Below are 121,896 nucleotides of genomic sequence, written 5' to 3'. Positions count from 1 at the left end.
GATAATTTTGAACTTAATGAAGCAATATAAGCAAGTGGGGGCAGAAAGGGCTGGGCACAGGAGGGGAGATTAGGCAATGGTCCCTGGGGTAGGGCCTGCCCTCCCCCAGGGTCCCACCCTCACCCCAACACCCAGCCTCCTCCCCAGCACCCTACCTTTCTCTTTTTCCAGTCCACTTCCTCTTGCTCTGGCTCCTCCCATTTAATTGCTAAATTGCTTTGGTTTCTCTTTCTCCCTGAAGTCCTCCCAGGGTGCAGAGGACTTCCTGGCTGGAGTGAGAGCAGCTGTAGTCACGGACGTGGCAGAAGGATGGCTTTCAGCGGTGCCCAGCCTCCTTACCTGAGCCCGGTGAGTCCCAGGCTGCGGGCATGGGCGGTGCAGGCAGGCCTGGCAGCCACAGCCGGGGCAGGGGGAGGCAGCTCTGAATCTCCAAGAAAACAGCTCCTGGGGGGCAGGAGGTGGCAGCCCAAAGCGAAGCCAAGAAGGATGGAAACACCAGACGGGGCCATCCTGATGCAAATTCTGTTCCTGCCAGTGTGACCAGGGCCTCTCAGGGTTTGCGGGGGATGGCAAAGTGTCACGATGTGTGCCTTTGTTTGGTACAAGCTCCCTCAGCTCTGTCTCGGTGCCTGGCCTGGTACTGGGGGGGGGAAGGCAGGTAGGAGGGATAACCAGGAGGGGGACAGGTTTGCACACAGGGCGGCTGTGGACAGTGTCAACCTCACAGAGTCATTAGAGCACTTCCTTTGGAGATGGCCTCCCTGGGTTCAAGTCCTGGTTTGGCCGTTGAGTAGCTGGATGACCTCAGGCAAGTTACTTTGACCTCTCTGTGCCTCAGTTTCTGTCTCTGTAGGATGGGGGTAACGCCCCTCTCCCAGGGCTGGGGAAAGGACTTGGCGAGGTAGCATATCTCATCTCATGTGCTTGCGCAGAGCCTGGCAGCCTGTAGATGCTTGTGTTTAGAATTAACAGGAGTCTGGGGGCAGGACGGGTGCTTCTGGGGAGGAGTCTGTGCCCTGAGGGGTGAGTGAGCGGTTTAACAAGGCAAGGCGGGTCAAGGGTGTGTGCAGAGGGGGCCTCTTGGGGCTGAGGAGTGGGACAGCCCTTGCAGGGTGGGGTGCAAAAGGCCATGCGTTCAGAGACCCTGTCTGCAAGGGGTCTTGTTTGAACCCGGTGAGGCTTATTATTCCCATGTCATACGCGGAGAAACTGAGGCTCAGAGAGGTTGAGGCCTCTTGCCAAACGCTCCTAGATAGGAAGGGGCAGAGAAGGAATGTGCTTTGATTTCACCCCAGAAGAGAGGGATTTATCCTTGGGATGAGGAATACTGGGGGAAAGCAGGAGAGCGGCAGCCCCAGGCCCAGGAGCCTCTGAGGTCACTGTGTCTGGCCTTGGCCGGAACAGTCGTCCGAGCCCTTCCTGGGCCTGTCGCTGGCGGGGGTGGGGGTGGGGAGAGGGGTGTGGACTGGCAGCAGCAGGGGACACGGGGCTGGGGAGGCCACCAGGGCTTCACGTTCAAGGCCGTGTCAGCAGAGACTATGGCTTGGTGCGTTCCCTTCCCGCAGTCACTGGTCCGCCTCAGCTCACCTGCGAAGACTCCTGTGGGACCTGAATGAGGGTGGCAGGTTGGGAGACCCTGGGAGGGCCCCATGGGATCCAGGGAGGCCAGGGCTGGTGTGTGGGACAAGGGCTCAGGGCCAGAATGCACCCTGGGTGGCTCCCACCTCGGGTTCCTGTCAGACCAGGATTCCCGAAGCTCTTTTCAGGTGCTGACATTTTATTATTCTGGTGACCAGCTTTTGCTTTCAAATCCTTGGACTCATACACCAGTGTTTTGTTTTGTTTTGTTTTCAAACCAGAAGGAAATGCCTCCTATGGGCAACAAAAAATTAAAACAGGCCCTTGGGGTCAGTTTAAGAGAGAGATCAACGCAGCCCCTGCTGGATCATGGGCTCCCTGGGTGGGACTGGGGGGCCAGCTGACATCTAGCGGTCAGAGTCAAGGTTCTTCCAAAACGCAGATTTGTGTGGGAAGGTCCCAGCTGGTCATTCTGCTGGGAAGGCACAGGAGGGCCTGCCTTAGGACACAGCTCCTGCTTCCTTGCGCGGTGGGGCGTCCCTCCTCTACCTGCCAGGGTAGGGCTCGCTGGGGAGTTGGGAACATGGCTGTCCTTGTCATTGTGAATGGCAGCGTGTGTGGTTGTTAAAAGCATGGGCTCTGGGTTCAAGTTCCAGCTCTTTCTCTGATAGCTGTGTGACCTTGGGCAAGCTACAGAAAATTTCTGGGCCTCAGTTTCCTCCACTGTAAAAGTGGTACTGATCACGTCCACGGTTGTGGGGATAAATGAGATAACACAGCGCATGGATGGCTGGTCGCCAGAAGGGCCTCAGGGCCTCTGGGGCAGGAGGACCCTTTGGCTTTCAGCCCCTGGGGGGCGAGCAGCCAGCCGCCAGGCTGAGCTCGCTCTGCTCACTGCAGACACTGGGTCTCCAGAGCCGGCCGCCCTCCCGCTGGCCCGTAGGACCCCCCCTGCTCTCTGGACTTCTCGAGGGGAGGAGAAAGTCCCCAACCTCTGGGCATGTCCAGGAGCAGAGTGTGGGTTGTGTTCCGACAGAGGGTTTAAGTCATTCATCCGGATGCAAACAGCGGCCATTGTCAAGGCCAGGCAGGAGCCAGGGGCGTTCCACATGGCTTCTCAGCTAATCCTCTGACAAGCACTGCCAGGAGGGGCTGGGGTCCCACCGCCCCACAGAGAGGTGGCCCAGCGTCTGAGCCGCTGCCGTGGGGAGCTGGGAGGCGAGTGCAGGCCTGGGGGGCCATAGGTCCATCCTCCTGCACCACCCAGGGTGAAAGCAGGTCCTGCTGTTCCCTGCCAAGATCCTTCACTGAGTCTCAAATTCCACAAGAAAAAACATGGGGCTTAAAGCAACACCAATTTATTATTTTACCCTTCTGGAAGTCAGAAGTCTAAAATCAAAGTGTCACAGGGCTGTTTCCTTTGGGAGGCTTTAGGGAAGAATCTCCTTCCTTGCCTTTTCCAGTGTCTAGAGGCCACCTGCATGCCTTGGCTTGTGGCTCCGTCCCCATCTGCAAAGCCGGCAGCCTCTTGCTTCTGCTGTCACATCTCCTAATTCTGCCCCTGCTGCTCCTGCCTCCCTCTCAGGGGCCCTGCTAATTACATGATCCACTAGCATAATTCATGGTAATTTTCCCATCTCAAGATCCCTAATCACACCTACAGAGCCCCTTTTACCAGGCAAGGTAACTAATGCACAGGGTCTGGGAATTAGGATGTACACATCTTCGGCCATCATTCTTCAACCTACCTCATCCTCCCTGGAGTCAGCCAGTGTTATCATTTTCTTAAAAATGCTTCAGATGTATTTTAACCATAAACAACTCCACAGGAAAAAAAATCTAGCTGTCTGTCTTCTCTTTAAAAATTGGTAGCTCTGCCAACACTGTTGGTCAGAGTGATGTGGACACTGCCCTTTGGATGAGAACAGTGATTCCAGTTTGCCGTAGTCTGTACCACTCCCTATTGCTCCTTCTCACTCGGCTCACTCATGAGCACCACCTCCCTGGCTCCTGTAGGCATTTCATTTTTATGGGGAATTGACTTAAAGGAGTCGTTAGTAAAGAGATGAACAATTGGAAAAATGTGCAAATCAGCTAGGAGATTGAACTGTGACTTAATGCAGGTGGTAGAACTTCATTCAACAAAAGGCACTTTGGAGGTATTGCTTGAAAGTTGGGAGGAAACAGATTTGAGAATTTTGCTCAGAGACACCAAGGGGTGATGGAGGAGGCACCTACTATGTGCCAGGCTCTTCCACAGACTTTTTCTCACAAAAGCATCAATCTTACGTAACAGGGATTTGTTACAAATCAGGAAACTGAGGCAGATAAAGATTAAATAAACTGCCCAAGGAAATGAGCAGCAGAGCTGGGATTCAAACCTGGAGGAAGCCTGAATCTAAAACAGATGCACGCCCCAGCGCAGTCCACTGCTCCTTTGAGGAGGCCCCGGGCACAGAATTTGATTTAGCAGTTGCCCATGGGACCTACGTCGAGTGGGGCTACCACACTAGGGGCTGGGGAGCTGCTGAGGGCCTGGGGGGTGAGGAATGGGGAGCCCAGGAGCAGGAGGCGAGGAGGAGGCTGTCGCAGGGCTGCAGACGGCACCCAGGACGAGGCGCGACCGGGGGTGGCTGGGAGGGCCAAGGCTGTGCCGCCATTTTCCCTTGTGGGAGGGACGCCTCTTCCTGGGCCCGCCCACGTGAGCGGGTTCACCCTCCAGAAAGGTCTGCGGGCCCCTTTGATCCCTTGGGGCTCTTGGGTCCAGTTCTGGGGCCATTGCTGGGAGCTTGCCCAGGGGTCCTTCCCACGTCAGGGCCGCGTACACGCTGCCTGCCCTGCCTAGGAGGCTTCTCTCAGAACCGCAGAGAGGCCAGCTACCAGCCACCACCCATCAGAGCCCAGGGCCCCTTATCATCATCACAGGACGTGTGTGTAGCTCCGATAGCATCTGCCTCCTACGCAACCATCCCTGAGGCTAAGGGCCATCGGTCTGGCTCACAGCCAGCCGCACCCGGTCCCGTCCCAGCGCAGGGCCCTGCCACGAGCCAGTGCTAAAGGAGGACAACTAGAAGGAGGCGGGCAGTCAGACTGACGGACAGGTCTCCACCCTCTTCCTGCAGATCGTCCCCTTCTCAGGGCCAATCCAAGGGGGTCTTCAGGACGGACTGCGGATCATCGTCAAAGGCACTGTTATGTACTCCGCTGGGACCAGGTAACCTGTGTTTCTGTCCCATCTGTCCCTTGGCAAACCGCCGTGCTGTCAGCTCGGGTACTGCCAACTGCGCCCATGCAGCATCCGTGGCCAGCTTGGGGGAGGCAGGTGGGTAGGGTCCCCGCCAACCCCCCGGGCACCATTCCATGGGCTCAGCACATCCAGGAGCACCACGGCAGGGACCCCAGGGCTAACGGCAGGGGGGAGACCTGCCCAGAGGTACATGCTGGTGTCAGAGCTGAACTTTGCACACTATGACCCAGAGTTGCGAGCACATGACTTCCTCTTTTCCCCATAACTGCTCTCCTCCACACTGGGGCCCGCATTCTGCTGATGTGTAAATATTTAAAGTTGCCATCGGACGTAATTCGGTCTCTTTTGGTCTCGCCGTTTGTTTTTGAGAAAATACTGAGTGTTAAAAATATAACTGCCTCTTCAAAATACAAATCCTCATCTGCCCTGTTTCCCAGCCCCCTCCGCCTTCTCCCAAGGAGAGCTTTCACATCCTCTCACAGCCAGAGGTGCCGGGAGGCCTCAGGCAGGCCTGAGGGCTGACCTTGGCTGAGCGACGCCCCCCTCCTGGGTGGCCTGGAGGCGTGGCTTCCTCCCACTTTGGTTGGGGCTGCCCGCTGAAGCCCACGTGCCCACGAAAGCCCCTCAGAAGCCTCCACCCCAGGTGACTTCCTCCCCAGCGGCTCTCTCATGCCTTCATCCGGGATATGGACCCCTCTGGAGCTCCAGCCCCAGCCCTAGCTCAGCTCAGCCGGATCCTAGGCGCCTTCCTGAGCGGTGGCCGCTCCACCCTGCCCTGCCAGGGCCACGCTGACCACGGAAAGGAGGTGCAGGGGCCGCTAAGCCCTCCCGCCCCCCTGCAGGCTGCATACCCCAAGGGGGTGGGGAAATCCGTGACCTCCTCTCTGAGCTGCTCTCTTTCTCCTTCCCTCTGCTCGCCTCTCCTTTCGGCACCAGGACTTTCTACTCCCTTCTTGTCTAAGAGAAACGGTCCGTCCCTCATGGCCCCCCTCACGTGGGACCTGTTGCTCTCTCTCTTCCCTGGGGCAGGACCTTTCGAAGAATACAGTAATGAAACTAGACGACTGCGGTGGGAAATAGGCAGGCAGAGATATTTCAAAACCAGGAGTCTCCATTTTAAGAGGCACGTGGTCTTGGATTTTGTGGTTCCGGTGGCACTTGGAGCCCCCTGGCCTTTTAGTATTTCCAGAGGGAGGGTCTGGCTGGGCTCTGGGCTGGGGGTTCGCACAGGACCTGGCCTTGAGGATGGCATCAGCGTTCTGCCACCTAAAATGGCCCGAAACTGCCCACTTCCCCTGAGAAATCCTGTGGGTTAACAGAGTCCTCGCCGAGGGTGCGCCCAGGGCGCGGGGCAGCGCTAGCCCGACGGAGGCCCTCCCTCCGCGAAGCACTGGGCCTGGGCGGGAGACCAGGGCGACCCCGACGAAGCGGGTGCAAGTCACACCGGTGCCGAGGCGGCGCGGGCTGGGCCAGACAGCTGCAGAGGGCCGGACTCGGCCCTGGGTTTCGGACGTGGCGGGGATGTTTGGGAAAAGGCAGAGCAAACATTCACTGAGCCCCTGCCGGGAGCCAGGCCTCTTGGAGGGTTCTTCTAATTCCTCACCTCGGAGCCTCAGGAGGTGTGGGGAGCCAACATCTCCTGTGCTGGGAGCCTCCCAAACCTCCTCATGTCATCGCCCCCCTCTCCTGGGTGCCCTAACTGGAGGGCGGTGGGGTCCAGTGGCCACCCCAAAGACCGACAGGGCCGCGCAGGGCTCTCAGGGCCGCCTGGCTTCGAAGCAACACTTCCTGAAGTCGCACCATCACCCGCTGGGGAACAGACGCCGGTAACACCCGTGTCCCTGCCCAGAGAGCTCATGTTGATTCCACGCCTCGCTTTTCAGATGGTAGCTCTAAGTGAATTCCCACCTATTTCACACGTTCTTTCATTCTGTTTTTTGCACAAATTTTAGGCTGGTTTAATGACTTTCAAATTTTTCATTAGTTTCCAAGACCTATGCTTCTTGTTGCTTTGTAAATGCTTCTTTTTACCCATTTTCGACTTAATTTTGGAAAATGCTGTAGAGACGAGATACAATAATTGCATAAAAACACACCGGGCCTTAGTTGAACGTAAGAAGTTCCCAAATGTGAGCGCGGCATCATGTCCAGGATGTCCGGGTCATTTCGTTGGCAATAAACCATCCTACAGAAGAGCACTCGTTTTCCTTCGTTCTAGGTTTAATGTGAACTTTCAGACCGGCTTCCATGAAAATGACATTGCCTTCCACTTCAACCCGCGATTTGAGGAGGGCGGGTATGTGGTCTGCAACACGAAGCAGGGAGGACACTGGGGGTCTGAGGAGAGGAAGAAGGAAATGCCCTTCCAGATGGGGAAGCCCTTTGAGCTCTGCTTCCTGGTGCAGAGCTCAGATTTCAAGGTGAGCGGACACCCCCACCCCCTCCCCCAAAACCACAAGCTCCCGGCCCTCCCGCCCCGTCAGGCTTGGCAAAGGGCCTTTAAATGAATGCATTAATTGAAGCAGGCCGTCGCTACACCACTATACCAGTAACATGCCCCTTACGTGTCGTCGTAAGGGCATTACCCAGGGCTGCGCAGGCTCCTTCCACACCTTCACCTGCAGCCATGGGCACACCTGTGGCTGCTTTTACTCATAAAATGAGGACTGGATAAGCTATCCTGTTGTTTGGGGGGCTTGTATGTCTACTTAAAGTCCAAGTTAATTCCATTCTTCCACTACAGACCCTCTTTGTCCCAGGTCCCTCATAACATCTATTTTTCTACAATGTGGTGCCAGCCTTTATCCAGATTCTATTCACTGCTGAGTTTTATAAGTCACTACAAATTGCTTTTGCAAGGAGAGTGGGATCTCGGGGCTTGGGGAGGAGGTGGGGTGTGCTCGTCTGGGTGACCTTGTGACGGTTACCTCTCCCCTGTCCCCACACAACCTTCCTACTGGCGATGCGTGTTTACAGCATACCCTTAGCGTGTGACCGTTAGGGAGACACACTTACTGCAATAAACATGCTCCCGTAAGAAACAAGTCAGAGCCGAGTGGAGATTGGGTTTGGACGCCCTTTGCCTGTTCCTGACCACCTGACCTGTGGGGATGGATGCGAAGGCCAGACACAGGTCCTCATTTCCAGAAGCAGGGATTCAGGGGGGCACAGGAGCAGCCTGGCCTGGGGTTCTGCTCCTGGAATGCGTGCTCCTTTGGCAGGTGATGGTGAATGGGAGCTTCTTTGTGCAGTACTCGCACCGCGTGCCCTTCCATCGCGCAGACACCATTTCCGTCGCCGGCGCCGTGCAGCTGTTCTGCATCAACTTCCAGGTCAGACCGTCCACCTGGCACCTCTCCCAGGAGCCGGGGTGCAGTCTAGCTGTGCCCAGGCCATGGGGGTGGCCCTGAAGCTACCAGCCAATCTTCCACCCAGATGGATTTGGGGACACGCCTCCAGCCCCTGCACCCTGGTGTCTGCCCCCCATCTGCTGCGTTACTGTGACCCCCTTCTTGTGTCGCCATCTCTGCCTCGGTCTTCCACTCCTCTCTGTCGCTTCCTATCGCGCCCTGGTTAGGAGGCGGTATGATTCCAGAAAGAGCCCAGGCTTGGGCATCTCACTGAATCCAGCTCAGATTCCCAGCTCTGCCACCCTCATGGGTGGTGGCATCTCAGCTGAGTGCCTCCACCTCTCCCAGCCTCAGCGCCTGCTCTGTAGAATGAGAGTAACCACTGGCTTCGGCGAGAGCCTCTAAAAGCTCAGGAGATACCACACGAGACTCTGGATTTCTGGCCTTTTGTGAAAAACGGAAGAGCAGGGTATGATGGGCCTGGATGGGAGCTGCTGCTGCCACCCGAGTGTGGCCCCGAGATGAGGCCCAGGCCCCTGGCGGGCACTCTCTTCACTCGTCCCGCAGCCTCCTTCCCCCGCAGGGTCTGTCCTCTCTCTCCTGTGGGGGTGGCCGAGAGAGAGGAGAGCAGGCGAGGGACAGACAGATGGAGAGACGGAGAAGGAGGGACAGAGATGAGGGGAATGGAGGGATAAGGAGAGAGGAGAGGGAGGGAGGTGGGGGGGAGGCAGAGAGCCCCAGCCAGGAGGTAGAGAGGAGGCCCCGGCTCCGTGGAGGGACCCCCCCCACCCCCGGCTTTCTCTGGCCCCGCCACTCCCTTTCCACCGCCTTGGCTCCATTAACGCTTGTCTTCACCCCCTAACAGAACAGCCACGAGACCCCTGCCCAGCCTGCCTTCTTCCTGCTGCAGTCCTCCCATCCCGCCCATTTCCCACACAAGCGCGGGGGGCGCAAACAGAAAGTGAGTGCAGCACGGAGGCCCTGGGAGGCTGAGCAGGTAGCAGGCCCCGAGGGAGGCCGGCCCACCAGCAGCCCAGCCCAGCCGACAGGCCCCACCCTGCGCACCCCGGGGTGCCCTGCCTGCGTCCTCCAGGTGCCCAGAGCCCCAGACCTCCTTGACCCCGCCCTCTTCCTCCTCAGTATCCCACCCATGCACCGGCTCTCCCTCGCTGAAGCCACTGCCTTGGGCCACCGTGATCCCTGCCACGCAGCCACAGTCCAGTCCCCACGCCCCCCACGCTCACCCACTGCCTCAGTGACCTTCCTCTAAGCAAACTGACCACACAGCCCACCTGCATGAACAGCAGGGCTCCCCAGATTCCCAGCTGGACCTACGGAATCCAGCGAGCCTTGCCCCATGACGCTTACCGCCCTCCAAGAGGCACCCGGGGCCACCGCACTTTTGCGCACGCTGTCACTGCCAAAGACACCCTTTGCCTGCCTCAGCACCCAGCACACTCCTAATTGCCCTGTAGTGCTCTGCTTAAATGTCACTCCTGCGGGGAGATTTCCCCTCCCGGGAGATTGCTGGATGCCCCCTCCATGTCTCCATGGATTTTGTTACGTCTGTGCCCTGCCAGTCACCTCGTTGCCTCGTAGCTGTGTTTGCGTGTCTGTCCCTGTCCCCGACCCCCACCTTTCCCCTTGAGAGCCTTGCACAGTGCCTGGTGTGCAGCAGGGACAATGCACGACTGTGGACTGGGGTTCACACAGGCAGGGCGGGTCTGCAGGTTGGGGGTCCGGGGGGCAGGCTGCTCTCCCCACCCAGCCTTCCTGGCCCCCTCATGGCACAGGTGAGGCCCCTGCCTCCTGCCACGCTGACTTCGGGACCAGCCAGCTCCGTGGTTCCTTTGTGCATAGCCCAACTCTGGCCCCAGCCTGGCGAGGATACAGGGAGGGGTGGGTTCAAGCAGACAGAGCTGGGTACCGTTTGGGGTTTTGCTGCTTGGTGACAAGCTCACATGGGTGAGCTTGGGCAAGGTGCTTAACCTTTCTGAGCCTGGCTGCCTCACCAGCAAAACAGGAGCCATGATGCATCCCTCACTGCACAGAACTGGAGCCCAGAGTTTGGCACGCAGGAGGCTCCAGGGAAAGCCAGGGTCCGTCTTCTGTGTGTGGGGTGGCAAGCGAGGTCATGGCTTTGCCTCAAGAGCAAATGGAGCCAACGGGGGCTGTATCAGACCCACCTTCCTCTCTCTGGGGAGCCAATGGGAATATTCTCCCTCCTCCCTTCCCCACCTGGGTTCATAGCCATAGGTTTCCTGGGTTGGCAGGTGAGGATGTGGGAGCCACAGGCTCAGGAAGGTTTGCAGAGGAGCAGCAGGAGGCAGGCACTGGTCCAGGAGACATCTCACTCTCGAGTTCTACCATCGTCTCTCACCCTCATGGCGCCAACCATGACCACCATTTTGATTTTCTCATCCCTTTCAGCCTCCAGGCAGGTGGCCTGCCAACTCGGCCCCCGTCGTAAGTCTCTTGCTTTTCCTTTGGATCCTTTCATTTTTCCTGTGGGTTAATATGGAGAGGAAGGGGCATCCAAGGCCAGATCCCTTGGCCATCTGCCTGGTTTGGGGGTAGGGGTGGAGGGGAAGGAGTGGGAGATGAGGGGGAGTGGGAGATGGGTGTTTGCTGGCCTTGATGAATTGGGAAACCACCTGAATTGCCACTTGTTTGCTCAAGCCCCTGCCTTTCTGTGGGCAGCCACAGAAGACCCAGGCCCCAAGTTCATATACTTCTTCCTGCAAAGTGTAGTTACACTGACAGAAATTTCCCTGAGAACAAAGATGGTCCAGAGGCTGCGATGAAGCCGTTTCTTTTTCAGTGCCCTAATCTTGTGTCCTTACTCCATCCCTTAAGAGAAGGAACACTTCCACCTGCACATTTGGGGGTCCGGTGGGAGTGCTGGGTTGGTAACCCTCAAGTTAACTCAGAGGACATGCTGAGAGGCGCCCTCTGGTGGCAGCGGGCGGTCTCCATGCTGGCGAGCACTGGTTGAGACCTGGTTTCTTTCTTCCAGGTTCAAAATTTCATCCACACAGTGCAATGCACCCCTGGACAGATGTTCCCCGTAAGTCTGAAAATCATGCTCCACTCTCAGCCCCACAGTTTCCCCTTCCACCAACGACTGAATCCTCTCGAGTCGGGAAGAAAGAAAGGAAGACGGGAACACTTGGGAGTTGGGCCCCCTGCTCGGGAGATACGGGGCCAAAACTCGTTGGGAGAGCAAAGATTCTAGCTTAGGCTGGATTTGGCCAGCGGTCAAAGGAGCAGGTTCCCAGAGACCAGTAGGTTACCAAGGGGATTGCAGTGGCCCCACTCCTGGGCCCTTGGCCCTGCAACTAAGCACTGGCCCCCGGGATGTCACTTACTGCTAACGACAAGCGTGAGTTCCCGTCCTCCTCCTGCCTGGGCAAACCGGGTGGGAGGCCGGGCGCCCACAGGCCGCCTGTGCAGCGGTTGAAGGCCGGGGGCCGTGGGGGGTCCAGGAACAGAGCAGGAAGCTCTACAAAGGCCGACAGGAGAAAGAAGGCGAACGGAATGGGAGAACGCAAGGATCGAGGCTTCCTGGCCTCAGCCGCACACCGGAGCGTCCCCTTTAGAATGTGGGGGCCGGTGTGTGTGCTCTCACACTGAATTTCCTGGTCTCTTTCCAACAGAATCCCGCAATCCCGCCTATGGTGTACCCCAGCCTGTCCTACGTGAGTACTTTCCCAGAGCAGGACGGAGGTTCTGTTTGCATTGGGCAGGTGGGAAGTACAGGGTAGCTTGGGGCGATCTTATGCAAAATTTAAAAGCAGTCCTTTAGTAAGCTGAAAGTCTTAAAATATATCCACATGAATGAGAAGACTGTTGAATGGTGCTTTCCACTCTAAGATCATCCCTTCGTCGTGATCAAATAATACGGCCTTTCCTTTTCAGTCCAAGCGTCCTTTTGGTCTGGCCAAAGTCCTTTTTGGGACTATCTGAGCACACTAATTGGAGGGATGCTGGGAAGTTTGCCTTTGGCAATTCCTAAACCAAGTAAAGATACGATGGGGAGCTTTCTCTGAGGTATTTTACTCACTGCTCGGCTGCCAGTCCAAACTCACGGCCATCTGTACGAAAGCCCCTCCTGCAGCACCAGCTGCGCTGCCTGCCGTCGCCCCCCTGACCCTCTCCTCCCACAGCCGGTGCCTTTCTCCACTGCCATCGTGGGGGGGCTGTACCCGTCCAGGACCCTCATCGTGTCGGGCTCCGTCCTGCCCGGTGCACGCAGGTAAGCAGGGGCACCCAGCCTCGCAGGGAGGCGCGAGACCCCCAAGGTCAATCTGGCCATTCCCCTGGCTCCGGACGGCCTGGGGAGCAAGGGGAGGGCGAAGGAGGTCGATGCGAGCCGCCCTCCCCCAGGTTCCACATCAACCTGCGCTCCGGGAAGGACATCGCCTTCCACCTGAACCCCCGTTTTGATGAGAACGCCGTGGTCCGCAACACCCAGATCAACGGCTCTTGGGGGCCCGAGGAGCGCAGCCTGCCCCGGCCAGTGCCCTTCACCCGGGGCCAGGCCTTCTCGGTAAGGTGCCGCAGCAGGAGCTCAGGGGCTGGGCTGTGCGAAGGGAATGGGGGCTGATGCCTCCGGGGTGGGGGCTGGGCCTGGAGAAAGAGAGAATGTTCAGTCAGTTACACGAATGATTAATTATTACTGTCCCACATGAGGCAGGTGTTGGTACCACTTTTTACAGATGAGGAAACAAACCCATGGGCACAGCTTAGTCGCCTGAGGTCACAGCTAGTAAGTGCCAAAACAAACTGAAGAACGGGCTGTCATTCATTTACTCAACCCCTCATTCTTTCATTCATCCACTCATCCACCCATTCGCTCATTCATTTATCAACTATTTTACTGGGCCCCACTCTGGGCAGGAAGTACTGCAGATCCTGGGCATATGGCTACGACGCAGACTGAGAGCCCGCGCCCACGGCGTTTACAATTTAGGTGGAGGAGGAAGGAAACTAAGGCATGAACAAGGAAATGGCAGGTGCCAGGTGCTATGCCGAAAGCAAAACAGAACCAGGGGACACTGTGAGTCTGGGGCAGTGGCCAAGCTCGAGGAGGAGGCCACTGATCCACTGAGACCTGAGGGACAGAAGAAGTGGGACCGGCCGGGGCATGAGGGGAAAGCGTTTGCACCCAGGAAGCAGCCCGTGCAAAGCGGAGGGGTGCGGGCGCGTGAGGCCAGGGCTGCGGGGAGACGGCGCGGCGCGGGTGGTGTGCTAGGCCCCGCGCCGGAGGCCCCGCGCACACGGAGAAGCCCTTCTGAGACCGGACTACACGCTCAGACAAGTCAAGGCCTGCGCCCCAAGGCATTAGACTCTGCCACAGGCTGGAAAATGCGTGCAGTCCGGCCTGGAGGGCCACGGCAAGGAGTTTGGATTTTAATGGGGTGGAACGCCACGGGGGGGAGCAGCACACTCCAATTTATAGTTAGCTGTGGGACCCTGGGCAAGTGGCTTAACTGCTCTTTGCCTCAGTTTCCTCATCTGCAAAATGAGACTAATAACACTTGTCTCACAGAGTTGTCAGAATTAAATGAGATAGTATCTGTAGCATGCTTAGGGCACCCCGTGGGTGATATTAATGTTGGCTCTTGCGAGGGGGATGACGACGGGTTTGCCCCACCTTGCTGAGAACGTATCGTGTCAGGAGGCGGCCGCAGAGCCGGGGTGCGCGGCATCCCGCGTGCTAGGTACTGGGGTTACAGGCAGGGCTCCTGCCCCAGGGCTCCGGGTCTCCTTGGGAAGAGAGGAAGCTCCAAGTACTACTCAGAGTGGTGACGGGGAGGGGAGCAGGGCTCCACCAGTGGGGGTGAGGCGGCAGGGCAGGCTGCTGGAGGGGTTTCAGCTAGAAGTGCGGGTGCGGAGGGAAGGGCATGGCGAGCTGAGGGAGCAGCGGACGCGGAAGGGCACGTGGCATGTTACTGAAGAGCAAATCTTTAGGGTGGCTAGAGGGCAGGGCTGGGCCTTAATGAACGCTGAGGAAGCAGGGAGCGGGGGAGACCCCAGCCTGCTTTTAGGGTGAGGGCACAGCCGGGACTTCCCGTGTAGTCACACGGCCGGGCCTCTGCCAGGTGTGGATGATGTGCGAAAGCCACTGCCTCAAGGTGGCCGTGGACGGGCGGCACCTGTTTGAATACAACCACCGCCTGAAGAACCTGCAGGCCATCACCAGCCTGGAAGTGGAAGGTGACGTCCAGCTGACCCACGTGCAGGCCTAGGCCGGACCCCCAGGGCTGGGCGTGCTGCCGTCTGGACATGCTCATCACTCCTCCCCGGTGCCCCCTGCCCAGCCCCAGCCCTTCCCAGCCTGCCTGGCCTGGCCCTGCTTCTAGCTGCAGCCAGCCTGGAGGGCACAAGGCGGCTGGCGGGGCTGCCTTCCTCAGCCGGGACAGCCCCCGGGGCCCCAGCTGCCCAAATGCGCCATCCCAGGAGAGGCTGGGGGTGGGGGGCTCTGGGCGGCCCCATGCTCAGTGCCCTCGGCAGAGAGGAGGGTCCCGAGCCTTCTCAGGCTCCCAGCCCAGGCCTGCACTTCACCCTTCTCTCAACCACCTTCCAGTCCCCGAGCCACCAGCTGTCCACTCCAGGTGGGAGGTGGGGCCCTGGGCCCATCTTTCTCCAACCTGCACCCTTACTCCCTCCCTCTGCACCAGTGCTCTCCCCACCACCCCCCGGGACGGCTACCCTGACAACATCCTCCCGGCCTCCATGCAGCTGCCCTGAACTGTCTCAGTGGGGCCTGTCCCCTTCCCAGTGTCCTTGACGCAAAGAAATAAAAATGCCTGCCAGAGCACATGCTTGGCATTATTGGGACTTATTAAATGCGTTTGGAGACATCTTGGAGTCTCTAGAATCAGGAAGGCCCTGCCCAAGGCGGTGGGAGGAGGGAGTACCGGAGCACTTTGGGCAGGTGGGGTGCTGACACCCACGTCTGCTCCTAGTGGGTCCCTCACACAGCCACCAAGCAGTCTCGGAGAGAAAACAGGTCAGGCTCAGGCCTCTTGGGCAGGAGTCTCTGGCACAGGAAGCCTGCTCCTACGGGGAAGCCCGGGAGCCAGCTCCATGGCACTGAGACGGGCGAAGGCCGAAGGGCTGGGCGGAATGAGGGTCAGAGGCGGGGCCGGGGAGCTGGATGGATGCCAGCGCCTGCTCATCAGAGCCCTGCGTCCACGCGGGAGGAGGCGGGGTGGGGTCGGCGAAGCAGGCTGGGGGAAGAGGCCTGGTCGTGAGGGGCTGCAGCGTTTCTCCCTGGCTTTAGGATAGGGGTGTGTGCATGGAGAGTGGCTCAGGGTGTCAGGTCCTGGCAGCCACTGAGCTGTACAAGGGATCCCGGCTCTATCCGCATGATGCCAACACACCCTGCAACTCCTTCAAGAGTCCAGGCCCTCGAGGACCCAGAGTGGAGCGTGGAGACTGGTCCTCAGAGCAGCGGCACTGGAATCACCTGGAGCTTGCTAGAAATGCAGTCTCAGGCTGACCCCAGACCTGCTGAATCAGTCTGCACTTGAACAAGATCTCCAGTGATTCGGAGGCACATTGTTTGAGAAGGTCTGGTTTGGGGGAGCGGATTCTTGACCACGGTGCCACGATGCATTGCTGCCATTCGGGCCACAGAGCTGCTCTGGGACCCAGAGCATTCAGGGGTGGCCTGCCCCTGCTCCCCCACCCCTGTCCAGTTGAGTAGCTGCTGCCAGAAGTGGGAGGAAGAAGAGGGGAGGAGGTGGGACTTGGGCGAGTGAGCCAATGATGCAGAGCTGAGCGGAAGCTGGGAACTCCTCCAGCCTCTGCTGGACCCCCCACGTGGCCCCCGGCCAGGTGCCTTCCTTGGTTCTGACTAGGAGAAGGAAGAGCGGCTCCATCCTGCAAGAAGCCTCCTCTGGCCAGCTCCGAAACCAGAAAGGGGCTGGGTTTCCACACCGTCTCGTGGGTGTGAAAGAGGGAGCCCTGCCCTTCACCGCTGAGCCCTTGGCATGCAGACACACCTCGCCGCTCACCTGCCTTGCCCAGGTGCCAAATCTCGATTGGCCAAACTGTGACAATAAAGGTGGCCCCAAAGCAAAGGGCCGTGACTTTCCGGGCTGTGGTCAAGGCCTTCCCTAAAGAGCTGACGGCCCATGCAGACTCCTGCCCCCCTGTAGGACTCAGGGAGCCTGTGTGCGCCCCTCACAGCCACCACGGGTTTCCAGATGTCCACGAAACTCCGTGTGTTCCCTCCACATCTGGCGGCCATTTCAAAAGAGCAGCCACGGTCTGGCAGGGATGTCCCTTCGTGGGGGTTCTTTGTCCAGGCACCCACCAGACCCTCCCCTCACTCTATAACTAGTGCCGCTTTCTCTACAAAACACCAACACACACACGTACAGTGACACACGCGTACAGTGTGGTTAAAATAAAATATATTCCATATAAATATCTTTACCAATGAATCATACAGGGAAGGCCCAGGTGGCCGCTGGGAACAGGCTGGGGTATTTTTTAAATACAGAAGCATAAATAACTGTACACACGGTGGCTAGATAGAACGGGCTTGACAGCGCCTCCTGGTGGTCACTCGAAGTGGTGCACCAGAAGGCGCCATCTCTCACCCACTTTCCAGGCTTAGTGTTGTCAATTCAGTTTCCAGGGCCTACGGAGGCCTCAACTTTCCATTATCCAGAGATTGGTGGGCTTGAGAGAGAGAGGAGTCCCACTCAGTTGGAGCTGCTCAGCTCAGGCTGCTACTTGACAGCAGCTCAAGTAAAGAGTTCGGGAGGAAAGGAAGAGGGGGAGATGAGTTGTGAGGCTAGGAGATCCCACTTTCTCTATCTCCCCAGGCCCTGTGAGCTCAGATAATCAAGAGCTGGCGCCATCGCTAAATTCCACGCCGGTGGCTTTAACTCCTCCTGTGGGCCAGCAGAGCTCTGGGATCGCCGTGCTGCCCTGCCGCTCCATCCTTTCTCACCTCGTAGGGAAACACAGCACCAAAGATATCTTCGTGATAGCGCTTCTGGCTCTTGAAGGGAAAACAGAGACGGCTGCGTCAGCTCTACTAGCCCAGCATCAGGCCCAGGCTGGAGCGAGCCCCAGGGTTTGTCCCAGCTTCCCTGTCACACCGTGAGCCCTCTGCCCTCTCGTGTGCCAAGCTTACTTTATGTTTGAATCTGGTCTACTCTAGTGTGACCATCAAAACATCTCCCCCAGCTTTTCCACGGCACTGCTAGCACCCACCCCACAAGGTGCTACAGTAAATGAGAGCTAAGAGCAAATCAGTTTGGGAAATGCCGTGTACTTTCCCCTAGTCTTGAAGTGTGCATATGAAAGGCACATTAGCATACTAAAGACTCTGGGAAGTCTTATGGTACAGAAACATGTTCACCTTTGTTTAACTGAGCACATCCCAAGCGTATTTGATCTTGGAATCATCTTTTTGTTTGTTTTAAAGGAGGTACCAGGGATTGAACCCATGACCTCAGGCATGGGAAGCAGGTGCTCAACCACTGAGCTACATCAGCTCCCCAATGAGAGTTGGTCTTTCTGTTTGTCTTGTTTTTAGGAGGTACCAGGGATCAAACCTGGGATCTCATACAGGGGAAGCAGGCACTCAACCACTTGAACTACACCTACTCCCTCTTGGAAACTTTTTGATGCTAAATATCTATCAAACCACTGAACACATTTTGGGAAATGCTAACAATCCCTTGCTGTTCTTCAAATATGCCAGACTAACTCCACCTCAGGGCCTTTGTACCTGCTGTTCCCTCCAGAACAGTCTGGAATTCTGTCTCTTTCAATATCCTCTCCTTCTTCAGGTCTTTTCTCAAATGTTATCTCCTCAGCACACCTTCCCTCACCATCCTATATAAATTACACCCCACAACTAACTCACCCTCCTCCACTTGCCTGCTTAATTTTCCTCCAAAGCCCTGCACATTTTACTTGCTTTGCTTTTGTCAGCATACTAGGATCTTAGGGGGAAATTCCACTTTTGGGGGGGAATTTTTGCCTGTTTTGTTTACTACTCTATTTCTAGTGCATACTATAGGTGCTCAATAAACATAAGTTGAAGGAATGCATGTGGCTTAGGGAGAGAAGAAGAGACGAACACAGGCTTTGGAACCAGAGATAGGCAGGTCAAACTCTCGCACTCAGGACCGTGAGGCCCCTCCGAGCTCCTGTAAAGTCCTCTGAGGGACTGAATGAAATGCCACATGCAAATCCTTGGCAAGCGCCTGGCCCAGTGTAAGCCTTTGATAAACATCCCTGCTCCTACCATCATTAAAATGTGATTCCTATCAGTGCAAATCCATAGTGAGAAACCAGAACTCAGGTTGCCAGGGACCAGGCAGGGAGGAGGATACGGGGAGTCAGTGCTTCATGGGCACATGATTTCAGTTCGGGGTGATGGAAAAGTTTTGGCCACGGATGGTGGCAATGGACGCACAACACTGCGAATGTAACCAGCACACCCCTGAATGATATATTTGAGTGTGGTTAAAAGGGGGGCATTTTAGGTTTTATATATATATATCACTAGGATAGGAAATTTTTAAAAGCACAAGACTGTACAACACAAACCATGAATGCTAATGTAAACTCTGGACTATAGTTAGTACAATCATAATAAATTCTTTCATCATATGTAACAAAGGTACCACACGAATGCGAAGTGTGAATAATAGGGAACACCGTGAGTGTGATGAGGGTATACAGAAACTCTCTATCTTCAGCATGATTTTTCTGTAAACCTACAGCTTCTCTCATTAAAAAAAAAAAAGTCTAAAAAAATGTGCTTCCTTCCATCACACCACAGGGTGCGGGTGGGAGGAGGGTGAGCAGATGCCCTCCTGGGAGCAAGGGTCACAGGGGAGGGTCTTGAGGCGGCTTCCCCGCCCCAGGGCCCACAGCCCTGCCTCCGGGGCGGCCTTGGCTTCAGTCTTGGGGAGAGGCCAGGGGATTCTGCTCCTGTGCCACCACCAGGGAGATGGAAGGCGTTCAACTAACTCCTCAAGCTAGTGGGCAACAGCCCGGGAGGCACCCTCAGGACTTGCACCAGCCCACCCAGCTCTGCACCTCAGCCGCGTCTAGGAGTGCTCTGGGCTCCAGGGCTGTTCCGGCTCTAGCCACCCACCCCGGCCCTCGCCCTCGGCCCGCACCTCCAGCTCGTGCGCCAGCTGCCGTACCTTGAGCTGGAAGAAAAAGTCCTCCACCTGCTCCTCGCTCAGGCTCAGCCTGGCAGCCACCAGCTGCTTCAGGGCGTGGGCCACGTCCCGGGCCATGCGCACGTCCCCACAGACGTAGAGGTGCCCCTGCTCCTCGTGGAGCACCCGCAGCACCTCCCCGGCCAGCTGCCGCCCCAGCAGGTCTTGAACGTAGACCTGAAACCAGAGAGGACAGGTCCAGCGTCCTGCTGCGGGGTGCAGGGAAGGGGCGGGGGGACGTGATGGGCTGCAGGCCGGGCCCCCTCCCATCCAGGACCTCGCAAGGATACCAGGCTCAGGACGAGGAGGTGCCCTGACACCTCCCAGCCTGCACCCAGCCGGGGGGCTGGGTAGAGAAATGAACATCAGACACTGCCCTGTTCTCAAGGAGCGCCCAGATTTCCTCTGAATTCCTCATGCTTCAAAGGGGTCTCACAAAAGCCAGTTCCCCGCCCAGGTGTGAGGCCCGCCCGCCTGCACCCCAGAGAAGGGAGCTTCTCCGTGGGGGTGGAGCCGAGACTCTCCCGACTCCCCAGGCTCACGGGGCAAAGTGCCCACAGGGCAGCAGGGCCCACCTGCGGGCCCTGGTGCGGGCAGTGCTGGACCCCCAGCCTTGCTGCAACCGAGCTTAAAACTGGCTGAACCCCTGTCCCCGGGGTGGCAGGGGACCTGGGCCTACAACTGGGGATTAACTGCTGGTGACCACGAGGAAGTCCCAGACCTCTCTGGGCCTGTCCCTTCTCCCGGAAGTGTGGAGTAACAATCTTCCCATATCACCCTGGTGTTGGCATAATTACCCCCGTGGAGAGCTGAGGCGAGACGGCTCTGAGATGAGCCGGAGCACAAATTGTACAGCTGCCCTGTTTACCTTGGGCTGGCCAGGCAGGCGGGAATAAGCCGTGTGCACCCCGTGCAGCACCCCCTTCCGGGCCATCTCCAACATCTCCTCCCGGTAGAGGTGGTCCTCATCTGGGCGGCGGCACCCGAACACCAGGGTCATGCGGCCCCTGGGGAGCCCTGCGGGACCCAGTAGGCTGCGGTTACCATCGTGGCCACCAGGGGGCGGCCACAGAGCCCGGCCCGACCAGCCCGGCCCATTCTCATTTCATCCCGTTACCCTAGGCGGTAGGGTCTCGGACCACCCTCACTTACAATGAGGAAACTGAGGCCCGGAGCATTCAGCTCACTCGTCCACCATCACAGAACAAAGTGGCAGAGCTGGGATTCCAGCCCAGGGCTCCAGAGTCCAAAAGCAGGGACTTCAGGAGAAGGAACCCTGTCCCCAGCATGGGAGAAAGATGCAGGCAGAATGCTAATCCCGCCTGGGGCTGAGGCTACCGTGGAGAGGGGCCAGGAATGGTTTGTGGGCTGGCGGCACAGCTGACCCTCGGCTCTGGTCCTAGACGAGGCAGGCGCTGGCCACCTTGTGCCCCCTCCCCACCCTGGAGTGCCCAGAGCCGTACCTCGGCGCTCGGCGTCATGGAGCCGCTGCCGCCAGAAACTGCGGAAGGGGGCGATGCCCGTGCCAGGTCCGACGAGGAGGCAAGGATGGGAGGGGTCCTCGGGCAGCTGGAAGCCGCTGGCACTGAGGGGGGTGGACAGACAGGCACCAGTTCACAGACATCCTGGGCTGGGAGCAGGTGTGTGCTTTGTGGGGAGGGGGGGCTGGTGAGGACAATGAGCTCAAATTTGAGTCCCGAAGGTCTGCAGGCTGCTTCACTTCCCTGTCTGGGCACACCATTGCCTCCACCCTGGGCCCTTCAGAAAAAGGGTGGGTGCCACCCACCCAGCTGCCACTGCTACTCTACTAGAGACTCAGCCACCCCCCACAGCCAGGGGACAGAATGGCACACAGCCAGGGAGGCACCCGCACCCTATGTCCCTCCCTTGCACACCAAAATGCTCAGGGGCAGGTGGTCCCACAGGGGACAGAGTGGAGGCGGCACTCACCTTCGCACAAAGCAGGGCACAGGGTCTCGGGGCTTCAGGCCGCTAAGCCAGGTGCTGCAGACGCCGTGGTGCAGGGGACCCTGGCCGTCTGCAAGGACAGGCACAGACCTGACCAACTCCGCTCCCCACCGCCCGGCCCCGACTCTACCAGCCGCTGCCCCACACCGACACGCCGCCTCCACCTGCCCGCTCCAGCGTGCGGAGGCCTTCGGGGGACACTGCCTCCTTTTGGCTCTGAGACCCAGCCTCTAGGCACCCAGAGCTGGTAAAAGCTGAAAGGGATTTAGAAAGGGTCTCAGCAAAACTGGTTTTTGCCGATGCAGAAGCCGAGTCTCGAGGAGGGAGGTGGCTTGTACAGGACCACCCCAGTCATGGCAGAGTCGGGTTGACAGCCCAGGTTTCCCAACTCATCCTCCGAGCTCCTTCCACAAGAGTTTCTCCAGGGTCCCTCCCTGTCCACAGCTCAGTTCTGCTGAAAGCAGCGTGAAGTGACCCCTCAGGGATGGCCCATCACTGCCGCTGAGTGTCCTCACCTGTGCAGCCCTTGCTAGTAAGAGCCCTGGGTAAGGGACGATGGACCGTCTCCTGACAGCCCAGTCTGCTCGATACCTCACTTCCTCCCGCAGTGGCCCCCGCTGGGCTTGTGGAAACTCCAGCTTCCTCTCGGTTCCATTCCCTTCCAATGGCCCGGCCTTTTAAAGGAGACTTCTAACCAACCTGAGAAGACCCTCTATTTTCCTCTGGATTGAATTTTGCTCTCACAGAGTACACCTCCCTCTCTCTTGGTCTGAGGACTAAGACTTGGCCTGGGTAGAATTCTCCAACCATGCAAATAAAGAGCCTGCGCCCAGTTTCTCCAAGCTGTGTGATTATGCTCTCCAGAGTAGAAAAGGCTTCTACAGCTCCCCACCTTTGCCAACCCAGGCAATGTTCAGTTATGGTGAGTGTGGCAGGGGCACAGCTCATCCACTGGAGAAGCCAAAGGCAAGATTTGGGCTTCTCAGTCCCACTTCTCATTACCTGCCCTCATGGCACCCTGAGCTTTCCTTCTTAGCACCTACATAAAGATAACCTAATTATTTCCATGAGTATCTACTCATTGCCTCCTCTAGATTGGAAGCTCTATGAGGGCAGGGGCTACGCTTGCTGCATTTCCACACCCACCACAGTGCCAAACACAGAGTAGTGTGAAATAAATCATCACTGAAGGAATGGGTGAATCAATAAACCATCAGTGCAGCGTCACCCCCATATCCCCATGTTCAAGCTGAACTATTAGGAAGACTTAGAATCATTGGGTTCCCATTAAGAATTGGGTGCTTTCCACATGTGATCTTGTTAAATTCAACCAATGGCAGCAGGACAGTAGAACAGAAGAGGGTGGTTAGGAGCCTGTACTCAGGAGTGTGTGAACCTCAGCTCTCTACTTCCTTCCACTCTGACTTTGGACAAGTGGCTTAACCTCTCTGTGCCTCAGCTTCCTCGTTTGTAAAACATACTTAGTACCATCTTACAGGGTTGCCGGTAATACACCTGTGCAGGTGTTAGCTCAGTGCCTGGTTCACCTCATCTGTCCTCCACACCACCTATTCTTATGAACGACTCTGGGAGGTGGGTGTTACCACCCCTGTTTTTACTGATGAGGAGACCAAAGTTCAGAGATGTTCGAGAGCTGCCCAATAAGTAGCAGAATCGTGGGTCAAACCCAGGTTCAACCACTCGAAAGCCTCTGCCCGGCGCTCACCTCGGGTGCGGTACGTGAGCACGGCCACGGTGAGGTGGACTTCCGCGGGAGTGTGGTCCGGGGAGGAGCTGATGGAGTAGTATCGGGGCTTCAGGATGGGGAGCTGGGAGAGCAGGAAGCCAGCGGGTACCCTCAGGGACGGGAACTCCTCCAGCACCTCCAGGAACGTCGGGCTGTTGGTGAACTTCCACTTGTTGTACTCTGAGGGCTGAAGGCCAAGGGCAGTGTGAGGGACTCGGGGTGCCTGCCCCAGTGGAGGAGGAGGCTGCCACCACCCAGGATCCCTTTGCTAACTCCTTCCCCCAATCACAAGCAGGGCGCTGTGCGGGGCGCTGTCCAGGGTGCTGAGCTGCTGAGTGGAGAGCACAGACCTCCTGTCCTCAAGGAGCCCAGCCCAGGGAGGAGCATTTATCCAACTTGTGGGCTTCGAATTTTAGTGGTAGTAACTAGTGGGTGGGGGTCAAGTTTCTAGTGTAATCTAATTTGGGACAGGACTTTGGCATCACACAGACATGGGCTCCAGTCTCACCTCGATGCCCTTATTAGCTGTGGAATCTTGTCGCAATTCCTTAGCCTTTGTGAAATAAGGATAGCACCGCCTACCTCAGCAGTGAGGGCTGAGAGGGGGATTGTCTCATGAATTAAATGAGAAAATGTGTGCCAATTTAGTCCAGTGCAGCCACGGAATAACAGCAGCAGGGGTTGTTGGAATCAAGGTCATTAGTGGCAATGATGATAATAATGATTGTCCAGAGCCTTTTGCAAAGACTTGGGCCGAGAAAGTTGTAAACATGAGAGTTAACACATTTTATCATTGTTTGTTAAGTAAACCACCCATCTGTCACTAGATCCATTTATCAATTCACCCATAGCATCCATCATTCAACATTTCCTATGTTCCAGGCCTGTTACAGGTATTGGGAATATAAAGAAAGACAAGATCGGAGGCTCTCCTTTTCCAACTAGTTTCTGAGGAAGTGCACTGTGGTTGTATCCTTCAGACACTCAGAAAAATTCAGTTCATGCAGTACAACTGGCTGCGAGCTGGGATGGGAGATGGGGCCTGACGTCCCACCAGCCTGTGATGAGTCTGGCTTTGGGGATCAGGGGCTGAGGCTCCTGGGCGGTTGAAGACCAGCTCTGGGATGTGGCCCCCCAGGAGCCTGCCCCTTCCCCACCCTCCAGCCCCAAGCTTCACCTGGCACAGGGCCTCCAGCCTCTTTCTCTCGGCCTCCTCTGTGGCCAGCGGGGCCAGCCTTCGGAGCAGGAGCTGGGTTGGTGGGGTTGTGACGTCCAGGAAGTAGGTGAGGGCCTGGCTGAGTGAGCAGGGGGGCAGCCTCTTGTCTCTGACCCAGTATTTGCCTGAACAGGGAAAGAAGGAGTCAGAATGGGAGAGAAAGGCCCCATTTGGACTTCTCAGAGGGTGACAAGGCCTTTGGGGCCAGACACTCTCCACCTCCCAGCTGTAGAGAAGGTGCTGAGGCTCTGGCTCCAGGAACAGAGGAAGGCAGGAGGAGGATGGTGTCAGAGGGAGGGTGTCAGGAAAGCTGGCCAACTTCCCGCAGTGGGCACCCAAGTTGACAGGACCCTGATGAACTAAACATGGTCCGGGGCCCATCCTTCTCTGGCCCGGACCTGATCTTTAGCAACAGGTGAAATGGACTCATGGTGACTGAACCCACAAAAGGCTGACGTAAGCCCCAGGGGCCAGCTGTTCATCTAGAAGAAAGCCATGACAACAGGCTAGTGTCATAAGAACATTCCCTGCCTTGTCCCCTGCTTCAGGCTTCCTTACGTTCTCCTGGACAGTGCAGGAAACTGCCAGACTCAGTTTCTCTGCCCCCCACTTTCCTCTGTGAGCCATCCTCTTTAGGGTGGTACACTCTTAGGAGGTGTCATCATCACTGAGGAACCTAAGACCAGGACGCTGTTCCAACAGCTGGGAGGCCCATGGGGTGCTGGATTCATCAGTTCACCTCCCATCCCCACGGGGACTGGCAGCCTGGCCTCTGCACAGGACGCAGGCATGCGGGAACCTCTCTAGAAAAACGTAGCTTCTCCTCGGTGGGGACGGCCAGCAGCTTACCATACTCTCTCCTGGTCACCCATGGCCTGCCCCTGCCCATTGCCCAGGGAAGGTGGGGATAAGTGGGCACCTTGGTGGGGAAGCAGAATGAAATGAGAATGCCATAAAGACTTATTGGGTCCAAGGAGATTCTCGGGATTCACTAAACCCCTTCTTTGGCCTTCTGGACAAATTTACATTAGACCATGGGAAACTGATATTCCTCTGTTCCTGCACTTATTTGGTGCCAGGAATTATGGTGAAGGTTACACGTGTATCAGACCATTTGCTTTTCCTAACAACCCTACAAGGAAGGCTTTATTTTCTCTGTTTTACAGGCAAAGAAACTGAAGCTTAGGGAGGTTAAGTCAAATGGTCAAGGCCACATAGCTCGTAAGTGATGCATCAGCTGGGCCACCTCCAAAGTTCACCATTTAGCACTGCTTCCCACTTCTCTGTTACACCACCAAGCAAGCTGCGTGCATGGCTACTGTGAGGCCTGAAGTGAGAAGGCATTTAACGTGCTGGAGTACAGGAGCCACCCCACGAGCGCTGGTTGCTAGCACCCTCCTCCCCATCACCATCGTGCTCTGCCTCCTGTTCTGTGGTGATCTCCCTGAGGGCAGACACTGAGCCTCATTCATTTGCTAGCCCAAGCCTTGTCTGGTACATGGATGTGACCAGTTAAAATTTTGATTGAAAAACTAAATAAACCTGTCAATCTACAAAGAAGTGGCCAAGTGAGTGGAAGGAACAGGCTGGGGACTATTTGCCGGGCTGCTTCGGTGCAGGCTTCTGGTGGCCCATGCCACGCAGCAGGAAGAGCAGGGCCAGCTCTCTGCAGCACAGCACAGCCTACCCTCTCAGCAAGGGCGGGTGGGGGGGTGGAGGCTGGGCCGCCTCGCGGGAAGCTCCCAGGGGACGGCTCACCGTTCTCGCTGAGGGTCTCCAGGTGCACCGTTTGGGAGGGTGCAGGGCTGTCCACCGCTCGCTCCAAGATGCCTTGAACCAGGGCCGGCCGGTTGGCTGGGAAGACGCCGAGGTGCTCTCCCGGCAGGTAGTTCAGGCTGCCCTCGGAGGAGAGTTCCACCAGGAGGGTGCTGCGGCTGGGAGGGCAAAAGAAGCCTCTGGTCACGCTGCCAGCACTTCCTCTCTAGCTCCCTGGTGGGGGGCCAGTTTCCCCAGGAAATGTGCCTCCTTTAATTTTTCCATGAGTCTGGGTTATCCCTGGCCTGGCTCGGGACTGGGCATCCCCTGAGGCTGGGGTGCTCGAGAGGGGTGCAGGGCCGATAGGAGCCATGGCTGCCCCGTCAGGGAGAAGGGCGGGCTGCACATGCCCCCGGGCAGCCCTCCCCAGTCCCTACGGGTGGACCTGCCCAAGAAAAAGACCCAATTCAGAGAAAGGGGGGCACGGCAGAAACCGTTCCTGGTCCCCAGCACAAACACTGTTCTTATTGGACTGCTAACCAGTCTTCCTGGTGAACGGGGGAGAAAGACACAGATAAACAAAACCCATAGGGCGTCCACGGCACTCGCTCACCCTGATGGCCACGTTTCCTTCCCTGTCAAAACGTTCAATGGAAGTTCTTGAGGGAGCCAAACAGTTTTTCTCTTGCCCTCCCCTTGCAGTGGAGGATTCAACAAAGGAGAGGAAGTGAAGCAGCTGGGAAACTGGCCTGTGGCTCAGTGGTACTGGCAAGCCACAGAGGTTCCCAGTCAAGCTTGTACGTGACTATGTCTCTGCTAAAGCTGCAGGCACTCCACTCCCTTCAAAGACCTACATGCTCTGCTCTTTCATTCATTAAAATAAAACTTACAGACGATCCCGGGAAGCCCTGCACTTGACCCCTACCTGGAGTTTGGACTCTGTAGGTTCTGCTGGGATTTGAGCCTCACGGTGACCACGTTCTTGGCGTGCATGCTGCCGAGGGCTGCGGAGAGAGAGAGACGGGGAATGGCAAGGCAGCTCCTCGGTGTGGGGGGGAGAGCCTCTGCCTGGCGGAGTCAGTTACATCGGCATGCCAGCCTTGGGGTGCCCCGCTGCGACGGCTGCTGGAGTTTCCTTTCCTTTCCTTTTCCCAGCATGTTTCTGAATCACAAATAAAGAGCCTTGGTCTGACAAAGGATGGTTGTGCTGCTCCTAGGTGTTGGGAAATGTGACCTAAATGCCCAAATATGGGGATTCCCAGGACCTCGCCAGGTTGGGATCCACAGGAGGGCATGGTGGAAACAGGGGTCACCCTCACATGCTGAGCACACGATGCAGGGACTCAAATGCCCGGGGACAAGGAGAGGGGGCACACAGGGCCCAGGGCCCATGGGGGCAGTCGTGGGTCCACAGACTGGGCCCCGGAATTGCCTCTGTGAAAACTTCTTTGCAGCACTCGGTACTTTGGAGCTGGGAGACGGGGACACATCCCAGCTTGGTCACACTCCAGCTGTGTCACCATGGGCCCGTGCTTCACCTCCCGAGCACCGCTTGCCCACCTGTGCTGTCCTCACGAGATGAGTGTGAGGCCTCCCTCGGGGCATGTGGGCAAAGAGCCCAGCACAGGGGATGACACACAGCAGGCCCTCCAGCAGCACCTCCACCTGACAGCCTCCCCCAGATGAAGTGAGTCTTGCACCCCAAGGAGCTCTCAGAAGCAGCACCAGGTGGCCCCGGGGCCAGCTGCCTCTGCTTGGAGGGTCCCGCTGGTCTCCCTGACCACGGGCTCAGTGCTCAGAGACCCCAGCCCAGGTAGGAAGGGCAAACAGCACCGTGAGTGCAGAGAAGCAGGTACCTTTGTTGAGGTCCCAGGGCTGGGCGTCGTCCACCAGCCTGCAGTGGCACGGGTCCCAGGTCACGTTGCAGGTGTATAGCTTGGGGACTTGGATACGGTCTTTGCCTCGGACTGCAAACGTCTCACAGGCCACCTGGAAGAGGACCGGGCAGGCCCGGGGAACGGTCATCATCACTGTGGCGCTGTGGGGGCCTCCTCTTCCCACGGGGGCTATGCGCACAGAGGTGGTGCTCTTCTGGGGGTGCGGCGCTTTGGCCCACCCCCGGGACCACAGCTTTAGGACGAGAGGAGGGCCCGCCACTCGGACGCCCAGTCCAGGTGTCCTGGGCACGAAGGCGCCCCAGCATTCCCACCGGCACCGCAGCAGCCCCGGGGCGAACTGACCTTGAAGGTTTGCACGGCCCAGCTGCGGAAGGCCTCCTCCTGCCCGCTGAGCTCGTCGCCCTCCCCTGTTGGGACGAGCTGGGAGGCCCCCAGGTGGGAGAGCTTCTGGTCCATGTCGTGAGCGAAGGCGCAGAACTGAGGGTACATGCTGGAGCCCAGGCCAAACACGGCGTACCTGCCCCAGAAAGACAGACATGGAAACCGGATGCGGCAGGCCCTGCAAGCAGCCCCCGCACCCGGCCTGCCGCGCACGCCCTCAGGTGCGCGGCCCCGTGGGGTCCCCCCGGCTCGCCCCCTCACACCAGCTCCCGTGGTCAGCCTGGCGCACAGCCAGCGGACCTGTCAGAGGGACTGGGCTCCCGTGGCTTACCCTTTAACGCTGAGAACAAACCTCAACCCAGAGTCCCTCTATGCCTGGCCGTCTCAGAGAAGACCCCCTGAACCCCAACCCCAGCCCCACCACCAGGCCCCCGCGGCGCAGGGCTCGGGGAGGAGGAGCGGGGAAAGGCCTCACCTGAACTTGTTGGTGAGCTCTTTCAGCGTGAAAAGGGATTTCTTCAGTTTCTAGAAAGGGAAGCACAGAGTCCCAGGCCAAGGTTAATAAACGCTTTTCCTCTTCTTCTGGTGGCCTGCCGTGCCACTGGCTGTGACTGGCAGGGCGTGGTCGAGGCCCACCGGCGGACACTGGCGTAGGCATGGGACCACCTGGCCAGGCCTCGGGGACAAGGTCACCCCAGCTGACCCGTGGGGGGTCCAGGACAGCCCAGCCCTTCCAGCAGGGCGTGCCCAGGGGTCTCCTAACCAGGGCTGAGCCTCTCTTCTTTAGAGCCTGGTAAGGCAGACAGCGGGCCCCATATCCTCTAAGGAACCCTGATGTTCCAGGAACTGAAGATAATTTTAGTTATATGTGGTCCAGTAGAAAACACATCAAATGTGGAGATGCTGTAATTTAAAAAAATTATTCCCATTTCAACCATCTTTTCATCCTTCTGAGCACTAGGGAGAAAGTCTCAGACGGTGCCAAGAGAGCCGTCACACCTCTCAGATACTTGCTATTACTCTTTCTAAAAAGCCAAGATAAGGGGGAGAGGTGGGGTATAAGGGAATCCCCTATATTTTCAATGTAATGTTTATATAATCTAAAGCTTCTTTAAAAATAAAGAAAAAAAAAGATAGCACCATTTTCTCCCCATTTCCATGGTGGTTTAAGCTAGGTATCTGCCTCCAAATTTTAACTATCAACCTGTCATGGATATATGAGAAGTTTTATTATTCGTCAGGATAGAGGCAATTAGCAAACACAAAGGCTACCCAATTACCAGGTAAATTTAAGATGAACTACGTGACAAATGGTCGGTCAAGTACGCTTGCTTGAGGACTAGTTTATCTAGAGAATATGTATATATTGGGTTGTGTCCATTTGGAAATTTTAAAAAGGGTAAGATTTTCTTGTTCCTTTGCAATCTCTTTAGTGGCTTGCCTGGGATGGATCACATTCTGGTTCAATGCTTATTCAATAATAAAATTGTGTTTCTTAACTCTTCAAAGAAAAAGAAAGGCAATGCTATAAAGTAGGCCTTTGTTAGGCAACAGTGTCCAGCTAAAACCAAAGACCATTTTTTGTTTTCTTTGAATTTATATTTTAGCTTTCCATTTTTGAGAGGGATATAAAGTTTTCTTTAAACATGCATTTTAAAGTAAAATAATGATAGGTTAAGTCACAGAAAATGTATTAAATACATAATAGCAAAGATTATGGCACACATGTACGGCAATAACGATGAAAGAGGCAGGCAAATGGCCATTGGGGCAAGCTGAGCCGTCTAAGCCCTCGCTGCCTGGACGTGCTCTTCTCTGCACTGCACCCCTCAGCAACTGTCCTTGGTCCTCACAGGCCCTGCCACCCCCTGGCCCTCGGGGCCTTGGGCCACCCACCTGTCCATTGCCGGGGGAGTCCCCGTTCCCAAACGTGCTTGTCACCACCAGCAGCAGCCGCTCCTCCTCCAGGCTGCACAGCCTGTACTCATCCATGCAGAGGACCTGCGGGGACAGTGCCCTCAGCCTCCAGGCTGGGGACTCCACACCCTCCCAGAGCCCTCCCTACCGGCAGGGAACCCCGTGGTCATCTCTGTATCCCCCGGGGCCCGACACAGGCTGGCACGGAGGAGGTGGGTGCTTGACACGTCTCCGTCAGACGAACGGATCTGAACAAGTCCTCCCGGGTTCCCCTTCTCCCTGCAGCCCCATGGCCAAGTCCCTAACTCCCAGGGCAAATCAAAACACCTCTCCACTGCGGCGTTACATTCTCACATAGTCTCAACAAAAACGGGATGCGCAGGTAACAAAAGCCATGACTCCTTTGGTGCCTCTGGAAGCCATCTCAGGTGAGGAGGGTGGTTGTCTCCCCAGGCCCACCCAGCGGGAGACGTGTGACTCGCCTGGCAGTCCCCTGGCAGCTGGGGACCTGGGAGTCATCAGGTAAGACTTGGCACCACGAGGCCATTTCGGCGACCTGGCTACGTGGACGTCAGTCCTTCCTAACCCTTCCTCCTTGGCCTACACCTCCATCTAGCACACAAGCCATCCCATCAGGGCATCTTGCTGGCCTGTGCCAGTCCCCAAGTTCCCAAGGTCTGTCTCCCAAAAGCTGTGTGACCTTGGAAAAACCACCTAACCTCTCTGGCCCTCAGGTTCTTCATCTGTAAGGCAGCCGCTAGTTTAACTAACAGCTGCTTTGCAGGGTTGGTGGGAGGACGGAGGGAAGAGCATGCTGAAGAACTCCGATTGCTGCCTCTTTCTGAGGGCAAGGCTTGGGTCTGCGCCCCTCACTATTGTGTCCTCAAAGCTCAGTGCTGATCTAGGATGTAGCAATAATCCCAGCATTGAATTCAGCCTTCACTGCTGAAGGCAAGGGACATACGGCTTGGTCATCCCTTTTTGTTTTATCTGCATCATTTTCACCTTTTGCTCCTACACATTGAGCACTGCACCCTGAGCAGGAGGTGTTCCATAAATGTGAATAAAATTCCTCTAGAGCAGCTCATGTACACTGAGGCTTGGAGGCATTAAGACTGTGTTTCTCAAACTGTGTTCCGTGGAACACCATGAAAGCTGTACATCCTGTGCTCACACACACTCGGGAATCCCTGGCACCAACTTTACCCTTCTCCTGAGCAGTGCAATGCACATAAATACAGCAGAGGCTCTGAGACACCCAGGAGCAGAGAAACTGTTAACTTTTCCCAGCCTTCTCTGCACTGGGCAGTGCCCATGAGCCCCTCTGGCCGAGCCGGGTACCTTGGGGTTGAAGGCACAGCTGAACAAGGCCCCCAGGTCCCGGGCCAGCGTTTCTGATTTTCCCGTCTCGGTTGCGAAGAGGACTGTGACTCTGACACGGGACGCCACGGCCTTGTGCATCAGCACAGACGCAAAGAGCACGGCTCTGTGGGGACAGATGGACACACGGTACACTGAGACAATCCAGAAGAATATGGGGCCCCAGGGGAACGGGAGGGGCGGGGCTTGCAGCGGGGCGGGTTGAGGAGAAGGAACCCACCCGACTCACCCGACTCACCCGCTGGGAACCCTAGCTGCCCTCGCCCGCTCCCCGCTCAGCCCTCCGTGGTTGAGGCAGTGGGGGAAGGTAACCCTTGGAGTTGGTGGTCCAGCGCTCTGGGAGCCAGACTCCACAGAGCACATCCTTTCTCTTGGTCCTTGCCCTTCAAGGCCAAGGCCGAGGCTGACCAGAGAGAAGGGCCGCAGCTCAGACCTAAACTGCCCACACTTACTTGGCCAGGACTTTGAGTTTAATCTCTCTCCTCTTTGGTCTCCGCTTCTTGTCCTGCCAGTCGTGGGTTTTCCAGGCCTCCACCTTCAGAAAGGAAGGGAGCTGTGAGGGCAGGAGGCTCAGCCTGGGTTTGGGGGTGCTGGAGAGACAGACCCTTCCGCTGCCCCTGGCTGGGGAGGGAGAACAGGCCCAGCCCCCTCCCTGAGAGCTCCCCAGGGGGCTGGGCCTGCCTGTCTCCGGGTGCCCAGCTGATTTTAGTCTTTCACGTCATCCTAGAAGGAAGAGGCCCCGCTTCTTGCTTGTTTTTAGCTTATCACCAGGAAGACACCGACCAAATAGAGGCAGGTGCGAGAGTGAAAGGAGGGGCTCCTCAGCAGGCAAACCTGGTACTCGGTCGCCCTCCGTATCCCCTTTAGAGTAAGGAAATTTAAGCCAACTGCCTCCACCTCTAAGAGCCAGTTAGCGCTCTCTGCTCGGGCCCCAGGCTAACCTGTGACGTCCACCTGCACCTGTGACCTGCACAACCTCCAACAGTGAAGCTAATGCCTGTCCCCCTTAGAGAGGAGAAAATCAGGGCCCAGAAAGGTGCAGTGACCTGCCTGTGCTCACACAGCGAGGCGGTGGCAGACCCAAACCCAGGGGGCCTGATTCGGGTGCCAAGCGCTTCACGTTAGAGCTGCATGACTGCCTACCGGCCCCTCCCGTGACGTGGGTGCAGTGGTGGGTGCCTCGCACGCTTCCGCCCCACCCATTACAACAGCGGCAATACAGGGGCCGGAGAAGGCATTCCCTTCAGTCCCACGTGCTGCAGCAACGGGCAAAGGCTCCTCCTCATCCTCGAGTGGAGCCCGAAAGCATTTTAAAAACAGCACCGCGTTCTCGTCCTCCCCCCACACACCGGCGTGAGTGAGCATGCGTGCATACACACATTCACACACACGCGCACACACCACCTCTACACCTGAGCTCCCCAGAGGGCAAGGACGGGGAGACTGCCCCTCACCTGATAGTAGTAGAAAGGGGACAGCACATAGTTTAACATCTCCTGGTGAAACACTGGGGTGATGCTCCCAGAAATCGGGGGGACCAGCCAGACCCAGTCTGCCGGGCAGCCCCCGCGGGCCCGGTGCTCGTGCTGCATGTACTTCATGAAGGACTCGGCGGCCGAGTGGTGATCCATGATGGTCACGTTTTGCTTCTGAAACCACAGGAGGCGAGAAGGGAGGTGAGGCTCGGGCTGGGGGAACCAGGGGGGTGGCCGGGAGGCGGCAGGGCCCCCTGAGACAGTGCCGAAGGCCCGGCAACCCGGAAGACGGGAGACGCGTCCTCCCGGTCCCTCCCTGCCTGCCGAAAACAAACACGCTGGAGACCCCCAGCCCAGGCCAGCCCTCAGGGCACAGGGCACGCAGCCCCGGGGCACAGGGAGCACACTGCCCTTGACCCTCTGGGGGCAGTGTCCAGCGTCTCAGGCCATGCCTACAAGTCCCCCAATCCCAGCCAATGGTTCTCTTGGAATGCCGGGAACTCAAACCACAGGGCCTTTGTGCAGGCAAAGAAAATACCATCCCAGCCACCTGTCTATAGGGCGTTCTGGGAGTTGCTTTGTCCAGGCTTGTGGGCTTTATTGGCCAAGACCAAACGTCTGTGGAGCAGCCTGAAGAACCGGGGGAAGCTGCAGTGTATGGAAGACAAGCTGTCCCAATGGCCCACATCCTGTAATTAGAATCTGTGGCATCTGAGCCTACCCAGAATGATCCAGCGAGGGCAGCCACACCCCTCATTCTCCAGGGCCACACAGTCCCTCAAGAGATAATGTGGAGTATCCTGATTCAAACCCTGGGCTCCGTGCCTCTTATTACCCATGTGACTTTGAGATATTAGCTCCTTAACCTTACTAAGACCCAGTTCCATCCACTGTAAAATGGAAATGAAAGCACTTCCTGCCTCATGAGGTTGTTAAAAAGAGGCAATGAGTCAATACAAGGAAAGCACTTAGAATAATGTACAAAGCAAATGCTCAATAAATGTCAGCTGCTGTTATTATTTCTATCTGCCAAGCATCGCGGAGGGAACTGTCTTTGGAGAGGTGAAGGTCACAGCCCTTCCTCTGCGTTATGTAACCTGGTTAGGTTTAGTCTAACCAGGGCAAGCAGAAAGTCAGATGAGCTCACATTATCTGGAAGAAGCTAAGATGGAGGCAAGCACAGGGTGCTGGGAGATAGCAGAGGAGAGGGCCGGGTACAGCGGCCCAGAGAGATGAGGGGTCTCAGGGAAAGCTGCTAAGAGCAGGTGAGCCTCGGGGGAGGGGTGCAAGTTAGCCAGGCGAAGGGCACCCCAGAGGAGGACATGGCGGGAGTCAAGGAGGACGCACGGGAGGAGCCAGTTGATGGGGTGCCAGGACGTCCAGCCACGCCTTGCTTTTCACCTTCTCCTTGAACCATTTATTTCATGTACACCTATATAGCAGCTCCAGGGTGCCAGGCCAGTTTTAAGCTCAGGAGCTGATGATGCTCACAGTAATAAGGAGTGACAACAGTAATAACTAATGCATCCTGCATGTTCCTTATGGGCCGGGCAGTGCAGGGAAACTGCATGAATTTTCATTTAATTCTTAGAATAGCCCAGTGAGGAAGGTGCTGTCGTTACCCCTATTTTCACAGATGACGACACAAGGCCCAGTCTTTTGAAGTTCATCCTGAAGAAGGCCGACCAGGAAGTCCTGGAGACTCTCAGACCGTGGAGGGACATGGCCAGCAATGGTCAGGGGATGGCTGTGGGTCAGCAGAGCTTTCTGGGACACATCCGCATCCTGCCAGTGTCACGGCCTCGCTGCGAGGCACCGGGGCCAGGATGTGTGATCCAGCCAGCCCTTCCTGCGCCAGGCCAGCCCCAGAGGGGCGCTTCCTGTCCCGCCTTAGCTGGGTCTGAGAGCCTCCCACCCCCACCCGCTGCCAGCCCTCCCCGTACCCAGCCACCGGGCCCGGAGCAGGCACCGGCGGGAAGCGGGCCTGGCGGGCTCCCTCCGCGCCTGCCAGCTCGGCAGCATCTTCGCTTGCCGTTTGCTGCTCCAACATGGGGAGTGTGTGCTAAAAACGTTTCTGCTGTCTTCAAAACACCCTTCAGCTCAGCCTGCTGCTGTTTAAAGAAACGTGATCAGGAAAAGCTGTTCATTAAATGTCTCCAGGAGCTTATTAATCAGAAGGAATTCATCTTGTTGAACCTAGACAATGCAGTTCAGCAGGGAAATGTCAGCTGTTCGTGTGTGTATGCGTGTGTGCATGTGCGTGTGTGCATGTCCTGCATGACTACTGTGTGTGAAAACCCCTCTCTGGAAATGCCTAACCAACTGGAGTTTTACCCTTTGATGGACAAATCCGTCTGTCCACTGAGGCCCACTTTCAGTCATTACTAGCTCCGTTTTACTGGCGTTTGCTTCCTTGGGAGCCAAGGAAGTTCAAGGAAAGCACCTAATTCACCAGAGTTACCATAGCTGGGATTCAGAACCAGTTCTCTCTGGTTCTGAAGCACGTTCACTTTTGTTTCCACCAAGGGAAAACCCCAAAGTGCCTGCCAATGAGTCCGCAGCTTAGTGAACTCAGCATCCGTGGCATCTCTTGTTGTCCCCTGTATGTGTGGCACATTTTATTTAAAGAACTAGGTAATGCCTTGATTTCCTCTAAGTAACTATCTTTGTTCATCCTTATAAACAGTAAAAACCACATAATTAACTATGATTTCCTTTTCACTTTGGCTACCAGGAAGCTCACAGTCAAATTTACAGTCCAGCTTGTAAGGCTGCATGGAACTCTGTGGTCTGTGTTTATCCTTCTGTTCCTGTCTTTCTACTTTCATCTGCATATTTAGTGGTACTGATACGTATTTTTTTTCTGTATAATTCCTACTTTATGTCACTATTTTAGTATGTGCATTTTCTGAAAGTGATCTACAATTATTTATGGAATGAGAATGAATTAAAAGGGAATAATAATATTAAAGTAACTTAAAATCAGGTACTTCCTAATTATATGCCAATCAATGACAGGGTAGGGCAATGAGGTCTAATCTATAGGAGCTTCAAATCTGGGGTTTGGGGCCTGTTTTTCCATCTGTAAGATGCTTCTTTATATGAGGAACAAAGGAAACTGTAGACAAAAAATGTTCCTCCAATGAGGTCCAGGCAAAGTGCAGTGTAAAAGGCAGGCCGGGTGGGCAATGAGAGTCCTGGGCCTGATCAGGAGCTTCAGGGCCCTCTGCCCCACAGAGAATTCTAAACAGAAGCAATACTAAACTTGCATATATGCAGAAAATCAGAAATGAGGGAAATTTCCAGGAGTCCTCGAGTTAAGTGACAGAGGTCACGGCTCCGTGCTCAAGTGTAGGGGTTTACCAGTCTTGGGAAGTAATGAGGTACCTGTTGCTGGAAGCATTCAAATTGGAGGACCTGGGGTGATGGGGAGGGCTTATTTATCTCTGTATTCCCAGCATCTAGCACAGTTCCTGACACAAAATGGACATCCCATACTTTTTTTGATGCATACACGCATGAATGAATTAGTAACACTATCAGGGAAAAATCAAGCATCAGGCAAATGGGTAGACCAGTGGACCTTGTGACCAAAAGGTCTTCAGCCACACATTAGACATACCTGGAAGCTGTGGAGCACAGCAACGTTGATCTCAACGACGGCCCGGTCTTTCCAGAGTGAGGCCAGCTTGTGCGTTTCCAGGCCCATCCTTCTGCCCACTTCCTGCGGAGGCAGAGAGAGGAGGGGAGTCGGTCCCTGGGACCCACCCACAGGCCCACACCCCAGCTGCCCAGCCAGGAGGCCCTCGTTACCTCCAGGATGTTGTAGCGCTGGACATCACAGAAGTCCCGGACCCCGATCTCCGTGCCCATGTACCAGCCGTTGAAGGGGCACCCCGGGAACTCGAGGCCACCCACCTCGAGCAGCATGTTGGCCACTGCAGGCAGGGCATACCACTTCAGCGCCAGCTCCTGGAACCACTCGTACCTGCGGGAGGCGGAGCCGGATGAACGGGGCCTGCACTTCTGCCCACATTACCCCCCAAGAAAACTCCAGGAGAGCCAAACAAGAAAACTCTTTTCCAGGTGTTGATCTAGAAACTCACCCCACCTGGAGAAATGATGTGGGTGCACCAGGTGTCACTCATTAACTTATGCATTCGTTCATTCACTTGTTCACTCATGCAAATGTGTATTATTATTATTTTTAAGATTTATTTATTTATTTATTTATTTATTTATTTATTTCTCTCCCGCTGCCCTGGTTGTCTGTTCTCTGTGTCTATTTGTTGCGTCGTCTTCTTTGTCCGCTTCTGTTGTTGTCGGCAGCACAGGAATCTGTGTTTCTTCTTGTTGCATCATCTTGTTGTGTCAGCTCTCTGTGTGGGCGGCGTCATTCCTGGGCAGGCTGCACTTTCTTTCACACTGGGCGGCTTTCCTTATGGGGTGCACTCCTTGGGCGTGGGGCTCCCCTATGCGGGGGACATCCCTGCGTGGCACGGCACTCCTTGCGCGCATCAGCACTGCGCATGGGCCAGCTCCACACGGGTCAAGGAGGACTGAGGTTTGAACCGCGGACCTCCCATGTGGTAGACGGATGCCCTAACTGCTGGGCCAAGTCCGCTTCCCCAAATGTGTATTAAACCTCAAGTGTGTGTCAGGCTGCAGGCCATATGCTAAAAACCCAACATAACACAGTGGTTAAGGACTCTAGCATCAGAAAGCCTGGGTTCTAGTCCTGCCTCACCATTTACTGGCTGTGTGATCTGAGGGTATTCCTTAGCCTCTCTGAGCCTCAGTATCCTCATTAGCAAAACAGAGCTAGTAGTATCAAATTCATGAGAATCATATGAATATAAAGGAGCTAAGCCACGCTCATTTGTTTGCATATGAATTTATTCTACAAATATTTACTGAGCACCTACTATGTGCCGGGCATCCTGCGAGGGATTGGGGATAGACTCATGGGCAAGAAAGGCACTTTTCTCAAGGAACTTATAGCCTAGAGACTGGATCCTAGATTATAAACAGGCAAACAAATAAATAAGCCAGAAAATAAAACCGTGTGATGTGTTAGGCTTGGGGTGGAGGCGCCTGCTTTCCATTTGGTGGTCAGGAGAAGCTTCTCAGAGGAAAGACATTACAAGAAGGAACGGACTATGCAAGGGTCTGAGGGAAGGACAGGCTGGCAGCAGAGCAGCAAAGACCCCGAGGTGGAAATGAGCTCAGCGCATGCAAGGCACCAAGAAGCTCCCTGCTCAACGCCTGGTACACAGGAAGTCTTAACGTACGGAGACATTTTTGTAATTATGAGCACTGCCTGGAGCAGGGGCTGAAGGAGATGGGCTCCCGAAGTCAGCGTAGTTCCACAGTCAGGAGAGGGACAGCTAAGGGAGTCCATGGGAAAGTAATAGAGATTCTGCTCAGTGCAGGGATCCCAGAGACCTCAAAGGATTCTTCTCCCAAGGTCGCTGCTTCCCAAGCTCTTAGGGCCCCATCCGCCTAAGCCTCTGCTTGCCCCTCACCATCAACACACCCTCAGAAATCTCGAGGCTGGAGATGAAAGTGCGTAGTCGCTGCAGAATGCAAGAGGGAAGAGGCAGGCCTTGCAAGCCAGTTCCTCTGGGCTCTACTCACTGCTGGCTTGGCTTTGGGGGATGCAAGGAGGGGCTTCTAAGAGTTGGGGTCCCACATAGGAAAGGAGGGGAGGGCATGCACGTCAACTCACGCCCCCCAGCACCCCCAGCCCGCTTACTTGGGATGTTCCATGGACACCTCAAGCACAAGATCGGGCGGGATTTCAAAGAGCTCAGGGTCACGGCCAGCAGCCTGCAGGACTAGAGGCACCACATCGAAGCGGCCGTACTTGGGCTTCCAGCCCAGGTCAATGCACAGCTGGGGGCGACACAGGCCTAGTGAGTCCACAGGACCGGGCATCCTGCCTCCCCCAGCCCCTCTCCGTTGCCCACCAGCAGGCTCCCTGCCTGAAGGGTGGGGGTGGGGCGGGCACCTGGGTGAACTCCACGCTGGCAGGATCTCCCACGACGGTGCCATCGGGCATCTGGTAGCCGGCATACCGGATGAGCTGAGCGTTCCAGACCCGGAAGTCATGCTTCCCATCGCTCCGCTGGGGGAACACGGTGATGGCCGACCTTCCCCAGGACAAGGACAGGGCTGGTTACCATGTGGCCCCAGCCAGCCTCTCTGCCATGCCCGCGGGCCCTACCTCCTCCTCCCTTCCTCCCTCCCAGCAGACCCCCATGCAGCAGACTGAGCCCCCACCTGCAGCTCCCCAGCATGCCCAGCTCTCTCTGCGTAACCTGCCCTGTCTACTGACATACCCCCTTCTTCCTCTCCCCCTCCAGCTCCTGCCCTTCCTTTAAGGCCAGTGCAGGCAAAGCCCACCAGAAACCCACCCACAGCCCTTTCTTTAGCAGCACTTCTCTCCTTGTGGTCAAGTTAGTTGGGTGCTTGCCTAGTGCTAAATTTTTAGAGGGCTGGAATAGCAGATCAGGGTCTTAGTTATCCTCTTAGACCCCATCCCACCCCCACTGTCCAGCCCTGCATTGGGTCCCAACTAGGTGGGTCCTAAGTTTTTGCTATACGAAGAAAGAATGAACGACCAATCAGCCTTGGCCTCTTTGAGGGGTGGGGTGTAGGGTGGGAGACACTGATAAGACGTGACTCTCCCACCTCTAAGAAAAACACCCCACCGGGAGCTGTTTGCTGGAAAACCAAGCTCTCATCCACCCTGAGAAGCAGGGAGTCCTACTCCTGAACAGTGAAGAAAGTTCTTAGAGATCTCCCAACCCCTCCAAATGTCCCAAGTCAACAGGGAACCAAGGAAATGGGCTGGGAGGGAGGCCCATGGGCCCGAGTCTTTCTCCTCTCTTTCTTCCTGGTTTCTCCTGGAGCTGGAGATGCCTCCCCTACACCCATCTGCATCTCTTGCCCAAGACTCTGGGGCAGGCGGGTCCCAGCTGCAGCCCCGGGAAAGGCGCGCCCACCTGATGTTGCCATTGTTGGTGGCATAACGGATATGTCTGCAGATGTGTTCGAACATTTCCTTGGCAGTGGTACAGCTCCGGGCATCGAAGACCTGCACACACCCGCCCCGACCAGGCCCGTTAAGCGCCGTGTGCACAGAGGCCTCGGACTTGATCAGCTGCTAAGAAGTCACCCAGGGGGCCAAGGGGCGCGGTCTTGGCACCCAGCACCCAACACCAAGCAGAGGGGTGCATGCTCCTCTTTGCAGCAAAGCCTCCCAGCTCACGGCCACCCGGTCACCCTTTCTCCCAACTCTCCTAGGGGAGTGCAGGCAAATGCACTTGGAAGACCTCAGCAAACACAAAATCCCAAGGCCCGCTGACTTTAAAGCGCCGTGAATCAGACCCCACAGCCCCAGCCTAGCTCCTTTGCAACACAGGAGCACTTTCTACACGGGCCTCCAGCACATGTCACAGAAGCAGCTATTTCTCTGTCCAAGTGCTGTCGATATCAGCCACGATAAACAGCCCCCCGCCCCAGTGAAAAGATGGCCTAGGAGTCCAGGATACATCAATGTCTCCAGGAGCCAAGATTCAAACCCCCGAGGTAAACCACCTCTCGGGGCACCAGGCCTCAACCTGAGCAGGAACTCGGTCGCCTGACTTTATGATGGTGTCGTAGGCTCCGATTTCAAGGCCAGCCTGAATCCTGGGGCTGAAATCGCATTCTGGAACTCTGAAGGGGGTCCCCAGGAGCCCCCACCTCACGTTCAGGGGTGGGAAGTGAGAGCCAGGGTTTGGGCGGCAGGCCAGGGAACCCTGGGCACCGCTCGGCTCGGCTGTTCCGGAGCCTTCCGCCCAGGGCCTGCCCACCTCCCGGCTTCCTCTCCATTCGGGTCTGAGGAAGTTCACCTGCAGGTTGGACCACTGGATCCTCCCGATGCAGCGAGGGGCGTTGCGCCAGGCCTGCTTGGTGGCGAAGATGAGCTCATCTCCCGTCAGCTGGTAGGTTCCGGTTGTTTCTATCTCCTTTGTTACTGCTTCCACCCTGGCCAGATGTTCCTCTATTTTTGCCCTGGGGGACAGGAAGACATGAGGAAGATTAACAATGAGATAGCCTTAAATTGGGATCAGTTCAACCCACAGAAGCAGGAACTGAAACAGGATGCCAGGAGGGCCCGCGTCCCTCCCTGGAGCCGGTCAAGTCCTGGGCCAGCCACCTGGGCGTGGGGTCTGCACTGAACTCCGCTCAGAAGGGCCCCAGGCTTGGTTGAATGCTTTGAGGTCACTGTCTTGAAATTCTGAACAAGGAGCCCACATTTTCATTTTGCCCTGGGCCCCACAAATTATGCAGCGGGTCCTAGGCCCCGGGAATCCTTGCATTTCCAGGTGCTTTTTCTTGAACCATGCATTCATCTCGGCTCCGCGAGCAGGAGCAAGGGGTGCCATCCTCCCCAGCTCCCTGCACGACGTGGGGGAGCTTCCCATCAAGAAACAACAAGTTTTGCCTCTAAGTAAGGGGAGCACCTGACTCCATCTCATGGGAAAGAGGGAGAAACCATCTCTCCCACCACAGCTACTGGGGACTAAGTGCTTCCTTGAGTCAGGTGCTGTGCAAAGCGACCCACAGGCGGGGCTGCACTGAGTCTGGAAGGGGAATATTTCTGTGTCCAATTTATAGTCAAGGGTATCAAAGCTGCAGGAGGCTCAGCACCAGGCCGAGGAACAAAAGCGCGGTCGGAAGCAGAGCCAGCACCAAATCCAGGAGCCCCTCATGAGCTCCTCATGAGCCCACACTCTTAACCATTTAAGATACAACCTCCCACTCCCACTCTGGGGGGGGCGGCCAGAGCTTCCACCTTCTGGGAGCCCAGCCCTCAGGTTGCAGTGCAGACAGACCCACAGGATGCCTAACCCGCACTGCACCCCAGCCTGAGCCCTGTCCCCCAGTCTCGGCACTGCCCCCCAGCCTCAGACCTGCCCCCCAGCCTCAGCACTGCACCCCAGTCTCAGCACTGCACCCCATCCTTGGCCCTGCCCCCAGCCTCAGCACTGCTCACCCAGTAGCTCCTCATGAGGTCTGCAAACATGCTTTGCCCCTCTCCTCCAAGACTTTGAAAATACCCCAAAGGGAGGAAGTTGGTCTGAAAGTCTTTGAAACGCACACACACACAGACAGCAACCTTGAGACTTCCAATCACCACCAAAACTTTTGAAATGGGAACAAACAAAACTATTTAAGGAATGAACTCCTGATTAAGGAGAGTAGAAAACTCAGAACAAAATGGCCTTCTGTGGATGAAGGGTGTCTTGCCAACTCTTCTTTGATTTAAAACAAAACACACACACACACACAAACACAGAGACAAAACACTTAGTGATGTTTATCTTCAAGGACACTGCTGGCATAAGAAAATGCTGGAAGCCCTCCCTCCTCGAATAAAGCTTCTAGCCATACCCTTGCCTCTGCACCCTGGCATGAAAATGTAACAATCATCGTGACACTGATGCTGCGAACACAGTTTGGGTTAACAAGTCAATATGTAAGAAATGATTATTTTTTATTTTTGTGCCCAGATTCTTCAGAGTTTTACATTTGCCCCAGTTTTCCAGTAATCACATTTTGGAGGCACTAAAATGTTTATTTCATGATGCTAATTAGCTCTTATGAAAAGAGTGCGGCTTTTGGCATTGGCAAACTGGATTTGAATATAACATTTGGCAAGATACAATCTCTAATTATCCGGTCCTTCATATTCAGAAGATGCCTGAACCCACCCAGCTGGACACGCTAGTTGTGGGGATGGGATGCATTCATCATTCACAGCCCCAGGACCTCGTGGGGGCTGAAGATGCACACTTATGACGGGGAGGAAGGGAATTTCCCTCCTTGAGAAGCAAACGAGTTTGAACAGCCACCAAGCACAGCCTCCCTGAGCTTCCTGACACCCACCCAGTTGCCTCCCAAACTCCAGGATAGCCTCACACGTCCGCAATGCAGCAGGGGAACCTTCAGGGCCAAAGACCTGGGTGTTAAAGCACCGAGATTAAGAGCAGGGGCTCGGGGCGCCTGCTGGGCTGCCCCATCAGTCCAGCTGAGTCTCACTCTGAGCCCTGGGACATCCTTGTCTGTCAAAAGGGGAGAGTGAGAGGAGCAAGTGACAGAGTTGGAGAGCGCGTTAAGCAGGAGGCACTCACACAGCAGGCTCACTTAGTGATCGGTAGAGATTGGGGGGTAGTGCCTTTGAGAAAACTCCTGAACCCCGAAAGCCTCCTTAGTGAAAAACTGAGCCGCGTCCCCAGGGATCCTGCACCTCCCATCACAAAGCGCTTCCGCAGAGGTGCTGCCTGCACGGCACACCAAACAGGCAACCCCCAACCCGGTTCTCCACTCGGGCTGCGCAGTACAATCACCTGGAGAGCTTTCAAAGCCCACGGGTGTCTACCTGCAGCCCACCCCCAAGATTCTGAGCCCCTGGCCCAGGGGAGCCCAGTGCCAGTATTTATAAGTGCCCCTGGCGATTCCACTGTGCAGTCAGGGTTGAGGACCCCAGGTCCAGAGGATGAGGGCCCCAGGTCCTGGCAGATAAGGACCCCAGGTCCTGGTAGATGAGGACCCCAGGTTCTGGCAGATGAGGACTCTTTCAGAAGCACAAGGCCCCACCCAACTCAAGACATTCTAGGGTCCTGTGTAGAGGGAAGGTGGTGTCACCAGAAGCCACACTTTCTTCAAAGGGGCAGCTCTGTGACATTTCATGCAGCGGGCTGCCATGAAAGGCTGTGCCACAAAAGCCATACTCTCCTTTCCAAGCCATAGAACAGTAAATCCACTCCCTCCACCATTCTTCCTTATAATCCCTCTGTGCATTTTATTTTAAAGTTTTAAAGGGGCCTAAATTACATAGTCATATATTTTATTTGGCCACAAACATAAGCTAATATTTATGTAGTGCTTGCTATGGGCCAGACACTCTTCTTAGCATTTTTATATACTTTTAATTTATTTAAACTTTTTTTTTAACAATGGTGGACTTTTAAAAATAACTTTTATTGTAGTAACATATAGAAATCAAAATTTCTAATTTAATCTTTATAAAACCCTTTAAAACATGTACTGTAATTAACCCTATTTTCAGGTAAGAAAATTGTGACTCAAAGATATGAAATAATTTGCTTGTAAGTGGCAGAGCTACTACTTAAATCCAGGCAAGTTGGCTCCAGAACCTCTGCTCTTAACCACAGTGCTATACAGTCTTTCCTTCATGGCACATGTAGACAATTAAATTGGGCAACTGGCAATTGAAAAACAACTAAAAAAGGGTAGCGAACTTGGCCCAGTGGTTGGGGCGTCCGTCTACCACATGGGAGGTCCGCGGTTCAAACCCCGGGCCTCCTTGACCCATGTGGAGCTGGCCCATGCGCGGTGCTGATGCGCGCAAGGAGTGCCCTGCCACGCAGGGGTGTCCCCCGCGTAGGGGAGCCCCACGCGCAAGGAGTGCTCCCTTAAGGAGAGCCGCCCAGTGTGAAAGAAAGTGCAGCCTGCCCAGGAATGGCACCACACACACGGAGAGCTGACACAACAAGATGATGCAACAAACATAGATTCCTGTGCCGCTGACAACAACAGAAGCGGACAAAGAACACGCAGCAAACGGACACAGAGAACAGACAACTGGGGCGGGGGGAGGGGGGGAAGGGGAGAGAAATAAATAAAATAAATCTAGGGGGAAAAAAACAACTAAAAAAAATGCCTGACAATAGGCTGGAACGTATTGAGCACAGTGTGTGTGTGTCACCTGAATGACTGATTGACTACAGAAATAAAGGGCCCCAGTGCCATACTCATGGAAGCTTCACTGGGTGGAAAGAAAAAGAAGGGAACCGCAGGGATGCAGGCCCCCATGGGATTTAGTGCAAAGACACTGTTCTTCCCTCTCCAAATCAGGCAGCCTGAATGCCAGCCAGGACCAGGTGACCTCAGGATGTCACTGGGCTCTCATGTTCACACCTGTAGAAGGCATGGCTTGGCTCAGTGGCCTCTAAGGTCCTTTCATCTCAAATATTTCATAATAAACAGACCCATATTAATCCACCGTCAAGGTTCCTCTGGGCCAGTGTGCTGTTGAACTCTTTTATACCAATTAACTCATTTAACCCTCACAACAATTTTACGGCCAGGTTCCACTGTTATCCCCATTGTATAGATAAGGAAGTTGAGGCACAGAGAGGGTAAGTAGATTTCCCAAAGACTAGTCAGTGCCAGAGCCAGGTTTCAAATTCCAAACCCATACTTTTAACCACTATTGCTACGCCTCTTAATCACGATTATGAGAGCCTGCTCCAGGGTCTTTTCTCTCAGAAAATTACACTTTAACTCTAGAACCACTGCAAATCTGAGAAGGAAAGGGATCTAGGGTCAGAGAGAGATGGCTGGAGCCCAGGGGCAGAGGACGAGGCAGTGACCCAACAGGAATCGAGCCTTACTCTTTGAAGGAGTCATAATACTGGTTGACAAATTCAATAGCTTGAGGTAGAAGCTCATCCGGGGGAGTTGGCTTGTCCCTCGGTCCTCTGGTCAAACTCTTGGAGTTCATGATAGCCCCTTGGCAAGCCTTGGACTTGCAAGCAAGCTCCTGGAAGGAGAGAAGCAGGCGGTGAGGGAAGGATGCTTGGCCTCTTGGACAAAGCTTCACGCCCACCCTCCTCTGGTGGCCAGTTCTCCTGGCCACCCTCCTCCACCCCAGCTGCCCCAGCTCTCTGCTGCCTTCTCTTCACCCCTGTGGCACCTCCTCCTTGGGGTCCACTGGGCTTCCTCCCCACCCAGACCTCTTCTACTGGCTAAGCCCAGTGGTGTCCACCCAGGATTCATCTCTGGCCCTGCTCCCCAGCTGTCCCACACCCAAAGCCAAGTCAACAGCTTGGTCCTTGGGAACAGCTCATCTCCTTCTCATTTAAAGAGGCTGGTGTTGGCCCCTATGAGAACACATTAACTAGAATAAAGTGGAACAAAGGTGCAAATCCCTAAATCAGAGATGGCACAGAAAAAAATACTAGGAGGAAGTATTCCCAAATGTTAACTGTGATGGTTTCTGGGAGGTGTGGGAAATCATTCTGTTTTCACAGTGCTGAAATTTACAATTCTTTTCACTTTAAAACCATAGAACCCATTCTAAAGTCGTAAAAGAAACTTAGAAGAAAGGAAGGAGCCTTAAAGGACATTTAGTCCAATCACTCTGTTGATGCTTAAACCCCTCTCCAATCTCTCTACCAAATAGCACTTGAATCCACCCAGTGACAAGGAACTTACTACCTCCCAACGCAGTTGAGTCTAACTTTGGACAGTTTGGTTAGAAAATTCTTCCTGATATTATGCTGGAATCCATCTCCCTAAGAAAGCTATTAATTTGTTCCTGCAATAGTTTGTCTGAACTTCTGGATTATCCATCACTCATTATGGTAGTTAACAGGTGGCTTTGCTTACTTCCTACTATAATTTCTGAGGAAACTGAGTCTCTGTTCCCAACTCCCTGTGCCCAGGCAGGTAACTGACTGGTTTGCCCAGGAGGAGACATCTATTTGGCCCACAAAGGAACCCAATGGCTGTACCGGCACGGGACAAGGGTGGCCCTCCCCGAAGCCCCAGGCTTCTCACCCCTTTGGCTTGGCGGTGAAGCGTGTCCTGGAAAATCATCCCGCTGCCCCAGTTTTTGATCCTCACATGCCGGGGGCAGGCCAGGGGAGGTGCGTCCAGCTTGACCAGGGGTTCTGGAGACTTTTGAGAGGGTGGAAAACCAGGGTTTCCAGATGCCTCCAACCTCTCCCAGGCATCTGGGCCCTGCTTTGGCTGTGGGTGGGTAGGGTGCTGTGGGTGGTAGGAGAGCAGGGTGGTGCTCCAGGCCCCTCCTCTCTTCCCAGCAGCCCGGCCAGCTGGGCAGGGCCCGCTAAGAGCTCCAGGTGCCCAGGCCACCGGCCAGGCTTCTCTCCTCACCCAGAACCCCGCCAAATGCTTCTTCAGAACAACTGCAGCAGAAGGGACTAAGGTTAGATATGAGAAACTACTGTCACAGCCAGTACTGCTGAGAACAGAAAGCAGCACGAGGGGGAATGGAACACCGCCTTCTGAGGAGGCATTAAGAATAAGAAAACCTTCTCCTTTCCCACCTCCCGCCTGCTTCTCCCCCACCCCCCCAACACTGAGGTCAAAGGCACTTAGGGAAGGTGGAGCTTGTGGGATGGAGCCGGGGGGGCTGGGAGCGAAGGCTGGGATTCTTTTGGAGTGTCCCTCCCAGCTCCATGAAACCACCTCTGCCCACAGGGGCAGATCATCCAGGTGCCAGTGGACCTTGGGGGCCACCACTCCCGACCACTATGGGTCACCCCGCTCTCCCAAGGCCCTTCCCTGCCCGCCGAGGTCCGGGGCTCTCCACGCACTGCCCGGATCCCACGTCCTCCGCCCTCCAGCCCAGCCTCTACCAGACCGCTCAGCGCACAGCGGCCTGGCTGCTGGAGGAAGGGGCTTCCCACACCCGTGTGACTCACTGACCTTTCCTGTCCCCGTGAGGGCCTGGGGGGACTCATTCCAGGGCTTGTTGAGACTAGGGAACCTGGGGTCATCCTGTGTCGCCGGGCTGTGAAAGGAAACAGCTACCGTGAGAGCTCGTAGTCGCGAGCCATGAGGGAACCTGGGGTCTCCTCAGCCGCCCCCTTCATTTGACAGATGGGAAAATGGAGGACCGGATGGTGGAGCCACACGGAGTCAGCAGCAGAGCTGGGGTGCCTGGCTGCTCATCAAACAGGGGGTACAGGGGTACCAGTCAGGCAGAATCTCCCCACCATCACCACCCTCCTCCCCACAAAGCCAGAGCTAGGAGGGGAGCTGAGCCAAAGCTCCCAGCCGAAACAGAAGCTCTGGGCAGAGGCGCCCTCTCAAGAGCTAAGCGCGAGTGTGGCACAGGCGAGGACAGCTCCTCCAACTCCGCCCCCTGCCAGGAGCACTGCCCACCACCCTTTAATTTTTAGTGACTTTAAGCTTTTTTTAAAACGCACTTGATTTATCTTGGCTTATTTACTTATTTTAAATTTTTATTATGGAATTTTTTTTTTAGGCAGTGCTGGAGACTGAACCCAGGACCTCGTACATGGGAAGCAGGTGTTCAACCACTGAGCTACATCTGCTCCCCTATGGAAAATTTTAAACATACAAAAGTAGAGAGAATAGAGTAATAAACCACATGGGTCTCTCATCCAGATTCAACCCAATTCAAAAGTTTTCAACCTATGGCCAATCTTGTTTCAGCTGTATCTCCCAACCCCTGCCATTATTTTGAAGCAATTCCGAGACACCATGTCATCATAAATATTTTAGTATAGCAAGATGATATGGACTCCTTTTTTAAAAAAAACGTATTGGTTTTATTTATTTCAAAATAAGAAGTTGTGATTAAAGAATTTACCCTGGCATTTAAAGAATAAAAAGCCCTAATTTCCTGAGATCATTCAGGAACAGCTGATTCTGATTTAGGATTTCAGGTTCGCTCTCCTGGTAAACTCTACTTAGAGGAGCCTCTCTGCTGAGCATGTGGTCACCCCACCCAACCACCAGTCTTCCCTGCCTCACTCTCCATGGGAATTACTCTACAGGGCATATTAGTTGGAAGGCCTGTTGACTGTCCCACATTCCTGCAGTATTTTGGGGGCATGTGCACACGTGTGTGCATGTGCATCCAGGGGAGGGGGTAAAAGCACCATAAGGGGCTCATTTTCCAATCCATAAATAGCTGTGATCTTGGAATATAATGAAGGAGCATGTATTGCTTTTTTATCAGAAAAAGTAATGAGCATATATTTATATTAGCACGATACAATTAGCTACACGAATTATATCGTAGCATTATGTGATTTATAACTCTAAAGAGATATTGTCCCTTTAAGAGAGCATAAGTATGTATCAGAAAGCAACTCATAACTGAATCAAGTGATTGAGCCACCCTGTAAAAGGCCCTCCAATGGCCTGCCCACCTTCCCCTCCCCTGGTCTAGACAGGTGTGCTCCGTCAGATCACAAAAGCCCATATAGGGTCATCTGGACATTCGGAACAGGTAATCCATGGCTAAGTACTCATCATGGAACTACTTAAATAGGAAGACGTTTGGGGGCTGGGGTCCCCCGTGAGGCAACACCACACTCTCCCCTCACTTTTCCACCATCACCCTTCACCCCAACCCTGCTCTGTGCCTCTTACTTCTGGGGACTGAGTTGGAGAATTTCAGAAACTTACTGGTTCACAGGAATGTTCAGATGGAGAAACAATGTCTTCGTACATTTAACATAAGCGATTGTCCCCAAATATTGAAAAAAAAAAAAAAGCTGCCTGAAAATCTACCAAACAAATTGGACCATAATTAGCCTCAAAACTATATACGGTCTGATGCAGGCTGTGTGTGTGTGTGTGTGTGTGTGTGTGTGTGTGTGTGTCAGCAGAGGAAAAGCCTGGGAGGAAACGCTATTAAATGTTACCATGATTAGCACTGAGGGATGAGATCACGGGGAGCTTTACTTTTTCTTTATACTTTGCTGCATCTTCTAACTTTTTACACTGGCCATGTCTTCTTTTCATAATTAAGAAGATTTTAAAAGTTTGAAAAAGCAATAAACAAAGCTCTGAGCTCACGCCGGGATCTTTGGGCTAGCTGCTGGGAGATGTGAGGACAGATGCCAGACGGGGCACATCCAGGCTGTGAATACTTGACACCAAATTATTGGGTCATTTATTTATTCAGACACACATGCAGTTTGGCTAAACCCACAGCTTCGTTCCCTCCTGCTTGGTCTTTCTTAGGGAAGGCCAACCCTTGACCACCTGTCATCAGAAGGAGTGGTGTGGGGTGCCTTGCTTAGACCCAGGACTATCCACGAGCTCTTGAGTGCCCGAGGACAGCCAAGGCCAAAGCTGCTGGCCGGGGCTTGTTTGGGTCCCCGCTTCCCCTGAGGTTCCCACCCTTTTCCACCCGCTTGCAAGGACCTTACACCGTGGGGGCGGGGGGCACTCTGGGAAATGGACCTTATTTGTAAAACAAGAATCTCTGCTCTTGTTAAAATATCTGTCCTAAAGGTTGTAGCAGCTCCAGGGCTGACAAATCCTCTGCAGGGAGGCTTCTGAGTGCTCCACCGCTCCTGGCCAGCCCGCACAATGCATGTGGGCTTCTCTGGGCCGTTCGGGGCTGCTGAATTGCAACCTCTTGTAGGTTCTGAACAAGGAAAGCACTTTAGGTAAATCCTCACGAGAATCCTACAAGGCGACTATCCCAACCCTCATACTGACACGGAAAACGGAGGCTCAGAGAGGTTCAGTGCCGTGCCCGGCGCCACACAGCCCGCTGGCCACCGCCGAGCCCGGGACCCGGCGCGGGGCCGCCCGCCTCCCTCCCAGGGCAGAGCTCGGCGGCACGGGACCCGGCGCGGGGCCGCCCGCCTCCCTCCCAGGGCAGAGCTCGGCGGCACGGGGAGTACCTGGCTCCGCGGAGCCCGCAGGCGGGCTGCGGCCGGAGGATCCAGCGGAGCAGCCGGCAGAGCCGGGGCCGCGCGGCCTCGCACGCCGCGCCCAGCCCCTCGCGCATGGCCCGGCTCGGGCACAGTCCGAGTGCGCCGCGCGCCCCGCCGCCCGCCCCTTTACCGCGCCCCGAGCCCGCGGCCCCCGCCCCGGGGCGGGGCGGGCCGGAGACGCGGCCCTGGGCTTCGCCCGGCGCGGGGAGGTGTCCAGGGGGTCGGCCCTCGCCGCGGGCCTCCCTCTCCTCGGGGACCTCCCGGCCCCGCACACAGGGCTCACCGCGGGCGCCCGCAGGAAAGTGTGCCCTCTGGATGCCAAGAGCCGCGGAGTGTAGCTCCTCGGGTTTGCTTTCCCCCCATGGTTTGCTTTTTAGCCATGATGACCACAGTAACTCCCCCAGTATGGTCCTATAGAGTTTTCAAGGTACACTTTGCTGTCATTTCCTCGTCTCCTTACTAAATTAACTCTGTCAAGACGTCACTTTTATATTATTACCCCATTTTATTGAAGAGGAAGCCAGGGCCCAGAGAGGTTAAGGATCTCCCCGAAAGTCACACAGCAGCCCCAGTTCTCCCCATGGCCACAGCCCAAGCTCTCTCCATCTCAAGAGCTGCGTGTTCTGTGTGTTTCATCAAGGAAGCCAAAGGAAGTGCAGGGTCTCTCTTCTCCTTCCCACCAGCTAGGACTTTTAATAGGAGATATGGGGCAGGGGACCAGAAGCCTCTCATGTCCCTTCCAGTCTCCATCCCCGTCCCGCAATCCCAGGGAGCCGGGGCCTCCTGACTTGGCTCCAACTGTAAGTTGCTCCTTCTATATGGAGCAGGAGAAGCTGCAGGTCCAGGGAGAGGGCAGGCTCCCTCCTGGCCATGTGCCAGCCTATTTAATCCCCACCCGATTTACAGTGCAATAAAAGAGGGCACGTGTCTATTCTGAGCCTCCTGCAACCCAGCTGCAGCCCGCTTAGCTCAGCCTGCCGCCAAACTCCATGTTTCTTCACGTAGATGTTCCCACGCTGCCTTTGTCTCTAAAATTCACGAGCATGCACACATCCTCACTTCCCAATTGTTCACATACAGCATAGGTTCATCACTCACATATAAAAGGGTCTTGGTCTTATTAGACCCAAAGGATCTGAAAACTTTTAAAAATATATCCGGGAAGCAGACTTGGCCCAGTGGTTAGGGCGTCCGTCTACCACATGGGAGGTCCGCGGTTCAAACCCCAGGCCTCCTTGACCCGTGTGGAGCTGGCCCATGCGCAGTGCTGATGCGCGCAAGGAGTGCCTGCCATGCAGGAGTGTCCCCCACGTAGGGGAGCCCCACACGCAAGGAGTGTGCCCCTTAAGAAGAGCCACCCAGCACAAAAGAAAGTGCAGCCTGCCCAGGAATGGTGCTACACACACGGAGAGCTGACACAACAAGATGATGCAACAGAAAGAAACACAGATTCCCAGTGCCACTGATAAGGATAGAAGCGGTCACAGAAGAACACACAGTGAGTGGACATAGAGAGCAGACAACGGGGGGGGGGGGGGGGGGGGAGAAGGGGGAGAGAAATAAATATATAAATCTTTAAAAAATAAAAATAAAGATATACCCATTGGCTTCCTGCAGCTTTCAGGATAAAATCCCCTTTGTACGGCTGCTTCCTCTTCCCGTAACATCCTCCCGTCCTCCTCTGACTGTGTCGCCACAGTCCAGCTGGGCTGACCTCCTCTCGAAAGCCTTCTCCCAGCCCGACCCTCGGCAGCACGGCAGCCCAGCGGGCACCCCCACCCCGGTGCCCGCTTTCCCACACACTCCTGTCTACCCCTCGGCCCTGCCCCCGCTCTAATCCATAAAGCTCTTGAGCACCTCGCTCTCCCTGTGCGCGTCCTCCTGCCCTCGGCAACAAGGGCGGCGCCATTTCCTCCCTGGCAGCAGAAACTGGGTCTGTGTTCTCTGTCCCTCTCCCAACCCTGCACGTAGTAGGCCCTTAGGGAGAGCCCACAGAGGGTAGAGGCTCGGAGCTGGGATTTGGTGCAAACCTCAGCTCCACTACCTTCCAGATACCGACCTTGAGCAAGTCTCTCAACCTCGCAAAACCAGGATAATGAGAGCTCTTGCCTTATTAGTGACACAGTAATGAGTACTTTAGAACTATTACCTTTGCTTTTTATGTACTTTATGTATGTAATTAATAAATGGCTCAAACAATGAATTGATAAGTAGAAGGACTGCACTGACACTCCGTGACTCTCAGCAAGCAGTACCAGGGGAGTCCTCAGCACGTAATTGTTGAATGGCCTGGAACGTGCCTGGCACAGAAACAGTGGCAGCCCAGGGCAGCGGTCACCAGCCATTCCCAGCCTTTGCATCTGACTGTCACTTGCCAGCTGCGAGAGCCTCAATAGTTCTTTAAACTTCCTGGCTTCAGTGGAGGATAACAAAAGTTCTTTCCTCCGGGTTTGTTGGGAGGGTTTGATGAATTCATGAGTAACAGTTTCTCTCCCATCACATCTAATACCCTTCCACCAGCCCACTCCAGCTTCAAGGGGAGGGGAAAAAAGTCAGAGCAAGGCAGTGGTTTGGCTCAGGTCGCACTGCAGCTCGGGGCGCGACCTGGGGTCTGAGCTCAGGTCTCTTCAAGAGTCCAAAGGTACAAGGGGGTCCCCAGGAATAACGGCAATGCCACCAGAGGATGTGGGATTAAGGCCTAAAGGCCGTGGGTCACCCGAGAGACTCGGGGAGGAGGGGACTTCAGGATGATCGCAAAAGAGGGAAGGTGGGTTGGGTCTGGGTGAGTTGAGAAGGTGCTGTGGTCAGGCCCTGGGAAGTTGCAAATGGCCAGGCCAGGCAGGTGGGGAGGGCCCTCTGTCTGGGTAGAACGATCTTGTAGAAACTGCAGTCAGACCTCAGTGGGAGGGAGGGCGATGGGGAGCCCCTGCAGACTCTAGAGCAGGAAAACAACTTGCTGGCATTCAAGTAGGAGGAAGAGTGAGCAGAGCCAGTGTGGGTGGCTGGAACTGGGGAGGCCAGGGAGAGCACTGAAGCCACTGTTAGCCTGCGGCATTTTGAGCCTCCGGTGCCAGCAGGACCCCTGGAGGCCACCTGACCCTGCGATCTCCTCTCTTGGTCCCTCCGCCCCCTCAGCAACCACAGCCCACCCTGCATCCCCCTTCAGTTCATTCCACCCACTGGGCCTAGACTGTCTTGCTCAAGAACCTACTGTGGCTCCCTGCTGCCCAGGAGAGTAAGTCTAAATCCCCTACCCTGCATTCAAGTCCTCCATGCTCTGGCCTTGACTTTCCTATCCCAGCCCCTCCGCCCACCCAGGTCCAAGCACAGTCATGCTCAATTCTGCCCGAGTCTCTACTCACCCCATCCCCCCTTCTTGGAAGGTCTTTGTGACTCCTCTTCACCCCCCCACATTCTAGCCCCTCTTCACAGTCATAAAAGGCCACATCACTTTTGTGACGCCCTGATAGGACACTCGGTGTGCCACTGCTCCAACCCCTGCCCGCCACCAACGAGAACGACGACAACTGAAGCTGTTTACTGACTTGGTGTTGGGCACTGTGCTAAGTTATTTACGTACAAAAGCTCCTTTAATTCTTACCACAGTCCAGGAAAAAGGCATCACTACCTCCTTCTTACAGATGAGGAAACAGAGGCTCAGAGGCTAGGGGACTTGCCCAAGGTCTCAGGACTGCGAAGTGACAGATCTGCATGCTTACCTCTACACCCAGGCTCCCAAGCCATCTGCTTTCCTGCCACCTATGACAGGTCCATTCAGGGTTGCCTCCCTGCCCAGCTCCAGAGGGACCCTCCCAGCATAGCTCCTGGGAAGGGCTCCTCTGGAGCTGGGCGACGAGTGCGGCAGCCCTGTGTGAGCCGGGGCTTTGGTTGGATTGGCACTAGCATTTTATTGCAGAGTTGGTATTTGAGTAAGACTCAACCTCCAGTCCCAGGGTGAGAGTTCCTCCTCAGCAGCCTCTGGAAGCCTGCCCACTGACTGGGTAGTTCTCTGACACCTAGTGAGCCGACCGACAAATACTCCCAGTTCCGGGATGTAGGGAGGGGCCCCAAGAATCTCGAACTTTGGGTTCAACTTTCTGCTCCGTAATTCCCAGTCACGTGACCTTGGGGAAGTCATTACCCTCTCAAGACTTCTATTTCCTTGTCTGTAAAATGAAATAAAGGTGCTTACTTGGCAGAGCTGCCCAGGAGATCAGTTGCGATGCAATGCCTGTGAAGCTCCTAGCATCACTTGGCACAGAGCAGGTGCTCAATAAGTTATAATAAAGGTTAACATTTATCAAGTGCCATCTGGCTGCTGGGCACATTGCTATGTGCTTTGCAGACACTCTCACTTCATCAACATGCTCTGAGGTGGGTCCCACTGGCAGCCTCTGCAGGTGAGAACAGCTGAGGCTCAGAGAGGTGGTCTTGCCTGGCCCACACAGGCAGTGAGGGACAGCATGGGACACTAGTGAGGGACACTAGTCACACTGCACCGGGCTGGCACCCAGTGTGTCTAACCCACATCCTGATAGGATGATATTCCTAGCCAGGATGATATTCGAAATGTCTAACCACCTGGAGAACATGGGCAATGGTGAGTCAGAATGGGCACTGGCCGGGATGGCAGGTTCTAACCACCAGGCGCTACTGCCCACCATTCTCACATCAGGTCCCTTCCCATTTTCTTCTCCCAGAGAGTCCAAGCTCCCAAGGGCCAAGCCTGTGCCATGTCCCTTCCTCTGTGAGATGCCCAATAAACAATGGCTCTATTGCATTCCAACAGGGATGCCCAAGTGGCAACCTGCAAAACCAGACCTGGCGTAGTGGCCAGCAGTAGAGAAAGGAATTCTGAGTCAGCGGGGCAGCAGGGAGACTGGAAGCCGAGGCCGGGAGCGGGAGCCGCGGCAGGGAGCAGCCTACCTGGAGGAAGGATGCGTGGCCTTCCTCGTGTTGTTGTTGATGTCCTTTTCCTCCGTCAAGTCATGCTGGAAGAGCTTGGCCTTGAACAGAAACTTCCAGGGACAGGTCATTGCTTGTGGCTTTGCAAAGCAGGTCACTTATCTGGATTTAAACTGTGCTGTGGAGCTGAGGAAGGGGTAGAAGATGGTAAGAGTTTACACAACTGGACCTTCTCGATGTGGTTAGCTCGTTAAAAAAATCAGTACAACAGCCGCTTCATCGATGCTTTGCAACCTCTTCTCCTATTTTGAGATTGGGTTGGGGACCCTGTGGACATGGACTTCAATTCCACAAAGCACATAGCAATCTAGTGGAAAAACACTTGACCCCTAGGGCTGCTGCTCAACGAGGACTAGCCACGAACCCCGTGAGGCCTTGGACCTGCTGGCCCACCTTACTTGGGGCAAGCTTCATCACGGCCCCCAGGTAAGGTCAGGAGCAGCCAGGAGGTCACCAAAATGTGGGTCCTTTTGCCTGCTGGATCCTGCAGCCATCGTCGTTTCTAGCACCTCTAATTAGCAGCTATCATTTTACACCTGTTATTGGGAGGAAGCACTCAAGTTGTAGCTGCCTTTTCATTTTTTTTAAGTTGCCTTTCCTTTAAGATCTTACAACTGCTGTTCATCCGAAGACATCAGTACTGTCTCTGCCATTCTTATTACTTGGGAGGAGAAGGGGGATGATTATTTGTGAGAAAACGCACTCAGCTTTCAGTGTATGAGATCATCTTCTTTATAAAAGATAAGAAATGGATACCCAAGAGGAAGCCCAGGTCTGGTCAGGCCTTGCTCACAGCAAATTTCCTCACAGGGCAAACCCTTTGCATCAGGGGGTAGTGCAGTGATGTGGCCCATAGAAGAATTTTAGAGCTCCGTAGTCTTTGGTTCAAATACTGATTCTACTAGTGACGTGACCTGGATCAAGCTATTTAACTGAAACTCACCCCTTCATCCATGAAATGGGCTTAATAACATTCGCCTTCCAGAATGTGTTTGGCAGGTGGAGGGGAACTAGAAAAGGTCACAGATGTAATACTCTCAGTATATACTCCTCTCCATTCTAATTTGCCGAAATGTGTTTTCTTGGTACACAGGAACCATCGCAACGATTTGCAGAGAAGAAATCTGAATAAGGTGCCCTGTTCCAATGGCTGAACCTCATGTTGGCATTTCTTTACCGAGCCCTTCTACCAGCTTATCTCTGGAGGCAGAAAATTCCCACAGCTTTCTGAGCCTTCTCAGACAGGAAGAAGCAAAACCCCCTCAAAACAGCAGCTCCCCCACAGTTGGTGGCAACTCACCTTCGCAGCGGTCTGTGCGGCCTCTGCAGGCTCAGAAGAGGCAGGCTGGGGTTAAACCTGTGCCTGAGAGCCTCGGGTTCGCTGCCCAGCCGCCTCGCCAGGGGCTGGCCGAGAGGTATCAAGGGAGCAGTGCTGAGTTCTCTGGTGCCAGAGCCTCAACCTTCAACTTGCTGCAGAGTTATGATCGCATTGGTGACTGAGAACTATTTATACCAGGCTCCATGGCACCCCGGGAGCCGTTTTTGCATAAAGCTGTTCTTTTTGTTTTATTTCCAAAGGGTGTGTCCCCCCGGGTAGGTTGACAGTTGGTCAATTTATGGCCTGGCCCTGGGGTAACTTGCTCCTGTGCACATCACTCAGCTGGTGCATCCTCCGTAGACCCACCTCTTCCTGGTCCCAGGTCCAAGGAGGCGGTCGATAAAGGCGTCACCGTGAAACCAGGTTTTATTTGGCCAAGTGACATTGCTTTACTTTCGGAATCTGGGGATTTTCTTCCCCAGCAGGGAGTTGTCCTGTTAATATCTGTCCAGCCTTTGAGCTTCTAGTCTGCAGCAGGAGTCCCGGAAGCAGGGAATGTTGACCTTATGGAACACTGGAAAATGCCCAGCTTACTGGAGGCCAGGGGTACTGAATGATGCCAGTATTCAAACAGCCTCCTGAAATATTCAGCTCGAGGTTTTTGGAAGGGCAGGGAAGGAAGGCGGTTGGCACTTAGAGGCCTCTTATTGGTGTCACTCCTGTCTCACCCTTTAACTCTGAGGAAGCTTTGGCAGGCTGGCAGATTTATTTTCTATAGGGGAAAATTACTCTTTCTTATAATAGGTGCAACTTTCATTTTCAAATACAGCATTCCTATATGGTATGAATTTTTCCAGTATAAAAGTAAAATAACTACATTAGGGAAAAATTTGAAAAATAAAGGGGAAGCATCACCCTTGATCTCACCATTCTAACGTATCTCTGTCACCATCCCTTCATTTCTTCCCTGTCTTTCCCAAAGTAAATTCAGCATTATCATGGGTTGAATTTGTCTAAGATTCACAAACTAAGAGTCACAAAAAAAGACAGGAATAGTAGCTCATAAACATCTGTTGAATGAATGAAAAGTAAGTGTAAACGATCGTGAGTTTCATCAAGGCAAAATCATCCTTCTTTCAGGCTTCAGCCAGTTCTGTTCTGGGAAACCAATATTTGCAGAGGAAGGACAGAGTTCCTGGCCTTAAAGAGTGCAAAGTCCAGAGAAAGGGGTGGATAATTAGTACAGGATGACGCGCAGTGATGGAGGAGTGGTGCTGAAGTAGCTGCATCTGCGTTGCATGGGGAAGCTTCATAGAGGAGAGGACACCAGGGTGGGATTTTGAGGGATGATGAAGAGTTTGCTGCACCCTGAATCCTATTCCCTGTACCTGCACGATTGTCATTACACCTCAACAGATATGTTTATTAACTCACCCAATGCCCTCAGCTGCTCTGTGAGATGGGTACTCTTCATGGTTGGCTTTGCCTCAGAAGATGCAGTCATTCAGTTATGTGGTTTGTCAAACAGGACGGATGGCATCTGGGGTGCATGGGCAGTGACTCCTAGGCCACGTGCACGCTGTGCTTCCCTGGAGGCCCGTGCCCTGGATCGCCCTCTTAGCTGCTCCCTTCCTGATGAGGAGGATTCTCCCAGTGCAGTCCCTGGTGAGCAGCCCCACGTCCCCAAATCTTGTTGTCAACTTGCCTCCACGCAAAAGTTATCCCTTTTCATCACCCCCTGAAGTGTGCAATGCTTATAATCGCCTGGCTTCCTGCGTTTCCTGTGCCACCTTTGATTCCTCACCCCTTGGGGCCAGTTTGGAAACCGAGGCACATGGGGTCTCAGGTGAATCTGCGGCAGAGCCATGCTGGAACCCAGGTCTTCAGAGGTCTCCCACTGAACAGTGAACTCCGGGGGCAGGGACTGACCGAGATGTCCTCATCACCCAGAATCCCAACACCCACGGGAGCTCTTGGCACAGAGTGGGTGCTCTGGAAGCATTAGCTGAATGGATGAATGACAAATGGCTCCAGAGGGCCTTGGTGTGCTTGGTGCAGGGGAGGAACTCAGTAGATCTTTGTCTCCTGCCTCCCTGCTCATCCCCTGAATTCTGCTCCAGGTGCCATCCTGACTGGCCGGGCTGCCTGGCAGCTCAGGCCCCCCTCTAACCCAGTGTCTGCCTACTGGGATGCTCTTGGCCTGAGGGAGGCCAGCAGTGATATCTGACCCAAGCACTGCGCTTTGAGGACATGGCTGGAGTTAGCCTGAAAGGCCATGGGTTCTACCGACAGCCCCACTGCTGACTTGCTGTGTGACTTAGGAAAAGCCATCTCACCTCTCTGGGCTGGATTTTCACATGGCAAATGGTGGCCACACTCCATTCTCAAAGATGAAAGTGATTAAATGAGATACAAGACAATGCTTTGAACTAATGGACAGAAAAACAGATAAGCAGAAATTTTAATCCCTGCTATGGGTCCGAGAGCAAAGATTTCTTTTTTTGACTAGGAGCAAGTGGGCAGCCGTGGCTGGCTTTCTGGAGTGCCTTTCAGCAGTTGGTTCACCACGACCAATTGCTTTTCAATCCTCAATACTCTTTTTTTTAATCTTAAATTTTATATATTTGTTTTTAATTGGGACAAAATTCACATAACAAAATTTGCCATTTTCACCATTTTAAAATGTACAATTCATTGGTTTTTAGCATATGCACAATGTTGTGCAACCATCACCATTATCTCAATACTCTTTTTCCTGGGAAACAGGAAAAGGAGGGGAGCGAAAATAGCCATAAGCGTGAGGAAGGCACAGAAAGGTTATGCAACTCCGCGCAGTCAGACAGGATGGCAGGCCCGGACCCGGGACCCAGCTGCGGGGCCGCTGATGCCCACCCTGCTCTTGCCTGCAGGGTCCAGGGCCTGGACGCCCCCCACCGGAGGTCGTCGCCCCTCCGCGCCTCTCGCCGCTCCCCGGCCTGCGCCGCCGCCTCCCCTTGGCCCTGCTGCCCCAGCAGGCGGCATTCCTGGGCCTCTTCTGATGACGGACGTGGCAGGTGAATCTGGCTCCCTCACAGCTGGGGAGAAATCAAAGTGCCCTTGAAGGGCGGGCGGGGACAGGTGGGCCCCAGGGTGGAGACGGAGGTTCCGAGGCTGCCGTGGGGAAACGCCGTCCTCACTCCCTCCCAGAGTATCTCGGGCACCATAATGACAGCGGCCAGGGTTTCTCGGCCTCCTCACTCTGAGACCGACGACCCATCCAATAAAGCTGGTGTGTCCCCACGCCAGGTTGTGGAGGCAGACCCCGGCCGTCCTCGGGAGGTAGCAACTTTGAGGCCCTTTCTACAAAAACAGTGACCAGAGCTCACACTTACTGGGCGCTTACTGTGTGCCAGGCACTATACGAGGCACTGACACATTCAACTCATTAATCCTCTCAGCAGTCCTAAGAGGCAGGATCTATATTAGCTCCATTTTACAGACAGGGAAACTGAGGCTGGGCGAAGTTGAGAGACTTGTCCAAGATCACACAGTCAGACAGCGACAAGGCTAATCCTAGAGTCTTAACTCACAGGCTGGAGTCCCCCCCCCCACCTCCACCCCACCCCTGCTGCAATGGAGCAGGGAGGGCCAGAGCCAGGACACAGCCCAAGGGAGCCTGGCTCCAGGGCCCATGCACCTGCACCACACTTGCTGCCTTCCTTGGTGCCTCCTGTTCCCTCATCCTCCTGTAATAATAATTCCCACTGGAGAGAATAATTCCAGCTACCACGTAGTGACCACATGCTCAACAAATACAGCCAGGTCCCGGGCTTTGCACTCATCATCTCCGTTATCTTGCCAACAGCCCTATGCAGAGGTACTCTCAGTGTCCCTACTTCACAAACGAGGGAAGATCGGGCGACCTGCACAGCGTCACTCAGCTTGTGAGTGGCAGAACCGAGGCTGCACGCCAGGTGTGAGACACAGGTCCTGAGGGACTCACTTCCACCCACCATGCACTCACTTCCCAGGGGCAAGGCGAAGAAGGGACAGGAGAGGCGCTGAAAACGGAGGCCAAGGGAAGAGGCAAGCAGGGGTTGAATGTCCTCCCTGCGGCTCCAACGGCAGGGCCCAGCTCTGCACACGCAGGAGGAGGGGAGTGCCGCGTGCCTCGTGCTGCACAGCACCCCACGGAATGCCTTCCCCAGCCCTTTGAGGGGGTGACAATTGCCCTTAATTTACAGAGGAGGAGGAGGAGACTGCACCTCCGAGAGGTGATGCGACCTGCCCGAGTCACACACGGAACCAAAGGCAGAGCCAGGATTTGAACCCAGAACTGTCAGGCTCCCAAGGCCAGGCTCTACCTAGGCCACATGTTTATGGGGAACCTGTTAGGCAGATGGTGGGCAAAGGGGTGATCCCCAAGACACAGCCCCGGTCCCCCCTCCCGGAATAGGCATGACAATACCAGCAAGGGAAGCCACCCTCCCCTGTGGCCCAGGCTCCCCCAGGGCGGGAGGACCACGGCCGCCACACTTATCCCCGCGGTATACAGTAGACGCTCACACATTGACTGCCCAGATGATTCATGCACTATGTACCCGGCACTTTGCCCACCTCGTGACAGCCGCACAAGCTAAGTGCGGTCCTCCCCATTTCACAGGTGGGGCCCTGAGGCTCAGCGCGTTCAGACCCCTGTGCCCCCAGCTCTGAGCCGGGACCGTGCTGACCCCCACGTGCTCCGCTGGACTGTCCAGACCTGGAAGACACGGGGCTTCCAGGGCCGGGGAGAGCTCACGGGGGCCGAAATCCTTCAGGCCAGAGGGAGAGCTGACGGACAGAAGGATTTAGATGGGCCGGGGGGGCGGAAGAGGGCATCTCGGGCCAGGGGGAAATCTCCAGCCTCTGTGGTTTTGGGATGGCGGCGTGGCTGACTGCATGTGGCCCGTGGAAAAGTACAAGTCCTATTGAAACTTCAGTCCACTCATCTGTAAAGGGGAGCGCTGCAAGGAGGCTTTCTAAGGAGCCTGCCAGTTCCGGTACCCTAACACGTTTTGTCTCCAGAGGCCTCCCCAGGGACCCACACGTCATTCACTGATTGACCACTGGAGGGCGGGTGTCATGCAAATTCTGGCCTCCCAGATGCCAAGGTCTCAGGATTGCCCCTCCTTGAAAGACTTGGTGATGACAGAAGCAGAGTTTTGCTGGAAATGCCCAGATGTGGTCATCATGGTGTGGACAGGCCCAGGGTGGGCCGGGAGAGGCACAGGCTTTGCTTGTTGAGTCCCCAGAGCTGGCCGGGGCAGGCCTGGCCCATCAGGGGCTTGGCCGGCGGGGGGGGGGGGGGGGGGGTGGACCAGGCAGGCGGTGGCTGCTCACTGCGATGTTCCAGTCGGGGCCTTTCTTTAAGGGCCGGGTTTCTAGATGATGCCCGCGCCCCCCCCTCCCCAGGACACCCGTCCTTCCCTGCCTTTCCGTGCTGCTGCCTGAGTGCTGCCCTTCAGACTGAAGATTAGCAAATACAGGGGCATCGGGGCAGGTCACAAGGGTGGTGGCTCAAGAGGCAAGGATTCGGGGAAGTAGATTTGGCTCAACGGATAGAGCATCCGCCTACCACACGGGAGGTCCAAGGTTCAAACCCTGGGCCTCCCTGACCCGTGTGGAGCTGGCCCATGCACAGTGCTGATGCGCGCAAGGAGTGCCGTGCCACGCAGGGGTGTCCCCGTGTAGGGGAGCCCCACGCACAAGGAGTGCACCCCATAAGGAGAGCCGCCCCATATATATAAAGTGCAGCCTGCCCAGGAGCAGCACCACACTCACAGAGAGCTGACGCAGCAAGATGATGCAACACAAAGAGACACAGATTCCAGGTGCCGCTGACAAGAATCCAAGCAGACATGGAAGAACACACAGTGAATGGACACAGAGAGCAGACAATGGGGGGGAAAGGGAGAGAAATAAATAAAAAATAAACCTTTAAAAAAAAAAAAAGAGGCCAGGATTCGGGTGCAAGCCCTGTACTGGGAGGTGCGGGGACATCAGTGGGGGGTGGGAAACAGGAACAGGAAGGGCAGGCGGCCCGTCGAGGGGGGCTATTAACCCTGCTACCACCGTGGGCCCCCAGGGCTCCATCCCGCAGGAAATGGAAATGGGGCAGAAAACAGTCCTCAGAAGCCCCCCGCCGGCCAAGGGGCTAGGGTTTGGGGTACTTGCCCTCTAACTTCAGAGCACCCCTGACTGAGGACTGCTCCCAAGGGGCGTTGGATTCCCTGAGGCCTGCTGTGGGCGGAGCAGCCTTCCTGGGTTCTGGAAAAACCCCCAGGAAACCCCCAGGCCTAGAGAGGCAGGCCCTGGCAGCCGAGTTCTCGGGGCGCCCTGGAGTGTTAAGGACTGGGGGATGTGGACCGAGCACAGGTGGCCCTGCCACAGGTGGGTTAGGGCTAGGCCAAAGACAGAAAGGAGAGAAGGGCATGCTCCCTTCCTCCCCCCGCCAGCTGCTGAGGAGAGTGGGTGCTTCCCACCAGCTAAGCCAACTCTCTTGAATCTTTCCCTACACAGCTGTGCATCTTCGGGCCTCAGTGTCCACAAGTGTGCTCTCTGAAGCCTTTCCGGCTCTGATATCTGGAGTCGGGGCTTTCTGAGTCCCCCCACTTTATGTGTGTCTTGTTTCTGGTGTTTTTGGGAGAGCCCCCTTCCTGACCAGAATGCCCACCAAAAAGGAGAACACAGTAATAACTGGCAACTCCTACCTCTGATGCACTCTGGACTACTAGAAGAATCTGTTCACCTTGCGCACAAAGATGTTTGATGCATCACTGCTTAAAAGCACGTTAGAAACAGCCTTAATCGTCCTCATTCGAGAAATGCATCAATGATGGCTGGTCCAGCTTTGTGGTGCCCCTTCACAGTCACAGAAATAAGATGGGTTAAGAATTATTTTGTTATTACAAGGAATAATGTTTACAATATGAAGAGGGAAACATCAGATTTCAGTACAAAATGATCTCTACCATGTAAAAAAAAAAGGCATAGAAAAATAAAACTGAGAAAAAATGCTAAAATATTAGGAGTGGTGGAATTATGAGCAATCATGATTTTCTTCTTTACCCTTCTCTGTATTTTCCATGTGGATATATATTAGCATTATAATCAGAAACAAAGCATATATTTACTTTCAAAAAATATTTTCTCAGGCATATGAGTATGCCAGCAGAGTGCCTTTCCCTGAGGAGAAGCTTCTAGTTCACGTTTGATGGCAGGAGGCAGAGAGAAGACCGCTGCCCAAGGTTCCTAGTGTCCTGGGTGCATTTAACACACATGTGAGCATCATCAACAAGCCGGGTTGCTCTCTACCTCTCCTCACTGTCATCAGCCAAGACAGCAAGGACAGTTCCAGAGGCTGTTTGAGGCTGTGTGTTTGGGGGACAGAAGCTGGTTCCTTGGAAATAAAAACCAAGAGAATGGTAGACAGGAGTGGAGCTGTACAGTCTTAGAGCAGAGGCAGGCTCCAGCTAGAATGGGAGGAAGAGAATGACAGGTTGCCAACAATGTCGGAGGTGATGGCCCAGGGAAGAGCAGGGGCCACTGTCAGGTTGCCACTGAAAGTCATCTGTGGACTTTGAGGAGGTGAATCTTGGTCTCAGTTTTCTTATTTGTAAAATGGACATCTTTCTGTGCTGTTGCGTGGATCAGGGATGTGTCACTGTGCTGCTAAGCTTGAGCACATGCTTATTTTGCCAGAAGGTAGTTTTATCCATGCAGGGAGAGTTCCTGCTTTGTCTCATTCCTTTTTATGGCCAAATAATATTCCATTGTATTAACATTTTATTTATCCATCTATCAGTTGATGGACATTTGGGTTGTTTACACTTTGGGGTTATTATGAATATTGCTGCTATGAACATTCGAGTACAAATTTTTGTGTGGCTATGTTATCAGTTTTCTTAGATAAATATTTAGGAGTAGAATTCCTGGGTCATATGGCCATGTTGGGTTTAAATGTTTGACAACTGCCAGGCAACTTTTCAAAGTGGCTATACCATTTAACATTCCCACCAGCAAAGCCTGAGGGTTCCAATTTCTCCACATTCTTGCCAACACTTGTCATTTCTGGTTTTGGGGGTTAGTTTTCTGTTTGTTTTTTAACTTTAGCCATCCTAGTGGATGTGAAGTGGTTGCTGGAGAGTTTTGATGGATGCTTGGATAAATGGAGGGATGGATGGATGGATGGATGGATGGATGGATGGATGGATGGATGGATGGATGGATGGACAAGTAGAGTGTCTACTGGCCCCTGAGCTCTGATCCTGGTGGGAGAGCCGACTCCACCCACAGGCCTGCACTGAGTAGAGAGGCAGCAGCCTGTGGCCTGCCTGCGTCCCTGGTCGCAGACAGCCAATCTGCCTTGGTCTGGACGGCCCCATGCTCTCAGGTGGTCTGGACTCCCCTAGACCTGTGGGCAGGCTCTGGAGGGCCCCCTCTCTGGACGGGGCAAGCTCGGTAAGCCCCCTGTGTCAGTTTCCTCTTCTGTGGGACGCCTGGTGCGTAAGTGAAGGGCCCGGCATGGGTGGTCACCACTCCCTCTTTCGAGCCTCTTACCTCAGAGGTCTGTCCCCCCAGTACGTGTACAAGTGTCTCTTCACTTATTCCTGGAAAGGAGCTTGAGCAGGGGACCATGGAAAGGGTGGGGAAAGGGGAAGAGACAGGCAAGGAGGTTCACAAGTGGCCGGAAGCCGCAGAGGGGCAGCGGACGGCCAGTGGGGGAGGGGGAGTAGCGGATAATGGGGAGAAGTCTCCCTCTGTCTGCTCCCCTCCCATCTCAGCGCAGGATTCAGAAGGGGCTTTCCTCCCAGCCATTTGCATCCCCAAGCGCGAGTGTGGAAGTCCTGGGGACCTGGGCTCCTGGAGAGGCCTCTGGAGGGGAGAGGAAGGTTGAGGGTAACTGAGTAAAGCTGGTTCAAATCCAGCTGCAGGTGCACAGGCGAACCCCACTGAAGGGACACCCAGATTCCAGACCGAGGATGGCAAATGGCTTTCATCTGTTGTGCCAAAGTGAATAGATTAAAAACGACTCCTCAGAGCTTTGCAGGGAGAAGGATTTTAAGTTCTGGATGTTAAGGCTCAGGAGCAAAACACGGCACTGGCCGTTGGCCACATCCGCCTGCGCACAGGACCCGTGTTACCTAGTTTTACTCTAGACCAACATACCACCAGCTCTCTGTTGCATCGTGTCCACGTCACCAAAATAATTTGTTAGGTGTGGCTGCTTGAAGGTCAGGAAGGAAGAAGGGTTGAGTACTTTGTGAAATTAGGTGGCCTCTGCGGGGGTGGTCTTGGCTGCTGGGCCTGCCTGGCCTCCAGGTGGCACTGAGAATTGCGCATCGGGTTCAAGGAGAACCAGGGCTGAGGCTCTCACTACCCAGTGGTGCCTTTAGAGCCATTCCCCCTTTGGGCGGTTCTCGGCCCATCTACGTGACACCATGAGAGCTATGACTCCCTGCCTCGGTTTTCTCATGTGCTACACACCATGGGACGTGACGCCATGCACCTCACAGGGCCGCCGTGAGGATCCAGACAAGGAAATGACCAGCACACGCGGGCTCTCTGAGAGCGACGCTCACTGCCTAGCCGGAACTTCAGCTTCCTGGGACGCACCATCATTTTCTGTGAATAAAAGATTTAAGTTGCCGGATGATATCTGGGACCCGGATGGAGAAGGGAAAGAAGAGGAATGTATGCTCTCAGTTTTACCAGAAGGTGGAGGAAGCTGCGCAGAAACACAGGCAGCTTTGCAATTGCAACTTTGTCCAGGCCCTGCTTCCTCTTAACTATTCGTTTTGTCTTCCACAGCTAACTCCCATCTGGAGGGGCTCCTTTTGGAGAGCCTCGAGGCGTCTGCCAGGGCCCAGCTCATCTCCAAGGGGATTCGTGGACCCCTACAACCGGCTGAGTAACACATGACGCCTCCCAGCTGATTGGATGACGGTGGCACATGGCCCCAGTATCCCCTGCAGTGGCCTGGTGCGCCCTCTGCATCCGGGAGTTTGAGCTGGAGACAGAGAAGATGCGACTGATGGCAAGGGAGATGTCCAAAGACCCCCACAGAAAAGGGGGACAACGAGAGCCACGAAGCAGAAGCCATGAGTGGGCAGACACCATGGGTGGCAGTGGAGGGCAGATGGCCCAGGAAGGGCGGCCGAGTGAACGAAGCCCTGGACGCCCCAGCCAGACAGTAAGGAGATGGCCTAGGCCCCAGCAAGACCTGAATTCCAGGTCCCAAACTCTCCCCAGCCTGGGCAGCTCCAGGCTACGCTGTCCCCCAGCTTCCTTATTGCCCAGAATATTCCACAAGAGGCTGTTATTGCCCAAATGACCAGATGTGAGGCCTACATTTGCTGCTTCCCAGCAGAGCCTAACACTGTATGATTGCTTTATTGAGGAAGTCTCCTAAAATGAAAGCAGTTTACTCAGGATTGAGGAAGGAGAAGAGCTAGACTAGAAAAAAGTAGGTTGCTGGGAAAGTACTGTGATTTGTATTGACTGAAACTCTGAAGCAGAGAGCGTGGGTGAAATTCCCATTGAAAAGACAATCAACTTTTCACAGCTTTATCATGACTTTAGCAAATGACCAATTTTATGGCAGCTCAGTGAATCCGTCTGACCCACGTGGACAGTGGAGACTCTCCAGGTTTTCTTCCCATGAGGTTAGAGAGGCCAGATCATTCGCATGAAGGTAGAGCGCATGTACCTTCTGACTGGCTGAAACCTTAAGTGAGCGCCTCAGCTCCCTCTCAGTGTCCCACCCACTAGATCTTGCCGTCTGTCCGAGTATTGTCACTCAGAGTGACTGATCTTAGTGTTGGGAGGGTAGGGGAGGACACCCACGCGAGGCAATGCCTGACTAGGGTTGTTGCGGTTTTTAATTAGTATTGACTTTTTTTTTTGGTGTCCAGTTTTGAGGTTTTAACACTTGTGAAGATTCAGAGAACCACCTCAGTCAGGACAGTGCCATCACCCCCAAACCTCCCTCCTGCTACCCTTTGTAGTCACCCTCTCCCTGCATTCCTAACCCCTCCTGATCAGGGAGCCGTTCTCTGGGACCGTAATACTGCCTCTTCTAGCCTGTCATACAATGGAAGCAGACGGCCGGGGAGCAGACTGGCTTCCTCCCCAGCATAATGCCTTTAGGAGTTACCCAGGTTGTTATGTCTTGACAGGTCTTGCCTTTTTACTGCTGAACAGTATTCCACAATACGGATGAACAACAGTCTGTTTAGTTGTTCACCTACTGAAGGACATTTGGGTGGTTTCCAGGTTTTGACGATTATGAGTAAGGCTACTACAAACATTGGTGCTCATGTTATGATGTGACCATCAGTTTCACTCTTCTAAGGTAACTACCGAGAAGTGGAATTGCTGAGTCATATGGTAAGTGGGTGAAAACTTCCAAACAGTTTTCCAGAATGGCCGTACCACACATCACCCTTTCCACCAGCAAAAAACGGGAATTCCAGTTGCTCCCTTAACTGGTCAGCGCTTGGCTTTGTCAGGGTTTTGTTTGTTTATTAATGTTAACCATTCCAATAATCACATCATGGTTTTAATTTGCATTTCCCTAAAGATTAGTAACAGTGATGTGCTTCTTTGCCATCTGTATATCCTATTTGGTGGCTCAGTCTTTTGCTCACTTTGGCACTTTGTTTCCTTACTCTTGAGTTTTAAGAATTGTTTACGTACTTTATATATGAATCCTTCACGTGATTTGTAAAAATTTTCTCCCAGTCTTTTCATTTTCTTAAAAGTGTCTTTTGCAAAGCAAAAGTTTTGCATTTTGATGAAGTCCAGTGAATGGATTTTGGGTTTCGTGGGTTGTTGAGCGGGGTTTTGAAGGGCATGTTCCCTGCTTGACAAGGGGAGAATGGGGTTCTAGGCAAAGGGAGCAGCGTTTGCAAAGGCATGGAGGCCTGAAAGAGCAGGTTGGGTTTGGAGATTTCCAAGGAGTTCAGTATCACTCAAGAGAAGCAGGTATGTGTGCTCGTGGCTGGAAGAGGGGAGGGAGGAAAGGAGTGCCTGGATCAAGAAGGGATCGGGTTGCCAGCCCTTGGGCGCCGTGCAATGGAGTGGGGAGCCTGATCATGGGTGGACCACCAATGGACATGAAAAGTGCTTCCTTTTATTTTAGGTAACCTTTTTCTGACTATAACTATAACCTTTTCTGACTATAAAAGATACATATATATATAATTCATTATAGAAAAATAGAAATCAACAAAAAAGATGCAATCCTATCACCTAGTGAGCAATTCCAATATTAACCTACTGGTTGGTTATTCTACTTACACAGATATAAACATATATATTATATAGCATACATGCATAAGGAATTTTTTAACAAAAAATAGAGGTCACTTCATACTGTTTTATAATATATTTTTTGTTTTCACTTAACATTAGTCTATATATGAACACCTTTCCAAATCATTATTCTTTCATTATATCATAATATATAATTTCATTATATCATAAGATTAACTTTTTTCCTTTCTTTTTTGTTTTTGTGAAATATTTGACGCATTCACACCTATTGCATTAAAAGCACAATAATATTATAAACTTCCACCACTGACTCCACCTAAGGGATGAGAACATGACCAATATCATCATCTTTCTAGGCTATCATAAAGTTAGCTCCCACTATTTGCCAGATATTGTCCTTTATAGGTATCCTTATCCCCCCCGAGAAAGTTAGATTATCATCTTCATGCACTGATGAGGAAAGGCCCAGAGAAGTTACCCAAGGTAACACACGCAATAAATAATGCAGAGATGTACCAAAAGGACTTGCAGATGGATGAACATAGAAGATGAGGAAGGAGAGGTGTCAGGGTGATTCCCTAGTTTCTGGCTGCTGCAAGAGAGGGGCAGAGATGCCACGTACTTAAATGGAGAAGACAGGAGTTAGGATAAAACCATTCACTGAGGGCTGGGCATGTCACATTGAAATGCCTATGGGGACATGCAAGTGGAAATGAGTAGATCACTGTAGAATGGCTAAATACATGTACGTATGCATGCATGAATGAATGAAGGGCTAAGCCCCAGTCAAGGACATCCATAACACAGGAACAGACATAGCTTGTCTTACTAGGGAAGCCTTAAAGCCAGAGAGTAATGTTGAAAAGGTTCCTATCTGCATACCACAGCATACCAGAGCAGAGAAGACACATAGACATAGGATTTGGGGCAGGGTGTTTTCCACAGTGTTTATCCAGTACCCAAGATCCATGAGTGGCTGGTGCAGCCTCTTCTGTAGGAAGACTCCTGCAGAACCTGGGCGTGGGGTTCTGGGTGGTGGCCACACCCAGAACTGGGTCCTGCCATCCCAGCACCCTGCTCAGAACCAGGCACATTCTGCAGCAATCAGGCAGGAGGGAGGGAGATGGAGAGAGATGGAAGGAGATGGAGGGGGGTGGAGGGATGGGGAGGTTTCAACCTCCCTTCTCAAGAGACAAAGGGCTTTTCATGATTTAATTAAAATGCACATCAAAGACCTCAAAAGATAGGGGTTAGTTGGGATAGAATAAAAATTATTGGAGTGAACATATTGCATTTTAATTTCATTCCAAAGGCATCCGTGAGGTTCTAATAGTAGGGAGACTTAATCCGTCACTAAATTCCCATCAGTCCTGCCATATTGGGGGCATTTCTGAAGATGTCCAAATCCTGCTTCAAGAAAGGAGCTGGACAGCTCTTAGCAAATGAACTGACCTGTTCTTTGTTTCTTAGTGAAAGAACTGTAGGGGTCAAAGTGTGTCTGGTATATGGCAGGCACTGAACTAATGGGTGTCAAATGAATGACACATTCCTCTAGGCATTGGATTTATAATTTCCCTAATCTGGGGATGAGACCTGAGTCCTTTGCACTAGCTGTTCTCTCTGTGTGGAGAGCTTTCCTCCAGACAACCTATGGCTTGCTTCCTCTCCTCCTTCAAGTCTTTGTTCATACATCACCTTTTCATTGAGGACAACTCTACCACCCCTGTTTAAAATTTCAACCCCTCCCTGCCCTCCTGATCACCCTTACCCTGCTCTAAGCACCCATCCCCATAACTTCATATCCTATATAATTTAGTTCTTTATTTATTCATTATCTGTCTCTCCCCACTAAAATGAAAGTCCCATGGGAGCAGGAACTTGGGGGTTTTGTTCATTGATGTAGTGCCTAGCATAGTGCCTGCTTCAGTAAATACTTATCAAGCAAATGCACTGATTAATATGGCAGAAAATAAATATCCATTAATTGCAACCCCTCCTGCCTTCCAAGAGAGTAGATTCCAAGAAAGATCCTGGGTTGGTAGAGCCCGGAGATCTGAAGGTGCCTTATCCCAGGCTCATTTTCCCCTGAATCTCCAGGTGCCCAGGAATAAACCATGAGTCAGGGAATGAAACATTCTTCCAGCATTAACTCAAAGAGCCAAGACCCTCAACCCACATCTGCTCTCTGGTTCCATACCCAGCAGCCAAGTCCAAAGTCCATACACATTGCACTCATTCCCAAAGTGGTAAAAAATAATGAGCAACCTTCCCTCCCCATCCTCAGAGTATCAGAAGAATGTATACAAAAGTGGCTTTCTTGTCCCTTGCAGATGGTGGAGTAGCTGCTGGGCTCATGCACCCAGCGAGAAGACCCCGGGAAGCGTTCCAGGAAAGCACTGGGAAGGAGTCATCAGTCTGGAAAATGTTAGTCCACAGTCTGGTGTCTGCAGAACCTGAACTCGGGAAGCACTTTCTCTTTCACTGACAGAAACAAACAGCTTTTGGTCTTAAAACACATAGGACTTTCCCAGGTTGCTGCTGCCACCAGCACTGACTGACTTAGTCTCTCATGGTTGAAGACCTTTTTCCTTTAGAAGCAAAAATTTGACCTGGGCAATATGAAAAGTAATGGAAAAAAACCTGAAAATGCAAAGGTGAATTCTTTTTTCTGAGGGTAGTTTCTTAGAAATCTCCAGTTCTTCTAGAACCAACTGAAAAATACTGGCCTGCTGTGATAGCCTGCTAAGTGTTACAGAGTCAAAAAATTTCAAAGATGGAAAGAACCAATCTCTTTTCCCTATTGGTGTGCACACACACACACACACACACACACATACACACACTCTTTAGGTTGATGGTGACTCCATACATTCTGGCCCAGAACATCTAAACTCCCCTACTCCTGAGCTATTTCTCCTGGAATATAGTCTAGAAACATTCCCCACTTTTAATACACCACAGTCTTCCAGATCCCTTTGAAAGAATATAGCTCAACATTAAATGCAGGCCTCCTATCAGAACAATTCAGGGAGGAAAGGATCATTTTCTCACTATATAGTTCTGGGACAATTGGATATCTACATGAAATATAAACTTTAACCCCTACCTCATATCAACCACAAAAATTAACTCGAGATGTATCATAGACCTAGATATGAAAGGTAAAACAATAAAGTTTCTAGAAGAAAGCAGAGAATATTTTCATGACCTTGGGACAAGCAAACATTTCTTAAACAGAACACAAAAAGCACTAACTATAAGAGAAAATATTGATACATTGGACCTATTAAAATTAAGAACTTCTCTTCATCAAATGACATTCTAAGAAAGTGAAAAGGCAAGCATAGACTGAAAGAAGATATTTGCCATACATGTATTTAACAAGGGTTACACCCGAAATATGTAAAGAAGTTCTATAAATCAACATGCAAAAATCAAGAAACTCAATTGTTAAAAGACCTGAAGATACTTCACAAAAAAGAATATCCCAAGTAGTCAATAAAAATTTGAAAATACACTCAAATCCTTAGACATCAGGAAAATGCAAATTAAAACTCATTATGAATACTACTTACCCCTACCCAAAGGATTATAATTTAAAAACTGACAACACCAAATGTTAGTTGAGAATGTGAAGGAATTACTTTTGGAAGTTTGAATTGGTATAACCACTTTGGAAAATTGTTTGGCAGTGTTTTCATTTGCCACACGTCTACCAATGCACTATAACAGAAATTTGTTGGCTTTCATAAGGGAATTTATTTGGGGCAAAAGCTTACAGTTCTAAGGCCATGAAATGTTCAAATCAAGGCACCATCAGAGATGTTTTCTCACCAAGCTCATCTGCTAGCAGATCCTGGAGTCCTGCCACGTGGCAAGGCAAATTGGCAGCCGATGAAGTCCTCTCTCTCACATGGCAGGGTCAAAAACATTGGTGGCTCTCTTTATCTGTTGCTCTCCTTTCTCTCTGTGTCTCTGTTTATATAAGGCTCCAGTAAGAAGGCAGAGCCCCATCCTGGGTCACTGACATGTTCCAATCAAAGCTATCTAATCAGGTGATCTAATCAAAAGGTCCCGTAACTGAATCTAAGGGTACCACAGGAATAGGTTAGCTCAAGAACATGATCTTTTCTGGGGTCTATGAAAAAAAAAACTAGGACATTCCTCCCTCTGGACCACTAAAATACATGTTCTTTCCATATGCAAAATACATGTTTTCCATCACAATATTTCAAAAAGCCTTAAATAATTTCAGTAACATAGCTAAGGACCTGTTATAGGCATGCAGTTTGTCTTGGGGCAAAGTTCTTCTCAGGCTGCAGACTTGTGAAACTTACAAAACAAGTTATCTGCTTCCACTATACAAAAAGGGATAGTCACAGGATAAACATTTCCATTGCCATAGGGAGAAACTGGAAGGAAAACAGGGATCATGGGTTCCAAACAGTTCCAAAAACAGGGCATACTCCCAAGTCTGAGAATCATCTATAAAATGACGTTGTTGTTTTTTTTCCTCCTTGGGGCCTCATGGGGCTCCACCCCTTCCATGGGCTTACCCAATGGCCATCTTCTTGGCTCCACTCTATCAAGCATCTGGTGGTGGTGGAACCCTAGGTCTCGCCCTCCAAGAACACTGGGATGATGGCCACAGCCTCTCCAATCTCTGGGGTCTGGGCCCAACCCACTCAGAACAGTGCGGTGGGGACCTAACTCCCCCTACTCTCCCACTCTCTCTGTGGCCCAGGGCTGCTGAAGTCTTCCTGAGCCCTGGTTGGAAGGCCTATCCTCTCCAAGCCTTGAGGTATACTCACTCCCTCAGCACACATGGGTGGGGTCCCTCTCTTGGTCCAAGAAGATGTCTTAAGTCCAGAACTCAGCTTCCACAGTTTTGCTCTTGAAGTCATTTTTCCTTCACTCTCTTTTTCTCCAGGTTGGCAGTGGTTCTGGTCATACAGATCTTGCAAAAAGCTTGTTGGTTTTGCATGCAATCCACAGGGGTCCCAACTGTCAGACAATAGGACTTTCCACAAATCCTTTCTGGATAATTGCACTTCCAACGCTGACTTGCAAGAAAATGACTGTCTGATTCCAAGTTCACCAAAGTCCTCGCATGGAGCACTATCCTCTGGGGACTCTATTTCTGGAAGCTTGGGATTTCCTGAATCATCAAAATGGTTTCTTTGGGGCAGCAGACTTGGTCCAGTGGTTAAGGCGTCCGTCTACCACACGGGAGGTCCGCAGTTCAAACCCCAGGCCTCCCTGACTTGTGTGGAGCTGACCCATGTGCAGTGCTGATGCACACAAGGAGTGCCCTGCCACACAGGGGTGTCCCAGCAGAGGGGAGCCCTACGTGCAAAGAGTGCACCCCGTAAGGAGAGCTGCCCAGTGCAAAAGAAAGTTCAGCCTGCCCAGGAAAGGCGCTGCACACACGGAGGGCTGACATAGCAGGATGACGCAACAAAAGAAATGCAGATTCCCGTGCTGCTGACAACAACAGAAGAACACACAGCAAATAGACACAGAGAACAGACAACCTGGGGGGGGGGAGGGGAGAGAAATAAATAAATAAATCTTTTTTTAAAAAAATGGTTTCTTTGTTCCCAGGCATTTTGTTCTTAGCTTATCTTCTTCCTCTCTCATTTTGCTATAAGCTATAGGGAGAAGCCAGGCTGAGCTTTCCACATTTAGTTTGGAAACCTCCTCAGCTAAATGTCCAAGCTCATCACCCTCAAATCTGCCTTCCATCTAACATCAGGAGTCAATTTTGCCAAGTTCTCTGCAACTTTAAAGCAAGGATTATCTTCCTTCCATCCATCATTTCTAAGTCCTCATCAGAAGTATCTTTAGTATCCATGTTTTTACCAACAGTCTCTTCAACGCAATCTAAGCCTTTTTACCAAGCATTTCACAGTTCCTCCAGAATGGCTTTACAAAACTGTTTCAATATTTTTAGTATTCTCATTTGCAGCATCTCTGAAGGAAACCCTTCAGGGCTCTTGCCCACAGCAGATGAATTGGAGTCCACACAAAGATGGAGGAGAGAGGAAGCACGTTTATTAACACTGGTGGAAGGACAGGAGATGGGTGTCTGAAAACTGCCTTCCCCGAAGGAGGGGAGCAAGTATTTTTTATGGATTCAAACAGGAGAGGGAGGAGTGGTTACCATCACAATGGAAAATATACACAAAGATGAAGCTAGTGTTGAAATAACCACAGACGAGGGTATGGTCAATCTAGCTAGTTTCAGTAATTTCAGGTATTAGCCTTTGGCTGTTCTTACTATACTGGAAAAGAAAAAGCATCTATATATAGCGTTTCAGTAGCCACAATCATTTGTTAAATCTGAACTCTCAGTTACAGTTTCAGGTTTCATTTTTGCTTCAAAGCCAGCTGGGCACTTTTGCTTATAGACTAAACAACTAAAAACTATTTTAACATTAAGTTGTAGGGTACAGGATGGCCCCAGTCAAAACCCTGGTGTTAGCGGCAATCAAGTTGGGGCTGGATTTTAAATTGCTCTGATTCAAGTCCCACAGAATGGATCACTCACCATTCTTGGGGAAAGGGACCAAGATTGCTCTTAACTGCTTCCTTCTGGCAAAGGGCGGGGTTAAGGCTTTTTCAGGTGAAAGGTGAGATCCAGGCTATAGAGAGAGTTATTGATGGAACATTCCTTTTCCTGGGTCACTGTCTGGAGAGGCTGGTATGCTACAAGAGTCCAGTCGCCTGCAATCACTTAGAAACAAAAGATGTTATTAGTTTTAAGAAAAATGGGGAATAAAGCAAGATGAGAATAATAGTTACTATAGGGTCAAGCAAACTTACTGATGAGTTAGAATCTTCTATTGATTCCCAGATTGATTGGCAGAGTTGCTTGTTTATATAGTTTCCGTATATTGTAACCGTGAATTCCTTTCCCTAGGTTAAAGGTTGTGTGGTTTTTGTGTTTTTTTAAAATAAAAATTTATTTATTTATAGCTCCTCTCCCCCGCCCCTGCCCCACTCTGTTGTCTGCTCTCTGTGTCCATTCGCTGTGTGTTCTTCTGTGTCTGCTTGTATTCTCATTAGACGGCTCCAGGAACCAATCCTGGGACCTTCCAGAGTGGGAGAGAGGCCATCATTCTCTTGTGCCACCTCAGCTCCCTGGTCTGCTGTGTCTCTTATTGTCTCTCCTCTGTGTCTCTTTTTGTATGTCATCTTGCTGCGCCAGCTCTCTGCATGGGTCAGCACTCCTGCATGGGGCAGCACTCTTGCACGGGGTAGCACTCCATGCAGGCCAGCACTCCACATAGGCCAGAACTCCACCACATGGGCCAGCTCACCTTCACCTGGAGGCCTTGGGCATCGAACTCTGGACCTCCTATATGGTAGACAGGAGTCCAAGTGCTTTAGCCACATCTTTTTCCTGAAAGCTTGTGTTTTAATAATGAAATCCTCTTTCCACACAGGGAAGTTGTGTGGGGACAGAATTTCAAGGAACAAATTGAAGGGAGCTACACTAGTATTTAGTGGGGTCTTTTTACAAGGAAAACCCAAAAGCCTAGATTAGCTGCAGTCCAGATAATCCCTGCCACTAGGAGAGAGAAAAGAATGAGAAAGCAAGGGTGCCAAGCAAGTATTCAGACTGGAGTGTTTCCCTGGGCTCCGAAGGTGTTTCCTGAAAAATAATTTAGTCTTAGTTCTGGAACATCTGTCATTTCACCCTGGGGTGGTGGGTACACAGTACCATTACCTGCAACTTGAAAGAAGAATGCACGACACAGAATACCCGGTAGGGCCCAGTTCACTTGGAGTTGACAGGACAGGTGATCTTTTAGATGCAAAGCCACACCCAGGTTCCTGGTTCAACTTTCTGCAGGGAGATGTCTGTGGGGAATTTAAGGCGGTTAGAGGCAAAGCTTTGGACCTCACTCAGGGTTGCGCCCAAAGATCTAACATAGTGATAGCATGCATATTACCTATGTACTCATGTTTTTAAGAAATGGCCTCCCACAAGTCATTTTGTAAGAACTTAAACCAAGTCCTCTTTGGGGAGCACTTCTTACTCTCAGTAGGGCAGTGAGCAAGGCTTTATCTCACTTGAAGTGAATCTCTAACAAATCTTTTTTTTTTTTTTTTTTTAAGATTTATTTATTTATTTAATTTCCCCCCCCCCCTCCCCTGGTTGTCTGTTCTTGGTGTCTATTTGCTGCGTCTTGTTTCTTTGTCTGCTTCTGTTGTCGTCAGCGGCTCGGGAAGTGTGGGCGGCGCCATTCCTGGGCAGGCTGCTCTTTCTTTTCACGCTGGGCGGCTTTCCTCACGGGCACACTCCTTGCACGTGGGGCTCCCCCACACGGGGGACACCCTTGCGTGGCACGGCACTCCTTGCGCGCATCAGCACTGCGCGTGGCCAGCTCCACACGGGTCAAGGAGGCCCGGGGTTTGAACCGCGGACCTCCCATATGGTAGACGGACGCCCTAAACACTGGGCCAAAGTCCGTTTCCCTCTAACAAATCTTAAACTACGACTTCTCTCAAGGTGAGATTCGTTTGTGCAAACTTTCCATAGATCGAGGCCTCCAGGGAGAAAGCAAGTTTAATCTATACCTAATAGTCCAGATACATTTTTGGTTACTTTAGAGAAAAAGGCTGCTCTGTTATCACTTTTTATGGAAATAGGCAGACTGATTGGAATCATTTAAGTAAAATTCTTCCTACTTCTTGAACCTTTTCTGGCCAGTAAGAGAAGACTTCTACCCATCTAGTGAAGGTGTCTATAAAAACTAGCAATTATTTGAAATTTCTTAATGCTCTGGACATTACAGTGAAGTTAATTTGAGGAGTGAAGAGAACTGCAGACTGTCCCGAGGCAAACTTTTCAGCTTCTTGCAAAGGATCATAGGTGGCTGTTACAGCCCTTGGGCAAACTGACAGAACTTTGGCTACTGAATGTATAACTGCTTAGAAAAATAAGCCACTGGTTGAGTATTGCCTGTAAAATGTTGGGTTAGGACTCTTAGCACAACTCCTTGGCACTTATACACAAGTTTGCCCAGAAAGGGCTGAGATTACCTTTTTAGTGGATGCAATAGAAAGCATCTTCTAAGTAGATGCCAGCTCTGGCCTCTCATCTGAGCAGGTATTGGTTTAGATGTGAAGAGTAGAGTTTAGCCAGTCTTACCTTGACCCCTGTGCTTCAACTGCCTGTCCTGGGGGTCTCCTGATAGCCCATACCTGGTCTTGTACCTATTGCTTTATTTTTTCGGGTACTCTAGACCTCTGGGTATTTTCAGTCAGGACTAGCAAGGCTACTTGGAGAACACAGGTATAGACAGCTGGGCTTTGTATGTTCACTTCATTAGATGAAAATAAAAGTGAAACCTGCAACTTGAAAGGTAAGTCTCAGCTGCAGAGTAGAATTGGGTACTCAGCATGTAGAAGAATTTATGAGTTAGTTGAGTTTCTCCAACCTGACATTGCAGTGGCTCTAAGACTGTTTTAAGGTTTTTAGTTCCCAAAACACCAATGATAGGAACTGATTCATCAGTTTCCTTACTTAGTCCCTGGTTTAAGATTGAGTAAGTGGAGACCTGAGGTTCCATGTCAGTGATAGGGATGGTTTCCTGACAGGGGGAAGGTGCCCCTGGGTCCCATCACTCCAGGTCCCTGTCTTCATCCCCTTTACTGTGGGAGTTGGGCCCCTGGGCAGGATGTCCTAGTCCCTCCCTTCCTGATGAGACTCAGGCATCCCACTTCCAGGGTCCCTCTTCCCTATACCAAGCACATCACTGGGGACCCAGTGATCTTCTTGGGGCCGCGGGGTTCTTACCCTTCATTGAGCATCTCTTCTGTTCTCTCCTCACCTCAGGGTCTGTGGGTCTCCGAAGATTTTGCTGCTCACTGCTCTCATGGCTTTGTAGAGGGTACATTCTGCTGTTTCTTACTGTGAAACTGGAATGATAAGTGATTTTACTAACCATATTGATTTGCTTAAGCATCCATTTATCCAGGGAATTATAAAGAAGAAATGGAGGTTAACAGAAGCAGGTTGACATACCAATAATCCTTTGCAATGTTGATAAAAAAGAAAAAACAAACAAACCCTGCCCCAGCCTAGGAGGAAGAACTGTAACAAAGAGTTCAAGCTGACACCAGCAAGGTCTGCTGACCTTCCCCAGATGGCCACAATCATATCAACAGCCCACTTGCTAATGAACAAACTGGGCCTCAAGTACACAGACAGCACCCCATAGCCCCTGTAGTGTGTGCAATTCATGGAATGCACATTCTAAGCATAAATCATGCCCCCTTTATCCCTCCTCATTTCCCCACACCTTCCCATATAAACTGCCCCCCCAGCTCACCCCTTTGAACAGAAACTTCTTTTGATGCTGCTTCTACATTAATGCAATCTCAGCGCAGTAAACTTGTTCTGCACCCCCTTGTTTGCTTTATTTTCAGCCATGAGTACTGGTGTCAGAAGTGGGATCCAAAGGCAAACACTGGGACAATGTTTTCAATGCCCCAGAGAGGAGCAAGGTCCCTGCATGAATCCTTTGTGTTCCACCCTTTCTGGGGTCATCTTCTGGCTCACCCAGTTAGCCCCTCTCAGATCTCTAAACTCCTATGATGTTCCAGGTGAGGTCAAAATCCATTTGTTGAGTTAAAGTTTGGTCAGGTTCTCTGTCATGGCCTCTATTTTCAGCCATTAGGTAAGAGAACTCTCTTCTATTTCTGCTTCTTTACTGTTTCTCTACCATTGTGGGAAATGCTCAGTGAGTAAGTTTTATATTACTGCACTTCCGTGTTTCTGTAGTATGTGTCTGTCTGTTTAATGTACATTTCATACTTCTGGATGGTAATACTAAATAAACAAATAAAAATTCTTAAGAGAGCTCTATTCAAATTGCTTAAAGATAAATTAATACTCCTAGAGTATCAAAAATTGGAGAAGTTGAGCTTCTGGTGCTCTTTAAAATCCTTCTGTTTTCTCCCTCTGGATTCTAACTTAGTTTAGCTCCCTTTCTATAATAAATAATATTTCCTAAATCCTAATGAAGAGTCAGTGGGCCCTGTAAATAATTCAGTCTTATCATTCAGATTTATAAGCCTGGATGCTCAAATCTTTGACAATTAATTTACAGGACTGCTGGTAAAAGTCATGCAAAAATTTGGATAAACAACACTATTTGGAAAAGAAAGTCAAAGGCACTTTTCAGTACACCACAATCTAAAAATCTTACAATAAAAATAGATTATCATCTAAAATAAATATTTTGAATGTTTATTATTAATATCATCATAAGTAAAAGTAATTCATTTAAGGAAAAACCTTCTCTCCAAGCTTCGTATAAATTAAATTTGCATATATACCTAATTACAAAGAATTTAACAAAATTGTAAAGACAAAATACCTTCATATGTTTCAAAACTCACATAGAATTAAATTGTATACATTGTGTTGTTTTTCTTGGAAACAGTGTAATACCTTGTTAATCCTTGTTTTTAAAAAATTGTATATTACTGTTTTAAAGTGCATTAACTGGGAAGCTGTTGTGGCTCAACTGATGGAGCATCTGCCTACCATATAGGAGGTCCAGGGTACAGTACCCAAGGCCTCCTGGCCTGTGTGATGAGCTGGCCCACATTCAATGCTGCCACATGCAAGGAGTGCCGTGCCACGAAGGAGTGTCCCCAGCACAGAGGGGCCCCATGCGCGAGGAGTGTGCCCCACACAAAAAAAACGCAGCCTGCCCAGGAGTGGTGCTGCATACATGGAGAGCTGACGTAGCAAGATGATGCAACAAAAAAAATGACACAGTTTCCCAGAGCCACATGACAAGAATGCAAGCAGACACAGAAGAACACCAGCGAAAGGACACAGAGAGCAGATAACAGGGGAGAAGGGGAGAGAAACAAATAAAAATAAATCTTAAAAAAAAAATAAATAAATAAAGTGCATTAACTAAGGTGTTTTGAGTATTTCAACAAATCTGCTAGTACCGAATATGTTTGCACAGTTTCATTTGTAAAGTTTCACTATATTATTTAGAAAAAACAAATAATAGTAAAGAATTTAATATTAATGTTCTCTGTTCTATTTCCATGTTAATTCTAATTAGATCTGGATAACCATATTAATAAAATTGGTGGTGTTAAAATTTAGTAACTTTTGGGAAACGGACTTTGGCCCAGTGGTTAGGGCGTCCGTCTACCATATGGGAGGTCCGCGGTTCAAACCCCGGGCCTCCTTGACCCGTGTGGAGCTGGCCATGCGCAGTGCTGATGCGCGCAAGGAGTGCCGTGCCACGCAAGGGTGTCCCCCGCGTGGGGGAGCCCCCCGCGCAAGGAGTGCGCCCGTGAGGAAAGCCGCCCAGCGTGAAAAGAGCAGCCTGCCCAGGAATGGCGCCGCCCACACTTCCCGAGCCGCTGACGACAACAGAAGCGGACAAAGAAACAAGACGCAGCAAATAGACACCAAGAACAGACAACCAGGGGAGGGGGGGAATTAAATAAAATAAATAAATCTTAAAAAAAAAAAAAAAAAAAAATTTAGTAACTTTTAAACTGAATAATTTTTTAAAAAGAAAAAAAAGTTTTTCCTATGCTCCTTAACCTATCCTGCCTGCCCAGGGCATTTTTTTTGAGAGAGTTATGGGGAAAGACCTAGGTGCAATAAAATAGGGAAATGTAAGTTTAGCTTAGAACTCTGCCTACTAGGCCTGACAATTAAGAATGATAGGGACAGAGGAAATGTTTACAGATTAAGCCTTAGTTTGCATAATTTGTCCTATAACTCACCAATTAAACTTGGGGGTGAGAGTAATTAATAATCCAATTGCCAAATTTCAGTATGTAGAAAAATAAAAGGTCTTTAAAAGCTGTAGAAAGATTTTTCTAAATTATGATTGAAATAAATGAAAAAATTATAATATATTCCAGAATCTGGTAGTATGATTTTGAGGTTGTTCACAATTTAAAATTTATTTTAAAAGAGGTTTTAGTCATCTATAGAAGAAAAAATAATTTTTGCATAAACTATAATTGTTTCAGTTTTATTAGACTTCAGTGTAAACTCCATAGCTTTATACAGATACTAACGAAATAAATTAACATTATATTAGATCTTTAAAATAAAGAAAATTGTAAGCTTAATAAAATTAAGTTTTAAAAAAAGGTAAATCTGTCCTAAAGTGAAATAACTAGTTTTCACAAAGCAGAATGAGGGAGGTAAGATAAGTTGTAAGTGGATATAGAAAGAAGTAAAAAGTTTCTGGAAGTGAATTTATAGTCAATGCTGACTAAAACTTGGTAAGTTTGTTTAAGGGAATGTGTTTTTGTCCCAAGATAAAATGACTAGTTTTCATGAGGGCAGGAATAAGTAAGACAAGACTGAATAAATATAAAAAGTTGTAGAGGGCTTGTGAAAGTAAATTTCATCTGTTGAAGGTGAAGTTTATCTTAAGGTGAAATAACTACTCTATATAGTTATGGATACTTATGGGAAGTTTGCAAAAGTAGTTTCTAAAGCAAAGTATTTGTATATAAATGACTAATTCCAGGAAGGCATTATTAAGCAAAAATCTAAATTAATACTGATAACAAAAAGTAACTTCATAACAAAGAAACCTGCCAAATGCCACAATCTGCATATTAAAGTGGTGATAGGGGGAAGATAATCTTGATTCTATTGAAAATCTTAAGTTTTCATAAATAATTAAGAAAATAGTTTCCCCCTGTACTGTTAAAGTATCTATTAATTAACATAATCTTAGTGAAGGTGTAAAAGTAAAATGAAACAAACTTCTACTATAAGTTGTAGTTAATATTCTCTAGAAACAGCTTTATTTAAGGAAGTCAGAGCCTAGATTGCAAGCTCTTGCAGCAGTCACATTTATGCCTGGGCTCTGATCTCTCATTTTTATTTCTAAATCCTGAGATATTTTACTCTTTGTGTATAACCTCATAGCTCCCTAAAAAATATTTAAGGTACCTGTATGACACCTGGAGCCCAGCATTAAAATTAGAGCACTCTAAAAGTGATGCCGCAGCATCCCTATGGCTACCCAAAAAGAGGGGCCATAAAGGAGCTGCCATGGGGCTGTAAACACATTTGGCATCACTGCCTGCTCCTTTAAAGGGTTAACATGTGAGGTATTGTGAGCCCGGATCTTGCCCACTCTAAGCAAACGTCCTGTCCTACCGCCTGTAGGAGAAAGTTCCACTGTTATATTACCTCCCCCTCCAGGAACCTACTAAACATTTGTCTTGGGCTGTTAGGCTTCTTTTCCAGATTCACACGGTTTCTTCTAACTTCTCGCTAAATTGGGCTACCACTGTAGCAACAAGCCACAAGCAATAGGACTGTTAGAAGTACAGATACGTGCCAGCATCTAGCATCTCTGGGCTCCCCTGAAATGTCCTTCCCTTTTCTTTAACACAAAAGCTGCCCTTCTCTGTGGCAACTCCCAGAGCCCAGGAGCTCCTCTAATTGCTTGTCTTGCTGTTTATATTGTAGCTGTGGCCTTAGATCACAGTACAACCATTTATAACCCCATCCGACCCCCATCCCACTCAGGGCCTCTTGCAGAAGACACGGCGGAAAGATTGTTAAGAGTTGTGGGACAGGGTCAATTGTAGTATATATGACTTTGCATTTTCTCCCCCAACCCTTCCAGTTCTTTTCTCCACAAGTTAGAGAGAGAGAGAGAGAGAGAAAGAATGCATGCAAGATACTAACCCAAAGATATGCTGATCATTTTCGCCCCATCAGCTCTTGTAGCCAGACCTCGGATGCAGGAACTCCATGCCTTCCTTCCTGCCTAAGTGCATGCCTTACCACTGCAACTTCAGCTCGGGCAGTCTCTGAAGGAACCCTAGACTCAGCTCTTACAATTTTTATGCCTTATATCATGGAGACTTTGTTAAAACTCCATAGTGATGGTGGCACCCACTTTACAGGGCAACCCCTCTCTAAACTTCTGCCAACTTTGCCATTGTGCAGTGCCTCTACTGTGCCTATTGCCCCCGATCATCAGAGCTAGTTGAATGCACCGGCGGCCTAATCAAGACACAACTAGGGAAACTTACAGAACCATTTCGCCCCCCTGGGTTAACATTCTGCCCCCAGTCCTCATAAACTTACAGGCACCCTCTTTCAGCCCTCACCAACTTTCCCCATATGAGATAGTTACTGGCAGACCCATGGCCTCATTTACCTAGTTACAAACTGCTGAAATTAGCGCATCACTGGCTACCTACTGCCAAAAACTCTCAAATTCTTTCTGAATGCCACAAAACTGCTTCTGAGTCTCTCTCTATAGATCTCCCCAATTCTCCACCACCTGTGCAACCTGCAGATCGGGTGTATTGGAAACTGCTTCTGCAGAAACACGGACTTGAGCCCTGGTGGAAAGGACGCTTTCAGGTCCTCCTTACCACCCTGTATTAGCCAGGGTTCTCTAGGGAAAGAGAACCAACAGGAGTTATCTGTAAATAGTATGAGACTTTATAAAATTCTCTCACAGAACCATGGGGATACACAAGTCCAAATTCCGCAGGGCAGGCTGCAAACTAGGGTCTCTGATAAAGGTCCTTGATGAGTTCCCAGATGTTCCCTGTCCAAAGTAGAGCAAGAAATCCTCTCTCTGAATGTTGAAATCACTTCCCCTTAAGGCCCGTCAAGTGAATGGATAAGACATTACCCATTGCTGTCAGGAATCTCTTTGGTTGATTGTAGACGTAACCAGCCATCTATGCAATCAACTCACTGATGATTACAGTTCATGAAATGTCCTTGTATTACAGTTAGCCCAGTGCTTGCTTGACCAAACAACTAGGAACCATTACCTGGTCGAGTTGACACATTAGCCTATCACACACCCCTACTGCTGCAAAGCTTTAAAGAATCGACTCCTGGATTCACCTATTGTGCCTAAAACCAACTCCATCACCAGAGTGGACCACTGAAAGCATTGGAGACCTGACCCTACAGCTCCACAGTGTTCAGAAGCAGCTGGCATCTGAGGCAGATAGCTCTCCCAAGACTCTGGACTTAAAATCCCTTTTGCTCTTTTCTTAACTAATGCATAGTTCTCCCTGAGAGCAAGAACATCCCCTAGGGACCCTTGTTAACTCTGGTATATTCTCTTCCCTGAAGTTAGCTCCACTGCCTTTATCTAGATTGTAGTAGGGAAGCGGAGTTGGCCCAATGGATAGGGGGTCCGCCTACCACATGGGAAGTCCAAGGTTCAAACCCATGACCTCCTGACCTGTGTGATGAGCTGGCCCATGAGCAGCGCTGATGCGCAGATGCACGCAAGGAGTGCCGTGCTATGCTGGGGTGTCCCCCCGCGTAGAGAGCCACACGCAAGGAATGTGCCCTGTAAGGAGAGCAGCCCAGTGCAAATAAGTGCAGCCTGCCCAGGAGTGGTGCCACATACACAGAGAGACGCAGCAAGATGACGCATCAAAAAGAGACACAGATTCCAGTGCCACTGACAAGAATAGAAGCAGACACAGAAGAACATGCAGCAAATGGACACAGAGAGCAGACAAATGGGGAGGGGGCAGGGAAGGGGAGAGAAATAAAAAAAAAATAAATCTTAAAAAAAAATAGATTGTATAAACTAACCCTACTGTCTAAATAAAATGACACCTACGTTACTCTTTTGCCTCCTCCTGTCTCCACCATCCCACCTACAACTGAAAAACAATCTCATCCTTAACATGCCCCAAGTTATTGCCTCTGAGCTTAATCTCTCAGACTGCTGGGTTTGTCATAACAACCCTCAGGTAACCCAATCCTTTATTTATGGAATACCCCTCCCAATCTCTCCCACTGGGAGTCCCTAACACGATCCAGCAATGGAATTGACCTCCCAGGAGATACCCGTTTCACCTCCCTTGAGAAGTCTCATTTCTGCCTCCCTCCTAACCAAACCCCCTTCTCCTGTTTATTTATGGCACGGAAGTTTTTACTGCACCACCAGTCCAGAAGGTCAAACCTTCAGCGATGCCCGACAAGTCAATAGGGCTTCCCACCCCCGTACCAGAAAGTGTCCCTTTATCACTCTCAAACTGGACAAACCCTGTTCAACCATCCTCACCAAAGTCAACCTGACTTTCCTAAATGTTTCAAATTCCCTCATGACCCAAAAACTTCTCTGTCTCCCCTCAGGCTTCGCTTTCCTTTGCAATACCACTCAAGGCCCGGAGCATTTCCTTGCCTGCTCACTGACCCAGAGCCCAGAGACAATCACAATTGGCTCTGTAATAGACCCCAACTTCCACCCTTATAATTTTACCTCTCCTACATGAACAAAAGGGCTACCAGTTTAATTCTTGCTGGAATAGGGCTCAGACTTGGACTTTTAGCCCCCTGGATAGGTTTTGGATACCAAGAACATGTCATCCAGAACCTCAGTGCCACCCTTGAATCCGTAGCCCAAGAAACAGGGCAAGCCCTGCAAGTACCTCTCTCAATTTCCTCACTACCATAATTATGGGCAACTGATTAGCTTTAGACTACCTACTGGCAGAAGAAGGAGGAGTCTGTGCTATTGCCAACACATCCTGTTGAACTTGGATCAAGACCACTGGACAGGGAAATGGACTTGGCCCAGTGGTTAGGGTGTCCGTCTACCACATGGGAGGTTCGCGGTTGAAACCCCGGGCCTCCTTGACCCGCGTGGAGCTGGCCCATGCACAGTGCTGATGCGCGCAAGGAGTGCCCTGCCATGCAAGGGTGTCCCCGGTGCAGGGGAGCCCCATGCGCAAGGAGTGTGCCCCATAAGGAGAGCCGCCCAGCGCAAAAGAAAGTGCAGCCTGCCCAGGAATGGTGCCGCACACACGGAGAGCTGACACAGCAAAATGACGCAACAAAAAGAAACACAGATTCCCGTGCCGCTGATAACAGCAGAAGCGGACAAAGAAGACACAGCAAATAGACACAGAGAACAGACAACTGGGGTGGGGGAGAGAAGGGGAGAGAAATAAATGAATCTTTAAAAAAAAAAAAAGAACTAGTTAAAAAAAAAATACCACTGGACAAATTAAGACCAATATCCGGGAAATCTTCAAACAAGCCAAATGGTTTCAGAGCATAAACCAGCAATCAACAAGTATATGGGAATCAATTAAGGGGTCTCTGCCTAACACCTTTTGGTTGTAGTCCCTAGTCTTGCCACTGATCATGCTAATCATCATTCTCCTCAGACCAGTTTTCATTCGCGTCATTACCAACTTCATTGCACAGCACCTCAAAGTTAACAGACTCTTTCTCCTGTCCCCTGTCGCATTAGAGCACCTAACTAGCCATACTTGGTCTTTGGGGAATCAAAGGACTCCTTTGACCAAAAGAAGGGAATGTGAAATTGGAGTGATGAATGATTTTACTAACCATTTTGATTTGCTTGAGCTTCTATTTTATCCAGGGAATCATAAAGAAGAAACAGGTTAACTGAAGCATGCTGACATACGATCATTTGTGGTGCTGATTGAAAAACAAAAACTCCTGCCCCAGCCTAGGAGGAAGAACTGTAACGGAGAGTTCAAGCTGACACCAGCAAGATCTGCTGACCTTCACCAGATGGCCACAATCACATCAACACCCTGCTTGCTAATTAACAAACTGGGCCTCAAGGACACGCTACTCACACGGCACGCCCACAGTGCACGCAACTCACGGGGTGCACACGCTAAGCCTGAATCACGTCTCCTTTATCCCTCCCCGTTTCCCCACACCTGCCCTTTGTTTCAAGCAGCTATATAAGCCGCTCCCCCAGCTCACCCCTTCGAGCAAAAACCTCTTTTAGTGCCGCTCCTGTATTAATGCAACTTCAGCTCTAGTAAACTTGCCCTGTGCCCCCTTTTAAGCCTGTTTGTTTTATTTTCAGCTCAACAGTGTGAACACGAGGCAGGTTAGACAGGGAAACGAGGAGAAAACGATCTACAACTTGGCTGACAGACAACACAGCTGCAAGACCTGGCTGGGACCTTGAGTTTAACCTTGGGGTTCCAGTTTCTCTTTCCTGGACCTCCCCTTGACCCCAGGTATTACAAACAGGCCCCCCCGTTGGACCCCACCATTGGTGGGGTAACCAAGAATAGCTGGGGCCCTCCCCTTAGCATTAGCAAGGGGGAGGAATAATTAACAATTTAAAAGGTAACCACACACGGCAGAGCTCGGTCTCTGCCTAGAAAAGCCCGCATTAAATCTTAGTGTGTCTATCCATCTTTCTCTCCCATTTCTCAGCAAGCGTTGTTCTTTCCTCCATTTCCCAAATACATTCTTTTAACTGGCCTAACTAAACCGGCATGTTCTAAAGTCATTTATGCAACATAACCAAGAACCTAGCGGAATCCAACGCATCCCCATTTTCATTTGGCAAGCCAGCCAGGAGAGAGATAAGTGAGTGGTGCTCCCTGCCCCCCCCCCCCCGTAGCACCCCAAGACAGGTGAGTGTAAGGCCTGTCTGTGCCCTCTTTCGGTTCTGCCATTTTAAAGGGGATTAATGGCTACGGGGTTCCTGGAGAAGCTCCCGAAGGACACTCGGTCTGCCCAGACTTCTGGCTCCCCCTCCGGAGGTGGTAGGGGTTACTCCCCACGTCGTGTACATCCAAGGAAGTTCTGGGTGGTGGGTGAAACCACAGCTGGGACCTGACGGGGCCTATGGAGTAAGTCGAGCAGGAGTCACAGGGAGTTTACAGACCCTCTCAGCTCAGAATGACTATCACCTGTTGTGTTGTTTCCTTAGGCTGCTAGTTAACCACTTTTAATTAAAAAGCCTTTGGGGGGGGGTATATGGGAACCTCTTATATATTTTTTAAAGTAATGTTTTTTGTGATCTATGTATCTTCAAAAATATATAATTAAAAAATTGAAGGGGGTGGGGAGTGTGGTATATGGTAACCTCTTATGTTTTTTAATGTAATTTTGTGTGATTTATTAACTTTAAAAAAAGATAATTTAAAAATTAAATACAAGTGCCTTTGATCTCCCCACTACTGCTCTCCTCATTCTGGGTCTGTGAGATGCTTTAAAATGCCTTAGAAACTGAAAAAGCGTTTGTTGGAGTGAGGCATAAACCCCGCCCTCAGCAGTGCCCTGAAGCAGTGCTCCCTGCTCCACCTGGAGAGGTCTGGAGGTCGTCTGGGGAGGAGGGGTGGTCCCTGAGGGCGTCTGCTGCTAAGTCAAAACTAGTCTCTAGTTTAATGGCTTTAAATGCCGAGTGTAACTGAGAACTGGGCCCTTGGGAGCCGCTATGAAGTGAGCTCACTCACCGCCACCCCTAAGACCGCTGAAAAGTACCCAGAGGAAAGGTCCCTAGCCAGCCCCGTCTCCCAGGCGCGGGTGTTTGGTCTGGGAACTGGACCCAGATACTCCCAACACCTCTAAAGCTCTGGGGACACCCAGAGACATAAGGATCCTGATCCCCAAAATGTGGGACAGCGAGCAGGGCTCCCGATTCCAGGATGTTGGCTCGGCAAGCAACCTGTTCCATCAGGACAGTGGTGGGATGCCCCCAAACTGACGGACATGTCTATCCTCCTCTGCGATAATAAGTGGCTCTTAAATTGCGACAACCTGCGTAGCCTAATCTTTTCTTGCCACACCACCTGGCTGCAATATGGCCAAGAGTAGGCTCTGTATGGGACCCTGAATCCAGTTACACCTGTGTAAGTGGAAGGGACAAATGGGTCTGAGGAACAAACCCCACGTGCCCTGTCTTCTTAAAGGAGGGGTTCTAAACAAGGGGTCTATGGGAAAAAAAGGTTGATAAGCCCTGCCTTAAAGGAATGAGGAAATGCGCTCTAATTGCTAAACTTCTCCCCTGTAGAATAAGAAACCACCTCACGTGCCATCAATTACGATTAAAATGTTCCTCGCCTTCCTAGCTCCCTGACTATTTCCTTGTAACACTCCAATCCTTCCAGTGAAAAAGGCTTGCATTGTTTTCCCCCATGTGGGAAGCAACTAATGGGATGCAACCCCAATTCGTGTCTCAATTGGGGCAGGGCTTCTCTAGCCCCCTTAGCTCTGTACCTAGCAGCTGCCCAGGGATTTTCCTGGAGGGTCCTGTGTGAAGTTTCTGCCATGGACAGACCCTGGGAGCTTTGCATCCCAGTGATTTTAAAGTGAAGTCTTTCCCTATGCTAAGCTAAGTGCATAAAATTCTCTCTTCTGCTCTAACTTGTGCTTGCTGTAACTTTGTCAGTCTCTCGTGCCTAGGAACTCATAAATCAGGTTTGGGGTTTGCTTATTACAAACTGGGTAACAGTGAAAGGTAACCTAAAGAGTCTTTAAATGTCAATGTCATCTTGCAATTAAATTTGATGTACAAAGAAATTACAAGTGGAATTAATTCGACTGCTGGGAAAGCGGAAAAACTTAGCAAAGTTATCACTAATAAAATTGTTTTAGTTGCTTAATGAACAGAAGTGCTCAAATTGTTTTTAAGTGAAAACTTACTAGAAACTGTAAGAGTTAATATCATTATTTAGATGCCTTTACATTATAACACAGAAGAATAATATCTGACATTATTGTAACTGGGTGGATGTAGCCTAGACTTCAGCTATTGTAATGGTAACCTTAAACTAAACTTACCTCTGATTATGGTTTTCTGTAGCTAACTTCACCTAGCCCTTAGACTTCAGCTATTGTGCTGGTAATTATAAACTGAGTTTGCCTTCATTTATGGTTACTTCAAGTCTAGCCCCACTCCTTGCCTTTGCTATGGTTATTTCATGACAGCCTCTGATCCCTGTGCCTCAGGGGAAAGCAAACTTGAAACACCCGTCTCCTGTCCTCGCACTGGTATTAGCAACCCTGCTTTCTCCCTTGGCTTCAAATATAGACTAAATTGCTACCTGGTGGACTTCTCAGCCCTTGGGGTTGAACGTCCACTCTTCCAGTCCAGCAGCCCCTGCAGTCCTGTTATCTCTGAGGAATGAGGAATACGGCCTCCAGCCCTTGGTGTTAAAATTCCTAAAAGCAAGCAATTCATGAGAGAAACCATTTTCCCTGAGGCTTCAATGACCTCAGGATGTATATACTGGAATTAGTGTTTTTCATCTAAGTTCTGCTAAAGTCAAAATGGAAAATAAGCAAAGTTCTGAAGAAAAGGAAAATATTGTAAATTGTATTTTATTTTTACTTATTTATTTTTTAAAGATTTCTTTTTCTCCCCTTCCCCCCCATTGTCTGCTCTCTGTGCCCATTTGCTGTGTGTTCTGTGTCTGCTTGGATTCTGGTCAGTGGCACCAGGATTCTGTATTTCTTTTCATTGGGTCATCTTGCTGCGTCAGCTCTCCGTGTGTGCGGCACCACTCCTGGGCAGGCTGCGCTTTTTTCACATGGGGCGGTTCTCCTTACAGGGCCACTCCTTGCGCGTGGGGCTCCCCTATGCGGGGGACACCCCTCCGTGGCACGGTACTCCTTGTGCGCATCAGCACTGTACATGGGCCAGCTCCACATGGGTCAAGGAGGCCCTGTGTTTGAACCCTGGACCTCCCATGTGGTAGGCAGATGCTCTATCAGTTGAGCCAAATCCACTTTCCTGTAAACTGTATTTTAAAGCATTGGAGGCATTTTGGTTATAAGCCAATAATTAAAAGAAATGAAGTTCTTTTGCAAAACTGCATAGTCACAGTGCAAATTAAATTAATTAGAAAGTCTTCAAAGAAACCTTTCAAATGTTATTTTACAGTTAAACTCATTTTGTAAAAGAAATAAAGTTTTAAGTAACTTTACTAAGTTGTGTTTCTGGGTCAATCTATTCATGTCTGCTTATTTGTTCAGTATATATACCTTCACACATCAGGATAGTAATATCAAATTATCAAATAAAAATTCTTAAAAGAGCTCTATTCAAATTGTTAAAATTTAAATATGCAGTTATATATGTGAATGAATATTCCTGGAGCCCAAATTAGGCTAAGCAGGACAGAAAGATCATATAGAAATCTGAATATAGGAACTATTGAGAAAGGGAAAAAGATTTTCCTGAGCTCTGACCCTATCATTCTTAATTTCCAGGCCTAGTAGAACTCTAAGCTAAACTCACATGTTCCCATCTTACTGCACCTAGCCTTCCCCATAGTTCCCTCAACCGGTTTTAAGGAAAGCCCTGGAATTCAGTCAAGGTGAGGAGAAGGCCCTGGCGGGCAGGGTAGGTCCTGGAGCCTGGGAAAAACCTTTTTCACTTTTTCCTCCCTTCAAACAGTTTCTTCAATTAGATTTCTACAAGACCTTTTCCTCCTGCTCCGCTTTTCTAATTTGGGCCTCCAGGAGTACTAGCAATTTGAATAGAGCTCTCTTAAGAATTTTCATTTGTTAATTTGATATTACCATTTGGAGATATGAAGACATAAGTTGAACAAACAAGACAGATACAAATAGACAAGTTAGATACACAAACAGAAACACAGAAATATAGAACTTGCTAGTTTGAATCCTAATTTTGCTCTGCTGCAAATTCTTATTCTGATGCAAAGACATAAAAGATGGTACATATGTGATTTCATTTCATTCTCTTACAAAATAAGTTTAGCTGTAAAATAACATATTCAAAGATCTCTTTGAAGGCTGTTTTTGATCATTCTCTAGTTTGCGCTAGGACTACACGGTTTTGACAAAAATATCCTTCTCCTTTTAGGCATTGGTTCATAACCAAACTGTTCCCAGTGTTCCAAAATACCATCTAGAAGACAACAATTTCCTTTACTTCAGAGGTCTGCTTATTTCCCATTTCGACTTTCGGACAGGCCTCAGATGAGTAAAACCAATTCCAGTATATTTTCTTTAAGCTGGGCCTAATGGTGAGGTCTCAATACCTGGGCGCTGCTCCCCACTGGGCCGCAAGGGGTCTCCAGGTGGGTCTCGATTCTGCAGACCTTAGACCCGTTCTGTCCCCAAAACTAGAAACCTAGAAACCAAGTGTGGGCTCGCCCCTTACAGCTTCGGCAGGTTAAAACCAAGTTAACTCTGTCTTCGTTGAGGTCATTGACGTCTCAGGGAAAAGTGGTTTCTTCTGTGACCTGCTGCTTTCAGGATCATGTTGCTCAGGGCGGAAGATCCCCTCTCAGTCCTCGGAGATAACAGGACTCCCGCAGCAGCCGGACTGGAAGAGTGGACCCCAAGGGTCGAGGATCTCCTCAGAGGTCATGGGGTCCCACGTGGGATGCCAAATTGAAGGAAACCCAGCAGGGGTCCCTCTATGTTCCTTCCCAGAGCAGATGGATTGGGGTCCACACCGGAATGGCCGCGAGAGAAAGCAGGTTTATTAACACCAGTGGAAGGGCAGGTGACGGGAGTGTCTCGAATCTGCCTTCCCTGAAAGAGGGGAGCAGGGTTTTTGTATAGATTCAAATGGGGGTGGGGTAGAGTGATATATTTACTTATCACAATGGTAAGGGTGCACAAGGGTGAGCTAGTTTTGAATATAACCACAGTCAAAGGTCAGGTCAGTCTAAGCAGTTTCAGTAATTTCAGGGATCAATTTTTGGCTCTTCTTAAAATACTAGAAAAGAAAAAGCATCTACACAGTGTTTCAGTAATCATAATCATTATTCATTCTTAATTCTCAGTTACCTTCATTTTCACTTCAAAACAAACTGGGCACTTTTGTTTATCAACTAATCAACTGAAACTTTTAATGGTAGGTTATGGAGGACAGGACGGCCCCAATCAAGACCCTGGTTTCCAAGCCAGGGCTGGATTTCAGATTGCTGTGGTTCACCCCCACTTTCCTGGTACCAGTGCAATATATCAGAAATACATTGGCTTTTATATGGGAATTTATCTGGGGTAAAAGCATATAGTTCCAAGGCCATGAAATGTCCAAATCAAGGCACCATCAGAGATGCTTTCTCACCAAAGTTGTCTGCTAGCAGATCCTGGAGTCCTGCCATGTGGCAAGACAAGTTGGCAGCTGATCTCTGCCATTCCTGAAGTCCTCTCTCACATGGCAGGGTCAAAAACAGTGGCAGCTCTCTTTCTCTTCTCTCTCTGTGTCTCTTCTTTCTCTCTGTGTCTCCATTTAGATAACTCTCCAGTAAGAAAGCAGAGACCCAACCTGGGTCACCGACATGGTCCAATCAAGGGCCCTAAACTGATCTAATCAAAAGTCCCGTAACTGAATCTAAGGGTACCACAGGAATGGATTCATTCGAGAACATGATGTCTTCTGGGGTCCATAAAAGACAAAGCAGGCAGGCAGTCTCTACTATAGTTATATATATATGCCTATCTAATGATTTAATTCCACTCCTAAGGTTTACCCAACAAAAATGAGTGCTTATATTCCCCAAAACACATAGCACTGTTTATCATTATATCTAAGAGTGGAAATAACCCAAATATCCATAACAGGAGAATGGGTAATTAATACATTATGATATATTCAGATAAGAGAATATTATACAGCTGGGGTCAGCCACGTACAACCCACAGGTCAAATCTGGTCTTTTACCTAATTTTTGTTAATTTTTTTTCTTATACTTTTTTTTTTTTAAAGATTTATTTATTTTTAATCCACACACACCGCCCCCCCCCCCCCCGCCCCCCCCGGTTGTCTGTTCTCTGTGTCTATTTGCTGCGTCTTGTTTCTTTGTCTACTTCTGTTGTCGTCAGCGGCACAGGAAGTGTGGGCGGCGCCATTCCTGGGCAGGCTGCACTTTCTTCGCACTGGGCGGCTCTCCTTACGGGCGCACTCCTTGCGCGTGGGGCTCCCCTACGCGGGGGACACCCCTGCGTGGCAGGGCACTCCTTGCGCGCATCAGCACTGCGCATGGGCCAGCTCCACACGGGTCAAGGAGGCCCGGGGTTTGAACTGCAGACCTCCCATGTGGTAGGCGGACGCCCTATCCACTGGGCCAAGTCCATTTCCCTATACTTTTTATTTTGAAATAATTTTAAACTTACAGGACAGTTGCAAAAATAATGTAAAACCTGCAAAGGAAGCTCCAACAAACCCCTCTCCCCCAGCTATCCAGATCCAACAATTCTAACATTTTGCCACATTTGCTGTATCATTCTTTCTATCCAAATAGTCTATCAATCCATTGGTCTGTTTATCAATTTTCTAAACATTTGGTGCTGTTCCCCATTTTTGTAAATAAACTTGTGGTTTGTTTTGTGGTTTTGGGTTTGTTTTTTTTTTTTTTAGATAAACCAAATGAAAGAAATTTAATTCAGGGATCTAGATGCTCAGATGAAGGTAAGATTAAGTAGTCAGTAGATGATGAAGCAACCCAGAAATAAACAATAGCAGGAAGGTGCTACCATTTTTAAGCAACACAGGAGAAGGAAAGAGGTAGTTTTAATGAAATTGAGGTCACACAGTGGAATCTATAACCACAGAATACCTTCTGGCAGAAGCTGGAGACTCAGAGAGGATATCTCCATTTTCAGAATTGCTGCCCAAGGCAGAGGGGGGGCGGGGGGGGAGATGATTGTCTTGTCCTTTCCTCACTCTCTAGAGTCTCCACCACTGATTTCTATGGGTAGGAATCCATTTGGCAAGGAAGTCTGTAAAATGTAGGTACTTAAGATACAGAGCAGGAAGCGGACTTAGCTCAATGGATAGAGCGTCCACCTACCACATGGTAGGTCTGCAGTTCAAATCCAGGGCCTCCTTGATCTGTGTGGAGCTGGCCCATGCACAGTGCTGATGCGTGTAATGAGTGCCGTGCCATGCAGGGGTGTCCCCCGCATAGGGGAGCTCCACGCACAAGGACTGCGCCCCATAAGGAGAGCTGCCCAGAGCGAAAAAAAGTGCAGCCTGCTCAGAAGTGGCATCACACACACGGAGAGCTGATGTAGCAAGACGACACAACAAAAAGAGACACAGATTCCCATGCCATTGACAAGAATAGAAGTGGACACAGAAGAACACACAGCAAATGGACATAGAGAGCAGACAACTGGGGGGTGGGGGGGGGAGGAGAGAGAAATAAATGAAAATAAAAAAAGATACAGAGTAGAGCAATAGAACAGATAGTGGTCTGACAGCAAGTTGGGTGAAGGTGGGTTCCTCTCTGGATAGGCAGAACTGTTTTGGTTATTTATGGTTTATGTCTCTTTCCATTAGTCACAATATCATTCTGAATGATCAGTACTCAAGCTGCACTAGTTGTTAAATTTGCCTTTACTTCTATCACAAAACTGGAGGAACTACCAGTTTAGTGCCCTTTTTAAAAATTGATTTATTTTTGTAAATAAAGTTTTATTGGAACACAGTCACACCCATTTGTTTATGTATTGTCTTTGGCTGCACTCAAGCTACAATGGCATAGTTGAGTAGTTGCAACAGAAACTGTATGGCCTCCAAAGTCAAAAGTACTCACTGTCTGTCCCTTTACAGAAAAACCTGCTGGCCGCAGTTATACAGCATTGAAAAGGAATGAACTACTACTACAACCAAGAACATGGCTGAATTTCATAGACATAATATTGAGTAAAAGAAGCTAAACACAAAGAGTACACCCTGTATGATTCCACTTGTGAAAAGTCCAAAAACAGGCAAAATTAATCTATGGTGAATTTCAGAATAGAGATTACCTCCAGAGGGGTACAAGGAATAAGGCACGGGGGCCCCTCCTGGACACTACAAATGCTCTATATCTTGATGGGGGGGTATGGTTCCACTGGTGTGTAATTACGTAAAAATCAATGCAATTAGATTTTGTGCATTTTATTGCATATAAATTATACCCCAATTTTTTAAAGGGGAAAAGTGCTGACCTCCAAGCAGGTCTACCATGTGCAAAGCAGAGTGAGATTTCCTCCTTCATCCCAGATACTGGATCTAGTATCGTATTATTTTGATCTGAAATCCAATGTCATTTATTTTGAAGTTGTGCCCATACCCTGGGTAAAAATGCCTTGGTGTGTCAACATGGGATTTCCAGCAGCTTGTCGAGCACAGTATAGGAGTTCCGAGATTATCTCTGGGCTAAAGTGGCCAAGGTAGAAGCAAGATTGCTGAAGTGCACAAGGAGTGGAATCTTGGAAAATGCACTAAAGGCTGTTGCAGGACCTCCTGATCACGTTCAAAGCATGAAAAGCTGAGAGGCAGAATGGTGCAGTGGTTCAGGCTCTAGACCTAGGAGATGTGGGATCAAATCCTGGGTCTTCCACTTAGAGACTGTGAGACCCTCGAGTATATCATTTCTCTCAAGTGCAAAGACAAAATTTACCTCAGAGGGGTGCAGTATGAATTGAATGAATCAAAGTACATAGTGTTTAAGCAATGCTAGAATGAACACACAACAGATGTTAGCTATTACGGCTCTCGTATAGATATCATCTTAATTGAATTCTCATAGTACTCTGTGAGGCAAGAAGGAATTATTGGCCTATTTTACTCAGACACATCAAAGCTTAAATAGACTTGTAAGGGCTAGATGACAGTCTCCAATACCAAACCTAGTGTTTGGTCCACTACATCAGCATTGCCCAAACTAATATTCCAGCAAACTAGTATCTCACCAAAATGTTAACAAGCATTCCTCCAAAACTGATTTTTGTGAGCAATAAGTTTGGGAAATTCTAGTTTAAATGAAGGTAAACAGGGTTAATTACTGCAGGATTTATCAGAGCCTTAAACGGGCAAACGCACTTATAATCGCAAGATGGAGCACCATTTCCCAAACTAATATAACCACAAAACAATTTTTTTTTCATGGCACATCTATTAGCAAGTAGTAGGACATTACTGTTTCATGGAAAATAGCTCTGGGGATGCTACGCTACGTCATAGGGCAGACATGATTAGAAGAAAGCAGAACTATTAATATCTGTTTTCATGTCAGTCTCCGCCAGGGAGAATGTCTTCAAATCAGAAAATGGAGAACACACTTGGGCATGGTGGTTAAGAGAGAGACAACTGGTGGAAAGAAAATGACACTGAGGAAAAACAGGTCTGAGTTCAAATTCTGTCTCCCAGGCTAAGGCAGTTCATTTGCTCTCTCACCTCCTCAGTTTCCTTATCTGTAAGTGGAGAAAGCAGCATCTACCTTATTCAGGTGTTGTAATAAATGTCAGTGGTTATAAAGTGCTTGTCACAGTGCCTGGCACATGATACTGTCTCAGCATTAGTTGCCTTTTGGTATCAGGATGTTTTTGGTTGCGAATAGCAGGTAGCCAAACTCAAACTGGAGAAATGGATAAATGAATGAATGAATGAATTAATTAATTAACTAACTAACTAACTGAAGTAAATAAAAGTCCAGATGGGGTTTTACCAGTTTGTGACATCAGGAGAGCAAGTGTCTGGTCTACCATCCTTCGTGGCTGGCTCCTTCCCAAGCCCTTGCTTCTCATCACAACCTCTTGAGATAGCAATATATTGTCTCACAGTTCCCTGTGAAAGTCCAGAGCTTCATTCTAATTGGACAGGCTTAGGTACATGCCCAGCCCTGAACCAATCACTGTACACAGAAGAATGGTGTGTGCCAATTGGCTTAGCCTTCTTCAAAGGGTTTTAGTGCTGGGAAAGCCATGAGAGCAGTCAGTCTACCTAGAACCAGATAGATCCCTAAACAGATACTAGAAAGGGGAACTTGCAGGGGGTAAATGCTGGGAGGCAAGCAGCAAATGGGAGCTACACCCCTCATTCTCATCCCTTAGATTGGACAGTAGGTACTGGAAACACCAAGGAGGCTTCAATGAGTCTAGGCTTCAGGTCTGGAAGCTCAGGTACAAGAGAACTAAAAGTATGTTCCGCTAACAAAAATGGACCTACTATTAGTGATTTTTTAAGAATCCTGGGAATGTGGGAGAGATACCAGTAGTCTGTACGTTCTGATTTTCAATAAGGGGAAGTCTCTTATTGAGTAGAAAAATTCTACTCATGTTTGAACAGATGATCTGCAAATGCCTTGTTGTCTAGGAACAAACACAATTTTTTTTTCCCCTTTTTTAATGTTTTTAATTTACAGGTTTCCTGCCGTCCAGGGAAAAAGGGAAGTGGTATCTTGCTGCACGAGGTTGGGGGGGCTTGCCTGGGGGAGCACAGCTGGGGGAGGGCTTGCTGGCCCCGTGGACTCCTCTGCTGTGAGGTAAGGCACTGTGTGTTCAGCAAGAAGGCGCTCACGGCTGGCTGGCTGGTGGACAACGAGGCGGCCTTCTTAGGGGCTGCAAAGCTGAGGCTGTTGAGCAGTTGAGCTGAACTTGGGCTCCAGTGGGGACCAATGGTGCGGAGGCCCCAGGCTATGGTGATGCAGCCTGGTGGTCCAGCCGCCACCTCCCTGCTGGCCCTGGGGCCGGCGGCCTCAGGACGGAATCACGCCTTTGCTTCTCTTGCAGTCAGCCATGGTTCTGCGGTTGTGGTTGGCTCTTGTTGCCTTGTTGGCTTCCTTCTTCCTGTGCTCCTGGGTGGTCTCACGGCTCTGCCCATGGCCCCGGGGGCTGCCGGCCACTGCCGTCGAGCTGTCATGTTGGGTTCCCCTCCTGGCGAGGAAGGCCATGCGCCTGGCTTCCGCCTTTTCCCTCAGCACCGCAGGGTCCTACACGAAGTGGTCAGGCTTGGGGGCCTCCTCTTCAGCTTCAGCCTCGCCCTCGCCCTCGTCTTCCTCATCCTCTTGCCCTTCTCTGGGCATCTTGGTTCTCAGCACCTGAGGGATGGTGAAGGGCCTGCGGCTGATGAGCTCGTCATCTGAGTCGGCATCATTGGCACCCACCTGGTTGCCGTCGTACGTGTCATCATACTCGTCCTCGTAGTCGTCACCGCAATAGGGCAGGCCCTCGCCAGGCTGCAGAGGCACCTCCTCCACCACCATGCTGTACTGCTCGTAGCGTTGTCGCTGCGCCTCCACCGCCCGCTTGTCGTTCAGCAGGCACCGCATGTTCTCCCCCTTCCTCCTGCCCTTGTGCACCCAGCTCAGGTCTACTGAGTCCCTGCTGAACACATCAAACTCATCGTTCTGGAAGACGTTGTGGCGAGACGTCAGCAGGGGCATCGGGTCTGGCTTTACCTGTCTGTCTAGGCTGCGGTCCAGCTCGCTGAGGGTTGGGCCAGCCGCTCTTCCAGGATGTTGTTGATCACCTGCTCCGGGTTGTAGCTGTAGTGCTCCAGGCAGGCCAGGACAAAACCCTCACCGAGGTCCGGCAGCAGGCCCTTCACTTGGGAAATGAGTGAGTCTAGCTCCACACCGCACACCGAGGGGCCCAGAGCAGCAGCAGCCCCCAAGCACTCCTCTTCCTCTAGATGTGATGATGACTGATGGCCCAACTCTGTCATCACTGTTACCCCTCTGGGGCCCTCGACCACTGGTGGGTCTTCTTTAGCATCCATGGCTTTCTATCTGTCCACTCCTTCCCAAGCACTCTCGAACGCCTGGAGGATGTAGGTGGTCCGTGTCTCATCCAAGACCGAGGAGGCCTGCTGCAGCAAGCTAACATCACTGGCCACGAGGAAGAGTACATCGTAGTCCTGGAGGAACCTCTTCTTGTGCAGCAAGGAGCTGAAGATCTGAAGGAACTCTTCGATGAAGCCCTGAATGTTGTCATAGCTGCTTTCAAGGATAGGAAGGAGGCAGATCTGGTTCATGACGATGTGAAAAATCTCCAGTAGCTTCTTCCTGGAACGGGAGAGCCTCTGCCACAGGTCACCTAGCAGCTTGCTGTCTTCAAGTCTCCTCTTCTTAATTGCAGACTCCAGCTCGGGAATTGCCATTTCATAAAAGGAAGCTAGTCTGTAACAGAAGTCGTGTTTCTGGAAGGATTGGCAGGCCAAAGGGAAGATGTCCAGAAAGGCCCAGAGAGTAGTACAGGTATCACAAAGGGAGAGAACAATGTCCTTTCATTCCTAGAGAGGCATGTTGCTGGGAGTCGACCGACCTCTCTCCTCAAGCTTCTGGGGTGTGGCACAGGCCCCATGGCCCTGCAATCCACAGTGCTGAAGGATATTGCTGAAAACCTGAAGGATGGTGGGCACAGTTTCATCCAGGTCCTTATAGTAACTTGGCTGCTGGGTAAAATAAACCATTGGAAGATCACACTTTTTCCTTTTTCAAAAAGGTTATTTGCATCAGGGTAGCAAGGTAGACCAATGATTCTCAAGCTGTGTGGGTGACAACCCTGGCAGGTATCAGAATTTTCAAAGGCAGCTTACAAAAACATAATTGAAAAGTCTACAGTTATACTAACATAAACTACTGTAAATAAAGTCCTCACATCGACTTAGCTGGTAGAGGTATTTAAAAATTGGAATAAATAGTCACCAGGCAGGGCAAGGGCAAAAAAGAGAAAAGAAGTTTGAGAAGGTAAGCTGGAGGAGTGTAGACCAGCTGAAAATAACGGCTGTTGCTGATAGAAACACTATGGTTCCATGTAAAAATACATAGAATTTATTAAAGCATAACTGAAAAATTTTTTATTAAAGTTCATAAATTGTATATATTCTGCTCAGTGAATATGTATCTGCCACCCAGATCAAGATTAATACATTCCCTCATGCCGCTTCCTTGTCAATTCTCTGCCTTAGAAATCACTGGTTTGATTAGTTTTGCCCGTTCTTAGACTTCATATAAATGGAATTGTACAGAATTTTTTTTCTGGCTCATTGTTACAGCTGTGAGATTTACCGTATTGTTGAATGAAGCAGTTATTCATTCTTTTTAATTGTCGTATAAGTTTATTTGATGTGCATTTGGGCTTTATAGGCATTTTGTTGATACTCTTTATCATAATATCAACAAAATATTTACTGCTAACATCCTACCTACTGGTATAATATTGAACACCTTTCTTCTGAATTTGAGTACCAGAAAAGAATGTCTACACTCATACTTCTCTTTGACAAGTTACTTGAGGTCCTAGTCAGTGCAATAAGGCAAGAAAAAGTAATAAAAGAAGATTGGAAAGGAAGATGTAAAGCTGTCATTTTTCACAGATGGCATGATTATGTATGTAGAAAAGCCAAAGAATCTATCTGGAGTTAACAAGTGAAATTAGCAAGGTCACTAGATACAAAGTCAAATAAAATATCAACTTTATTTCAATATACTAGCAACAATGGAAAATAAGATTGAAAAATGATACCATTTACCAATAATGTGTATTGGGGGGAGAAAAGTTGATAAAAACAAATGTGGTAAAATGTAAAAATTTAGGGAAACTGGATGAAGAGTACAAAGAATTCTTTGTATTAATTTTACAACATTTTAGTTTAAAATTATTGAAAATAAAATGTTTTAAAATGTCATTTATAAAAGTATCAAAAAATCATATACTTAGGAATAAATCTATTAAATATATACAAAAGCTACACTAAAAACCATAAAACATTACAGAGAGAAATTTTTAAAAGACATAAATATTGGAAAGATACTTGATTTATAGGAGAACTAAATATTTAAAGATGGCATTTCTTCCCCAATTGATCTGAAAATTTGATACAATCTCAAAGTTTCAACAGAATTTTTACATATAAATATACAAGGGATCTAGAATAGACAAGACTAAGGGTCAGAAAACCTTTTCTGTAAAAGGCCAGGCAGTAGATACTTTAGATTTGTAGACCATGTAGTCTTTGCTTCAACTACTCAACTCTGCCTTTGTGGTACAAAAGCAACCAAAATGGGAATAGCTGTGTTCCAATAAAACTTTATTTACAAAAACAGGGAGTGGGCCAGACTTGACCTGTGGGTCATAATTTGCCAACCTCTAGCCAAGACAATTATGGGGAAAAAAGTAGGGACCAATATTACCAGAAAGCAAAACTTACTATAAAGATAAATGTAGCACATGATTAACATGGGCATGAGTCCCAGTCAGACTTCAGTTTGTATGATATAAAGCCTCTTTCTCTTTTTTTTAAGGTACCAAGGCCTGTGGAGTGACCCCAGGACCTCAAATGTGGGGAGCTGGCGCTCAACCACTGAGCCATTTTGGCTCCCCTGAGTTTGTTTTTTCATTTGCTTTGCTTGTTGTTTGCTTCTGTTTTTTTAGGAGGTTCCTGAACCGAACCCAGGACCTCCCATGTGGGAAGCCGGTGCTCAACTGCTTGAGCCACATCCACTTCTGATAAAAAGTCTCCTAACGTCAGTTTCTAAAATGTCAAGACTGTAAAAAAAAAAAAAAAGCAAGTTCCCTTCCCTTTAAGTGGTAAATACCAACAGAAAGTTCTCCCTAATGAAAAGCTACCCAGCTCTTTCCATGGCCCTGTCCTATTCAATATTTTTATTAAAGACACAAACAATATAATTGCTGCTTATATTGATTCAAACCTGAAAGTAATGTCTAATATATTAGGAGAAAAAGCGGGTTCATAGGAATTTTGATAAGGATGAAATAATCAGGTAAAACCAACTAAAACCAAGTTGGATATTGGGCAACAGTACAGTCTGCTGGATAAATTGGTAAATCAAACAAATTCAGAGAGATTTTTAAAAGCATTATGTACTAAGATATTCATCATGGTCTTATTTAAAACAGCAAAAACAACTGAAATGTCCAACAATAGCAATATGATTAAATAAGTTACACAATAGGATATTAAGGTAAAATACACACTATATAAGGGAATGTTGTATAGCCATTATGAAGCGAGGTTTTGAAGAATATGTAATAACATGAAGAACTATGTGATCTGAATTTTGTGTTTCAAAGTTAAACACATACAAATGGATAAGAAGACAGGACTGAACAGATTTGTTAATTATTGATTTTTCTACATTTTTCAAAAACCTTTCCCTTTTATAATCAAGTGGAGAAAATGGCAATAAACATTATTTTAAATACCCTTGGGGGGAGCAAATGTAGTTTTGTGGTTGAGTGCCTGCCTCCCATGTATGAGGCCCCAGGACGGCCTAAAGAAAAAAAAAAATCAATACTCTGGGGGTTTTTTTTCTGATCATAAACCCAGATTGAATCAACAGTGAGAAGGAATGCCCTTATGCACAACTGAGCAGAGTCTAAGAGACAGATAAAGTAGATACAACCCCAGGTATTGGTTCTTCTGAGGGATAAAGAGACCCACGGGTTCTATGGTCATGGCAGATGGGGTTCACTGCCATGGCAGATGGCCCTTCTTTGGAGCTGGTGTTTCTGCGTGATGGAATTGAACTCGGAGGGGATCTCTTCCCACAAGACTTGCATGCTACTTTATTGGAATTGTAGTTGGTGCTGGGGTTTAAGATATATTTAGGGGAGTTGAATCTCTGGACTGATAATAAGACACCCAGGCCCAGAGCCTCAACAGACTTCAGCTCCTACACTCTGATTTATTGGACTTACCCCACTCAGCTAACATGGAGTTGAAGAAGGTCAACCACCACACCATGGAACCTAGAGTGTCTACAACTGAAAGCAGGAGGAGTGCATCCAGTATCCATGTGGAATCTAAGCCCCCACTTGACATAGATGTGCAATGGACACAACCAATCCAATGTCCACAGAGAAAATGTGGAATGGGTGTGGGAAGGGTAGCCATGGTGGCAGCTGGGTTTGGGGAATGGGAGGAAGAGATGAGATGTGGAGGCGTTTTCGGGGCGTGGAGTTGTCCTGGGTGGTGCTTCACGGACAATTACGGGACATTGTAGATCCCCCCAGGGCCCACTGGATGGAACGGGGGAGAGTGTGGGCTATAATGTGGACCATTGACTACGGGGTGCAGTGATGTTCAGAGATGTACTTACTGGGTGCAATGGATGTCTCACGATGATGGGAGAGAGTGTTGCTGTGGGGGGAGTGGGGGTGGGGGCGGTGGGGTTGATTGGGACCTCGTATTTTTTTAATGTAATTCGTAAAAATAAACAATTTTAATTAAAAAAAAAAACAACTCACAACTAACACATCTTTCAGCCATATGAACAGAAGCAGAGTGTCCTACAAAAAGGAGGTGTCAATTCTTGGCCTCCAGATGGCTCAGACCTCATGTGGAACCTTGTGTCCATTCAGGAAACCACATTTCTAAAGACACTGAGACACCAGGGCATGTCCAGATAAGGGTGACCAAGGTCATGAGGAAATGACTATTACATCATTTTCATACATCAGTTCAACCTATTAAGTACCTTCCATGGAGGAAATGGAAGAATTTTTTCAGAGGATGGTTGATGTAACTGAGGATCTTTGTGGAGTCACAATGACTGTCCACAATATTCAAAGGTCTGCTTTATGGATGAGAAAATTTACTTGCCCTTTGTCATTTCAAAGGCAGAAAACAGGGATATGAAGGTTCAAGGTGGCCCAAGAAAGTAAAGAGGGCTTTGTTTTTTGTTTTGTTTTGAACAGTCAGAACCATGGAGCAAAGGAGGGAACTGGCTGGGATGGAGCAGAAGCTGTCTGGGCTGCATGAAGGCCACCCCTGTGGGTACTGACGGGTGGAAGATGAGTCTTCCATGGTCCTTTCATGATGCCATGGCTCCTGGGTTGGCTTTCTCTGTCTTGTTGGCTACTGCAATGCATGGAGAGTTCTTCCCTGGGTTTAATAGAAAAGTGCATCCCTTTTTACAGTTATACCTTCTTCTCTTTGGATTGCCAAGGAGACAGAGGTTTTGACTAAAAAAGGCTGCATGAGTTGCTGGCCAGAAATCTCCCAGGCAGGGCTAAAATGGACTCAACTGGGATTGGGCAAGTGGCACCGCATTTCAGGGGAACCACAAACCTTACACTTCCTTCTCCATGATTGTCGAGGTTCATTGTCATCATCATCATCATCATCATCATCATCATTGAAGCTTTCTTTAATGCAGGGGTTCTTAACCAGGGGTCCACGGACCCCCAAGGGATCCATGGAAAGATTTCAGAGGGTCCATGAGCTTTAATTGAAAATAATCAACATATTATCTATGTTTTCTCTGACCTCCAAAGTAGAGTATCATAAAACAATCTGCTGCTACATTCTGAGAAGGGGTCCAGGGTTTCCACCTGACTGGCAAAGGGGTCCATGGAACAAAGAAGATAAAGATTCCCTGCTTTAATAGGAGTCCAGTAGGTGCCAGATGGATCACAACAATCCTGTGAGGTAGATATTATTATGAACTTTTTAATGGATGAAGAATTGGGGATTAAGTACCTTGTTCAAAGGCATGCAATGGAAGAAACAGGATTGGATGTAGGATTTAAAAAATCTTAAATAGAGAGGAGAGAGTAAAAGCTGCCAATTTTTCCCAAATAAGAATTAAGGTCCTCCAGTTACAACCATGAACAAATTCTAGAGGGGTTGGCCTTGTTCCACATGTGGCTTGCTTTTGTCAATTTGTGGATCTACAGGGGTCTGAGAAAACACCCAGCAGAGTAGACCTGAGCTCTAGTGTTTACCCAACTCCTAACTAGCTTGTGACCTTGAACAAGTCAATTAACCACCCTACTTCTCAATTTCTTCATTTTCAAAGATTATGCTTAACATCCTTCTATATTTCTGAGATTCAAACAAATGCAAATGATAATAAAAAGATACCATTTTTTAACTTATCAAATCGGCAGATATTTCTTTAAAATGTATTGCAGGGCCTATTATATGTGACATACCAAAAAACCAATACCCCTGGAGAACAATTTGGTAATATGTATCAAAAGCCTTAAAAATGTCCATACCCTTGGAGCTAACTTGTAGCAGCTTTCACTGTCACTTTTTAAAAAATAACACTTTTTAAAATTAAAGTTAATAGATCACATAGAATGTTACATTTTAAAAAAGTAAGAGGTTCCCACATAACCCACAACCCCTGACCCCCCTCATTTTTGTAAATTGTATTTTTTGAAGATACATACATCGTAAAAAAGGTTACATTATAAAAAACACAAGAGGTTCCCATGTACTCCCCATCCCCCACCCCACTCCTCCCACACCAACAACCTCCCCCATCATTGTGGCACACTCATCACACTTGGCGAACACATTTTGGAGCACTGCTGCACCACACGGATAATAGATTACCCTGTAGTTTACACTCTCCCCAGTACATTCAGTGGGTTATGGCAGGATATATACTGTCCAGGATCTACATGTCACTTTTTTTTTTTAATTATTTATTTATTTTTAAAAATTACATTAAAAAAATATGAGGTCCCATTCAACCCCGCCGCCCCCACCCCCCACTCCCTCCACAGCAACACTCTCTCCCATCATCGTGACACATCCATTGTACCTGGTAAGTACATCTCTGAGCATCACTGCACCCCATAGTCAATGGTCCACATCAGAGCCCACACTCTCCCACTTTCCATCCAGAGGGCCCTGGGGGGATCTACAATGTCCCGTAATTGTCCGTGAAGCACCACCCAGGACAACTCCACGTCCCGAAAACGCCTCCACATCTCATCTCTTCCTCCCATTCCCCAAACCCAGCAGCCACCCATTCCACATTTTCTCTGTGGACATTGGATTGATTGTGTCCATTGCACATCTATGTCAAGTGGGGGCTTAGATTCCACATGGATACAGGATGCACTCCTCCTGCTTTCACTTGTAGACACTCTAGGCTCCATGGTGTGGTGGTTGACCTTCTTCAGCTCGATGTTAGCTGAGTGGGGTAAGTCCAATAAATCAAAGTGTAGGAGCTGAAGTCTGTTGAGGCTCTGGGCCTGGGTGTCATATTATCAGTCCAGAGATTCAACTCCCCTAAATATATCTTAAACCCCAGCACCAACTACAATTCCAATAAAGTAGCATGCAAGTCTTGTGAAAAGAGATCCCCTCTGAGTCCAATTCCATCACGCAGAAACACCGGCTCCAAAGAAGGGCCATCTGCCATGGCAGTGAACCCCATCTGCCATGACCATAGAACCCGTGGGTCTCTTTATCCCTCAAAAGAACCAATACCTGGGGTTTATCTACTTTATCTGTCTCTCAGACTCTGCTCAGTTGTGCATAAGGGCATTCCTTCTGACAACCTCCAGACTCTTTTTTAGAGACTCATAGCCTTATAATCTCATTTCTCCTTTTCATTTCCCCCTTACATTAGGTCAAACAGCATTTTGAAGTCATGTTATTATATGTAGACAGGGATATTCTGCTGATCCGTATTGAACCTTTAATTCAAGGTCATTTTCTAGTTGCATCTTCAGCTGGTATGTGGTAGTGATCCCTCAGTGCCAGGGAGGCTCATCCCCGGGTGTCATGTCCCACGCTGGGGGGAATGCACTGCATCTACATGCTGAGTTTGGCTTTGAGAGTGGCCACATTTGAGTAACATGAAGGCTGTCAGGAGGAAACTCCCAGGCACAGTGCTACTCTAGGCCTTGTTCTTATTGCAGGTGTATAGGCTCAAAAGCATAGCCGTTAGTATCAGGAGCCCACTGTTGGGCCCTCCTTCCTTCCTGGTTCTTGCCGTTGCACCTGGGGGACTGCCGCTGCTCCCCCAGGGTCCACATACATGTCACTTTTTGATGGACAAATTATTTGACTGTCAAAAAAAGTAATGATCGTAATGGATTAAAACATTTTCATTATTTATCAGTCTTTAAATTCATAATGACACTCCAAAAATCTATTGGTTACCTTTGAATATTGAAGAAATGATTCCTTATTCTGATAAGTAATAAAGATAATCAAACATTTATTATACTCTTTATGGAAGAAACTGTATGTATTCCAGGGCAACCAAATAATAGATGAGAAAAAGTTCTTTATAAAATAATCATAGATAATAAATGCAAAAGGAATGTTACTGCAGTGAAATAAAGGACTTAAGCATTCATCAACAATCTCTGCTAAAATCATCAAATGGAAGATTGATGAGAAATTCGATAACAGATGGAGCAGGCGGACATCAGCTGAATCCAGTGATCACTCTTAACATCAATTGAAGTGAGACAATAGACATTATGTACTTTCTGATGTGATGCTATAGGTAATACAAAGAATTACTATGAAGTATTCTTGAAAAGAAAAAAAAAAGATGAAAGTAATCAAATCTCTGGGTCTACTTATTTAGTTGATAGGAAATATTGGAAATAAGAGAAACATTTTAAATGCTAACACAAGGACACAATCAGCCATTTCCAGAATATGGAAAAATTTACAAAGAGAATTGATCCCATTTCTTCAATAAACAAATGGCATGAAAATAAAAGGAAAAACAGAACTAAAAGTTGGTTCTTCAAGAAGATCAACAAAATCAATAAAACCTTAGCTAAATTAAAAAAGAGAAAAGGCGAGAAGATTGAAATAAATAAAATCAGAAACGAGAAGGATGACATTACCACTGATGGAGCAGAAATAAGAGAGCTCATAAGAGGATACTATCAACAACTGTATGTCAACAAACTAGACAACATTGATGAAAAGGACAAATATCTGGAAACACATGAACAAAACACCCTGACCCCTGAAGAAATAGAAGACCTCAACAAACTAATCACAAGTAAAGAAGCTGAAACAGTCATCAAAAACCTCCCCAAAATGAGAAGTCCAGGACCAGATGGCTTCACAGGAGAATTACACCAAAAATTTAAGGAAAATCTAATGCCAATCTTGCTCAAACTCTTCCAAGAAATTGAACAGGAAGGAATGCTACCAAACTCATTCCATGAAGCTAACATCACCCTAATACCAAAGCCAAATAAAGATATTATGAAAAAAGAAAATACAGACCAATTTCTTTAATGAATATAGATGCAAAAATCCTCAATAAAATACTTGCTAACCAAATCCAAAAACACATTTAAAAATTATACATCACTATCAAGTGGGCTTTAACCAAGATATGCAAGGGTGGTTCAATATAAGAAAATCAATCACTATAATGTACCACATTAATAAATTGAAGAAGAAAACTCACATAATCAGTTCAATAGATGCAGAAAAGGAATTTGACAAAATAAACCATCCTTTCTTGATTTAAAAAAAAAAAAGCAACAACACTCCAAAAGATAGGAATAGAAGGAAACTCTCTCCATATGATAAAGTGCATATATGAAAAACCCACAATAAGGATGCCAACTCTCTCCAGTTATTCAACATGGTACTAGAGGTTCTAGCCAGAGCAATTAGGCAAGAAAAAGAAGTAAAAGTCATCCAAACAGGAAAGGAGGAAGTAAAACTTTTACTATTCACTGATAATATGATCCTATACTCAGAAAATTCCAAAAATTCACAAAAAAATATTAAAATTTATAGACGATTTCAGCAAAGTGGCAGGATACAAGATTAATATGCAAAAATCAATAGCATTTTTATACACTACTAATGAGCAATCTGAGGAGGAAGTCAGAAAAAAAACTATTTACAATAGCGACTAAAAGAATCAAATATTTAGGAATAAACTTAATAAAGGACATAAAGGACCTGTATTCAGAAAACTATAAAACATGACTAAAAGAAACCAAAGATGATCTAAATAAGTGGCTATTTCTCCATGTTCATGGGTTGGTAGATTAAATATCATCAAGATGTCAATTCTTTCTTTTTTTTAAGATTTTAAATTAATTTATATATTTCTCTCCCCTCCCCTCCCCCCTGCCCCAGTTGTCTGTTCTCTGTGTCTATTTGCTGCGTCGTCTTCTTTGCCCGCTTCTGTTGTTGTCAGCGGCATGGGAATCTGTGTTTCTTTTTGTTGCGTCATCTTGTTGTGTCAGCTCTCTGTGTGGGCAGCGCCATTCTTAGGCAGGCTGCACTTTCTTTCCCGCTGGGAGGCTCTCCTTATGGGGTGCACTCCTTGTGCGTGGGGCTCCCCTACACGGGGGTCACCCCTGCATGGCAGGGCACTCCTTGCATGCATCAGCACTGTTCATGGGCCAGCTCCACACGGGTCAAGGAGGCCCGGGGTTTGAACCGCAGACCTCCCATGTGGTAGACGTATGCCCTAACCACTGGACCAAGTCCGCTTCCCCAAGATGTCAATTCTAACCAAACTGATCTACAGATTTAACACAATATTGATAAAAATTCCAATATCCTTCTTTGAAGAACTGGAAAAGCCAATTATCAAAATTATCTGGAATTGTAAGGGTTCCCAAATAGCCAAAAATATCTTAAGAAAGAACAAAGTTGAAGAACTCTCACTTCGAGACTTTAAAGCATATTATCTAGCTACAGTGGTAAAAAAGTGTGGAACTAGCATAAGGACAGACAGATTAACCAATGAAATTGAATCGAGAGTTTGGAAATAGACCCTCATATCAATACTGGGTCAAGTGATTTTTGACAAGGCTGTCAAACCCACATAACTGGATCAGAATAGCCTATTCATCAAATGGTGCTTAGAAAACTGGATATCCATAAATAAAAGAAAGAAAGAGGACTCTTATCTCACATTATACAAAAACTAATTCAAAATGGATCAAGGACCTAAATATAAAAACTATAACCATAAAACTCCTAGACGAAAATGTAGGGAAATACCTTCAAGATCTCGTGGTTGGCGGTGGTTTCTTGGACTTATACCCAAAGCACGAGCAACAAAAGAAAAAATGGATAATTGGGATGGTCTCAAAATTAAACATGTATTTCAAACAACTTTTTAAAAAGGTGAAAAAACAGCCAACTCAATGGGAAAAAAATCTTCAGAAACCATGTATCTGGTAAAGGATTGATCTCCATGTTACATAAAGAGATCGCACAACCTACCAACAAGATGACAAGCAACCCAATTAAAAATGGAGAAAGGAATAGACATTTTTCTGAAGTGGGAATACAAATGGCCAAAAGACGTGAAAAGATATTCAATAGCACTAGCTATTAGGGAAATGCAGATCAAAGCTACCATGAGATAATCTCACACCTTACAGAATGGCCATTATTAAAAACGAACAAACAAACAAAAAACAGAAAACAACAAATGCTGGAGAGGATGTGGAGAAATAGGAATACTCCTTCCCTGTGCGAGTGTAAAATGGTGCAGACTCTGTGAGAGATGATTTGGTGGTTCCTCAGGAAATTAAATGTAGAACTGCCATATGATCGAGCGACCTAAGTGTCCATCGACCAATGAATGGATAAACAAGATGTGGTATATTCAGACAATGGAATATTATTCATATGTTAGAAGAAATCAACTGGGGAAGCACATGACCACATAGAGGAACCTTGATGATATTATGTTGAGTGAAATAAGCCAGACACAAAAGGGCAAACAGTGTATGGTCCCATAGATATGAACTAAATACAATGAGTAGACTTATGGAGTTGGACTATGAAGTGTAAATTGGTGGGAGATGGAATGTGGAATGAGAAAGGGGAGATGTTGCTGGATATATGTAGAATTTTTAATAAGGTTAAATTTAAATATGTGGAAATTTAAAATGGTAAAACATAATGAATATTTTGATTTAGGGACATGATTGTGACTGAAACGAGTAGTCTAGGGAGATTAATGTTCGTTGGAATACTGCTGGAGGGTAACAAAGGGAATGTACAACAATGATTTAGGCAGTAGATGAGGATTTTGCTTAATATAAATACAGGAATGTACTACAAGGTGTTAAGAATGTGGTGGTACTTGGGAAAAATAAAAGTAATGTAATTTACAGACTATAATTAACAAAAACATTATAATGTTTTGTAGCAAAAGTAAAGTTGGTATTATATTAAGGCTAATGGTAAAAAAAAAGAAAAGAAAATGGGGTTTGGTTTTGTGATATGAATATGAGAAAGCATTTTTTTCATTAATAAACAGACCTTGACTATATCATTCAACTAATCTGGTTTCATCTGTGTACCTTTCTGAACACTAAAGGAATATATGAGTTAGTAATTGAAATTAAATGAGATAAAAGTGCCTGGACATAACTTTTTAGGTGTAATGCTTCCATAACTTGTTGAGCTGCCATTTTCTGCTATTTCACTTTATTGAATTTGAAAGTTATCTGAAAAAGAAAAGAAAAGGAGGATCAACCCACCAGAACAGCTGAAACAAAAAAGACTGACAATATCAAGTGTTACCAAGGACACAGAACTGCTGAAACTCCCATACGTTGCAGGTAGGAATGTAAACTGATACCACCATGGGAAACTGCTTGGCAGGATCTACAAAGCTCCGTAGGCAGTTACCCCAAATCATACAAGAAAGGGCTCTACTCTTCCCGCAAATATCGTATTTAATAAAACATTCTGCTTTGAACACCTCTTCTTTTAAGGACATTTTGATTTGTCAGGAAAGATTAGGAGGTACAGATAACCACATGACGCTTTTTTAAAATGAATTTTTTTATTTTGAGATAATTGTAGATGCACAGAAAGTAAGAAACAATACAGAGATCCCATGTACCCTTTACCAGTTTCCACCAATGGTAACAGCTTGCAAAACATACTGACCTTGATACAGTGAAGATACAGAACATTTCCATCACCACGAGAATCCCTCATCTTGCCCTTTTATAGCCACACCTACTTCCTTCCTACCTGCCTTCTCCCACCCCCACCCCACTCCTGTCCTTAACCCTTGGCTACTACTAATTTATTCTCCATTTCTATAATTTTGTCATTTAAAAGATACTATGCAAATGGATCATACAGAATGTAACTTTTTAGGATTGGCTTTTTTCACTCATCATTCTTCTCTGGAGATTCATCCAAGTCGTTGAATATGTCAATAATTCATTGCTTTTTATTGCTGAGTAATATTCCATGGTATAGATGTGCCTTTAATAATTTTCCCATTGAAGGACATCTGAATTGTTTCCAGTTTGGGGTATTATGAACAAAGCTGCTATGAACATTTGTTATAGGTTTTGGTAAGAACGTGTCTTCATTTCTCTAAGACAAATATCCAAGAGTACAATTGTATGAATTGCATGTTTCCTTTTAAAATATACTGCCAAACTGTTTTCCAGAGTGGCTGTGTCATTTAACACTCTCACCAGCGATGAATGAGTGATCCAGTTTCTGTGCATCTTTGCCAGCATTTGATGTTGTAACTAATTTTTAATTTAACATTTCTGATAGTAGTGTAGTGATAGCTCATTATGGGTTTTTTTAAAGATTTGTTTTATTTATTTATTTCTCCCTACCCCCTCATAATTTGCACTTGCTGTGTCTGCTCATCTTCCTTGTTTCTTTAGGAGGCACCAGGAGCTGAACCCAGGACCTCCGATGTGGGAGGCAGGTGCCTAATTGCTTGAGCCACCTCTATTCCCTGCTTTGTTGATTCTCTCGTTATGTTTTCCTCCCTGTGTCTCTTGTTGCATTATCTTGCTGCATCAATTCTCCATGCCTGCCCATCACGTCAGCTCACTGTTTTCTTTAGGAGGCACCAAGAACTGAACCATGGACCTCCCATGTGGTAAGTGGGAGTTCAACTGCTTGAGCCACATCTGCTTCCCTCATTGTGGTTTTAGTTTGCATTTCCCTAATGGCCAATGAAGTTGAACATCTTTTTATGTGCTTATCTGCCATCTATGCATCCTCTTCAGTGATGTGTCTTTTCATGTCATTTGCCCATTTTCTAATCAGATTGTTTGGTTTTTACTGTTGAGATTTTAAAGTTATATAGTCCTATGTCAGATACCTGATTTGTAAATATTTCTTCCAATCTGTAACTTGTCTTTTCATCCTTTTAACAGCATCTATCACAGAGTAAACATTTTTAATTTGATGATGTCTAATTTATCAATTTTTCCTTTTTTGGATTGTGTTTTTGGTGTCACATCCAAGAACTCTTTGCCTAGCTCTGTATTCCAAAGATATCCTATTTTTCTTTTCTAATAATTTTTCAGTCCCACCTTTTACACGTACATCCACAATCCATCTCGAGTTCGTTTTTGTGGAAGGTGCCAGGTTGAGGGCGAGGCTTGGTGGTCGCTGTTTTTGCGTGTGACGTCCAGTTGCTCCAGCACTGGCTGCTGAGCAGGGAGCTCTTCCTCCACTGAATTGCTTTGGTTTCTTTGTCAAAAGTCAATTGGACTAATTTAAACTTTGTATTTGTGTGCGTATCTGTTTGGTTCCACAAAGGTCTGAGGTGGTGAAGTCATTTCTTTTTTTTTTTTTTAACATTTTTTTGGTCTTTATTCATTTTTTTAATATTACATTAAAAAAATATGAGGTCCCCATATACCCCCCACCCCCCTTACCCCATACTCCCCCCATAGCAACGTTCTCCTCCATCATCATGAGACATTCATTGCATTTGGTGAACACATCTCTGAGCATGAGTTTATATGGCTATGAGTCTCTAAAGCAGAGCTGGGAGGTTATCAGAGGGGCTGCCCTATGCACACCTGAGCAGAGTCCCAGAGACAGGCAAGTGAAGTCATTTCTTAATGGATTCTTTCTTAACTAAATATTTCAGGAGCCGGGGGTCCTTTAAAATTTCCCTATCATAAAGTAGAGCAGGGGAGCCTCAGCAGGGAGCTGCCACACTCCAGGAGCAGGGTCAGGCTAGGATGGCAGCAGCAGCTGGTAGGAGGAACTGTTAGAAGAAGGAGGAGAAGAAGTAGAGAAAGTTACTGTGGCAAAAAGATTTGAAATGGAGTCGGGGGTCATTCTGGAGGTTCCTCTTATGCAATCGATATCACTAAAGGCCAAAATACGTGAAGCCTCGAGCAACAACATTTACATCTGGACCAGAAAACAAACCTCAAGACAAAGAACTCAGGTAACTATCCAACCTGAAGGGTAATTAGAGGACCCCCAATATACACCAACCACAACCAGCTCGTCTAATCTTCTTTTCCGGTAACATCCCTTGCCTTGAAATGCCAAGACCGGACACGAGATGGGTTCCCCCTGAATCTGTGCTCCCCGAACTGCAATTCTAAGACCCCAGATAGGTGCCTTTGCCACCTTGCCACTTCATTTGCTATTTCTAGCTGGGCAGTCCTGCTGCGGAGCCAGAGCAGACAAGCCAGGGCTAAAGAACTGTGGCCAGAGCTGCAGGGAGAGAAGCCCAGAAGGCACGAGGCAAGCTCGAGGCTAGAAGACAGCCCTGCATCCAAGCCAGCGGGGAGTCTGGGGGACTTTGGGGCTGGAAAGGCCCGGGGAGGGGGCGGTTTGTGCCTGGGCAGCAACTGGCCCAGGGCACCTTTGTGCCCATTCGAAACAGGGCACTTGTTCCTCGGGAGGGGCACAGCCTGCACCGGTGCTTGATAAGTGAAATGAGCGTGGGCGACCTCGTGCCATTGGAACAGGACCAAAGGGAGGTGGGCAGCAGGTGTGTGCTCCTGGCCGAGGAAAGGCCTCGATGACGAAGATGCGGCCGAGCCGGCCCCAGCTGCCTTATTCAGGGAGCAGCAGGGCCAGGGGAGCAGCCTTCGAGGTGGTGACACTGTCCCAGGTTCTTAACCTGCGCCCAACATGGGCCTGGGGCGCCGGGAACCCCTCCCCACTGAAATTTTATTCAACTACAGCGTGGTACCTGGGAGGCTGCGGGGAATTGTTTCTGTTTCCCCAAAACGGATGACTGGAACTGAGAACCGAAAGGACTAGATAGTTGGCATACCAAGTTCACTGCGCGGCCAGCTTGGAAGCAAGCCACCTCTCCACTGGTCTTGGGGCGAGGCAAAATTGAGAAGACGTGGAGGCGGGCAGTGCTTGTGAAAAGGGCCTATTCCACCCTTCCCCTCTCCCTCAGGGTTGCTGGAGAAGAGTGGGCTTTTGACCGGTTCGAATAGGGAGGGAGGGGTCAAAAAGGCAGCGATATCTGACGGGGAGACTGACCATCCTCCTGCCAAGCACAGAGCTGTCCCCAGGCCACTGGTGTGGTATGGCCAGGTCAAGAGAGGGCAAGAATCACTCCCTCAATCCCAGCTCCTTCCCAAGAACCAGAGGCTGCGGGCACCAAAGCTGGGGCTGGGGCGAGAAAGGTCAATGTGGCGCCCACACGCCTGCGGGAGGCCAGGAGGCAGGCACAGAGGCCAGGCGTCAGGGGCTTCCCGTGGGGTCAGCCTGAAGAGGCTGTCGGGGCTTCGGCAAGGCCTGGGAAAGGCGCACGCCCTCACGCCGGCACCCACTCACCCCTCCAGAGCAGAGGAGCCCGGGGAGGCCTGGGAGGAGGAGGAAGAAGCTTGGAATTGAGTAAGACTGCGGGAAATAAATTCTAGTATGCCCAAAAGAGAGGTGCCCGCGCCAAGCCCCAAGTCAGCGAAACCAAAAACCCAAGCTGGTCCCCATTTCTTGTAAATACCCAGTTATTCCCAGAAAACCAACTTGAAACGCAGCCAGATCTTCGTCCGTTATCACCAGCTGACTTCCTCCTTCCTGTGCCAATGAACGTCCTTGTTCCTCAGCAATCACCTGCTCCCACTTTGTGAGACCCACGTGAGAAACCAGAGCGTAACGCCAATCAGAACATTTCCTCCCGTGCCCCCACGGCGGCCCTCTGGGAGCTGCTCCTTCCTGCACGTGGTGGAGCGCCCTTCTCCCGTGGGAAGGGATGCCGCCCGTTCGTGAGTGGCTCCGTAAACCTGTGAGTTCCTACATTGCATGAACATTTTCCTTTGGTTAGTTGTTAGAATTAAGACTTAATAACTTAAATGAGACTGTTTTACTAGATGGAAACGACAAAGATGTCACGGGGTCGGGGAGCTCACCACCTGCAGGAAATGGGGTTGATGGTGCACGTGGGAAGCAGATGTGAGAAAGACAAACCTCTTCTTTGCTAAACAGTCAATGAGGTGCGATTCCCCAAGAAAAGCGCCTATCAAAATTTTTCTCTTTGAGCATGTATGTGCATTTTTGGAGGGAAAGGATGGACACTTTCAACATATTATCAGAATGCTCCTTGGCCCAAAGAAGATCAGGAGCAGGGCCGCAGGGCCTCACAGGCAGGCTACCAACTTCCCAGAGTGTTACCTCAAAACACCCTTTCAGGTGGCATTTTCTTTACACCCTGTGTTCAGCAAACATCTCTACCAGCTGTGTGGCCTTGGGCAATTGACTAAACCTCTCTGTTCTCAAATCTCCTCATCTATAAATGGGGATAACAACACTACCACCCACCTCGTAGGGCTGTTATGAGCATTAAATGGGTAAATTTATATGAAAAAGTTACTGGCTTATAGCAAGTGCTCTATAAGGGAGGGCCATTATTAATACTCTTACTCCCTGCACCTCTGGGAGAACCTAGAGAATTTCTGCACAGATGGCTAACTCCCTGTGGTTCAGCCGAATGATGCCCATTTCTGAGAAGTGTTTTTCCTACATCAAAGTCAAGACTTAGAGCCAAGGAAGAAATTAGCCAGAAAGCTGAATCACTCATCCCACCCAGAGAGGGAAAACCCCATGCTGTCATGCTCAGAACTACTCGGAGTGCCTCAGAAGGCACCAGTTAATAAACTGGGGAAATTGGGGGGCTCTTTTCCTGTCCTTGGACTTGACATCCCTCCAGTAAGGGAAAGCCCCAGCTTTCCAGTGCCAACTCACGTCCTGCTGTTGACATGAGCAGCACCCCGCACTGTCCTGGGGACTCTTACGGTCACTGCCATTGACTTGGCACCCTAGGAAGGAACCTGTGCCTCCAAAGGGCGTGCAGCTGAAAAGAAGCCATCCCAGAGCTGGCCCCCAAGAGGAAACTTTCCAATACGAGGGCTGGAAGCAGGTGACAGGACGTCTTCCTTGAACCCCACGCCCACTCCTTTGTGAGATACACTGGTTACCAATATAAAGAAGCTGGCAGCTTCCCCAGGAGTGGCCAGCAGGGCCTAAAGCGGTCAGTAAGTGCTAAACATTTTCACTAGGTGCTTGCAGGTAGGTGTTTGCAGCTGGTTGCCAAAGAACCAGATGAGAGAAGGCAGGAAAATCAGCCAGCTGAATCCCCTGCAAATGTATATCATAAAAGTGGCCTTTATATGTACAAAGTTAAACCCTGGAATGAGGCCAGTTTGTCTGATGGTTCAGGAAGCGAAGCCCAGGCCCAGGATATCTGCCCTTGGGCAGAGGCCACTGTTACCACAGATGCCAGGCCTGGCTTTTTTCCACCATCCCGGGATGTCCTCACTCTCGGTGGAAATGCCGAAACGGGCACACTGGGAATTTCCAGGGGCTGAAGCTCCTGCTCAGGCCACGAAGTCAATGCTGTTCTTTGTGTCGACTTTCTCCCAGGACTCTCCTGCTTATTTCCCTTTTTTTCTTGACAACATCACACAGGGGTAAAACAGTTTTGAGCAACCAATGAGTAAAGAAGGCCTGGGATTTTCGGATGGTTTGTTCAAGCAGGCTTGTTTACCTTACCGGTGTCTACTGTATCTCTAAAATCCATCTTTCTGGGAATCAAGTCATCATGAGGCAACCATCCTTTGACCCTGAACCCCAGTTCATGTGATGTGGGATCAGGCATTGATGAGGGAGTTTAATTATGACCTGATTGCTCTCCTCAAATGAGCCATCACTGATACAGGATTTTATGTGAAGACCTAAAAAAAAAAAAAACAGTTGCAGATATCTCTGAGCCAGAGCTAATTTTCCAATAATCAAATGTGAGGCCCGTGTTTGCCCTTCCAGACAAAACCAAATCCTTTTCTTTCTCTTTTTCCTTCTTTCTTCTTCTTTTTCATCTTTTTAATAAGATGACAAAACTCACATAACCCACTGTTTTGATTTTTGCCTTGGGTTCTAGGAAGCTCAGAGTCAATTTTAGCACTAAAACTATGTTATTCACATTCCTGATAGAATATTTCCTAGTTTGTCATATCCAGTTTCCAGACCCTTTTTTAAAAAAATTCATTTTCACTATATTTAAAATTGCAAAACCCCTTGTCTTTTTTTCTTTGTTAAGGGGGCAGAATAAAATTATTTAATTAATTAACCGACTTTAGGTTAAGCTCTGACTTAAAATAGGATTGTGTGCCTAATGTTTGTGAGGCGGTGGTTATAGCTATTGTTCAGAAAGAATTGCCTCTGGGCGGGGTTTGTGTTGCTGATTTGAATCTGTTCCCTCGGAACTGATTTGAATTGATTGGCGAGGCTGAGGGACAGCCACTTCCTATATTCCTTTGTTTGAAAGGATTGTGTTTTGCATCACAGCCCAGCTAGCCGGCAGGTGCAGGGGCTCAAAACAATTTTTCCGGCTACACACATCCAGGTTCTTATCTTTCAGCCAAGCTTTGTTGCAACAAGTAGCAGCCCTGCAAAAATCTCAATAGAACAAAAGATTCCCAAACCCTGGAAATTAAAAGAAGTCCTCTTATTAGAACAATTGTCAACTAACAAAGTAGTAGAACAGCTACAGCATTTGGACTGAGCTCCCGACTGGCTGCACTGAGGTGTGATTTAAGGAATAAGTAAACTCCGGGCTGGGTTACAAAGTTGTCCTAGGCCCCATTATATTTGCAAAATCAATCAAATAATGGTTCTAACAATCAAATCACACAATTAGAACCCTCAGTTAATTCGAGTATCTATCCAGCTCATCCCTAAATGTTGGTGCTCTGCTTTTAACATAAAAAGCCAGATTATTAGAAGTTACAATTATGTCTGAGAGGCAACGAAAGAACCAATATCCAGGGAATGACCCTGCTTTAGCCCACGGTCCTCTCTAGCTGTCTGTACCCCTGTTGCAATCAGCATTGCTGTACTGAAGCAGAATCCGTAGGTCCTGTAGGTCCTTCGTATCTGCAGTCACTACTGGAAACTGTGTCTTCTTTCAACATAATTTTAAACAAGCTCACAAGTAAAGCCGGCTAGTAAGACAGGGAATCAACGGATGGATCTGGACCTGGCAGAGAGTCCACGTGGACATCGATAACCGCATGATGGCTGCTGGAAGACCCCCGCCCTCCACCCCCCCCCCACACACACACACTAGATTCTGCCATTCAGAACGAGATTTCAGGAGAAGCCCTACATATTCCCCAAGGACTTTATCGCTGGGCCCTCCTGGGGGATTGATGGGGGGGCTGGTAAGCAATCAGAACAGCAAACAGCTGGAACTCCTCCCCTGCCATTAGCAAAGGGCTGGAATAATTAATGGTTCAAAAAGCAGGCGCAAGGCCTGAACAAGCCCGCTCTCCTTTGCAGCCCTGTTCCCGCCCTCTGCCCCTGGCTCTCGCCATTTTTCCCTCTGCCGTGATGGTCCCACGCAAGTAAACCTGGACGTTTATACTCTGTAATGGGGATTGTAGTGTGTGAATCAGCCCGCTTTATCACTTTTCAGCCCCTTCCTCTCTACCTGGGACCCATGATCTGTTATTTTCTCCCATTTCTCGTCCCTCCCTACTGGCCTAACTCACTCTTGAAATTCATTTCTGCAGCACAGTCAAGAACCTAAACAAAATCTGGTAACAAGCACGTCGACTGAGATGTAACGGGTCTCTGTTCAGTTAAATTAAAAAGGGCAATATATCCTAACAGTCTCTCCCGCGAGCACCCTGGCCAAGCAAGTTTAGCCAAAATGCCTCCCTTCCAAATGCCTCTCGCCTTCCTTGAGATTATAAATAAATAACGAAAAATTCCCTTCCGTGTGTGACCTCAGGGGTTCAAGTCAGTTCCTCAAGGGAGTGACTGTGTTACACGTGTGCCCCTGCTCCCCAGCCCAGCTCAGGGCAGACGTGGGGACCTGGGGTGGGCTCTTGCACGGCACTCCCGGCAGCCACTGTTCAACTACGGTGCCGGGAAGATATGAGCCACTCGGAGCGCCCACCAGTGCTCCCTGGGACCTACTATGTGCCAATCTGGGGAACTAAACATGAATAAGTTACTGTCAAAAAACAAACAAACAAATCAGTGCCTGCTGGAGAGATTGTTTAGAAAGGTTGTTGCAGGGGGCAGGGGGCAGGGAGCTGGGGGTGGAGGCTTAGTGGGGAGGGCTTGTTGCACTAGGGGGAAGGGAGCTATTGCAAAAGAGAGGAAGCTCTGACCGTGAGATC

General features: G+C 49.8%; 2 protein-coding genes and 1 pseudogene across 6 annotated transcripts; 1 reads left to right on the top strand and 2 right to left on the bottom strand.

Annotated features, from left to right (window-relative positions):
* Positions 1-231: 231 nt before the first annotated feature.
* On the top strand, positions 232-14,998 carry LGALS9 (galectin 9). Of its 2 annotated transcripts, XM_058283820.2 has the most exons (11): positions 232-348; positions 4,701-4,792; positions 7,044-7,245; positions 8,047-8,157; positions 9,041-9,136; positions 10,606-10,641; positions 11,192-11,242; positions 11,832-11,873; positions 12,342-12,430; positions 12,562-12,724; positions 14,280-14,998. In XM_058283820.2, the coding sequence occupies exons 1-11, from the start codon at positions 310-312 to the stop codon at positions 14,424-14,426; spliced, it is 1,068 nt and encodes a 355-aa protein (XP_058139803.1). In that variant the 5' UTR covers positions 232-309; the 3' UTR covers positions 14,427-14,998. The 2 variants fall into 2 exon arrangements, with proteins under 2 accessions (XP_058139803.1, XP_004479380.2); XM_004479323.5 differs by lacking the exon at positions 9,041-9,136.
* Positions 14,999-16,584: 1,586 nt separating this feature from the next.
* On the bottom strand, positions 16,585-73,148 carry NOS2 (nitric oxide synthase 2). 4 transcript variants are annotated; one of them, XM_058283816.2, is made up of 27 exons: positions 73,059-73,148; positions 55,574-55,738; positions 47,649-47,733; positions 46,758-46,877; positions 45,590-45,738; positions 41,018-41,180; positions 40,127-40,218; positions 39,130-39,271; positions 38,875-39,014; positions 36,933-37,107; positions 36,742-36,843; positions 33,099-33,293; positions 32,097-32,179; positions 31,606-31,750; positions 30,244-30,348; positions 28,823-28,872; positions 28,309-28,483; positions 27,925-28,057; positions 26,994-27,072; positions 26,072-26,247; positions 24,275-24,438; positions 23,077-23,284; positions 21,333-21,420; positions 20,846-20,967; positions 20,251-20,399; positions 19,365-19,559; positions 16,585-17,197 (listed from the first exon to the last, which is right to left on the bottom strand). In XM_058283816.2, the coding sequence occupies exons 2-27, from the start codon at positions 55,681-55,683 to the stop codon at positions 17,078-17,080; spliced, it is 3,465 nt and encodes a 1,154-aa protein (XP_058139799.1). In that variant the 5' UTR covers positions 55,684-55,738; positions 73,059-73,148; the 3' UTR covers positions 16,585-17,077. The 4 variants fall into 4 exon arrangements, with proteins under 4 accessions (XP_058139799.1, XP_023440657.2, XP_058139800.1 ...); XM_023584889.3 differs by lacking the exon at positions 73,059-73,148 and adding an exon at positions 63,659-63,809; XM_058283817.2 differs by lacking the exon at positions 73,059-73,148 and adding an exon at positions 56,913-57,055.
* A 26,069-nt stretch (positions 73,149-99,217) lies between these two features.
* Positions 99,218-101,182, bottom strand: LOC101444593 (activating signal cointegrator 1 complex subunit 2 pseudogene; annotated as a pseudogene).
* Between the last annotated feature and the right edge of the window lie 20,714 nt (positions 101,183-121,896).

Source organism: Dasypus novemcinctus, chromosome 21 (assembly GCF_030445035.2).
Source record: "Dasypus novemcinctus isolate mDasNov1 chromosome 21, mDasNov1.1.hap2, whole genome shotgun sequence".
Lineage (NCBI taxonomy): Eukaryota > Metazoa > Chordata > Mammalia > Cingulata > Dasypodidae > Dasypus > Dasypus novemcinctus.
This window is presented reverse-complemented; position numbering and strand designations above follow the sequence as displayed.

Coding starts and splice junctions, on each gene's coding strand:
- LGALS9 (XM_058283820.2), top strand. CDS start 310: ATGGCTTTCAGCGGTGCCCAGCCTCCTTACCTGAGCCCG. Junction 7,246..8,046: donor TGCAGAGCTCAGATTTCAAG/GTGAGCGGACAC, acceptor CTCCTTTGGCAG/GTGATGGTGAATGGGAGCTT. Junction 11,874..12,341: donor TGTACCCCAGCCTGTCCTAC/GTGAGTACTTTC, acceptor CTCCTCCCACAG/CCGGTGCCTTTCTCCACTGC.
- NOS2 (XM_058283816.2), bottom strand. CDS start 55,683: ATGACCTGTCCCTGGAAGTTTCTGTTCAAGGCCAAGCTCTTCCAGCAT. Junction 45,739..46,757: donor TTCACCGCCAAGCCAAAGGG/GTGAGAAGCCTG, acceptor CTCTCCTTCCAG/GAGCTTGCTTGCAAGTCCAA. Junction 41,181..45,589: donor TATTATGACTCCTTCAAAGA/GTAAGGCTCGAT, acceptor CCTGTCCCCCAG/GGCAAAAATAGAGGAACATC.